At 44.5% G+C, this 136,035-nt stretch overlaps 2 protein-coding genes, 1 long non-coding RNA gene, 1 pseudogene and 1 gene segment (V, D, J or C); 2 read left to right on the plus strand and 3 right to left on the minus strand.

Annotated features, from left to right (window-relative positions):
• Positions 1-848, minus strand: part of LOC137204062 (uncharacterized) — an 8,104-nt gene extending 7,256 nt beyond the window's left edge. Inside the window, exons 1-2 of the mRNA XM_067701387.1 lie at positions 790-848; positions 186-673 (exon numbers count right to left, since the gene is read on the minus strand). Of these exons, the coding sequence (XP_067557488.1) occupies positions 186-673; positions 790-835 (534 nt within the window). The 5' untranslated portion in view covers positions 836-848. The remainder of the gene's footprint in view (positions 1-185; positions 674-789) is intronic.
• A 10,205-nt stretch (positions 849-11,053) lies between these two features.
• LOC137204063 (probable non-functional immunoglobulin lambda variable 5-48) lies at positions 11,054-15,981 on the minus strand. The segment is given in 4 exon segments: positions 11,054-11,131; positions 12,592-12,856; positions 15,690-15,807; positions 15,936-15,981. Coding segments are annotated over 4 exon segments (507 nt in total).
• A 6,323-nt stretch (positions 15,982-22,304) lies between these two features.
• LOC137203627 (uncharacterized) lies at positions 22,305-51,701 on the plus strand. Of its 2 annotated transcripts, none has more exons than XR_010933208.1 (3): positions 22,305-22,575; positions 35,176-35,281; positions 51,245-51,701. It is a non-coding gene; the product is annotated as an uncharacterized lncRNA (long non-coding RNA). The 2 variants fall into 2 exon arrangements; XR_010933209.1 differs by lacking the exon at positions 51,245-51,701 and adding an exon at positions 37,051-37,319.
• Positions 51,702-51,809: 108 nt separating this feature from the next.
• SLC5A1 (solute carrier family 5 member 1) lies at positions 51,810-106,372 on the minus strand. Its single transcript, XM_067700130.1, has 15 exons — positions 104,007-106,372; positions 102,239-102,310; positions 82,746-82,850; positions 82,085-82,144; positions 80,806-80,910; positions 72,925-73,030; positions 71,760-71,840; positions 69,869-70,089; positions 69,488-69,623; positions 67,987-68,094; positions 64,081-64,231; positions 61,976-62,144; positions 57,471-57,686; positions 55,844-55,949; positions 51,810-52,668 (listed from the first exon to the last, which is right to left on the minus strand). The coding sequence occupies exons 1-15, from the start codon at positions 104,139-104,141 to the stop codon at positions 52,451-52,453; spliced, it is 1,989 nt and encodes a 662-aa protein (XP_067556231.1). The 5' UTR covers positions 104,142-106,372; the 3' UTR covers positions 51,810-52,450.
• Positions 106,373-113,284: 6,912 nt separating this feature from the next.
• LOC137204272 (small nucleolar RNA SNORA18) lies at positions 113,285-113,431 on the plus strand (annotated as a pseudogene).
• The last annotated feature ends 22,604 nt before the right edge of the window (positions 113,432-136,035 follow it).

Below are 136,035 nucleotides of genomic sequence, written 5' to 3' on the forward strand. Positions count from 1 at the left end.
TACCAAGAACAGGGCTCAAACCCATGTCCCCTGCATTGGCAGGCAGATTCTCAACCACTGCACCACCAGGGAAGTCCCCACTTGGAGATTTTTATCTCTGAGCATGGAAGTTTTGTCTGTGAAAACATGAGCCGGCTGAGGTATCAGAGCAATGGGTCAGTCTCAGATTTGAGGGGAGGAAGAGCATATGACAGGGTCAGATTTGTCATTCTCAGGAAATTCAGAAGTGACAACAGAAGGTCACCCTGAGTTAGACGTGGTCCAGGCAGAGCAGCAGTGACTGTCTCAGGGGGAGGGCACAGGGGAGCTTTTAGTCTCACTTCCCTGTGGGTCTGGAGCACAGTGTAAGTACCAGTGTTGCCGTGAACTGTAGCACAGTAATAGTCAGCCTCGTCCTCGGGCTGCAGCGCAGAGATGAGCAGGAGCCCTGAGTTGGCCGAGGCATCTTTGGATCCAGAGAAGCGGCTGGGGACCCCAGAGCCCTGGTGCTTATCAGAGTCTGACTTGAACCTCAGGAGGTACCGGGGAGAGCTCCCTGGCTTCTGCTGGTACCAGACTATGTGGTAGCCGCCAACAATGTACCCACTGCTCAGGGTGCAGGTGAGGCTGGCTGATGCTCCAGGCGATGCAGAGAGGGAGGGAGGCTGAGTCAGCACAGGCTGGGAGAGGCACCCTGCAGACACAGACACATCAGATGAGGAGAAGGGACAGGAGGCAGCTACTTGGGGACCTGAGCCAGAAGGAATTCCTCAGGCTGGGATGGGCCCTGGTCTCTGAGGCCTATCTTACCTGTGCAGAGAGAGAGGAACACGAGCAGGAGAGGAGTCCAGGCCATGGTGCTCACAGCCCCCCGGTCCCCACAGTGGGTCTGGGCTGCCCCAGGCCTCCTTTTCTCCCCTAGCCTCTGCCAGAGGAGGGGCTCCCATGCAAATGGGTGTCTACCCAGGGCCCACCCAGCCCCTCCATGAGCCCTGGTGCTGGAGCTCAGCTCACAGCCCAGACTCAAGGGGATGGAGGGCAGCTTCCCCCTTGGGACCCCCTGAGAGGAAGCACCTGCTGAGACCACGCAGGTTCCTGCTCAGGGGCCTCTGCCAGCCAGAGAGGACACACTGCTGAGTCCTCAACAGGGAGCACAGGCCCCGCCCCCAGGCCCAGCTCCTGGAGTGAAAGGTCCTCCCTGAGCTGTGAGGGACCCCAGGGCAGTCCCACAGTGCCGCCAGCTGTAACATGTGGAAAATGGAAAAAATAACACATAACTGGTAGGAAAGAAGAGATTAAAATGCATGCTTTTCAATGAAGATACAACATTGGCTCTATTTGAGAAAATACGTAAATGCACTACTTTCCAAAGTAAAAAAATTATTATTGAATTTCTGCTGAAAGATATGATATATACATTTTATTGGGAATAGCTAAGAAATCTTCAGCAATCATATGGTTCCAATAGATTTGCTTTGTGTATTTATTACAAAACATTGAAAAAGATGTAAAATTTCTTAGTTCTTTTGAGATAGCAGTTAAAACAGTTATACATACAGCACATAAATTGAACACCAAAGAGGAACACTGACAAACCACTATCAATGAATATCGATCCAAATGTTCCAAAAAAAATGTCAACGAAGAAATATTTATACTGGTTTAGTAAATCGATACTGAATCTAAAAGTCATTTTTTCAAATATACAACTTGTGTTTTATATTAAGACATTAAAAAATAAATTTAACACCAATAATAGCAAATCCACATAAAATAGAATCAAACAACACATTTGTAATATGCTAATACACACTCTTCACACATGCTTAAGTGCACACAGGTTACCCTATGGGGCCTCTGCCCCCCACGCTTGTCTCACCGTCGGCACAGACGCTCCCAGGAGCCCCGCTCCTCCTTGGAGACACCTTCTGACTCCTCACCTTCTAACAGCCCCTTCCTGACCCAGACGTGGCAAAGACTCCACAGAGGACTCGGAGGAGGTGACCCGAATCTGAACCCTGTGGTCAGGGAGGCCACCAGGAGCTCCTGGGTGACCGGGCCTCACAGGAAGGAGGGTCCCACATCAGGGAGGACAGTTTGCCCAGCGCTCTGGAGCCCTGAGTCGTTTCCCCGCTGTCTGGCCCAGCCCCCTCTCTGGGACTCTGCACTGCGCCCCCTGCTGGCCACAGGCACCTCCTCCAGCCACTGGGATGTCCCAGCCCCCTTGCAGAGTGTCCCATTGTACAGCAGGCTTTGCTGACGTTACTCCCAGGAGAGTCGGGTGACGGGGCCTTTCCAGGTCCACCCTGGAGACAGGAATACTCTCACCCTGGGACTCTCGTCTCCATGGAAACTGACCATATTTCCAAAATGCGCATCTCTGTGAACTGTAGCCCCACAGCCCAGCCCTGCCTGCTGTGCAAACATGGCACGTGTGTATGAAAGGACAGTGACAGGGAGCAGCAGGCCACACACATGGTGACGTGTCCTGTGTGCAGGTTGGGTTGTGCTCAGGGGTGGGGACAAAGGAGCCTGAACAAAGCTGTAATGGGTCAGCAGGAATGTGAGGGAGGAGTCAGGTGATCCCGCTGCAGAGACAGGCAGAGCCCTCGGGCCAGAGGGCATGTGCCAAGGTCAGAAGAAGGGAGAGGGTGGCTCCTGGTGAGGCTGGTGAACGCTCACTCGAGGTCAGGGAAGTGGACCCTCTGAGCTTGTGACTCCAGCTCCTTCAAATGGAACAGAAAGAAAAGTCAGGGAAAAGATTATTCCCTTAATTAAACCCTGAAATCCTGTTTTTGCTAAGTCTTAGTGCATGTGAAGATGCATATGTTTATACAGCCTCAGCTCCATTCACTGACATTATTACTTTTAATAACCGGCATCGCACCCATCAGTGTCCGTGGGAACCCAGCCCGGTCTTGTCCGGGGACAGTAACTGGTGCTCTGTGAGCCCCACGTGCCCGGTGAAGCCGGGAGCTCAGGGCTCGGGGCTCACCACCCACCTGGCAGGAAGCACCGGGTGAGGAGCCGGCCTGCCGTCCCAGGCTGAGCAGGAATAATCAGCCTCGGCCTCGGCCTGGAGCCCAGAGATGCTCAGGGAGGCCCCGCCGCCTGACCTGGAGCCTAAGAACCTCTCTGAGACCCTGGGCGCCGGTTGTGACTCCTGCGGGTCAGGACTTTGGGGACCCAGCCAGGTTGTTGCTGCACAAGCTGCCCCCTCGCTGCCAACGTTGTTGCTGTTTCCAGGGCAGGAGAGTGTGGCCATCTGTCCCGGGGACGCGGTCGCTGTGAGGGGACAGAGAGGAGGCTGAGAGCAGGACCCTGCTCCCTGTGCAGGAGAGAGGGCTGAGGAGCAGAGCTGGGGGTCCCCGGCCCACCCCCAGGTGACGTCGTCCCCCCATGTGGGGAGAGAGGAGGTGAGCAGGAGGGGCGCCCAGGTCACGGTGAAGCCTCAGACACGGAGCCCTCAGCGCTGGTGTAGGGACCGTGCTCCCCAAAGTCCCTTTCTATCCCCCAGATCCACATGCGGCAGAGTCACATCTGCACATAGACCTGCTGTCTGTGCTCCTGGCTTCCCTGCCCTGGGTGCCCACAGGGAGAAGGAGGGACCGGGGGGAGTTGCCTGGCTCCTGGTGACCCCTGGTTCCTGGCAGGTCAGCGTGGCCCAGTGAGCACACGGGTGGCCAGACCCCCTGGAGTCTTGAGCAGTTTTCCAGTGGGGAGGGGCCATCTCAGGATTGTCCCACACTGTCCCTCATGGCCTCAGAGCCCCTTTTTCAGTTCTGTTGTGTTGTGGTCGTTGCTTTTCTAAAGTACTGACAGGATCTCTTTCGACTCCCTTCCTTTGATGGGTGAGTTTAGGGAATTGGGGTGAGATGGGTGAGTTTAGGAAATTGGGGTGAGATGGGTGAGACTCAGAGTTTGACCCCTGGGAGGAAGCAGGAGGAAGCAGTGACCGGAACCCACAGTGACCTGTGAGCAGGAACCCTGCCCAGCACAGAGAGGACACACTGCTGAGTCCCCATCACACACACAGGCCCCAACGCCCCAGACCTGGGAGTTTGGGGGGGTCACACAGCAGGGGGGCGCCCATTTTGCAGACCCTGGGGAGACCAACAGCGCCCCCTGCTGCTCCTGGTCAAAGTCCAGCTCTGGGTGGAAGTGATGCTGGGGCCCTGGGCTGATGGCTGGTCACTGTCAGTCCATGAACATCCACGACCACGCCCTGTACTGTGAGCACAGTTAGTGATAGACACTAATTGTTCAATTTCTCAGAAAGCAACACTTTCCAAAATGAAACATACACATATTTAAAAATCTACCAATGTAGTCATCAGTAAAATGTAAAAGAATTTTAATATTACATTACAAAATATAGAACTATATATAAAATTACATATAAAACTATGTCAGCTTTAATTAAGTGATGCTCAAAATCAGAAAAGCTAAAAAGTGTGGGAAAAGGCTATAAAAGAGCAGGAACTGTCTCTAGGACACCATCGAACATGGAATTTTTTTTTTTTTTTTTTTTTTTTTTTTGCTGTACGTGGGCCTCTCACTGCTGTGGCCTCTCCCGTTGCGGAGCACAGGCTCCGGACGCGCAGGCTCAGCGGCCATGGCTCACGGGCCCAGCCACTCCGCGGCATGTGGGATCTTCCCGGACCGGGGCACGAACCCGCGTCCCCTGTATCGGCAGGCGGACTCTCAACCACTGCGCCACCAGGGAAGCCCAGAACATGGAATTTTTTAAATGCTTATTTTCCATCATTAACTTCACGATGCAATGACTGTAAGCATGTGGCATATAAACAGATCAGCAAATGTGCTGTGGATCTAGCTGTTGCACATATATGAAAAAATCATAAATATTAATTTATTCTGCATCATCAAATTAATGAAGTTGTGTATGTCTGTTAATTCTCTTTGGACAAGAATAGTCGTGCTGGTCATACTGGGGTCTCTCAGTGTCATTGTTGGTTGATATGATTGGGAGCTGGGCCCCCTCCCCATCTATAGTCAGAGAGGGGTCCCCTTGGAGAGATGGACACACCTGGGAGAGACTGGAGGAGGCATGTGGCCACGAACCACTGGACAGGAGATGGGGCCCCAGAGCCTCACTCCCCACGGGGTGCTGACCATTTCCACCCTCTCTCTGCCTCTCCTGCCTCTAAGGGCTGAGCCCTCTGAGCACATGAGTCGGTTTTGGTAGCACTTCCCCATGGGTTTATATCACTGTGCAATAGTAATTACCACCACCCACATAGAGATTACAGTAATAGTTAGCCTCGTCCTCAGGCTGGGCCCCTGTGATGGTGAGGGCGCCTTTGTTCCCAATGATGGATCCAGAGAAGCGACCAGGGACCCCAGAGGGGCGGCTGTTTGTGTTGTAGATAACAGTTTTGGGAGCCTGGCCTGGGGTCTGCTGGTACCAGGTGGGATAGTAACCAGTAGTGACTGACCCGGAGCTAAGGCCACAGGTGAGAGTGATCGTCCCTCCTGAAGACACTGACACTGACGGCTCCTGGACGACAGTCTGAGAATCCACCCCTAAAACTGACAGGAGAGAGACAGGACTTGTTATGGAGACAGTATCCCCCTGGCCCTGCTTGTAGGTGCCCCCAAGGATGCAGAGTCCCAGCGCCTGACCTAAGCCATAAGTGAGGAGCCCGAGCAGAAGCGCTGGCCAGGCCATGGTGGGGACACTCCAAGGACACGGCCTCCTCAGCCTCCTGGGCTGGAGTGTGGGGTCCTCGGGCCTTTTCACGCCTCCCAGACCTGTTAGGAGGAGGAGGGGCCTCATGCAAATCAGCTTCCTGCCTCTCTGTGACCAGCGTCACCTGATGTCCCCTGGGGGAGGTCTCGAAGGAGGCAGATGCTGGGGCTTCACAGAGACCGGGGACAGCACAGGGATGAGACACTGAGTGATGAGCTTGACATCCTTCCCCTAATCAGCTCCCCCACGTCCTACGTTTCTCAAACCTGAATTCTTCTCTGCAGAGCCTGAAGGCTGAGTTATAAATGGATGTGCTCTCCACCTCCTGGCCCCAGGGATCTAGTTCATCCCAAACGTCACATTCATCCCGTGACTGTGACCCTCGCTCCCTCCCCAGTGAAATCACTTCTTGCTCCTTGTGGAGGATCAGTGAGCACTGCTTCCTCCAGCAGGAAACCCAGTGCAGACCCGCAGAGTCCTGTGTGGTCTGTGGAGGGACCGGGGTCTCCGCCGACACAGTCTTTGACACCATTGCTGGTCACAACAGTCCAGTGCATCCAGGCTGGGCATGCTGACACCCAGACCAGCACCAGACGTGGTGGGCAGCTCCCCTTTTCTCTGAGAAGCCATCAAGAAACTAGGGTGGCTTCAATGTACCTGCAGTTTTTTAGAAGAAAAGTAATAATACAACCATTAAAGTTTGAGATTCTTCCAAAACATCAGATAAAAATAGGAAAACATATGACTCATAATCAGAAATTAAAATTATACTGTATCTGAACACGTTGGTGTGAACATCATGGAGCATTTTTTATCTGAATTTCCCTAAACGGTCTGATATGGAGCAGAAGGGCTGGTAAGAGCAGGCGAGGGGGGTTGGGATGAAAGAGGAGTGTGGGAAGAGAAAAATTCTCCAGTTAAGTTTTGAAGTACGGCCACAAAATTCTTGTTCTCACAGTGTGATATGAAATGTGATTTCATATTCATTTCAGAGTTGCTGCTACAGTGTCTGTTTCACACAATGTGCGTGGTAATTGTGTTCCTTTCTCATTATCTGTGTCTGAGGCCTCAAATCCTGTCAGACAGAGATCCACACTAGATGCTTTGATGCCTATTAAACAAAGTTCCTCTGCTACAGTGGGAAAGATATATAATTTTGTGTGCATCAGATTTGAAGATAAGGAGGATTTAACACGTAAGAGAAAAAGGGAGAATTAGAAGGAATAATTGCACAGTGATTGTTCTCAGATATTTCAGGATCACCTGACAGGTGAGTTTGCCCCTACCGGGGGTCTGGGGTCATTACGGGTCCACCTTCACCTTAAGACATGTCAAAGCTGTAAGGTTGTGAGTATCAAAGTGGCTCAGACCTCATCCTAATTCTCCGTGGTTCTCTTACAGTTTGACGTTGTCACTGTGGTGGTTGTTGTAGATTCTCCTGTTGGGTCCCCTCAGCCCACCTGGCACAGGCCTTTTTTTTTTTAAATGGCTAACATGTGCCAAGTTTTGGAATGCAGCCTACCATATTACCCATCCCTAGCACTCAATGAGTATTAGCTTTTAATGTTATGAGAATAATGCAGTGTTTGTTATTAATAAATACTAGCTGTTAATATTATGTGAATGCTGAAGTGTTTTACTGCAGCCAGACCCCAGCGATTGTGAGAGGCTAGGCTGTGTTGCTGGGGGGAGTATACCAGTTTTTCTTCTGGGTCTGGGGGCTTTCTGTTCCTAGTGAATGTAGTCAGTCACCTGGGACACTTACTTCTCCAAGGGGATGGGTGGGGTCTGGAGATGTGGCTGGGTGAGCATGGTAACCCTTTCTCTCACCAAGTGTGTGCAGAGGTGGAGGGCTACCAGCTACTCCAATTTGACATGACTGCTCTTCACCCTACTGGGAGTGTGTCTGCCTGTGGATCTCTATATTTCTGTCATTTGTAGGGCGGCACAGGCCTTCTGATGCCTGTCTTTGCCATGGAGTAGAATTCCAGGGGTTGGGTATCTAATATCTAGGTCCAAAAGAACAAACATTTTTCCACCTTCCTCCCAAAGAACCAGAGCGGGGTGATCTGTGGACCTTTGGGGATTAAACTGGGAGAAGTAAGCACATGATGGGGTTGCTTTGAACACACAGATCAATTGGGCAGGATTGATCAACACCTTCACAGGATGAAGTCCTCCAATCCATGAACAGGTCTCCTTGCACTTATTTACATCCGCTTTAATTTTTCTCAGCAATGTTTTGTAGTTTTCAGTTTATAAGCCTCTCACCTACTCAGCTAATCCTAGTCCTAAGTATTTTATTCTTTTTGATGCCCTCATGAATGGAATTTTAAAAAATATCCTTTGTGCTTCTTCATTTTTAGTAACTAGAAAACCAACAGCTTTTTATAGGGTATTACTCCTCTTAATCCTGTGAGAGACCCTAGATAGAGTCCGGTTAGGGTTTGTGATAAGTGTTTCTTCTCCTTTTTGTAGGGCAGGTAACAAACAATGGAGAGGAGGGAATATTGAGGTGGGGTCTGCCGCCCGTAGACAGTAAGATGAGCCACACAAAGGGGCGGCCCTGGACGTGTGACCATCTAAGGAACTGCAATGGCCCAGCGCTGCCTCCACTAATTATGGGGGAAAGGAAAATCATAAACACTTTTTCTTTTCAGTTTGAGAAAAACATCATGAATGTATCAAGAACTTATGTAGGGATTTGTGAAACATACATGGTAAGAGCACCCGTTATCCTCTGATTGGTGCCTGATGGTGATAAGTTGTGGAAATGCCACAAATCAGGAGCAGCCAATGTGACTTTTAGCTCCATTATTATTCAGCACCGTTCAGCAAGTGTTAGACACCGCAATTAAACAGGAAGAATCAATGGTTGGATCACTGAGGGGCATGGAGAGGTAGTTGTTCCAAAAGACCCAAATGTGTGATGCACCTTAGATGCTCCGGTGTCAGTGCAAAAGTGTCCGAAGAAATCTCCCCTGTGAGCAAAGCACAGCCGTTCATCCTGAGGGCTGATGAGAGGGGGTCATAGCCCTAGAAACTCCTGGGAATTGGCAGATGACCCCAATGATGGAGGCTCAGGGTTCCCGAGTCAGAGTTCAGGTCGGAGATGACCTCCACCGACCCCCCACCTCAGCCCCTGAGCTTCAGGGCAAAGAATGCTGCATCCCCAGCGATGGGCACATGGCCTTTCTGTTTCCTTTGAGACCCTCTCCTAGGAATGGGCTGCTGAAGGGACTTTGAGGACAGAGGGGAAAGAGGAGGCTCCACACCCCAGCAAGCCCCCAGGGATGAACGTGGACCCAGGGCGGCAGCAGAAGCAGCAACAGAAGCTCCAGCCAGAGCCTGAGCAGGAAGCTGCTGGTGGCCCCACCTCCCGCAGATGAGAAAGGAGTCCTGGTCTCGGTTCCCGCAGGCCTGGAGCTACCTGGTAGGAAATCTACGTGGGTCACAATTGCATGTTTGTTTATTTGTTGTTGTTATACAGTTCCCTGTTTTGGTCACCCAGTCCCCACTGTACATTCTTTGACTTTTATTTATGTCTTTGCCCAGAGAATATCAAAATGTTAGGGGAACAATGTCTATTGTTCTTTATTACATCTGTGGGTTCTCCTTGGCCTGTGACTGTTATTCTGGCAGTACTTAATTTCTTTTGACTCTCTAATGTACTAAATGTATACATTTCCAATTTATAGACATTTATTTACAATTTCTGTCAAGAAGAGGTTGACATAAAAAGAATATTATTGTAAATGCAACTCTCACCCTTTTTAAGAAGTTCTTCCTGCATTTCTGACCTAAGGAACCCTCATGATCCGCTCCCTAATCTGCGTCATCCTCTGATCAATTATTTTTTTTAATGTTTATTCATTTATTTATATTATTTTTGGCTGCATCAGGTCTTAGTTGTAGCACACGGCCCTCTGGTTGTGACCCACTTGCTCAGTAGTTGCAGTGTGCGGGCTTGGTTGCCCCGCGGCATGTGGGATCTTAGTTCCCCAACTAGGGATCGAACTTGTGTCCCTGGCATTGGAAGGTGTATTCTTAACCACTGGACCACCAGGGAAGTCCCTGATCAATGATTTTTGTTAAGAGCTTCATGGATTTAATGGTGGTTTGGATTTATAAGGTCCAAGGCCAGGACAACTGGTATTTATCCAATATCATCCCCAACAGAGTGGGAATGGCATTTAAAGTCGTGGGGTTAAACTGGAGAAAGTAGCAAGCGAAGGATCTGAAGGCCACGTCCTTACTGAGGAGGGTCTCCCGGACCTGGAGATCAGGAGCTTCTCAAGAGCTCAAGAGAAACAGAGCAGCTCAGCTCACTTAAGCCTTCAGGATCAGGGAGAGATCAGAGACTCTGGACCAGGGGCAGGAGGCCTGCAGGGAGCGGTTGGAGGACCAGCGGGCCTCCCAGTCACAGGTGCTGGATATCCACTTCCTTGTCATTCCACCAACCAGGCAAGGGATAGTTCGTAGCTGGGCACCCGGTGATTCTGTTTGCACTGGTGCCCAGTCAAACTCATACTGCTCACCCCAGGACAGGCCAATGAATGGAGAGACGAGGTCTTGGGACCAGGAATAATGACTTTACTTGGAAAGCCAGCAGACAGAGGAGATGGCGGTCTAGTGCCCCAAAGACATTTACCCGAGTTAAAATTCAGGCTTCTTTTAAACTGAAAGGGGAGAGGGTGTGGCTGCTTGTTGCAAACTTCTTGGTGGAGACCAGACCCTGGAGGCGATGCGATGACCCTTTGTGCAGCTGTCCACGCAGGTCCGGTCAGGATGTTCCTGGAAACCTCCAACAAGACAAAGGTTATTCTTGGTTCTGCACCTTTCTGTATCTATATGAATGAAGAGTGTTAGACCTTGACCTCGCATGTCAAGCCTGGGAGGCAGAGCCCTGACAAAGGGCTATTCTGCATATTTTAGGCTGCAGGTGGCATTCCTTTTCAAGATGCAGAGCCAGCCTGACTATGCTCAGGCCACACAGCACAGACCTTGGAGCGAAAGGACCAGATCCAGCATGGAACTGTGTTTGTTCTTATCTGTGACACCTGCTCCCTGTGTCCAGCTCTATCAGGAGGGAGACAGAACTCCCTTCTCCAAACAACCGATCACTAGAGGAACGGGTTTCTATTTCCCACTCGCACTGGACCCAGGAATTTCTGTCAGATGTCCCAGGTCTGAGTCGTGGGGAGTGGAGACAATGTGGACAATGTCCCTGAGGTGACAGGCCCTGTGACTCTGGGCTGGGACAGGAGCCTTGTGAGCAGAGGTTTTGCCTGGGTGGGAGTGTCAGGGGTGGTGACTGAGTGAGCGTCCGGGCTGGACAGCACACGGTGCGAGGGTTGTGCCTCATGTCCCCTCGGGCCTGAAGCACAGCTCTGAGGCCGCCGTCCCAGAATAATTGTCCCAATCAGCCTCAGGCACCGTCTGGACCCCAGAGACTGTCCAGGGGGTGAGTGGCCGACAGGGAGCAGAGACTCGCCCTGGGACTCATCCCAGCAGAGAAGGGGGTCGGGCATCCTGGCCATCCCTGACCCAGGACCCGGTTCTGTCACTGTCACTGGTGTTCTCTGTGGAGGGACATCCTGACTCCTGGGGAGCCTGACCCTAAAGAAGGCTGGGTGAGCACAGACTGACCCCTGATTCCTGGAGGGACAGAGAAGCCTGGAACCTGCAGAATCCAGGACGGTGTGTGTGTGTGTGTGTGACAGAGGCTGTGCCCGTGTGTCCTCAGGAAGCCATTCCCTCAAAGTCCACCCTGAGCCCCAGTGGCCCCTGTCCCTCTTGTGGCTTCTCCACCCCTGAGGTTGCGTCTCCAAGCAAACCCATCCCTGGGGTGGCTTCTCTGTACGAGCCTCCAGGCTCCGGGGCTGGGGCTGAGGAAGGAAGCCACATGGGCAGGAAGCCACGTCCCTGGAGCAGGATCTCCTTCAGATGGAAGGAGGAATCAGGGTGACACTTCTGTTAGCAACTCCACAGAACAGAAGCCCGGGTCACGTGGAGTGTAGACGCCTGTCCCCTGTCCTCCCTGCAGGACTGGGAAGGATGGAGCCCTGACACCACAGCTGTGGGTCTGCAGGCCCAGGAAGCACAGGGCAGGGGGGCCACAGCCCCATCTTCCTGCGCCCTCACCAGAGCCAAGGCTCGCGGGCCCTGCTGGGTCCAGGTGTCTGCAGCTGGGGGACCAGGGGAGATTGTCTAGTTTGATTTCGGAAAAGAGAGGAGGATTCGGACTTCAGGGACCTGAGGAAAATGTTTCTGCAGTTGAGGTGCTTTCGGAGAATTCATGGAAACATCACCTGGGGCAGAAGAAAACACAGCCCATCTTGAGAGATGGAGCCAGGGCTTCCTCTGCTAAATCCTCAGGACTCACCTCGTGTGGGGTCTCAGTTAATTCTGAAGGAAGAAATAATCCATAGCTTCCCCACGCAATTACTCAGAGGCTGGATGACCCCTGAGTTTTAGGAAAATGCAGCCCTGTTTACAGCACAGTAAAGAGGTTGAGGGGGGAGGAGGGAGCAGAAAGCAGAGCTCGTGTCAGTATTTGAGCTGTGGGGACATCCGTACAGCCCGGGACTCACAATTTGTGGGATGAGATGAAGGAAATGAGGAGGGACATGGCTGTGCTGGGAGCATTTCTGGGTCCAGACACAGCACCTACTCTGGTGAATTTACTCCAGACGCTGAAGGAGGGGCAGGTGGGCTCTGTGCGGGTTCCTGGGACACCTGCGCTGTCTCGGGTCACAGGCACGACCCTGTGTTTCTCCTCTCTCCATTCACAGAGATCTCAGTGCAGAGAAGCCTCCCTTGCAGATCCCTCCACAGAAGCTTCTCACTGAAAAGAGCCTCAGAGCCAAGGTCTGTGGGCTCAGGGGTTTTTGTCTCACTTCCTCGATGAGCAGAAGCCCTGCATTGGCCGAGGCCTCTTTGGATCCAGAGAAGCGGCTGGGGACCCCGGAGCCCTGGTGCTTATCAGAGTCTGACTTGAACCTCAGGAGGTACCGGGGAGAGCTCCCTGGCTTCTGCTGGTACCAGATATGTGGTAGCCGCCAACAATGTACCCACTGCTCAGGGTGCAGGTGAGGCTGGCTGATGCTCCAGGCGATGCAGAGAGGGAGGGAGGCTGAGTCAGCACAGGCTGGGAGACGGCACCTGCAGACACAGACACAGCGGGGAGATGGGGCAGGAGCTGGAGGATAGATTCCAGGAGTCTGAGCCACACGGGCTGATGCAGGCTGGGGACTGAGACCTGGTCCCCGCGGCTTGGCCGTCCCTGTGCAGTGAGAGAGGAACACGAGCAGGAGAGGAGTCTAGGCCATGGTGCTCACAGCCCCCCGGTCCCCACAGTGGGGCTGGGCTGCCCCAGGCCTCCTTTTCTCCCCCAACCTCTGCCAGAGGAGGGGCTCCCGTGCAAATGGGTGTCTACCCAGGGCCCACCCAGCCCCTCCATGAGCCCTGGTGCTGGAGCTCAGCTCACAGCCCAGACTCAGGGGGATGGAGGGCGGCTTCCCCCTTGGGACCCCCTGGGAGGAAGCACCTGCTGAGACCACGCAGGTCCCTGCTCAGGGGCCTCTGCCAGCCAGAGAGGACACACTGCTGAGTCCCCACCAGGGAGCACAGGCCCCGCCCCCAGGCCCAGCTCCTGAAGCGAAAGGTCCTCCCTGAGCAGCTGTGCAGGGACCCCAGGGCAGTCCCATGGCACCCCCTGCGGGTCACAGAGCACAACTTCGCGGTGACCTGAGGACCTGAGGGCTCAGCAGGTTCTGCAGCTCACCTGGTCCCTGTCTCCTTTCACACATCCAGGGTGGTTCCCAGTTCCTGGGATTCCCACACAGTGTACATTGATTTTTGTTTGTTGTGTGTGGTTTCTATAGTAGCCTCACAATCTTTAAATTATTTTTGCTGTAAATATGTGTCACTATCTAGTCATGTATATCTCTCTTCATTTTTGTTCATTTGTAAAATGTCCTAGACTATTCCTGGATTTAAATTTTTTCACACAAATATTAGAAAAAAGGTCTCATTTCTCCAAAATTCTGACAGGTATTTTTAAAAATAAATAGAAACTATTGATAAGCTAAATAAGCATAATTTTCAGATTTTTTCATTGCAATCCATCCTAAGCATCAATGGATCTGTTTCTACATGTATGCAAGTCTTGTTTTATCCCCTGTATGGAATGTTCATCTTTCCTGGGATGTCTGTACGTTTTCTTTGTCAGGAGGTTGTCGGAGTCCGTGTGGACTGAGTGGCTCCTGACAACGGTCTTGTGTGGGGGAGGTGAGGGGCATCCAAGCTGCGTCCAAGTCCTGGTTCCCAGGGGAGGGGCCTCTGTTGAGGCATCAGGGAGTCGCCTGCTGGGCTGGTGTTTTCCTGAAGTGGTGACAGGGAGAGTCGTGCTCAGAGGGGAGGCTCCAGAACAGCCCTGTGGAAAGTGTGAGCCTGAAGTTGCAGTGCCCCCCAGGCAGATCCCAGAACACTCCTGCCTAGTGGTCTTCACATGGGAGGGGGCCTCATGCCGCCCATTCCCTGGTCTCTGAGAGCGATTCTATCCCTGAACAAGGGCTTTCTGCTGAGTCCAGGGGAACAAGCTGAGTGTGTGATTTCAGCACTGACTCATTTTAAAGGTTCTTAAGGTCAGTGATCCATGGGGAGGGCCTCAGAGCCTCCTACAGAGGATGAAAAGGGACTCAGCATCAGGGGTCATTAGGGGAATGCAAACTACAATGACATATTGCTTCACCCAGACTAGAAGGGCTATAAAATAAAGTGAGAGATAATAACAGTTGCTGGTGAAGGCGGGGAGAAATTGGAACCCACATACATTGCTGGTAGAGATGCGAACCAGGGCAGCCGTGTTGGAAAATATCTGACAGTTCCTCAAATCTCAAAATGTACTGTTAGCGTAGTTACCATAGGACTCCGCTATGCCACTCCTAGGTATCTACCCAAGAGAAGTGAAAACATACTTCCACCAAAAACAAAACACCTAACTACTTGTACACAAATATTTCTGGCAGCATTTTGCATAATAGCCAAGAGAAGAAAAAAACAACTCAAATGTCCCTGAAGGGTAAACAAACGGTGGTCAGCTCATACAATGGAGTATTATTTGGCAATAAAAAATGGATATTGACCCACACGGATGGAACTTCAAAATGTTATGCAAAAGAATTAACTGAACTAAGACAGTCACAAAGGACACCTATTTTCTGGTTCCATCTATATGAAATGTCCAGAATAGGCAAATCTGTAAAGACAGAAAGTGGAGCAGTGGTTCCCTAGGACTGAGCAGAGGTGTGATGAGGTGTGATCACGAATGGGTGGGGACGTTCTCTGAGGAATGTGGGCAGGTTCTAAAATTAGAATATGGTGATCCGGAACTTCCTTGATGGCCCAGTGGTTAGGACTCTGAGCTTCCACTGCAGGGGGTACGGGTTCAGTCCCTGCTTTGGGAACTAAGATCCTGCATGCCGCGCTGCAAGGCCAAAAAAAAGAATATAGAATATAGTGATAGTTACACAACTCTGTGAATATGCTAAACACCCTTGTACTGTGCACATTAAACCAGTGAACCTGTTGGCATGCACAGTATATCTCAATGAAACTATGATGAAAACAGTGAGACGGAGCCTGTGTCACTGACCCTTTAAAGTGGGTGGGTGCTGGACAGTCAGACCCTCACGCTGTAAGGTGGGCCACGGTCACCCTCCTTATGTGTCACAGGCAGTCACGGGGGTGATCACAGGGGGAGGGGGTGGGTTTTTGTCTCGGTTCCCAGTGGGTCAGATGCGCTGTGTTACCACTGATGCTGTCATCCCACGTTGAACAGTAATAATCAGCCTTGTCCTCAGGCTGGAGCCTGGAGATGGTCAGAGAGGCCGTGTTGACAGACGTGGAGCCAGAGCACAGGTCTGGGATCCCTGAGGGTAGAGAACCTGCGAGCATCGCTGTTTTGGGGGCCCCGTGAAAAATCTGTTGGTACCAGTTCACGATACTAGCTCCAACATTGTTGCCATTTCCGGTGCAGGAATGGGTGACCGTCTGTCCCACAGAACCTGACATGAAGCCTTCCTGCGTCAGCCTGGACTGCGCCCAGGACCCTGGAACAGAGGAGGGGACACACAGAGAAGTGAGTCTGGGCCATTGTCCACAGCATGTTCTCCACAAGAAGGAATAAAGCGGCCCAGGTGTCCCCGAATCCCTTCTCCCGGCTTCCACCGCCTCTCACCTGTGCAGTGAGCGAGGAGGCCGAGAAGGAGAAGGGTCCAGGCCATGGTGGAGACACCCCAGCTCTGCTTCTGAGCCCACAGGGAACCTGCACAGAATCTCTCTTACCTTGTCCCTCATGGGAGAGCAGAGAACCCCTCCATGCAAATGACCCCTCCCCTGGGGACACTGGACCGAAATTGGGTGAGACCTGAGCATGGAGTGGGGCTGGGGAGCCTCCCCTGGGCCCTGCGTGGTCACAGCGGCTCGACCGGTGAGCACAGAGCAGAGTGCACAAGGCAGGGCTCCAGGGCCTGGATTCCCAGCTGAGAGTCCCCCCACAGACCCTCAGGGACAGACGCACAGCGTCCCCTGCGGTCCACACCCAGGCTCCCTTAGGATTGGGATGGACATTCCCGAGCTGAGCCCAGCGGGTGAGACCACCTTTAGACCCGCCTCACACAACCCGGTTTCCACCCAAACTAACCTGGATTCTGGCCACCACCTTCTCCTCCCAGGATGAGACCCACAAACCCACCTCCCTGACTTGTGCGTTTTATCCCCATTGAAGCTGGAGAGTTAGTGTAGAAAGGCCAACGGGAGCGTGTCACCCCCACCTTACAGTCCAACAATGACCCTACGTCCCCTGAGGTCACTACAGTGGTCTGGTCTCTACCTGCCTCTCCTGCTCTCCGGCCACTTTCCAAGGAGCTCCTCCTAGGAGCCTTCCCTACCCCCAACAACCCACAGCACAGGCTAAAAGCAACTGTTCTCAGTTACTTGAATGGCCAATATCTCCTTCTTTGAATTCTTACCTCTTACACTCCCTCCCCCCTACTCCTACCATCTCGTTGGTCTCAGTCCTTTCGGATTTTGAAAATCCCAAATGAGATGCAGCTCCTATTGATTAGACCTCTTTAGACCAACTCCCCGCCCCTCCCCCGCCTCACTCTTTAGTTTTTCACCTCCTCCGGGGCTGGAAACCAAGAGCAGGGTTAGAGCTGTAAATACACAGTTGACATAATCTTGGTCTGGGTTTTAATTACAAGGAGATGTGTAATTCCTTCAGATAAAAATCCAGTTCTATAGAGCATTCCCACATATTCCTCCTACTCCCTCCACATTTCCACCATTTTAACATCTTGCATTGGTTTCGGGCAACTGGTAAAACTGCATAAACCAATACTGATACATTATTATCAACTAAACTCCATTGGAGTTCGCTCTTGGTGTCACACAGTTTTATGGGTTTTACCAAGTGCGTAATGTCACCTAACCACTATCCCATTAACATACAGAATATTTTCGCTGCCCTAAACATCCCTTTTGCTCCACCTGTTCAGCCTTTTCCTATCCCCGAACTCCTGGCAACTCTAGATCATTTTACTGTCTCTAGACAGTAAATGTGCCTTTTCCGTAGTATCATAGTGTTGGAATCACACAGTAACTGTATTTTACTTTTTACAGATTTGGCGTCTTTCACTTAGTAATATGCATTTACTTTTTGTATCGCCCTTTCTTTTTGTGGCCCAATAGCTCATTTATTTTTAATCACTGAATAATGTCCCATTGGGTGGATGTACCACAGTTGATTTATCCCTTCAGCTATTGGAGGCCCTTTTGCTTGATTCCAGATTGTAACGACTATGAATAAAGCTGCTGTAAACATTTGTGTGCAGCTTCTTGCGTGGACACACCTTTTCAACTCATGTAGATAAACACCTAATTCAACTGCTGGATCGTACGGTGAGAGTATGCTTAGCTTTCTAAAAAATCTCGTCTGTCTTCCATAGTTGGCCAATACCATTTTCCATGACTACCAGAAATGAATGAGAGTTACTAAATGACTAGTTTAGCTCTATTACCAGTTTAGTCCATGTGCTATACAGGGTCTCTCCACTCTGCCAGGTTAAAACTCAGGCATCCTACACATTTTTAATTAAAATTCCTAAGGTCTATTCTAGTTACTCACTTGGCTTCCATAATCCATCTAATCTACCACATCTCTGCTCTTTTCTCAGACCTGGACAGTGGCTCTCTGATGGTGCAAAGTTTTCATTCAGGAAATTCTCATCGTGCATAAGCACCTGCAGAGATGAGCATAATAGCTCTCCCCACAGAGCACTAGCCCAATTCAGTTTTCATTATATTGGCATCTTTCTCATGTGCTATAAAGATGATCATGTAATTTGAATTATAACTTACTAATTGTAACTTGTAATATGTCACCTACCTTATCATTCTCAGCAGATAAATTATTCCACCATCCAGAAGTGAGATTTCTGGAAAAGCATTTTGAAGATCTATTACACATGTTCAATTATAATATGGTAAATAACTCATCCCTGTTTACCCTGGATGTTCCTGGTTTCACCACTGGAAGTCCCATGTCCCAGGACACCCTTCGGTCCTGAGTAATGAGGGTGGATCTTCCCTCTAAGTTAAACTTAGAGTTTTTGAATTTGATAAACAGTTATTATGTTTGAAAAGATTTTCCGTATACAAGATGATAATCAATAATTATTCATACAAAATATAAATTTTAAAAAACAATAAAATTTTATTAGGACTTACATTCCAGAAGGTACAGTAACCCCTGTGTGGTGTCAGTTACTGACATTGATCACTTACCCATCCCTCCTTCTGACATCGGAGGGCTCTGCACTGTCACCTCGGCTTACACCCACCCACGCACCTTCTCAAGGGAAAACATGTATAAATAAGCAATAATATAAATAATAGAAGTGCTTGTATAACACATCTACTCACTTCTGACATTCTTACTCAGTGTTTTCCTGTAAGAAAATATTTTACCCCTTGTTCAAATTTTCCTTTATGTTCCTTGCTGAATTTTTATTTGTTTTCCTGCATATATGGTCAAAGTTTCTACTTTTTTTTTAATACTGGGACTGGAACAACATACACTTTGAAGTACTTTTAAATTTATATAATTTTAAAATTATATAGTATTTTTATTAATTGAGAATTTGAAAATGTTTATATTCATTCCAATGAATTTTCGGTACAATCTCTAGGCTTCTGTGTAAATTGATTCTTTGTTTTAAAATATGTTCATATTTTTTTACTTCTGTTATTGATTTGATGCAAATCCCAGGTTAAAATCTTTCACAGGAGAGGCCAGCAGCCATCATGTGTGGTCAGATTAAAATGGAAACAATTCTAGCATTTCGCCTGGAGGAACAATGCTCTTCTCCAGTTTAAAGATACATAATCATTAAGCCATTAAGGAAGTTTCCTGTATTTCTTCATTTCTATATTTATTTTTATAAAGGCAGAAATGGTGATAGAATTTAAGTGGCAGGTTCTAAAGCATTTATTGAAAATGGAAAGTGTGTTTTTCTATTCAAATCTTATGCATTGAGAAAGGAGCCCAAAAAAAGGTGGTTTTTGAAACAAATTCATTCATTTTGCCCTCATGACTGATCCTCCCTTTTATTTCTCTTTGATTTATTATAAAGCTTAACATTTACTGATTCTCATGTTTGATTCCCAACTCCTGCTATACAGCCTTCATCTTCCATTTCTAGAATCTTCCCGGGAACTGAAAGCCCTGAGGCCAGTGCCTTGGTTGAATGATAAGAAAATGGGGACTGTTGTCTCCTTTTTGCCCTCATGAACTGTAGCATAGTTCTCGTGATCTAGTTAAAGAACCACACATCTGCAGTCCTGGCAGCCCAGAGATCAGGGACACACGGTACTAAGGACGTGGATCCGCAGCCATCACAGTCCCCTCCTTTCCCTCCAGCCGACTCGCAGAGTAGCCTCACCCCTGGTTTCCTGTGTCTGCAGGAGGGCCAGTCTTCACAAGGAAGCCTGGCATCTAAGGGCGGGGAGCTTACAAGGAACATGTTAACCCAGAGGTGAGGGTCAGGCCCAGGAGACCAGAATAGTTGGTGAAGGCTTGTGGCCTCAGGAGGACAGGAAGAGGGCCACCAGGAAGGGTTTGAGTACAGATAAGAAAAAGTAGTTTGGGTTCTTAACAGATGAAGACCAGGTACTGGTTGAATGGATGACCTATGGTCTATTCCAGTAGTCTTTAACTCTTATGCTGGGCACGGCCAGTGTCAGCCTCCCTCTGGCCCTTCTATCAATTGCCCTAAAGGATTCTGTGTCCTGAAGCTAAAGTTTCTGCCTGTGGAGCAGTGATGAGGGTGAGAAATGGTCCAGCCACCCTCAAAGCCACAAGTCCTTGAAAAGTCTTCAGGTCCTCAGGTGGTGGTGGCATAGTTAGGAGCAAGGTCACCCTTGACGTAATGTTACACACAGGCAGCCAACGTTTATAGCCTGACGGTGGGAGGACAGGGGATGGCTGAGTCTCCAGTCCTCCAGGGTCTGGAACTCTGTGTCAAGATCATCCCATGTCTGGTCCTAATGACCAGCTTTTTTGTAGGACAGGGTCTAAGGGACCCTCAGGAACCATCCATTGGCCAACCTGAAGCCAGAGTTTCCGTCTCAGATGGCACTGAGTCAAGATCTCCCCAGTCCACATGTTCAGGACTCTTGATCACAGCAGCTGGTCTGGGCCTCACACTGCAATGAGTTCATATCTGTGACTTCATTTAATCCTCTCCCAACCCTATGAAGCAGACAGTGTCCTGATCTCCTTTTCACAGGTGAGGACTCAAAGATTAAGGCCTTTTTGGAGCTAGGAAGTGAACCGGGGGAATCAAGGGGATAGGACCTGTGGGCCAAGGTCTCTTCTGACCCTGACGTGGCCACAACCTGAGGGTCTCTGGCCCAGGACTGAGGGATGTCTGAGAGGTTCTGTCTGTGCAGTTCTGAGGGCCCACCCGATGCTGGGGGAGGTGGAAGAAACTTCCAGGCTTCCTTTGTGAGCAGAGCAGAGCAGTGGGGAGATTTTTGTCTCACTTCCCCATGGGTCTGGAGCACTGTGAAAGCCTTTGAGTTGCCGTGATATGTAGCACAGTAATAGTCGGCCTCGTCCTCAGGCTGGAGTCCAGAGATGAGCAAAATCCCAGCATTAGTTGATGCATCATTGGATCCAGTGAATCTGCTGCGGACTCCGGAGCCCTGGTGCTTGTCTGAATCTGAGTGGAAAGTAAGAAGATACCTGGGAGGGTTCCCTGGCTTCTGCTGGTACCAACGTATCCAGAAATTACCAACATTGAAGCCACTGCTCAGGGTGCAGGTGAGTCTGGCTGATGCTCCCAGATTTGAGGAGAGGGAGGGTGGCTGAGTCAGCACAGGCTGGGCGAGGGCACCTGCAGACATAGACACATATGGGTGCTGGGGCAGGGACCAGAGTTGAGTTGCCTGAGATTCTGAGCCAGAAAGGCTAACACAGACTGTGGGGCTGCTCTGTGTCTCTGAGGAATGTCCCCACCTGTGCAGTGAGACAGGAGCATCAGGAGGAGAGGAGTCCAGGCCATGGTGAATGCAGCCCTCCTGAGACACCTGAACTGGAGCTGGGCTGCCCAGACATCTCTTATCTCTTCCAGTGGCCTCAGGGAGGAGGGGCTATTCATGTAAATTTGTTTCCCATACTGGAGACCTCTGTTCCACCCTGAGGACCAGCTGAGGTCTGCACTTGGTTCTTTGGACAGAGGGGCTGATGGGGAGACTCAGAGCCTGCCCCATGGGAGTGACTAGGGAGGAAGCAGCTGCTGGGACCTGACACAGACCATTGAGCAGGAGACCCTGCCCAGCCCAGAGAGGACACAGTAGCTGAGTCTCCACCAGCAAACACAGCCCCAGCCCTGGAGAGTGTGAGTGATTACACAGCAGAGGGCACCCACTGTGCAGACCTGGGGAAATCCCACAGCGCCCCCTACTGCGCAATGAATTCGAACTTCAGTTTCTCCGTGGAAATTATGTTAATGGCGTTGGTCTGAAAGCCTGGTCCCTGTCTTTCCAGAAATATCTGTGGACCACACCCTGTAGTGTCCATTGATAATTGATATTAAGAAACATCTTTCTCAACTGAGTTCTTTCTAGATTTTAAGGTGAAAGAAATATGACCACCATACCACGTGACGAAGGCTGTAGCGAGGTGGGAAAGCAGATGGATTTGGGAACAAAGACTTGAGCAGCCCATTCAAGAGGGCAACAGGAAGGAGGTGACTGGTCATCTGGGTCGGAATGGACTGGAGAGTAGTGGTCTTGTTTGTGGAGCAACAAAGCAAGCAACACTTCTAGAGAAGGGCAGGGTTCTCAGAAGGTGTAGCAGAGTGTTCAAATATTCAGAGACACCAAATAGTGTAGGGTATTGGGAAATGGCAAAACGTCTCATATTTCTGGGTCTGGCATTTTTTGGATGCTTTTGTTGTCAGGCCACAGCATGTTTCAGAAAGTTCTTCCTAACATTCCTACACCATGGATGGGTGAGTCAGCACAGTCTGGACAAAGGACCCTAAAAAATCAGCATAATGGATACTTCTCACTTAGAAAAATGCTTCCATCCATTCCAGAAATACTTATGAAAAGAGTGGAACAAGCCAGTAGTGTGCCAGATGTGAGGGAGATGAAAGAAGGCCGCTGTGGCTGAGACAAGAGACAGAGAGGTGAAGATGTTCCCAGGGGCAACACCAGCCTTTGTCAACAGAAGATACGAATGTTCTTCATCAGTTCACTTCGTGAGGCCCCCGGATATTCACGAGGTGAAACTCACCATTGTCTTTGTGGTAAGATTGCCAACACCAGAGGCTCTCTCTTCCTTCCTCTTCCTTTGCTCTCCTGGCTTGAAGAGGGTCTTCAATGCCATATTGGCTGATGAGCTCTAAAGTGTTGTTTTTTCCTCCTATTATGGACATATTCCATCAAAATCCAGGACTTGACTCTCTCCTGATTAGTTAGACAAAAAGATGAGAGTCTCTTCTAAAATCTACTTTGGGAAGTTCACTTCACTCCCTAGCTCTATTGAATTCGGACGTGCTATATATATTTTTTTTTCATCTTTACAATTGGGTGACCCCTCTTGTTAAAGCAACATCTCTGTCTTTTAGTTAAGGGGCAGAAATGTACACAGATGCTTCTTATTATTCAAAGGAATACATAAGGTGACTGTCTACATAAATCTTTACGTCTGATAAAGGTGGGGGAGTGAAAAATAAAGATAATAAAGAGGGTAAGGTACCTTGTTTTAAGGAATTCAATACTGAAATATCAAAGTGTGGAAGAGGGCCGTGTCCTTCGACTATTTTATAGTCAAAGATTTACCCAAAGGGGCTTCCCTGGTGGCACAATGGTTGAGAGTCCACCTGCCGATGCAGGGGACACAGGTTCGTGCCCCGGTCCGGGAAGATCCCACATGCCGCGGAGCGGCTGGGCCCGTGAGCCATGGCCGCTGAGCCTGCGCGTCCGGAGCCTGTGCTCCGCAACGGGAGAGGCCACAACAGTGAGAGGCCTGCGTACCGCAAAAAAAAAAAAAAAAAAGATTTACTCAAAGAAGCTTGACAAGGCATAATGGTTGTGCATAATTCATATGGGACATTTATAATGAAGCCATGGGTTATAAGGAAAAGCCATTAGGCAATCCATTGACATCATATGCAGCGAGGGAGTCCAGTGTGGTCTCATCACATTTCACTAACAGTAGACATTAAGGCTTAACCCCACCAATGCCTACACCCTCTCCACATCGCCATGTCCATCTCGTAATGTATTCATTATCTATTTCCTCACATCAGATTTCTCCAAAATTAGAAGCTAAGAACAAAAACATGTATGATTCCACAGTTTCTGTCAATCAGGGAGTTGGCAACAGCCTGGAAGGGTGTTTCTGGCTCAAGTTTGTTCATTAGGTTACAGTCAAGATTTTGACCAGGTGATGGTCATAGAAAGGCTTGACTGGGGCTGGTGGACCAGCTTCCAGTTTGGTTGAGTCACAAGGCTGGTTGCACAAGGTCTCAGTCCCTTGACACATGAACCTCGCTATAGGGCTCCTTGAGAGTCTTCACATCATGGCAACTGCCTTCCTCGGAGCGAGTGATCTAAGACAGCACAATGGAAGTCCTTTATGATGTAGCATCGAAAGTCATACACGGTCATTTCCTCAATATTCCATTAGTTTCACAGGTCATCTCTAATCAGTATGTACAAGGGCAAGAATACCAGGAGTCAGTGACCATTAAGAGCATCTTGGAGATCGGCTACCAACACCAGATCAGTCCACACAGACACAAATCTGGGATCTTAAAGGCCCCACATTGACACAGAGTGGAGCAAACCCTAAAGGCCAGCAGGAGCATTAGAAATCCCACCTGTCTCCCATAGGATACTTGCCAGGATGGTCGGGAGACTTTTCAGTCTGCATATCCAGATCTCTCTTTTACTCTTTTTATTATCATCACTCCCTGGTTAAAATTCATGCACATAAAAAACGATACCCGGGCTTCCCTGGTGGCGCAGTGGTTGAGAGTCCACCTGCCAATGCAGGGGACACGGGTTCGTGCCCCGGTCCGGAAAGATCCCACATGCCGCAAAGTGGCTGGGCCCGTGAGCCATGGCTGCTGAGCCTGTGCGTCCGGAGCCTGTGCTCCGCAACGGGAGAGGCCACAACAGTGAGAGGCCCGCGTACCGCAAAAAAAAAAAAAGATACCCTAGAGTTGTATCCAAAAGAACCATGCCTCACAGCACACAGAAGAGTTTTCACAAGAATACTTTTTACTAAATGGGCTGCCTTTATCCCTGAGTGACAAGTGAATTGTTCAAGTCAGCACTGTCCGGTAGAACTTCCTGCCATGGTAGAAATGTTCTATACCTGCACTCTCAAAAATGGTAGCCATGAGGCACACGCAGCCATTAAGCAGTTGAAGTGCAGCAAGTGTGATTGAGAAAATGGAATTTAAAATTTTACTTAATTTTAATTAACGTAAATTGAAATATAAATACCCACATTCTGCTAGTGGAGACTATATGTACTGAACAGTGGAAGTCCAAGGACCAAAATTTGAAGAGAACCGAATAGAACCAGAGCCAAAATTTGAACCTAAACACTCTGGTAAAAGAAAGGACTTTTTTTTTTCTTTTGCGGTACACGGGCCTCTCACTGCTGTGGCCTCTCCCGTTGCGGAGCACAGGCTCCGGACACGCAGGCTCAGCGGCCATGGCTCACGGGCCCAGCCGCTCCAGCGGGCCCAGCCGCTCCGCGGCATGTGGGATCCTCCCGGACCAGGGCACGAGCCCGCGTCCCCTGCATCAGCAGGTGGACTCTCAACCACTGTGCCACCAGGGAAGCCCAAAGAAAGGACATTTTAATACACCCATCTTTGCTGCTGTCCTGGTCTGTTTTCTCATACCCATCTTAAAATGCAAACTGTTAGAGTACCGGACCTTTTCATGTCTTCATCTTTGTATCCCATGCTTGAAAAATGCTCCCTGTGGGAATAAATGAAGAGAGATTTTCATGTGCTTTGTATAAAGTTTTAAAATATTAATCACACACCTAATCTGGCCAAAAGTCACACTCCAGTTGGAAGGAGATTCCATATGATTGGGTCATAGGTTCTCTGATCTCATGATGCTTAGAATGTTATTCATCCATCAAAACAATCATTTGAATTATGTGTTATTGTTTTGCCTAAGCTGGGAAAACAGAAGCATAGGGCGATGATACATCCGTACACCCAGCTGGTGGTATAAACAGGATTCAAAGCCAAAGCCTTCCTAATAGCTGAGATCATGCTCTTTTAAAACGTGTAGTTCTCAAACTGGGGTGATTTTGCCCTCCTATGGGACATTTGAAAATGGCTGGAGGTTTTTTGTGTGTCACAATATGGAGAGTAGATTGTTATTCGCATCTGATGTGTGGGGCCCAAGGATGCTTCTAAATGTCCTCGATACACAGAACAGCCCCTCCACAAGGAACACTGAGGTTCAGAAACCCTGATTTGAACTAAAGCTCCTCCATGCAGTGATTGCAAAGGATTATGAGATCATCTATCAAGACATGGGAGGAAAAAATTATATTTTGGAAAGAAAAGAGAGGAACTCATGAAAATTCCAGCTTGAGCTTTCAAGAAGAGCACAGGGAAAAACTCAGCCCTCCCTGGTGGCGATGGGTCAAGGGCAGACCCAGGACAGGGAGGCTCTAGGGAATTTTGATCTCACTTCTCCATGGGTCTGGAGTGCTGTGTCCTTGTTGCTGTCATAACCAGACTGACAGTAGTACTTGGCCTTGTCCTCAGGCTGCAGCCCAGAGATGGTCAGGTAGGCAGCACTGGAGGAAGTGTCAATGGAGCCAGAGAAACGATTGGGAACTCCGGAGGTCTTTGGTCATCCTTGTAGATTACAGTGGTGGGGGCACTGCCCAGGCGCTGCTGGTACCAGTGCACATAGTAACTCCCAATGTTACCGCTGCTGCGGGTGCAAGAGATAGTGACCTTCTGCTCCAGAGACCCCGACACAGAGCGAGGCTGAGTCAACACAACCTCTGCCCAAGACCCAGTGAGGACAGGACAGATCCCATTCCCAGGGAAGGGGGAGAGGTCATCCTCCCAGGTGACAAACAGGAGGCCTCCCAGAATTCCCTGCAGGCATCCACCTGTGCAGTTAGCGAAGAGAGTGAGGAGGAGAGGAGCCCAGGCCATGGTGAAGACACCCCCAGGCTCTGCTTTCTGAGCCTCACAGCCAGGCCTGAGCCCACCAACCCTTCTTATATGTCACCCTGATCCTGAGGGTAGGAGGTCTCCATGCAAATATTCCCCTTTCTGGAGGCTGTTCAAATCCTTCCTTCAACCTTAGCCTTGGCTCCACCTGATAAGAAGAGAGACTGTAGGAGGGAGGTGTTATTCACCCCAGTGAGGTCCAGTGAGGTCACAGGAACACCTGCAAGAGGGGAGGGAATCAGCCGAGAAACTGGAGAGCATCAAGCAGGTGCATAGGACACAGCGCCCTCTGGTGGATGAAGGACACATGCCGACCCTGGGCAGGTGCTATTGCTCAGGACTCCTGCCTTCCCCAATCTGCACCCCTCACAATTCCAGCGGTGAGTCCAGGGTGTGTCTGTGCAGCGTGCTATGATCAAAATACATTTAAACCTTTACATTTCTCTAGATGCACCAAGGGCCACTACTCTGGTCCAGACATTTAGAGTCACTTTGTGTTAAAGGAGGTGATAAATATCACCAGAATGAGCTCTGTTTGGAAGGAAATGGAAACAAAGACACTCCCCTCTCCAGGAGGGACCATGTGGGGTGAGATTCTGAGCCATTCACTGAAAGGAGCCCAGCTATTCAGGCAAGAAGAGCTAGGAATCCTGGAATTGGGACCAGACTTCACAATCAGAAGATGCCAGATGCCCAGAAAGGAGAAGGAGTGAGGGGAGGAGCCAGATGTCAATCAGGGGTCAATTCAATCATAGCCCATAATCAATAAGTGCAATGAAGGTTTGAAATAAGACATTAGAATGGAAAGTCAACAGGACCTGATGAATTTGAAAGAGCTTTGGAGAGAGAATCTACAAAGTTAGTGATCAATTGGATACCTGGGTAGGGTAGAAAGAAGAGTCCATATACATTTTAGTTTCTCATTTTGTGGACCAGTTGGGTATTACTACTTTTATTTTTATGTTGAAGAGTTTAAGCCCAGTTTGGGCCTTTCTATTAAGGAAATTATATTATTAGAGTTGGCGATTCTGAAGTAGGATGAGGTTAAATGGTATTTGGAGATTCTATGGCCACTATGTTGTCTTATGAAAACACCTATGACTTCCTTTGGTGGCATGGTCATAGCCAGTGTCACCACAGCTGTGGCTTGTTGCCAATACCCTGAGGGGATGGACATGCTATTCTGCCACACAAGGTGAGTGAAAATGTAGATGGTATTACCTCCTATCAGTGTTCACACACCCTGACTTCCGTTACATACTCCATGCCTATGCTTCAGCAGCACCCTTCATCTCTGGCCCAGCTTCTTTTTAAGAAAATATTGCTAAAAAACAAATAATATAAAACTCACTGTCTTAACCATTTTTAAGCGTGCAGTTCAATAGTGTTGGGTATATTGACATTGTTATATGACAGATCTCCAGAAATTTTCATCTTAAAAAACTGAAACTCTATATTCATTAAACAATAATTCTCCATCTCTCTATCCCCTCAACTCCCCCAACTGCAATTCTACTTTCTGTTTCTATGAATCTGACTACTTTAAATATTTCATATAAGTAGATTCACACAGTCTTTGTCTTTTTATAACTGGCCTAAATCACTAATCATAATATCCTCTACTCATCCACGTTGTAGCATGTGACAGGATTTCCTTTCTTTTTAAGGCTGAATAATATTCTGATGTATGTATATATACCATACTTAGTTTATCACTCATCTGTCAATGGACATTTGGGTTGATTCCATCTCCTCCTTAAAAGGAAGGCTGGAGAGCTCTGTGGGAACCATCTTGTGAAGGAAAAAACAAGCAAGGGGAAGAAATTTAGAGTTCTACCAGGTACAAGAAAATTAAAAAGACAAGTGAGAAACAACCCATCTCCCCATCACAAGAAAAGTAACAGGTTATGTGGTAGAGGATAAAAAATAGTAAATCTAACTGGCACATCAAAATCTTTTTTTAAATGACAGAATAGGAAAACCACTTACTAACTTTTTCAATGAAAATGTATAAAGTCAAATATGTGGAAAATATTGAAAACTTAAAATGAAAAAAATCCTAAAGAGATAACTTCCATTGAAAAAAAACTAGATGAAATGTATACATCCTTGGAAAATGCAAAGTTGGTCCCATTAAAGATAAAACATCTAAACAGACTACTTTCTTTAGGAAAAAAATAGAGAATGTTGTTATGGAACTACTCCACAGAAAGACATGAGGCCCACGTAGCTTAATAGAAAACTTCTAACAGATCTTCAAAGATAAGATGATTTCAATTTGTTTGCTTCATAATTTTTTCCAAAGCACTGGAAAAGAGGGAAAATTTCCTAGTTCTCATAGAAAGATTTATAACACTGCTACTTAAACCTGACAAAGAAATACAAAAAGAGGACAGTTACAGATCAGTATCATTAAATATGGATATAAAATTTCTAAGTAAAATATTAACAAATGGAATGTAATACCAGATTAATAAATTGAAATGCCATTACCAACTGGAATTTATTCCAGAAATGCAAGTTTTGATCAATATTAAGAAATCTTTTAATATAATATGCCATAATAATAGATCAAAAGATAAGATCAGATTGTCTCAATAGATACTGAAAGAGCCTTTCACCAAATTTAACAACATTTCCTAAGAAAAACCAGTTAAGAAAATAAAAACAGACAGATACATTTATAATATGGTAATATGCTCTCTCTCTCTTGCACACATGTATAATTTAGTCTTAAAGTCAGCATTTCACTTAATCCTTCCACTAAGATCAGGAAAAGGTAAAGTTGCCCATTACCTCCATTATTATTCAACATTGTTCTGTAACCACGGACAACGCAATTTAAAAAGAGTAATCAGGAATTCCCTGGCGGTCCAGTGGTTAGAAGTCGGCATTTTCACTGCCATGGCCCGGGTTCAATCCCTGGTCAGGGTAACTAAGATCCTGCAAGCCTCACAGCACAGCCAAAAAAAAGATTAGGTCTAAGCTTTGATGGGACCACACAAGTAGACATTTCTAAAGACCCAAATACTTTAGTTCTTCAGGTGCTGGTGGCAGAAGTGACAGCAGAAATATCCCCAGTGAGCTAGTGTTGGTCACATGTTGTGATAGGGAAGTAAATGACTGAGCAAAGGGTGCAGAGGGGATGCCTTGGCCCACTTTCCCAAGGCCAAGATCGTAGTGCAAGGCTATTATTCCAGGTCTGCAGTAGTAATCAGTCTTTCCCCTCAGGCCATAGTCCAGGGAACAAAAAACATCAATCACATTTACAGTGCTTCAGAATAACAGCTGTTGATGCAAGACTGCATCAAAATTGCTTACATTTCTAAGGCTTCCATTGCAGAAGGTGGTGACCTTCTAATCAAGTGACCAATACACTGAGACAGAGGGGTGTGAGTCTAGTATCAGAGGACTGCTTCTTATAGACCAGAGGATAAAGGTAGAACCTGTCTGACCCCGGGAGCCCCTTCACCTAAACCCCTGGAAAATGCCCCATTTGTAAAAGGCTGAGGGGAAAATGCTCTGGGGCACATTGGAGACGCCTCAGAGCTCTGTCTCCAGAAGATCCATGGTGGGGATTATGCCCACAAGCTGTGTTTGCTTCTCTAGCCAGACTCTCCTAGGAACAGACTTACTCTATCCACATTCTGGATCCTCACTGTCTATCAGTCCTTCCTGGACCAGATTTGGGCAAAGACTCTAGAAGAAAAGGATCTGACTCAAATATGAAGCCATGGGAGAGCCAGACCTAGGATCTCGTAGGGTGATAAGGAGGCATCACAGGTGAAGGAAAGTCACACACTAGTGAGAACACAGTTTACCCAAATACTCTTGAGCAAGCTGAGTGGTTTATCAGCTGTCTAGCACACCTGCGCTCTCTGGACATCATAAGCGCCCCCTGCTGGCCACAGGGGCTACATCCTCTGGTTACTGTGATAACACTTAGCACATGTCCTTTTTGTACTGTAATTTTTTCCTGGTGTCATTACCTCAGATAACAGAGTGAGTAGATGTCTCAGAAGATCCACCACTGGAACAGTGATGCTTTCACATCTGGATTTTTATTTCGATGGAAAAATATCAATTTTTTTAAATGTCCGTTTCTGTCAACTGTACCCCTACAGCTCCAACTTTGCCTGCTGTTTCCAGACACTGCACACATATGTGAAAGGGCAGTTAAAGGGTGCAACAGGAACACACACATGGGAAATTACCCTTTATGCATGTTGAGGAGCAGAGGGAAGTTGGGCCAAAGAAGTCTCAAAAAAGTCTGATGCATAAGTTTGGATCTGTAGGATGTCAAGCGGTCTCCATGGCAGAAAGGAAGAAAGATCCCTAGAGTCAGATATCATGGCATGTGCCAAGGGCAGAAGAAGGCGGCAGGCTGGTGGCTGATGACCCCAGCATGTGAATCTAGCATCTACAATTGGAATAGAAAAGAAAAATATGGAAATAAATATGTTCCCTTAGTTAAACCTTGTATTCCTTTTTACCAATTTTTACTGTGTGTGAATGTATATATCTTTAAGTTGCCACAAATATATTCACAATGATAAATATACGTTTACCGATTGTGTAGGTCCAGTCATTTTAACTCATATTTTTTTCTCTCTCATATTATTTTTAATGCTCCTGAATAGCACACGCTATTGTCAGTTGGAACCCAGCCCTTGTCTTTTCATGGGCCAGTTAAACAGTGCTCTGTGAGTTCCCCCAGGTGCTGGGTGAGGCTGGGGGAGCTCAGGGTTTGTGTCTGAAGCACTGTGTGAGCTCTGAGGATGCTGTACCACACTGAGCAGTAATAATCGGCCTCCTCCTCAGATTGGAGCCCAGAGATGGTCAGGAAGGCCACCTGCCTGATATGGAGCCCAAGAACCACTCTGAGACCCCTGTTATATTATACTATACTGTACTATAATATAGATTACATATTATAAATTGTATATTATATATAATATGATATGGTATAATATAAATTATATATTGTATCATATATATAATATTATATAAAAATGATGCCTTTGGGGATCCAAAGAAATAAAATTCTGAACGACAGAAGACCACAGAACCAAGCTAACTATTTTAGAACCAGTAAATCTCAAGAAAAATTGAGTAGGGCTCCCAGACTTCTGCTGAATAATTCATAGATCATCACCTATGACTCCACTGATGCCCCTCCCAGGGGGACACAGCTGCAAAGTCCCCGATGGTGAGCAAAAGTCTCCTGCCCTCAAGCTTGGGGTTCATCCTCCTGGGAGCAGCTGAGAGCAGACTACCCACGATTAGTCCCACAGCACCCTCTGCTGGTTCAAGTTGAACTCCCTCTCTTCCAAAGACCTGATTAATCCTGGGGCTTTTCTTGTTCTAACTGGGTTACAAGAGTTTGCAATGCACATCGTTTTCATGACACCTACCTGTCACACGCTATCCTAGCCTTAATGTTACAACAATTAACACAGCCCCTTACCATATGGCTCTTTATATCTGGGTCTCCTGGAGAAGGTAGAACTTCTTCTAGTGCTAAAGGGATAGCAGAAAGGACATTGTAAGGAGAAGAAATAGAAGGCATAAAACCTCTGCATCATTTAAGGTCAAGGGACATCCAGGAGGTGGCAGAAGTCTGATGTGTGTGCCAACTGCCGAAGGTGGTGAGGTGGGAAAAGCCTAGGCAGATGAGGAAAGGAACAAGAGAGACTTGTGGTGGGGGAGGGGAGGGGTGCTTTATATGACAGGTAGCAGACAGAAGGCATTGTGACTTCAGCAGGGAGATGAGGACACAGGAGGTGGATGGAACCATTCCCATGGACTAACCCAGACTCATATATATGCAAAAACAGTTTTCAAACCAACTCTTCTCTATAGATCTCCCAGAGAAGGCAGTAGAGCTTGTTCCTCTTCTGGAGTAATAAACTAATAAAGTTACTTTACCAATTTTTCCAGACTGGTCAATGTTCAGGAATTGTATACCCACAGGTCTCTGAGGTGTCCTCGTGCCCAGATTCCCTCCTCCTCCTTCTCCCTGTCCCTGGGCATGAGATGAGAGTATGTGAGTGCAGCTGCTGGAACTAGAGAAGCTGAAGCCACATAGCCTAGCAGAGCAAGGGCTTCAGAAGGAAGGGGTGCAGCACCTTGAGCCTCCATCCTGCCCACAGGATGAGGTAGGAGCTCAGAGGTTCAAAACTCCAGGCCTATAGGTGGAAGACAATGTGATGCCCAACAGAAACTTCTTACTCAGAAAGAAAAATGATCCAAAGGAGACCTGCTGCTTGATGGGCTTATTTATTTGGTAAAGGCAAGTTATAAATATGTGTCCTTTGGTGGGAGCTAACCAAGTCCTTTCTCTCGTGCAGATTTCCTCATGCTTTATGAGGGTCTTGGACTCAGGTTCACAGAGCTCTCTAAAAAGTGACTTTTTCTTGCCTTATTCTAAGGTTGATCTTTAAATTTTTTTCCTAGTGAGATACAGCTGTGCCACAAACTTCTTTTATGTTAAATTAAGGTTTAGTTAACTTAGCTCTACTCCTACTTTCCTGTATTGGGACCCATTTGATTTTCCTCTCGGCTCCTCTTGAGGCTCTTATTTCATCAAGTTTACTTCTTGTCCTGCATTTAAATGGTCAGAAATGCACACAGATGTTGCTTGCAGAGCAGAGGAAAGGACAGATGTGCACGAATGCCTTACGCAGGATAGGATCTCTGGGAGAGTGTGGGAGGGAGCAGTAATGACCTGATGAGATGTCTCAGTCAACAGAACTCCATTATAACCATGAGATGACCAGGAAAATGGTGGACTAGGACATTCCAAGATTTCATTCCCCAACAGAAACATCAAAAAACCAACCAGAACATTGTGGAAACAATGGAAAACAGTCAAAGGTTGACAACAATCAAGCAAATGTTCAACAAAGAAAAAGACATCTTCAAAATGGTATGGGCGTTCATGAGGTGACATCAGCAAGATGGTGGAATAGGAGGTCCCTGGCTAGTATTCCTCCTCAGAAACAATAATGTGGTATCCTTCCGTGGGCAAAAGTGCCTTTGGGAATTGTGTGAATCCCTGATGGAGTCCAAGACCAAGGAGGGAAATTTTTAGAAGGTGAGCCCACGCCCAGGTGGCTGACTCACTGATTGGAGTCCCATCTACAGATGTGAAAACAGATGCAGAAAAAGCATTTAACAAAATTCAACACCTTTTAATGATTAAAACTCTCAACAACTCTCATACTTCTCAGGTATGGAAGAAACTTACCTCAATGCAATAAAGGCCATATCTGACAAGCCCACAGCTAACATCATACTCAATGGTGAAAACCTGAAAGCTTTTCTTCTAAGATCAGGAATCAAACAAGGGTGCCCACTCTCACCACTCCTATTTAACATAGTACTGATAGTCCTAGCCAGAACAATTAGGCAAGAAATCCTAAAATTTAGAAAATCCTAAAGACTCCACACACACAAAACTGTTCAAACTAATAAATTCAGTAAAGTTGAGGATACAAAATCAACACACAAAAATCAGTTGCATTTCTATACATTAACAATGAACTATCTGAAAAAGAAATAAATGAAACAGTCTCATTTACAATAGCATCAAAAAGAATAAAATACGTAGGAATAAATTTAACCCAGGAAGTGAAAAATCTGTATACTGAAAACTATAAAACCTTGATGAAAGAAACTGAAGAAGATATAAATAAATGGGACGATATCCCATGTTCATGGACTGGAAGAATTAATATTGTCAAAATATCCACACTACCCAAAGCAATCTGTAGATTCAATGAAATCCCCATTAAAACACCAATGATATTTTTTCACAGATATAGGGGAAAAATCCTGCCACAAAAGTTTCCAAATAGACAGGGGCTTCCCTGGTGGTGCACTGGTTAAGAATCTGCCTGCCAATGCAGGGGACATGGGTTCGAGCCCTGGTCCAGGAAGATCCCACATGGCATGGAGCAACTAAGCCTGTGTGCCACAACTACTGAGCCTGCGCTGTAGAGCCCGTGAGCCACAACTACTAAGCCCACATGCCACAACTACTGAAGGCTGCTCTCCACAACTACTGAAGCCCGCGTGCCTAGAGCCCGAGCTCTGCAACAAGAGAAGCTGCCACGATGAGAAGCCCGCTCACTGCAACGAAGAGTAGCCCCTGCTCGCTGCAATTAGAGAAAGCCTGCACGCAGCAACAAAGACCCAAAAACAAAGACCCAATGCAGCCAAAAATAAATAAATTTATTTTAAAAAAATAAAGAAAGCTTTTCCATAAAGTGCTAGATTGTAAGTATTTTAGAGCTTATGGGCCATACAGTGTGCGGCAACAACACAACTACTGTTGTAGCACAGAAGCAGCCTTAGTCAATATGTAAAACCAATGAGTGTGGCTGTATTCCAATAAAACTATCTGTGGACACTGAGATTTGAATTTCATATAATTTCACATTTCACAAAATATCATTCTTCTTAAGATTTTTAAAAACTATTCAAAAGTATGAAAACATTCTTATCTACCAACCATGCAAAAACTGGTGACTGGCTAAATTTAGGCCATGAGCTCTAGCTCGCTGACTCCTGCCCTAAGGAGAAGTGATGGAAACATCTCAACATTCACCTGCTTTCAAGAAGTCTGTTTTGGGACTTTTAACTCTGATCCTAGTCTGTTTTCTTGGATTCCAGCTGAACGCCTCTCTCTTTGCCAGTAATATCGCCAGTGTGTCACTTCGTGGGGCTGACAGGGATGGGAGCGGATTCGGGAATCGCCATTGCAGCATTTGAATGGAATGTAAGTGGCATCATAAGCTTTTTTCTTTAAATCAGAACTCTAGGTATGTTTGTCTGGGAGTCTGTATAGGACAAACTCCTCTTTGGTTTGATTTCTGTTTCTCCTTTTCCTAACCCATCCCTTGATAAACCTCAGGGCCTTCCCTGTGTGGCCCATTCTGCCTGGGTCATTCCAGTCACATCATTCCCCCCCTCTGAGATTTCACTAAAGCAGTTATTCCCACCAAGAATGTCATTTCTATATCATTTAATCCCCACTATCACTTGACCTCCTTGATCATTTTAGCTCTCACTTCTATCTCTCCTCCTTGAGCTATTACACTATATATCCAGTTCTGAATTAGATGCAGGAAATTAAAAAATGTAAAAGTAATGATCCCTTCTTTTGAGAAGCTTACATCTCAGTGAGAGAAACAGATAAACATTCACTACAGTGTAGAAACTACAAAGAAAGAAGTATGCATGCAGTGTTGAGAGACCTCGCACAGAAGGAGCATCCATCCTAGATGGTGGCTGGGACTTGGCACATGTCCAGGGAGCTTCCTGGGGCCGATGCCAGATGGATGAGTAGAAATTGAGGAAGAAAGTGATAGCATAGTAAGGAGTGAATGATTTAGAGCTAGTAGATCAAAACTTCAAGACTTGGTGATTAAGTTCCTAATTGTTCTACTGCCATCTCAGCAGTAGAAGCTGTGTCTTCTTAATTAGATCCTAAGTTCCTTAAGTACTAGGGACCATTTCCTCTCGTGTCACTCACACTACCCCATCATCCAGCATTTGACTGAGCACATGCTATAAATATTTCTTGAGCTGACTGAGTTTTTTCAGGTCTAGTCTCTTATCCTTTCTAGTGTTTGCACATGCATATATATGCCTATCAGTCAGAGGGAGATGCTTATGTGGAAGAAAGTTGGATCATAGCAAATGTATAAACAGACCATCCCTGGATAGACTCAGAAAGTGACCTTATGTCATCACAAATAACTGTGCTCCTCCCTTGTTGAAGATTTTGCCCCTAGTTTTACTTTAGTAGTATCAGAGACTCCAGAATGGACCCAGCCTCCACACATGCCCTATGGTCCGAGTTTTGTTTTGATAGTGCCATGCACTCCAGAAAGGGGCCAGTCTCCAGAAGTGTGGACAAAATACCCTATGGCCCCAGTGGGTGTGACTAACAGGTTGCTGAGAGCCTGGCTCTTTTAGCCTGTGACCTTGGGCTTCCTTAATCTTTGTGAGGCTTGGGTTACCCCTCCACAAAACAGGAATAACTGTGCTTATCACATCTGCCTCACCTGGTGTTGTAAGAAAAGCATGAGTGATATAAGTGAAGGCTCTTTGCAAACATTAATATTCATGTAAGACTATACCATTATCATTATTATATATGGCAAGACTTGGGGGCAGTCACTGGGAATATTCTTCTATCTCTAAATTTCTTTCTCATTGGTTTGAGAAAGAAATTCCTGACATTCAAGAATAATTCCTTTTGGCAAAGATTGTATGACCTTCTAGTGGTCCAGCTGAGCTCATATCTCTTACTCTTTGTCTACTTTTCACCATACATCTTTTGTCACATCCTAAGCCCCAGGAAACGGTGACCTCTGAATCATGGAAACAGAGGTAAGGGACCCACAGCTGTCTTGGGGTCATAATTGGTTGAGTGGGACAGGATCCAAGTAAGCATTTTATTTTCAGACTCAGAGGTCATGAGGTGAAAAAGCCCACAAGCCAAACCTCTCTAATTTCCACTCTGTTCTTGGTTTCTTGTAGGCCTTGCTGTTGTTGCTGGTCCTAGGGTGGTTCTTTGTCCCCATATACATCAAGGCAGGGGTGAGCATCCACAGGTGTTCTCTGGTGCATTTTTCTAGCATTCATTTATTCACTCATTCTTTCTGCAAAGTCATGAAACCTGGGTAATATCATTAGTCCCAGGATTTCTGGGCTTACATTTACATGAGACCGCTAAGTGCTGCCGGATCGCTCTTGAAAACGGCTGCAATCCACTGTCCTCTTGCTGATCACTGTTGTGAGGGTTCCCATTTTCCCACATTCTCACCAACGCATGGTATTTTCCTTTATTCTGATTTTTGCCATTCTGATGTTTGTAAGGTAGTTTGTTGTTTTTTTTAATGAGGGGTTGGAAATACCATGCTCTGGTGGCTCCCCTTCAACTTCGGTGTTGTCAACCAACTAGGGCACTGCTCTGCCTCTCTGAGCCTAGCTCCCATGCTTATTCCTTCTGCAGCTGGTGCACAGGCTGAGGGGTGCTATATCCTGGGATAATTCCTGGGATGACGGTGTCCAGGGGGCAAGCCTTCTGTCTAGTACCTCTGCAGGTCACTATATAATCCCTCTTTGCTCATCCTGAGTCCCTTCTAGTGCCAGGCTTGAACAAGCTCTGCTCTCCTTGGTGTAAGAATACACACCACAGAACTTATGCATGTGTTCTTGGACATAGCTTACCATCTTTGAGGGGGTTCTGCACAGTTTCTGAGCCCCAAGAATTTCCCTTCTTGCTTTTGATAATATTATATAAATGTTTACTTAACATTCTTTTATACGGGGGGAGATGAAATCATGAGCTCAAACTACTATGAAGGAACCAGAAAAATGCACCTTTTAAACTGATCACATAGCTGATCTCGTATTTCGGTAATGATAACCTCAGAATTTTCTCTACATAAGAGTTAATATAACTCTCTTTTTTTCAATAAAGATAATCACGTAAATATACACCTGAATATATATCTGCAATTTGTTGAATTATCAATTTATTATGTAATCCTAATTATGGTTCATTATTTATATTGTTTTTGCTAGACTGCAACATTATTGGTGAAAATAATAGAAAAATATTTGTTGAGTGTCTACCATGCATTTGGTGTTGTGGTAGGTATTTTACATCTACCTTCATATTAAAGGCCCACTTTACAGATGAGAAAACAGAGGTTCAGAGAGATTGTCATTTGCCAAAGTTCATATTTCCAGTAAATGTTGGATCTGGGAACAGATCCCAAGATTGCCTGATTCCAATGCCTGTGTGCATTCCAGCCTTGCTGCTTTCCCAAGGGACTGTGCCTTTCTCACTTGTGTCTTCCCAAGGTGCCACACACAGTCACCTGCCCACAGGTGCTTAATAAGTGTTGAATGATCTGAATGTGCTGGACCCTGAAGGTGAATCCCTGCTGATGTCTGTCTCTGAAGGTGATGACCATGCTAGAATATATGAGGAAGCGGTTTGGTGGGAAGCAACTCCACACTACCTCTCCGTTCTCTCCCTGTTCATCTGTGTGGCTTTGAGAATCTCAGTGAGTTCAATGCCCTCTTGGCATTTTAGCTTCATGAGGGATGAGAGTGCTAAGATCAGAGAGCCTTTAAAGGTCAAGCCATATAGATGTTTTAAAACTACATGGGGTCTCTCTACCAAGATTTTATGCAAAAAAAAAAAAAGGAACTTCAGAGACCCTGCATTTGTGGAGTAAAAGAATTACATGTAGGGCTTCCCTGGTGGCGCAGTGGTTGAGAGTCCACCTGCCGATGCAGGGGACGTGGGTTCATGCCGCAGTCCGGGAGGATCCCACATGCCACGGAATGGCTGGGCCCATGAGCCATGGCTGGGCCCATGAGCCATGGCCGCTGAGCCTGTGCGTCCGGAGCCTATGCTCCGCAACGGGAGAGGCCACGGCAGTGAGAGGCCTGCGTACCGCAAAAAAAAAAAAAAAAAAAAAAGAATTACATGTCACGAGAGGCTCCAGAGTGTAAACCCACCCTTTCATTAAGGATGTGAAAAAAAATGGATGTACAGAAAGATCGGAATGTCTCATTCAAGTAGCACAGCTATTTAGTAGTAGAAACGAGAAGGATTCTCTGGCACCCTGGCTCCCCCCTGCACAATAACCTCTTTATTCTCTTTGTCAAAGCCAGTTTAGGTTTACTTTTTCCTTTTCAGCTTGATTATCTGACGTGTAGACCAGAAGGAAAGTGTTTTGTATTATTATACTGACTTTGCTTAAATGTACCCTATTTTATCGCCCCTACAAAACAAATGTCACAAATAAGTGTTAAAAGAATTCTGGAGGGCTTCCCTGGTGGCGCAGTGGTTGAGAGTCCGCCTGCCGATGCAGGGGACACGGGTTCGTGCCCCGGTCCAGGAAGATCCCACATGCTACGGAGTGGCTGGGCCCGTGAGCCATGGCTGCTGAGCCTGCGCTCCGCAACGGGAGAGGCCACAACAGTGAGAGGCCCGCGTACCGCAAAAAAAAAAAAAAAAAAAAAAAGAATTCTGGAGAGGGTGTGGAGAAAAGGAACCCTCTTGCACTGTTGGTGGGAATGTAAATTGATACAGCCCCTATGGAGAACAGTATGGAGGTTCCTTAAAAAACTAGAAATAGAAATACCATACGACCCAGCAATCCCACTACTGGGCATATACCCTGAGAAAACCACAATTCAAAAAGAGTCATGTGCCACAATGTTCATTGCAGCTCTATTTACAATAGCCAGGACATGGAAGCAACCTAAGTGTCCATCAACAGATGAATGGAATTCTAAAGCTTTTTAACAGTTAAAACCCTTGGAGATAATCATTGAGGAAAGAAGAAAGGAAATTGAAGATTCAGCAGTACGTGTAGAAAACAAAGAAAAAGCTCCTCATGTATCGGTGACTAAGGAAATAATCTCCTGCAAGTTTATAGTCTAGGCAGTTCATGAGAGCAGAAGCTCACCATCCTTATTGCTCCTCTGTTGAGTTGAATCATGACTGGAAGTAAACCAGTTGCTTAGATTAAATGGCATGAGCCTTTCTAATGCAACGTGAGTATTTCCCAGCACTTATTATAAATTGTTGAGCTCCATGTCAGGGGGAACAAGATTCCTATTCACTAGGAGTTCACCACGTGGTTAAGGGTGTAAGAATTTTACACATGAAATAGCACTTTGTGACAATATATGCAAATATACTAAACTAAGAGCTGGACTAGGGTGTGTGGACAAGTACAGGAAATGTGTTGCAGACCAGGAAAGAGGGTGGTAGTCCATGTTGGGTGGAATTGGAATTGGAGGTCATCCTCATTGATGGGGGTTGGGGGCACTTAAGCCCCAGGACAGAAAGGTGAGGAGAGCCCAAGGGAGGCAGAGGAGCCTGCAGGTGTCCGGGGCTTTATGCTCACATGCTCCTCGGGTGGGTGGGAGTTAGTGATCTCCATTCTCCCTGGCTCTGACATCTAGAGCTTTATGATCCTAAAGAGCATGAACAAGGTGCTGGAGCAGAATGATGTGGCCAAAGGGGCCCCCAAGGGATGTAGACTCTTGGAGTAGATGGTTCCTGCTTGTGGGGAGGGGATGGAATATTGGGGAGCTGAATGAAACAGCAGGGAAGGCCAAGAGCATGAGTGTGACTGTGCAGGGTCTGCTGTGGTCACCTGGAAAGATTCAGTGGCAGGAGTCCATTCTTACCTACAAGGTTATGGTGGTTTTGGGGGGGGGGGGTGTTGGTTTTTTTAATTAATTAATTTTTTTTTTGGCTGTGCTGGGTCTTCGTTGCTGCGAGTGGGTACTACTCTTTGTCGCAGTATGTGGGCTTCTCATTGTGGTGGCTTCTCTTGTTGCGGAGCATGGACTCTAGGCACACGGGCTCCAGTAGTTGTGGCACACGGGCTCAGTAGTTGTGGCTCACAGGCTCTAGAGTGCAGGCTCAGTAGTTGCGGCACATGGGCTTAGTTGCTCCACAGCATGTGGGATCTTCCTGAACCAGGGCTCAAACCCATGTCCCCTGCATTGACAGGTGGATTCTTAACCACTGCGCCACCAGGGAAGTCCCTACAAGGTTATGTTTTAAGTGGTATTAATAATCTTAGATACTACCTTTTGTGTACTATTACACTCTGTAACAGATTCTGTCCTGGTTACATATTAAACAGATCAAACTTTCACAGTCATCCCCTGCCCCAAGTTTTAAAAAGATCATCTTGTTCACTGGTTCTCAACCTCCAATAATACATATACTGAGAATCATTATATGTATTCTATCAGACATCATGCACCTTTACCCCTAAATATTTCAACCTGTATGCCTTAAAGATATTGATATTCTTTTAGAAAAACACACTGCAAATTTTTAAACCAGGAAATTAACTTTGATACAAACTAAGGTTACTAATATGTAACCTACAGACCTTATTCAGATATGACAATTGTCCTACTAACGTCCTTTAAAAGCAAAAGAAAATCCTGAATCATGAAATGCTTCCTTTTTATGAGAAATATTTTATAATTATTGTGAATGTAATTAAGTCCACTGAATTATACACATTAAAATGGCTAAAATGGCAAAATTTATGTCATATATACATATATTTACCACAATAAAAAGTCATTAGTGGGACTTCCCTGGTTGTCCAGTGGTTAAGACTCTGTGCTCCCAATGCACAGGGGCCGGGTTCGATCCCTGGTCAGGGAGCTATATCCCTGCCGCATGCCGCAACTAAAGTTCCCTCACACTGCAACTAAGACCCTGTGAAGCCTAAATAAATAAATAAATATTTAAAAAATAAAAAGTCATTAGTAATATAAGCTGCTTATTTATAATTTCAAGACTATCAATTTATTGCCTTTCTTGTACTATATAAGAGAAACCAAAGTCAAGGAATTCATAATACAGTAATGTGTGTTTTCATATGTAAATAATTATGCATGAGTACACAAGTCGTAATACTGTACTTAAATAATTGTACATACAATGTACGTCGGTATGAATGTGACAGCCATAAATGCAGACGGATGCAGGTATGTTTCATGGCAACTCAAATACAATGAGTAACAACTCAGTAGGTGATATCTTTTCTGAAATGATAAATAGACTTTTTGTAACTATCCAGTTATGTAAAAAGTCCAATCTTCCCTCAATTTACACAGTAATTGCATTCCTTGAAAACCCAGTGATAACAACATTGCAGAAAGTACTTTGGGTTGGTAACACAGAGTTAGGCTCTAGGCTCAGATCATCAAGAACAGGCTTTTCAACAAGACGAATGTCTGGTGAGATGATAAAATACCAAGTTTTGGAGTCTCTGTTTCCCCCAGTCCTGTCGAAGTCCTGTAATCAATTCCCACTAGGCTTCAAAGTCTGATTCTCTAGGAATTCCTCCTCCTGTTGCCAGACCCCCAGGTTGGGAAGCCTGACGTGGGGCTCAGAACCTTCACGCCAGTGGGTGGACTTCCATGGTATAAGTGTTCTCCAGTCTGTGAGTCACCCACCCAGCAGTTATGGGGTTTGATTTTACTGTGATTGTGCCCCTCCTACCGTCTCATTGAGGCTTCTCTTTTGTCCTTGGATGTGGGGTGTCTTTTTTGGTGAGTTCCAGTGTCTTCTTGTTGATGATTGTCCAGCAGCTAGTTGTGATTCTGGTGTTCTCACAAGAGGGAGTGAGAGCAAGTCCTTCTACTCTGCCATCTTGGTTCAGGGCGTCAAATCTAGTCTTTCTTGCTAGAAAATTTTGTTGTCTCTTTTTATTTTTTCTTTTGTAATTTGCAAATTGCGAAGCTAATTTTTTAAACTGGTAAATGTCTCATAGTAAACATTGCTAAATTATTGATGCTTGGTGCAAATATTTCAATTCTCTTTTAATTGTTTTTTGACATGACTTTAATAACAATAACTTTTTCTCTTGTCCATAATTTAAATTTTCACTTAATAAAGTTTGCATTGCATTTCTCATTGCTTTGCATGACATTCTCCCGTATATGCTTTAAGTCATTTGGGATATAACACTAAACCATATTAATGAAATTGACCCCACTCATTGAACTTAAATAAGATGCTGTACAACCATAAATCATGACATATGACCAGCCCTAGTTTTTATTATTTACAATTTATAGTAACTGCTTTGGAATTTATTTTATTAATTTTAAAGAATATGATGTTTCATAGGGAAGTAGCATAAATAGAAGGCAATGGAATAGAATAGCTACTAAGTGCATGGGGTTTTGTAGTCAGGCAGATTGGTTGAAATCTTGGTTCCAATATTGTGGCATCCTCAGGCAAGTCATGTATTGCGACTTACGTTAGCCTCAGTTTTCTCATCTCTACAGTAGGAAAAATAATGTCTACATCAGAGTGTTGTCAGTGAGGCTTAAGTTACATGAAATGAGTCTTATAAAGCATTTAGAATGGTAAGTTGCTCAATAAATGTGAATCCTTTCTACCACCAAAAAAAAAAAAAAATACCAAGTTTTATTTCAAATTTCATGGGGGAAAAAAAGCAACCATCTCCTATTATACACCTTCCAAACCCAAGTTCTACAAAGAAACCTACCTCTAATTCTTCTGATTCTGAATCCTGCCGCCTTATCCTTTGCCCTGACCCCACTCATGCTTTCCTTTCCCTTAGATTCCACGATCCATCTTTATAATCACTCTTTAAGCACATAGCCTCAGTTTCTTTGCCTATCTCCACTTTCATTGAACTCCCCTGGCAAAAAGTCCAACCCTGGTTGAATCCAGCTTCCCTCTGACTCTGTGCCTGTACCCAGAGATTTTATTTCTGTGTTTCTAACATGCTTACATCCTATTTCTCAGGTTTTTGTTTTGGTTTGGGTTTGGTTTTTGATATGAAGCCTGGGAGGATCAGAGCTGAAGAAACACCTGTTGTGTTGAAGAAAGATCAGAGAAGCTGGGAAGCACAATTTGGGGCTATAGGGGTGCCAACAGAGCTGGGTGGACATGACCTTGCATCTCAGCATCCCTCTGCAGGACTCCCTGCTGGCTTCTAAACCTCAACCAATAGTCCTTTTATCTGTGTTTCTTTATGATTTTCTCCCTGGTCCTCTCAATGACTATTCTAAACCATCCACAATGTTTTTACCTCCTGGACCTCTGCCTCTTATCAGAAAACCTCATCTCTCACTTTATCTAGAAAATTTAGGCATGAACCAACCACTCAACCCTCCTCCACCCAAATAACCTTGTTCTTACTTTTTCCCACTACTCTGAGGATGAGGAGTCTTCCTTTTTGTCAAAGGCCAATCCCTTGACCTCTGCCTACTCTTGATCCCATCTCTTCTCAATGCCTCTGGCTATTTGCTTCATAATTACCCTCCTCCCATCATATTTTACCTATTACTTTCTGTTACCCCAAGCATGCTCAAGTATCTTCCTTCCTGGCCATAACTATTCGTCTATTCTGTATCTCCTCTATCTACTAGTCTAGTCTTTATTGTTGTTTCTCTGCTGACCATCATTAAAGAGTAGTCTACACAAGCTATAGTGCAAATATTTCTCACCTTCTGTTCAATCACTCATTATTAGCCTCGATGGTCAGTCCAGTAATTGATCCTCTGAGGATGAGATCTGGCTTCTAAGGTGTTCATAATTGGATTGTAGAGGTGACATGTATACTATAGTAAATATTAGTGACATGTATACTATAGTAAATATTAGTCATCAGTGAAGAGCTAAGTGACGCAGTGCATGTTTCTTTTCCATCCTGACTGTTCCCTCTTTAGTCAGACATATTTTCTGGAGCCATATTCATCACACTGGCCTTGGGATTGGACCTTTATCTGGAGATCTTCATCCTCTCGGCTATCACTGCCATTTGCACAACCACTGGTGAGTCCATTGCATGTTTGGCTCAGTCACGCTACTTCTGCTGATCTCACCCCAACCTGCCATTAGCATCCTCAGTGTTAGCCTTGTCACTGCCATGTAAGGATATCCTTTTATTTCCATTGTGAGATTCAAGCACAGACCCAGAAACACAGCTAGAGCAAAGAAAACAGAATCCTCAGTATTTGGTGTGAGCATCTAATGATGTAGTGAATGGGATGGGGTAATGGTGACTGGGCCCAGCTATGTGTTTGGTACGCAGAGTGGCATTTGGAACCCAGTGTATCATACACATGGGAGGTCAGGATAAAATAGTGGCTTAGACCTGAGACTGGCAAATCTAAGGCAGGGCCCAAATGAATACACGATGCCAAGGCACAGAATCAGGAAAGGAAAATTGGGGCAGTGGGTTGGTTGTAGGAGGAGATGTGTGGTAATAGTTCAAGCAGGCTTTCATGAACCAGATATTTTGGTGTAGCACCTCATGCATACTAACTTATGAAAATTAAACTATACCAGCTCAGTTGGAAAAATAAAGAAAAAGTATAGCTGGAACAATAAAGATAGTCCTGAAGCCATTTTAATACTTTGAGCACATGTTTCAGAGTAAGTGAAAGTTAAGTGCATAAATCTCCTATTTTCAGTATCCATCTTGTTTCCCCATGACACTCTCATGAAGGAAATACCTTGTTGACTGAGACTCTGTGAGCCTAGAGTTGAAAGAGAAGTTTTTGTTGTTTGAACAACACTGCAGCAAAACACAAATCAATGACTGTATCTAGCTCTTAACTAATGAAACAATGAAATATTCTGACACTAGAGCAAAAACGGTTCTTTCCAGTTTTGTTTTGTTTTGTTTTTTTGCGGTACGTGGGCCTCTCACTGTTGTAGCCTCTCCCGTTGCGGAGCACAGGCTCCGGACGCGCAGGTTCAGTGGCCATGGCTCACGGGCCCAGCCGCTCCGCGGCATGTGGGATCTTCCCGGACTGGGGCTCGAACCCGTGACCCCTGCATCGGCAGGCGGACTCTCAACCACTGCGCCACCAGGGAAGCCCTCAGCTACTGTTTTGATAGAGATTTCCTTGAGTGACAGAAGCTCTCCCAGTCTTTTAAAGTTGACTGTGCTGGGGGCCTCCTTCAACTCCTAGCCAGGCTTGCACTGGATCTGACCAAGGTGAAAGCTTAGGGTCTTCTCAGGTCTTTTCTAAGCATGTGTCTTACCCTGGTCATAAATATGGCTTTCTAAATTCCCCATTATATACAGTTGTTTTTGGATGTCTTAATTTCCCAGAGACACTTTCCCCAGATTTTGCCTTAGGCAGTCTGTTGTGTTTTGACAACACAAGAGTCTTTGCAAGTTTGGCTTGCAGTGTTTTCAAGATTTTCCAGTCTGAGTTCAGAGTTAGGTAAAACAGAGCTGTACCTAGTGTCAGTCCTTCAGGTAGCCTCCCAGACAGGTTAGAAGAGGCATACACAATAATTTGTGAATGTGGTCTGCTCTGCTCCCTCTGGAGCTAGGGAAATGGTTCCACACTGGGGACATGAGCTACCCCTACTTTAAAACTGGTGCCAATTTATGACTGGTGCTGCTTTAAAACTGCCACCACACAGCGAGAGGGTAAGGGAAGGGCAGTAAGATTGCCACAAAATCTTCCTACCATTTTGTAGTGACTTTTTCTTGATTCCATGCTTGTTTGGTCGCTATAAACTTTTATAAATCATTTTCCATAATTCTCACAAAATTGGTTCTGACAGTTTCTGCTCATTTTTCTTTCTTTTTTTTTAAACATCTTTACTGGAATATAATTGCTTTACAATGGTGTGTTAGTTACTGCTTTATAACAAAGTGAATCAGTTATACATATACATATGTCCCCATTCTGCTCATTTTTCAATGTTTCTATTGGAGGATGAGAGTTTGGAGTGGCCTACTCCACCGTATTGCAGACATCATCATTTTTATGATCTCTTCCTGATTTCTTTTTCTTTGAAGACTTTTTAAATTCTTTGTCCTTTTTTCCCTAATAGTTTCCTGCTATCTTTTCCTCGTTGATTCGCAGGAATTCTTTGAATAGTCTACCTACCAACTGCTTGCTATTTTTTGTATTACTTCCTCACTTCATGTTCTGCCTACTCTCTTTCTGGAACGTCAAAGAGATGAATGTTGGCCTTCCTGGGTCCATGTCTTCTGAATTTTATTTCACAGTTTCTATCACTTTACCTCTTTTTAGTACGTTTTAGGATAATTCATGGGCTTCATATTTCCATCCACTAAGGTCAGTTCTGTCCATTCTGCTATTTAGCCCATCTTCCAAGTATTCTGTTTCAACAAGTTAAATTTCCCTTTTCAATATCTTTGGGTAGATAGTATAGTACAATATTAACAAACTGGAACTCAGAAGTCAGGACCCTGGTCTTGGAGCAGTCAGAGTTGTGGTGTGAGAATGAGAGACAAGGAATGTAAGTGTGTAAAAACAGCTTGTGCTAACTAACATCGTGGACATGGTGTGAAAACTTGTTCTCTAAAATCATAGACTGAGAAGCTTGGCTATTTGAAATGATATCAGTGAGAATGAAATAGCTCACTCTTGCCTGATGGCTCTGAGTCACACAGGTCACTAACAGAGAAACAGCCTCGCTTTCCAACCCAGGCGCAGAGCTTCAGATAGGGGTCTTCAGACATAATATTCCACATTTAACTTTGAATTTCCAAGATAATGGGAACCCTGGGTCTGTTTCTTAGACCAGCCTGTATATTAACCCCTTTACACACTCTCTCTGTTTTACTTTGAGCCAAACACAGTCTCACCTAAATTTTCCCTAAACTCCACACTTCCTCCAAATCCCATGGTAACTCTATCTCTTCCTCTATTTGGTGAGAAGCTGCACTTCTGCTTGATTGTCTCCCTTGCTGAAGCAAGTTGAATCAACCTAGCTTTGTGGGGCCATAGGTGTGTTCCTGGCTTCAAGAGGGGTCAGAAAGTGATGAAAAGTGGTGTTGGGTTCACTGAGTAGAAAAAAATGGAGTCTGCAAGATGGCTGGACCAGGTGAATGACTATTGAGGAGACAAGAATAGAGACAGAGAGAGAAGAAGAGAGGGTGAAGAATAAGAGAGGGTTAAGAAGAAGGAAGGTTGAGAAGAAGACAGACAGTCTTGTAAGGAAATGGAAATGCAATTCCTGATCAAGAGTCTGTCTGATGGTGCCCTATAGACCTTTGAGACAGCTATGAGAAGTGGATCTGTTCTAATAATGTAGGTGTGGGGTATGGTATGATGAAGTCGGTGCAGCCACAAGAGAAGAGAACCAGGCTTGAAAGGCAGAAGTTTATTATAGTCACAGATCCCAAAGAGGAGGGCACTGCATGCCATGCAGGGCCACAGGGGGAAGCACCACTGTCAGTCAGAAGGCAGAAAGGAGCAAGAGGAAGGCCTAGGCCACAGACTTTATTGGGGTTTCTTCAGGAAAGGCAAGGCAGGGCAGGTAAACAACTTAGGATTGGCCGGTTTGAGTAATTCTGGTGCGCTTTGGGCTATTGAGGTGGTCTCTAATTGCCAAGTACCTGGCCCTGGGATGATTTAGGACAGAAGAAATATTGCCTTGGTGTGTGAGAGTTAGATAAGGAGGTGACTGGTGTATAAACATGATTGGTTGGTCAGTTTATGACAGATGTGATCCAGAACAAGCACTTTGCCATCTCTCCCCAGTCTGCAAGGCCTCCAAATGCCAGAGCATCAAAGTACAGAAAATAGGAAAATATAGTTAATATACTTGACCCTGTGATAAATGCCTATCAAACTGACAAATACAGAATCTAAGAAAATGCAGAACAGGATCTAATCCCCTTACAGATTATATTAGTTTGCTAGGGCTGCCATAACGAAGTACCACAGACTGGGTGGCTTAAACAGCAAAAATTTATTTTCTCACAGTTCTGCAGGCTGGAAGTCCAAGACCAAGGTGTCAGCAGGGCTGGTTTCTTCTGAGGCCTCTCCTTGGCTTATAGATGGGCAGTCTTCTCCCTGTGTCTCCCCATGGTCTTCCCTCTGTGTGTACCTGCATCCTGATCTCCTCTTATAAAAACATTAGTCATATTGGATTAGGTCCCACCCTAGTAATCTCATTTTAACTTAATTACCGTTTTAGGGAGGCTATATCCAAATGCAGTCACATTCTGAGGTACTGGGGGGGGTCAGACTTTAACAAATGAATGCGTGAGAGAAGAGAACACAATTAAGCTTATAGCACAGGTAAAGTTAATTATGCATCTTATGGATTTCCAAGTCATGGGTTCCTGTGGAAAAAATAATCTAAAGTGGATGTCATGCAGCAAAAGGAAACAGAATTACAAACTGAACATATAGGGCCTGAGGGTGAGGGAAGGCAGGTGGGGCAGCGCCTTTGGGTGGCTGGATCACAGAGGTTTTCAACAAAGAGTTAATGAGAAAGCATCTGCTGCTCCCAGGACTCAGGCACCTTGACTCCTGGACTATCAGAAAATAAAGCGAAGCACCAGCATTCTAATTTGAATTTTCTCCAATCTGAAATATCTAGTGTTTAGTTTGACAATTTGGCCTTTGAGTGTGATCTAGGAACGCAGGTCCACTCAAGGACCAACTTCTCTCAAGCTAGGGGTGCCCTAGAACCAGAAAGCATCATTATCCATGTCCTGGGAGTCTTGGAAGAGCCCTCATAGAAGAGCAGAAGCTCCTCTGACAGAAAAAGCTGGCTGGGTCAGGGATGCAATGTGGACCTCGGGGACTGAATAACACTCACCTGAATCCTCCAGAGCTAGTCAAATAATGCTGCCCCATTAACCTCACCCACATCTCCCTAATTCCATCCCCACCAACCCATCAATGCAACGGCATCTCATTCAAACAACTTGGTTCACCGAAATCCAACTTGGAGTTTAGAAGGAGTACTCTTCGGGCTGAGTTTGGGGTAATGTTAAAAAAATCTCTCTCCTGCAACTAAGTACACACATGTTTTTCTCCCAAGGTTTGCCTTCGTGAAGCAGAACAAGCTGTAGCATATCTTTTAGGAAATGGTGATTTCAGTACTAGGAAAAAGTGGGTTCTAGTGAGTTTCAGAGGTAGAAATTTTTTCACGTATACACCAATGCCTGACTCAGTTATATGGAAGTAAGAAATGCTCCCAGGTATGTCAAAGGCCCCAGGACCAACGTCACTCTGCAGACAAGGAGCTTTATCTTCTCATTTTGAAAGATTCCTTTTAAAATGGTCATCCATACTTAAAGAAGCTTTATTCCTGACAGTGCCTGGTTTTTCAGTTCTAAAAACTAGCATTAATGAGCAATCACTCTGCACCATAACACACACCTTCCATCTGAGGAAACGAATAGCTCTTTCCTGCATCCCTGAAATTATTCTAGTATAGTTTATCACTTACTGGGCCCTGGTTACCCAAGTGGTTCAGTCTGTTCTAATGGGACATTGTGCATTGAAGGTAGTTACTCACCTCATGTTTACTAGTGGTTTTCAAGTGGAAATCATCTTCAAACTTTGCTACTTGTTGTTAAACTGTTCAAGTTGTTAGATTCTATTCTCAACTGTCCTGGCTCCTGCTTCCTAATCCATATCTTGTACCAACAAATGCTCACCACAGACAAGCTCAGTATTTGTCTAGAATCTCTAGAAAACAGGAAATCAGGATGTTATGGTTTTTTAATGTTTTTATTTTTTACCAAAGTAATAAATTTTAATCTACAGGACTAAATGCAGCTTAATATTACATCTGCTTGGCATCTTTCATGTATGTATTGCTCATCCTCTTTTCAAAGTGACCTCGTCACACCCAGAGGAGGTAGGTAGATGCTATGAGCACCAAGGTCCCCATTTTTCAAAGAGAAAAATACAGAGTTGAGACAAAATAATTTACCACAATATATATAGTGAATCATTGACAAGGTCAGAAACAGAATCTAGGACAATCTAGATACTTTATGATGCTCCATCCACTAGCTTTCAATCCTCTCCCTTTATCCTCTCAAAGCTCAAAAATATCACAAACTCCCCACAAAACTGAGTACTCTGAGTAATACTAGCCATGTGAAATTCTCCACTTTTCCTTGTTTTCTGCCTAGCTTAAGGGGAGTATGAGGGCACATCAAATGTTTTCTTTTCCTTTCACAAGAAGAAGCCATTCTTTACCTGTTGAACCATTTTTATACCCAAGGAACCACTCTCAGCTCTTTTCTAAGCTAGCCTGAAATCAGTCAATACTAACATCATGACTTCCACAGGATTATATTACAATATGATTAAGATTCCACAGGTGGAACTAAAAGAAATAAATTAATTAAATTTAATTTTAATTTAAAACATTTCTCCCTAGGAAACAGGTAAAACAAGAAATAAAAGTGTTGAGTGCTACCACCTGGAACAGAGACCACCCACCCCAAACTTGGTCAATGGATGACCACCAATCAAGACACTTAAGAAAAGAAGAGCTGTGGTCACATGAACTCACAGGGAGGAGGATCTCTGGCTAAAAGTTTCAGTGTTTCAGGAGAGTGCAGCTGCTTTGAGATGACAGATGCCCCCAAGAGGCATATGTGCTCTATTTTGTGACACTGAGTCAGTTACTAAGCCTGTATGTCAATATCAGCACCATGAGGAAGAGGAGCCTCTGAAAAATGCACCCCAATTCATTATAGTCACCAGAGTGTGTACTCTGTGCAGCCATAAGTTTAACCAAAAATAAAACAAGCATTTATTAACAAATACCCACATCATTCATTCAGTCCACAAACATTACTGAGTGGCTAAGAGAGTCCAGGCACAGGAAATGCTAAAATGAATGAAATCTCAAAACAAAGAACTGACAATGGACACTTTTAAGAAAACCAGAAAATCCCCTTGACTCGGAATTATCTGCTCTCCCCGCTGGCCTGAGGCTGGAGCCTAGGTCCCTCCCTTTGGTGTTAGTACTGCCATGTCCAGGCCCCTCCTTCAAAGAGCAAACACCCAGGACAGGGACCCCATCAAGTTCACATCCTCAGCTTCAACGTGTTCATCAGTTTATCAGATTGATCTTTCCTGTGCCAGGAAAACCTTGACTGGGATATCATGAGGCGGGGGAGATTTTTCTTTTAAAAAAAAAATGAAGGGGGAAGTTAGATAGGGAAAGTGGTAGGAACCAGGGAGACCACAACTCTTAACATAATATTCAAGGGTCACAAACAATGTTGACGTGCTGAATCTACCTGAGACAAACTTGCATCAGACATCATGGGCTTCTGTTTCTTAGTCTGCCTTTTCCTAGACATCAGACTGCCTTTTCCTAGACATCAGACTGAGTGGAATTTCCTTCTGCAGCTCCGATATGTACAGATGATTGTATCACACTGGTCTCAAATACAAGTTAACAGCAAAACAGCAATTTTTCTCTAGCTAGCCTGTAATTACAAATGTACACATTTATCAACTGGGCAAACTTTACAACTAGCTGGTGTCCCTTCAACACTGCAGAACGGGATTAAAAGGAGACAGAATAAAGATCCCAGCCTTCACAAGCACAGCCTGCAGCAGAAGGCAGGACTCAGGCAAAATACCCATGACAGAAAACGGCCACGGTCAGCAGGATAATGCCATTGATGTTCACTATCGTCCTCCACAAAGGCTTCTCCGAGGTGTCTGTCATCTTCAGCTTCATGGCTGCCTCCTCTTCCTTTGTCATTTTGGGACCCTTCTGCTGGTCCAGACCACAAAACAGGTCATAGGCCCGCCTGAAGCATCCTTTTTTCTCCTCAGGAACTTCTGTTTCAAGGGCAAAGCATAAAAGGATTGTTGGATACAGAAGCAGGAGGCACCAGAAAAGGTTTCCAGGGGAGATGCCATTCCATGAAACATCTGCCATTTTGCAGACATTTCCCAGTTTTCTTGTTTGCAAGAATGAAAATGGTACAAATTTATGTTTGTATAAACATAATTATAAGATGATGTTAATAGATGGATTCTACATCCTTATGATCAGCTTGCCTACGTTTTATCTCTGTTGGGCCCAATGTAAATACATTTTAATTTAGAACAGTCAGAATCAAACAGGAAATAATAGTTTATGAGAGAGAAATGTTAACAATTGGCTGGGGACTGTGACGTATGAAGAACATGGAAAACCCACCTCCCAAACACAGAAACTCATGTCTGTTTGCTACATCACTGAAAAGCAATGAGATTGGCATGACTCAGGAGTGCACTGGCTACACCTGGAAACTCCAAGGCTTCACAACAGATCCAGCCATGTGATAAGGATTGGTCTGAATAGTCCCTGATACAAGGCAGCAGTGATCAACACTTCCGGGGCTTAAGATCTGATACTGCTGTGTCGAACCATTCAACTGACCTTGCCATTCAAAGTGAATGCCCACCAAGGGAACTAATTCTGTCTGCTGAGCCCAGGTGTGGCATTAGAGGTAGGCAGACCTGGGTTAGAATCTCAGGTTTGTGACTCACTAGATACAAAATCAAGCCCACTGTGTTTTCAGCACCATGGTCAGGGACCACTGCTCTCCACTCTCCCCGTTCTAAGAATCACAGACTTACTGAATTGGAAAGAACCTCAGTGGTCAAGCACATACATGTGTCAGAACTGGAACCAAAACCCAGCTTTATGGCCTTCTTTTTTTTGCTTTTTTGAATTTTATTTTATTTATTTTTTTATACAGCAGGTTCTTATTAGTTATCCATTTTATACATATTAGTGTATATATGTCAATCCACTTTATGGCCTTCTTAATTCACCTCTCATATTCAAGTATACGTAAAGTTGGATAAATAACACCTTCTTCATTAATAAGATTTCCTGAGAGAGTGCCCAGTGTGTAGTAGGGGTTAGGAAGTGTTAGTCCCCTTCCATTCCCTCTCTTTTCTCTCACACACATAAAAAAGATAGACAAACCTCCTTGTACCCCTCCATTTCAGTAAACTCTACCAAAATAGGAGAATGGGGAGGGATTAGCAAGGAGTTGGGCTCACTAACCAGCCCAAGTGAGAAATGCCTGGTTATCTGGGTCAATAAAAAGTTGGGTGGCCTTGAGAAAGTCTCATTTTCCTCATCTGTAAAATTGGAAGACTTACACTTGCATTATATGCCTTATAAGTATGATGCAGTGCTAAAATGTATCACTAGACTAAAGTATTCATAATTAAAATGTTATGATCATATCAATATCAGTCATGATGACAATGGTGCTGGTGGTGATGATATGGGGATGATGATGATGCAGCTGCAAGTTTCCTCATGCTGCCATTTCTCAGAGAATGTTGAGGGTCACACCTATTGCCTGCAAAAGCCCTCAAGAGATCTTCATTTTTTGAACTTTAATAGGGCAGAGTGTTCAGTCTGATTTCACCATGAGTTCAAGAAACAACAGAATTCAAGTGCTGCCAGGAACCTCAGAAGTCACTAAGCCAGTTCTCTAGTCAGTGTAGGAGTCTCCTCTATGGCACCCCTGTTAGATGCATACTTGCTGCCCACCCCTTTCCAGACAAACACAGTTAGAAAACTCTTCCTTAAGTATCAGTAATGACGGTGATAACTATAGCCAATTCTTATAGTGGAGGATTATGCTTATAGTGGAGGATTATGCTATGAAGTGTAGCCTATCATTTAGAATACTTTTGTGAGGAACTTGACCTTTAGAAAAATGGAATCTCTTGCCCAGGGTAGTAAGTAGAGAATTCAGGATTCAACCTCAGTTCTCCCCAAATCCAAATACCACACAGTTTCTGCACTATCCTGCCTCCATACTTCAAGTTAAATTGGAAGAGTTCTTTCCACCCATCTGTCTTAAGCCTTCCCTGTGGTGCAGAGCTAATCTCTTCTTCCACATTAAAACATGCAAAATATGCCTCATCCATGTTCCTTTCAAATCTGATATTCTCACTCAATGTGGAGACATTTTGAGGGGTGGGAGAAGTAGGGGGCATGTTCACACCTGCCTGTCCCAAGGAAGCAGGAAGGGGCAGCCTTTTTCAATACCATGGTCAGCTGCCTATGGCTCTAGGTTCCTTCCAGCACTTGCAGGGTTACATTTCAGAACTGAGAGGTCTTTAGAGATCTCAGAGCAGACTACATCGGAGCTGGGACCATAGGCAAAGCCTCTCCCTTCCTGGGCCTCAATATCCATGTCTGTAAAATGAGGTGATAAGACCAAACAATCTCTAGGGCCCTTTCCAGAGCTAGTTCTATGAGTTTCCTGATGGCCAGATTCAGACCTTGTTGTGCAGCATCCATGCTCCCCTTCAGATGGAGTGATGAGACCTCCAGCCCAGTACCAGGTAAAACACATATGACCTTGTGCTACCACGCTTCTGCACACTGCACATCACCACAACCATCCTCCATGTGTGCACCCCTCCCATCTAGGGAGGAAAAGCTGCAACATAGAAGTTGAGGAAAGCATTGCTCTATGATCAGGATAAGTCTCTTGGCATTGCCTAAGAATTATCTTACTGGACTTCCAGGGAAATTTGATTTTTTAAATATGATGTGGTAAGCCGGTAAGACACAAGACCCTACGAGCCTCTATCCCATCCCCCTGATATCACTAGAACTGACCATAGCTTTGGTTCTAACTTCTTTCAGCTCACAGGCTATGTCGGAAGAGTCCTGAGCCTTCCCTTGTCCCTAGCCAAGCCCCAAATCAAGTCAGGGTGGCATGTATCTCACCCACGCTTACTCACTGAGCACTAAAAACCAGGGACTGAAGAGCTGGGATGATTTGGTATCCCCTTCCTCCCCTTGACCAGACCTTGAGTAAACTACTCAAAACCCACTTATCCATCTCACCCCACACCCCACTCCTCACTCCCCTCTAGTAGAAAGATCTGAGCTTTGATGAGGCACTTAGTGAAGGCTTCAGTAAGGTGGTCTTGCTGTTGGAGGAGTAACTCTTTAGGGCTTAGGAATAGGCTCTGAGCCACAAATCACCTGTTTCAATGGTCTCCTCTGAGGTTTCTTGAATGTCCTCCTCTTCTGCATCCAGGTCAATACGCTCCTCTTTGCTGTTACGCAGGCTCCAGCACAGGCGGTAGAGCTGTGGAGAAAGCAGAACAGGTTAGCAGAAAGATCCAAACAGTGTCTTGGGCCAAGAAGTTGAGAGAACAAAGAGATGTATATCAAGAAAGGAAAAGGAATGTGGCTCTCAATACCATAAAGAACACAGATAACAGTTCCCATCCACAGCACTATCTCTAAATATGCTGGGAATGTGGATATAAATCTTACACACGTGCACACCAGCCCCTATGCTATGTGCATATTCAGAGGCTATGAGACTGCCTTGAACATAGAAATGTTTTGAATGAATGATCTCTTGTTACATATGATAAGTGAATTTGTTCCATTTAGCACCTGTGCTGGGAAACAAGGCTAGACACCCATTTATCTAGACCAGCAGTGTAAGATCAGGTTTTCTGTACTATATTATGGGGGGAGAATTGTAGACTCATAAGCCATTTAGAACAGGGAACAGCTGGAGGTGCAGTTTCTATTGACATAAAACCAGAAACTACTTTACTTCAAGAGGAAGCATGGAATTAAATGTGTTTGGGGCTACAATACTTTCAAAAACTGAGACATCAAGAAGCAATTAATACAACATAAAGTGAGCCTGTGACAGATTTGGCCACTAACCATGATGGCGGTTCTGCTGCTATAAAAGCAATATTTGTTTGATATTAAGGTTGGTCACAGTTTTGAAAATTTGGCAGTGAGACTGAAGGTCTCTCAGGGATTCCGTAAGCCCTGTATTTGTCCACGCACCAGAAAGGGATAAACAAAACCCTTTCTCTTTCTCTACAGACAAATGCGATCTTGGGTTAACTCTCTAGCTCTGTTCCTTGGAAAACTGAAAAGGATAGAATGTCACCTGTGCTGGGTTATCAGACTATATTGCTTATGGTAAAAATGACCCATAATTGGTAATCTTCATCTGCATTGGGAGGGCTGCGAACATACCCTAAACCAAGGGTGACATCTAGAGTTAAAGAAGAGTACTTGCGATTTTTAAAGTCTTGAATCAATTAGACTTTGATACTATTTGAAATTTCTTAAATTCTATGGGCAACTGTTTGGAGGCTTAATTGGGAAAAAATAAAGGGTAAATCATACTTCAGATTTCCGTCAACGTGGTGATTTTTATAACCAGGTATGTCCCTTGCTGGGACCCCTGGAAGCTATGACCAGGAGATTGTTACAAGAAATATGTGTTGCTATCTGGGGCATAAGCATCCAAGCCAGGGTGACCCCTGTGCCTGCCCATGTGATCTCATTCCCTTGTACCGAGCTGTCATTTGGGGAGCAGGATCCAGAGAATAGCCTCTGGAGTGAAATGAGGCCTGCTGTGAGGACTCCTGCTGAAGACACACTCTTAACACTGCTCTACTGGGAAACCATGTTTTCTGTCCTGTATCCTTCTACATGACACCAAAAGCAAGGATGGCCTATTTTAGTCATGTGAGTTGGTGACGTCTGATTGAGCCAAAGGCAACCAAGATGGGTGTTGCAGCATGAACATGAAACCAGGGCAGGACAGGTCTCCCAGATGGATACTCACATGCACATCTGGAATGGGCTTGGTGAAGAGGGAGACAGCCAGGATGATGATGAGAGAAATGACAAAGAGGATGATGGCAAAGTACAAGTAGTGTACACCACAGATAATTGTGGGACAGTTGCTGGGCTCCATGCAGCTCCCAGTTCCATAGGCAAACTCAGCAATCATACGGGACACCCCAATCACAAATCCAATGATCAGTCCCCAAAAGGCTCCCTGTGAAAGAAAAACCAGGGTTAAGAAACACTGTATACAGAAAACAGCTGCACATTCACTGTGGGGACAGAGGCAAAAGAATAACAGTGAGAGAAATGAGAGCTCCAGGCTATCTAAAACGGAAACAGTGGAGTTCAGAATACGGCTAGGAATGTTACATCAGGCCTTCAGTGGTTGCGTTTACCACGTTTCAGTAATGTGATTTTACGTAAGTCATAAAACAAGGATTCCCAAGATAATGGAGTAAAGTGTCTAATAACTGGTTAGAATAGCAACCTAAGGCCTTAATTCCCTTTAACTTTAAAAATAATTTGAATTTCTCTACCTGCAGCTACTTTTACCATCAGCCTCCAGATTTAGGCACATTCAGATGTACACCAATTACTTGTGAAGTAATTTGTATTCCTTGAAGACATGGAAAAAGAAATTGGGTCTTTTGGGGACAGAGGAGAAAGGAATTTTCCATCACCCCCTTTTATAGATCCAAAGTCACTGTTTTTAATTTGAGAACATAAAATTATACTGTGTGTTTTTACATTAAATTTTGGGTTTACATATTAGAATTATGGAAAGCCCTTAAGAGACTAGGAACATTAGGGGACAATTTTTCAGGTTTTTAAAAAAACCCTTTCTTTCCTCCCTCCCTCCCTCTCTTCCTTCCTCCCTCCTTTCCTTCCTTCTTTCCTTCCTTTCAGTCAGTTCTCACCTAGAGGACAAGGTCTGAGTCTACAGGTCATATTTTAAGAGGACCAATGACAAAGCAGAGTGAGCACATAGAAGGGTGGCCAAAAGGAGGCTTCGTGATTTTGTCAAGTGTTGGTCTGAACAGCTCCTTTGCTAGCCATCTGTACCCCGACACTGTATATTACAGGTGTGCTAAATTACCAGCTATTCTTTAAACGTGTCATGTATGTTCATGTCCTGTCTCTTTGCACAGGTCATTCTCTCTACCTAGGAGGGCACAGGTTCATCCCTTCCTGGGAACCTTGCCCTAGCTGGAAGGTCTCCTCTCCTTCTGCCTAGACAGAACTGGGTGGGTGCATCCTCCTTGCTGTGGCTGCAGCACTGTGGACACACCTCCACACCAGCACCGACCACACTGCCATGTAATCATGCATTCGCTCCTGTCTCCCCATCTGAACTGGGAGCTTGCTCAGAGAAGGAACCAGGATTCATTCCCTGCGTGTTGCTAATGCCTAGCCCTATGCTGGCATCTGGAAGTGTCTGCTGGATGAATAAATGAATAAGGAAGAAGAAAAAGAGGTCCCGTTTGTCCCTCATACACTTTTTCAGTAAAAAATTTATTTCTTAATTTTAGTTTGTGTGAATAGTATTGATAAAACTCGCTAGGTTTTCCTTTTCTTTTGGCAATTAGTCTGCTCTTATTCCTTTAGTCTCTATTCTCAAGAGGCTCTTGAAAAATCTGGGGGACTTCCTTGGCAGTCCAGTGGGTGGGAATCCACGCTCCCAATGCAGGGGGACTGGGTTCGATCCCTAGTGGGGGAACTAGATCCCACATGCATGCCGCAATTACAAGTTTGCGTGCCGCAACGAAGATCCCGCGTGCTGCAACTAAAACGCAGCAACAGCCTAAATTAATTAATTAATTAAAAGTAAAAAAAAAAAAAAAACAGTTAGTGTAGCTTAAAATTTATTAAAAAGAAAAAAAGAAAAATCTGGGATCCTTTGAAATTTTCCTCAAGACTTGGTCACCCCTCAGCAAACAGAGTGCGAGATGAGTCCTGAGAATCACTTTGCAGTCTCTGTGTGCTACTCTCCAGAGACTCTGGGCCAGGGCTTCTCACCCTCAGCACTGTGACATTTGGGCTGGATAATTTTTTGTTGGGGGAAGTGGGGTAGGAGGGTGTCTTGTGCATTGTAGAATGTTGGTCTCTACCCACTAGATACCAGTAACATTCTCCAAATCATAACAATCAAAAGTGTTCCCAAATGGGAATTCCCTGGCCATGCAGTGGTTAGGATTCCGTGCTCTCACTGCAGAGGGCCCTAGTTTGATCCCTGATCAGGGAACTTTAAAAATCCCACAAGCTGCACGGCGTGGCCAAGAAAAAAAATGTTCCAAAATAATGAAATAAGGGCTTCCCTGGTAGCCCAGTGGTTAAGAATCTGCCTGTCAATGCAGGGGACACGTGTTCAAGCCCTGGTCCGGGAAGATCCCACATGCCGCGGAGCAACTAAACCCATGCGCCACAACTACTGAGCCTGCACTCTAAAGCCTGCGAGCCACAACTACTGAGCCTGCGAGCCACAACTACTGAAGCCCTCGTGCCTAGAGCCCATGCTCTGCAACAAGAGAAGCCACCACAATGAGAAACCTGTGCACCGCAACAAAGAGTAGCCCCCACTCACCGCAACTAGAGAAAACCCACATGCAGCAATGAAGACCCAACACAGCCAAAAATAAATTAAATAAATAAATTTTTTAAAAAAATAATGAAATAAGAGAATGTTGCATTTATGATGTGAAAATTAGTCATCTCATTTCCTAATTAAAGAGATGAATTTAGTGCACCATTAAAAGAAATGTTCCCAATACAGTAGTTATTGGGTGTTTACATACCCAAAAAGCACTCCCTTTAATAACTTGGAATACTTCTGAAGTTAGTTGAAGAGTGGTTATAAATAACTGCCAAATAAAGGAGAACAATGCTAACAAAATGTGTTTATTCCTTTCAGAGTGTCATAGACATGGACATAAAGATATATAGCTATATCTCCTACCAAGGAAATCAAAATAGTAGGATAAACTGAACCTTTCCTTAAGGAATTTTGAAATGTAGGTAATAATCTGGATTTGGGGTATCAAAGCAATTTCTGTTTGACCAAAATTTTAAAATATGAAATATAATTTTAAAATGTTCACAGATACGAAAAAAAAATGTTCCAAGACATCACCAAATATCCCCTGGGAAAGGGAAAAATTACCCCCAGTTGAGAACCATGACAATCTATTCCAATTCTTAGCCTTACTTTTGTTTTTAATATTTATTTATTTGGCTGTGCTGGGTCTTAGTTGCGGCACGCGGGATCTAGTTCACTGACCAGGGGTCGAACCTGGGCCCCCTGCATTGGGAGCTTGGAGTCTTAACCGCTGGACCACCAGGGAAGTCCCTAGCCTTACTTTTTGAAAGCTCTGGTCCATTGCTGAACTGAGTCTGCTTGCGGCCCACTGCAATACCCAGTTGGGCTTCTAGCCACACTTTCCTTACCTGAATATTAGAAATCTCCCAGTGAACCAGTTTCTGTCAATCCCTATTGAAACGTATTCCAAGATGTGTGCCAATTTCCCTAACTTTCCAAGATCACTTGCAGGTTTAATTCTGATCTCTCAAGGCCACTTATCCATGCACCCAGTTTTGTGTTCCCAGCAAATCTGGACTATGTTCCTAATGGCAAATGACAAAGGAAGAGAGACACGTGTTGTGATTCACACACCTCAACTCTGGGTCACTGCAGTGAAGTGTTTCCCTGATATATATCTGTCTCTGTCCTATTGAGAGAAAGGGGTTGTCTAACCAAAAATACATCATTGTTTATATTGTTTCAGACAGTCAGCTACATAGTCAACACCCCTACCCCTTCCCAATCCTTCCCAGGCATAGAGATGGTTGGATACAGAGACACTGAGCAACATCCCAGTCAGAAGCCTTATCCAAAGGCATTCTTTTCGTGGTGCTTCAAAATCTGCAACGTTGCCCCACTGATGGCCCAAATTCTTCAGCCTGGCTTTCAAAGGGACTGTGCCTAGTCTAACCTTAACCTGCCTTTCCAGCTGAGTCTTCCATTATCCACACACACAAACTCTCTCAACAGGTGAGATTCCTGACAGTCCCTCATCCCTATCCTGCTTGAGTATCACTACTTAGTCCTTCACTGGGCCCTGAAAAGTGCTGGCTGGAAAATCTAGCTCACTGCCGAACCAAGGAGGTAGCCTGTGCTAGAACTTCCTCTGGAGCTGCTCACCCAGGGGCTACAAACTTCCCAGGGAGAGCCATGCAGTTGGGTCAAAATCACCAGGAGTGGATGGAAAACATACATCATTAGTTGGGAATTAATTTGGAACCTGCAGCAAAGAGAAGAGGGAAGTCCGAGAGAATGTGAACCCAGGAGAGTCCCATGGTCCCTGGAGGATTTTCCATATAAACCCTCAGCAGCACATTCATTCCTGCTTAAGATCTCTGGGAAACAGAATCCCTCCCAGAGAATATACAAATCCAGATGGGAATTTCTGTTCCAGAATGATTTTTCTAGACATGTATGATACCTACCTGCTCATTGACTCTCTTGCAGAAAATAGCAAGCAGGAAGACAGCTGCAATGGGTGGTCCCAAGTAACTGGTGATGGACTGGATGTAATCAAAGAGCTGCCCACTTTGTGCTGACTGCACAATGGGGACCCAGGCAATGCTGATGCCAATCAGCACCAGCATGAACAACCTGAAATCAAAGCCCCCACAATAGGGTGTCAATAAATGCCTCCACATGAATAAATATATATCACTGTGTATATATATATATATATATATATGTGTGTGTGTGTGTGTGTGTGTGTATAACTAGCAAATATAGATGTACACATAAAAATATATAGATAGATAGATAGATATAAAGTTTTATATGACCACAGCAAGGAAAAATAATTAGCAAATTCACTGAGACTCTTTTCTTCTGTATTCTGCTTCTTCAGGAAAATCTTCTTCACCTGTAAGTAAAATGCACTTGATTTTCAATAGTAAAGTAGACCCAGTAACTACCAGGAGAGAATCCCACTTTGAGAGGCAGTGGAGTATAGGAACAGAGGTATGGACCTTGGAGCCAGCTCTCCTTTTTTTTCCTTTGGCCACGCCACGTGGCTTGCAGATCTTAGTTCCCCAACCAGGGATTGAACCTGCACCCTTGGCAGCGAGAGCACGGAGTCCTAACCACTGGACCACCAGGGAATTCTCTAGCTTTCCTCCTTTTGAGTTTCACTTCAAGTCCTGAACAGATTGGAGGGTTCCTTATAACCTCTGGATTTAAATAGAAGGAAGGCTGTGATTCTCTTATCTCTCCTACCTGAATTTAAGGCAAGAGTCTTAAGCTAACCTTTGCGGGGCAGTGTTTTCACTTACATATTTCTCCCTCTAAAATGCCCTTCCCACTGCCTCCCATTTACCCAACTCTTATCCGCCATTTTGGATGCTGCTCCCCCAGGAGCCTTCCTCAGCTACTGCATGGTGCACTCATCTATCCCTTCTCTGAGCCCTTGATTGCTCTTACAGGTGCCACAGCAAAGTTTGGAATTGTTTCATGTAACTGTAAGTTCATCTAGGACAAGGACAAACCCCTGGGCAGCAGTCATTGGATGCACAAAAAATATATGAGCCCCAACATAATCTCAGGCCAAGAGGTCCAGCCCTGAGCAAAGCAACAAAATGGTTTTCTTCCCATGTTGCTTCTTGAGCCTTATAAATAGCAGAAAAACACCAGTAAACTTCTTTCTAAGGAAAACCCAGTCAGGGTAACTGTGCTGCTTCCGGTGAAGCAGAGTGGTGGACTCTGGCCCAGTGGTCAGACCTCCCCTGAGTGCCAGGTGTCTCATCTCCTGAAAGTGGCCTGCCATTTTCCTTTCCTTCCTTTGCCCTAATCTTGCTCATGAGATTTATGAGGTGGCAGCATTCCCTGGGAACCTTTCCCTTGACAGACATCCCAGGGACTTTTTCCACCTCCCCTGAGGAGGTTGGCCTGCCTTAGCCCCATGGAGAGACACAGCAGAGCTTCTGCTAATCCTCTATCCAGAGCATCTGCTCCATGATAATCGGGATAATGGGCACACCTGACCCACGGATTAATGCTTACTGCATTCAGTATCCTGTTGTGCCCATTACAAGCGTGCACATAGCCTGGTATTTTAGACTTTACAAAGCATGTTCACAAGCGTAATATCACCAAATCCTCACAATGGTCCTGAAAAATGTTACAGCAAAGGGTCAAGGTACTGGAGGCACCTGGGTCTAAAAGAAGTCCAGTGAGGAGAGCTGCAGTGTGGAGGGCTGAGAAAGAAAGTGTGGGACAGCATAAAGGGCCTTGGACAAGGACTCAGTTGGCCGTGGGTTCCAGTCCTGCCTCTGCTTCCTGATTTGGGCAGCACAAGCCTCATCTTGTTTATTGATAAACTGAGGTTAGATTCAATGATCTCTGATGTCATTTCCTGCTTCAGAAGGACATTGTTTGATGCTCTCTAATTTAAAGTTAAATGCCACTGAAAGCAAATATAACTTGCCACAGAGGTTACTCCCATTCTACCCAGCATGTACCAATCTTCCCCAGCTTGAGGGAAACTCTCTGATCATTCAAGCTTTCTATGGTGCATGACAGGGGGAGCTGAACTTACCTTCCTGCAATCATGAGCTCTTTCTCAGATGCTCTCTTCCGGATCTTGGTGTAGATGTCCATAGTGAAGAGGGTGCTGGCGCTGTTGAAGATGGAGGTCAGAGAGCTCATGAGAGAGGCCAACATTACTGACAGCATCAGGCCTCGAAGTCCTGAAAGAAAAGGAGGTTCTGAGTGGTACATGGAGAACCTCAGCTCTTTTGTGCTTGGAAAGTGTGAAGACTTAGAAAGTTTTTTGCCTTCTTACAGCACACCATATTCTCTGATTTATCTCTCCAGAAAGATTAGAACTTTAAGGAATGGACTGTAGCTTAAAAATACATTGTAAGCCCACAGCAGTCAATAAAGAGCTAGGGACAAAATACACATGAGGTAAATGCTTTGCTGTTGGGTGATTGATGGTGGTGGCGGTGATGGTGGTGGTGGTGATGGTGTTGTGTGTGTGTGTGTGTGTGTGTGTGTGTACGTGTTTCCATCTGAGCAGACTTTTACAAGGTCTCTCACTCAAAAGATTAATGATAATGAAGAAATAGTTAAACTAGGATTCAAAAGACAAGGTTTCAAGAAAGTGAAAAGACAGCCCATAGAATGGGAGAAAATATTTGCATATATCTAATAAGGGTCTATTATACAGAATACATAAAAAATTCCTACAACTCTATAATAAAAAGACAAATAACCTAATTTAAAATGGGCAAAGGACCTACATAGACACTTTTCCAAAGAAGATAAAGTGGCTAATAATCACATGAAAAGTTGTTAAGCATCAGGGAAATTCAAATCAAAATCACAATAAAATACTTCTTTGCACCCCCTGGAGGGGCTATAATTTTTAAAAAGACAGATAATAACAAGCATGGGATATGATGTGGAGAAATAGGAACCCTCATACATTGCTGGCAGTAATGTAAAATGGTACCACCACTGTGGTAAATATTTACTCAAATAGTTAAACATAGAGTTAACATATGACCCATCAATTCCACTCTTAGGCATCTACCCAAGAGAAATAAAAACATAGGTTTGTACAAAAACCTGTACATGGGTGTTCATAACAATATTATTTATAATAGCCAAAAAGTAGAAACAACACAGGGTCCATCAACTGATAAATGGATAAACAAAATGTGGTATATCCATCCAGTGGAATATCACTTTTAAAAAAGGAATGAAATACTAGTACATGCCTACAACATGGATGAACCTTGAAAACATTATGCTAAGTGAAAGAAGCCAGACACAAAAGGACAAATATTGTACATGATTCCATTTATATGAAATGTCCAGACTAAGCAAATCCATAGAAACAAAAAGTGGATTCGTGGTTGCCTAGGGCTGTGGGGTGGCTAGGATGAAACATAGAGTGATTGCTAACGGGTACAAGATTTCTTTGGGGCATGACGAAAATTGTCTAAAATTGACTGTGGTGATAGTTTCACATCTCTGTGAAATACTAACCAAGGAGAGCACGAGGTTGTCCCTACTGAGGCTAGGAGGCCAGGCCATGCTGAGGGCCCACTATTGAGAGTACAATCCCAGAAGTAAAGGTAACCTTAGGTGTCACCTAGGCCTACCACCCATCTGATACACAAATCCTTTCCACAACTTTTCTTCTGCCTAAACCCTGCAGCAACAGGAGCCTGCTCCCTCTTGGACAGTCCTAACTAGGCAGATATCTGCCTGTTGATAGCCTCAGCCACCCACCAGAAGCGGTATTACTCTTCATCCACTTTTCCATCTTTCACATATTCAAAGACAACTCATATTCTCTTGAACTCTCTCTTCTCCAAGCTAAACATCTTCAGTTTCTTGTACTATCCCTGTATAATAGAACTTGACATATATCTCTACTAAACTTCAGCTGGTTAGCTTTGAGTCAACATTCCTGCTTCTTGAGATCTTTTTGGAACATGGTTCTGTCACCTTCTAGGTATTGTATCTGTAAATAATTTTATAGCTGTGTTTTCATCTACAGCCTCACAAGAAGAAAAATAAAGGTTGCCTATTCTGATTATTTTGTCATTTGTTGGGACATTTTTTTTAATGGTCCCACTTGAGTGTCTATCATGTAGACTACAGACTATTGGAGTTATAGTAGGAGTTATAAAGACCATCTCATCCAACTATCTCATTTTTCAATTAATAAAACAAAGATCCATTTCAAGGAGTTAGTAGGTAAGGTTTCAAGTCTTAGTTCTGCCATTCGCTCGGAGTTACTTTACCAGTTAATTGCTCAGCTGGGATAGAGTTTTCTTCCCTCTGTATGATACTCTTCTCAGACTCACGTTCATTTATTCACACAACAAATATTTGTTTAACATAATTTTAGAGCAGTCCAGGCAACAAGTAACGGTATATCAGAGTAGAGTGATGGAGATAACAAGAGAAGGAGGTAGATGAATATAAGAGATACTTAGGAGGTAAAATGGACAGAATTTGGTGATGGATTGGTGGGGGAATATTTACTGACTGAGTGAAGGAGGCTGAATCTGCAAATGAGACGGAAAGGAACAGCTGGAAAGGATGGGGGCAGGGGGCGGGGGGGGAGGACAAACAGAAGAGGATAGTGTTATGGAATCCAAGAGAAGGGAATAACTCAAAAAAGATGAGTGATCAATAATGCTGAATGCTACTGAGGGACCAATGGAAAATATCTATTTGATCTAGCATGGAGAGGTCATTGGGGAATCTGGTGTTTACAGAAGCCAGATTCCAGCCAAAAGGGAGGAACGACAATGGTACATGCAAAAGCAGCATTTTGGTGTCCTATGTGCCACACAGCTTTCTGTCATGCACAATCCACTCTAGCACAGTATTCAGAGCTACAGTCCTCACCCAGGATCTGCCAGTCTAAGGAAATAGCATAAGCACGCCACAGAGGCCAGAATCCCAGCCAGAACTCTAAAAGAGCCATGATTCTTGTTAATTGCAACCTTAATTAATAAGCAACCCAGCTCAGTGGAATAGTTAACTATTACTCCCATTTTTATAGAAGTTGAATGCAAAGGGTTTGCCCAAGGTCATCTATCCAGTCTGTGGTTTAAAAAAAAAAAATCCAAATTCCTAAATTCTAGTCTTCAGCTGAGTTAACCATGCCAGACGCTGAGTTACTGTGTGGCCTTGGAAAAGTCACTTTCTCTCTGTAGGCCTCAATTTCCCCAACTGTAAAATGAACAGGTTTGACTAGATGATCTCCATGTTTCCTTTCAGTAATAAAATTTTATGTTTATTCTAAATTTTCCTGATCCATACCTTTGAATTTTTTGTCTCCTGGGACCACTAACCTAATGAGATTTCCATCCCTTAAGCCAGAATTAGATTTTTCTTCAACATGAAGATGAACAGTAACCATACAGGTCTACCCCAAAACTAACTATTCTGGACTCTAAGTATTCACTTTCTTAGGACACCACATTCTGTATAATGAGAAACCCCCTTGTATCCAATCTACCTACTGCCTTGAACTTCCTCATTCTAGAGCTAAAATTGCTCTTTGCCTTTCTCTCCATGTTTTTCTTTGGAACAGCCTGGAAGTCAATTCATTCTCCAGGTAAAACTCCATTTAGTTCAAGCCTCATGTTAATGTCTGTTGGAGAGCATCGAAAGACTTTCTAGATGAGCATGAAAAAGTCGTGTTTTTCCCTAACATGTTTTCAGATCATCTCCTTTCCATGCCTGACTGATGGACAAGTGCCAGGACTCATGGAGCCCAACCAAGCCAGATGTCTCCTCCCTACTAAGGCAAGACCTGCTCAAAAACTGAGGATGCCCGGAATGAGGCTTTCCCTACTAGCACCCCAGCCTCAGAAACGGCTTTGCCCCAGAAGGCCCACAGACCGCTATGTAGATAGAGCCCAAGCCCAATCAGCCTCCCAAGAAAGACCCTGCCAGCAGGGACAACTCTCACCATTGGGCATGAGCTCCACCACCAAGGTCGGGTAGGCCATGTTGGTACAGCCAACCTTGGTGCCGCAATATTTCTCACACTCCGAGGGCACAGTGCAGGCAATTTTGTCTGAGGAGAGATGAAGAGTCATGTCAGCAAGCAGACATCCGGGAACTATTTCCAAGATTCACCTTCTTAAGACAGGGCTTCAAATAGGATGTTCCTGCCCATGGCCCTGACATGGTTCCACAAAGAGCACAGCTCCCACTAAGCCCTTCCATGCCATCCCCCTGCCCTGCTGGTTCTGACCATTCCCAAGCTCTGCCTGGGGAGGAAAGACAGTTCCTAGGCAGATGAGGGAGAAGCAAAGAAATGCTTACGTAGGAAAGAAGAGGGCATGGTCCTCAGACTTTAGCTAGCTACTCTGCTCAGCAGTGACTGTGTTCTTGTTTCTCCTGAAGATCACAGTGACTTGCTGTTCCTTATTTTGAGGTTTGTTTTCAACAGCTCTTGCAAGTAGGGTTGAACATCTAGACAACTAAGGGAATTCCCCAGTGGGAGGAATGTGGGGTAGAACTTCCCAGATGTGGAAAATCTGGGCTAGAAATAGAAAGGCAGTAACCTGGGAGGGGAAGGGGACATGACCTAGAGACTTGGAGGAAGTTCTAAAAACTTCTATAGAATTCAGATCTACACGCATTTATTAGGTACTTACTACAGGTAGGTCATTTAGTGCTGCCCCATATAGTACCAAATCATCACAGCACCACCTCAAATATTTGTCTGTGTGTTATATCCATTATACTTTAAAATCTTCAGTTAGATATATTTTTCTCGTGACAGGTGAGCCAGTATAGGAGGGTGAAAGCACTATTAGGAGCATGTAGCCAACGGCAACAAGTGGCCCCAGACTGTCTTGTCTTCATTTTGGAAGGTGCTCATCAAACTTTCACTCTGTGGTGCTCTCTTTTTGCCATTATTTTATATTCCAGGAATCAGTTTGGACCTATGATGGCTGACCGAAAAACACACGCAAACGGAAGTGTAGGAGAGGCCACAAACAGGCCAAGGAAGAATCTAACACCCTGGATAGCAAAGTGCAAGGCTCGGGGCCCCTTCACAGAAATGGTCCAGGAAACAGGGCAGCAAGCAGTCCTGCGGTCCTTTGACATTAAGGGCATCATACATACTACTATAGCCTGGGGGTTGGGGAGAAGACAGAGCAAAAAATAAGTAAATATTAGCTAGAAGAAGCTATAGTTGGAGGCACGTCATGACTTCAGAGAATTTGCAAAAGGGGAAAAATAATTGCCAATGTAAAGAACCAGAGAACACAACTCCACACATTCTGTGGCCTCAAGTTGCTCACTGTCTGGGGCAGGGGGATACAATAATGCTTGGTAATCATGGCAAGAAAAGAAGAGGGCAGAAAAAAAGAAACAGGGACCTACAGGACTTTAGAAGTGACTTGGAGCCAGGAAAATGGAAGAGAGAGGCCAGCAAGTCCAGCAGAAGGCATCACCTGTGTACAGGATGCGGCTGATCATCCCTGGCATCACCATGAGGAACATGGGCAGCAGCTTCAGGTACCCACACATGATGCAGCCAGCCTTCACGTGTGACATGTTTTTGGCCGAGAGGCACCGCTGCACAATGACCTGCCCGGGAAAGCCCAGTGAGGGAGGGGTGTAGGCAAGAGACCCCACAACAGGCTCTAACCACCCCAGCTTCCCCCACCATCCCGGGTCTTTGGCCTGGCACTCCGATGTCACCGAGGCTCAGCAGCCCTCAGACCACGCGAGCCCTGCCCTACCTTTCCCAGCCCCACAAGCCACAGGCAGACAGGAGTCTCTGTAGCACCCTGGGGAAGACCCTCTCCTCCCAACACATCCAGCATGGGTACCTGATCTGTGCACCAGTACCACAGGGCGAGGATGGACAACCCAAAGATGAGCCCAGGCCATGGCAGGTCTCCCTTGAGAGGATCTCGGAAGATGTGGAAGGAGTCAGCCCTTGGGGTGTAGCATTCTTTCTTGATGGTGGTGTTTCCATCAGAAATCACAGTTGGAATGGCATTCATGTATTTCGTCATGAAGGCATCATACCCTCCCACTTCGTGAAAAGCTGGAAAACAGTGGTAACATAAGTCAACATCATGAAACTCTCAACTCTTCATAGCAGTTTCTTCCTGTGGATGCCTGAGAAACCCACAGCCAGAGCCCTCACTGTGGGGTCTTGGGCAAGTCATTGTCCCATTCTGGGCTTCAGCTTTCTCATCCATAGAATGGGATTATTAACCCTGCCCAGCCCCCTCAGGGGGCTACTGTGAGGGTCCAAAGCAACAACCTGTGAAAGTACTCCAACCATAAACTCCTTTACAAAGGGAAAGTATTTGAATTATTAAAAGAAAGACCTTGCTTTTGAACCAGATTCAAAGACTCTGTTTTTCCCCTCACCCCCTGCTATCAGCAGTGGCCTTTGGGATTCTGGACACAGACACAGATTAGGCCCCCAGTCCCAGCAGTGTGGTGGGATGGGAAAGAATGGGTGAGGAAGTCTGGAGCCCTGCCACCTCTTGGCTGTGGGAATAAGGCATTCCAGACCCTGTGCTGCAGAATAAGGCATTCCTTTCCCCTGCTCCAGACCCCTGAGGACCACCGGGGAAAATCAAATGGAAGCTCTTGGAAAACATTGCATAGAGAGAGGATAAGAAGCTTCAGAGGACACACAGAGAGCATAGGACCCCTTAAAAATAAAATGGCATTTTATGTCCTCCCATAACAAGTACCTCTATTTGTAGGGTTTCCAATCTTGTCCTTAGGATTTCATAGACAAATAAAATTTCAAAACTGAGAGGACGGGGATTACAGAGTGGCTGATTTTTTTTTTAACATCTTTTTTGGAGTATAATTGCTTTACAATGTTTTGTTAGTTTCTGCATATAACAAAGTGAATCAGCTATATGTATACATATATCCCCATATCCCCTCCCTCTTGAGCCTCCCTCCCACCCTCTTCATCTCACCCCTCTATGTGGTCACAAAGCACCCAGCTGATCTCCCTGTGCTATGTAGCTGCTTCCCACTAGCTATCTATTTTACATTTGGTAGTGTATATATGTCCATGCCACTCTCTTACTTTGTACCAGCTTCCCCTACCCCCACCCCCACAGTCTTCTCAAGTTCATTCTCTACATCGGCGTCTTTATTCCTGTCCTGCCCCTAGGTTCATCAGAGCCTTTTTTTTTTATTCCATATATATGTGTTAGCATACAGTATTTGTTTTTCTCTTTCTGACTTACTTTGTGGCTGATTTTTTAAATTTTACCAAATCAGGAAATAAATAAGAAAATGGTCATTCATAAAAGAAAGGACATTTAACATCAAAATGTAGATGACATAATCTGAGATTTAAGATGCAACATTTAAATATATTTAGCCTAATAGATATTTAGCCTTATCCTTTTTAAGTCCAGTTTCTCTGTGGAGAGAAGACCTCTCGTGACATCAGCGGCCCACACTGGGGCCCACTGGCCCAGACTGTCTAGAGAGGGCAGCAAGGAATCCAGGTATTGTCTGGGCCGGGCCCAGCCTGAAACCTCCAGGGCTAGGGAAGGTGTCCCTTGCACACCCACAGTGACTGCCAATCTAGGCCAGTCTACTCCCCTGGGGAGAGCAGAGCATACCCAGCTCACTGTCTAGGACAGCAGCAGACAGGGAGGCTGGACTCGTTTTTTCTCCCTGGGCCTCTACCTCTGCCCCCCGACCTCCTCAGCCTGCCCCAGCCCCACTTACCAAACCCAGTCAGGATAAAAGACCCCACCAGCATGATCACCGTCTGCAAGGTGTCCGTGTAAATCACAGCCGCCAGGCCCCCTGAGCAAGCAAAGGAGACAAGGCATCTAACCTCAGGTAGGAGGGCAACCTGTCAGCCCACCTCTTTTCCCCACCCTCACCCCCACCCGCACTCCTCTCCCTCTGCACACCTTCTGCACCCCTCAGTCTGCCTTCCTTTCCTTCCCTCCCTTGTCCTGTTACAGAGGTCTGCCACCCAGCATGTTCCAGTATCTCCACTTTTCACAGAAATGCTGGAAAGGCCTTGGGGAGAGAATGTTTCTCCCTATTTGAGGACGGAGAGCTTGATGTGACTGCTTTAAGCCAGGAAATGGCTATGGTGAGAAGCATCTGCGCAAACAAAGGCAGGGAAGAGCAAAGAGCTGACATCTCTACAAGATGTCTGGGGACATAACCAAATCAGTCCACTTTCTCTTCTCTCAGGTCATCTGAGTAACTTCTTATCCCCAGCGCCATGGGGCTCCAGCTGGGCAGCAAGCTCCATCGCTGGCCCTGGCTCCCCTAACTGGGCAGAGCAACCTCTGCAAAGGTGCCCCATGGTCACTAGTGCCGCCGGCTTCTCCGGTCACCTCTGGAGCCTTCCTCTAAGGTCTCTGTGTGTCACTCCCTCCCTTCCTCCCTACAGTGCCTCCCAGTCCCTGTCACATCAAATCCAAGGCCTCTGTCTGGCTTCCAAGGCCCCCGCACTGTGACCCCACTTGAACTATCAGGTCTTGGCATCGTCTACACCCCCCACCCTCAGCTACCTCCCATTGATGCCCCTCCTCCAGCTGAACTCATCTGCTTGCTCACCCTGCCCCGGCACTGCCACTCCCATTCCTGACTCCATTCCCTTGCTCACACCTCTCCCCGAGCCTGGCACTCCCTCCCTGCTTCTCCCGACTCAGCCAAGTTCTCTCCACAACCTGCAAAGCCAAACCCTGTCCCACCTCCTGTAAGAAGCTGTCCTGACTGTTCCCACCAGCACTGGATTTTTCTGGGGCCACCTACAACTGTTTCCTCGAACTGTTTCCTGGGTGGATCTCTTCCTTGAGAGGAGAAGCCACGTCTTCACAAGTGCCTAACCCCAAGCTGGGCTTGGGCTGAGTCATTCGAGGGGACTCACCTGTGATTGTGTAAAGGGCAGTGATTACCAGTAAGATAAAGATGGCCAGGTACAGATTCAGGCCCAAGGCCAGGTTGATGAATATGGCCCCAGAGAAGATGTCTGCCTGGAAGGAGAGAAGAGGTGGGGCTGGGGAGAGAGGGGCCACTGGCTGCAGGGTGCACGGGGCCTGGCTGAGGCACGTCAGCGGCAGGGACGAGGGAGGAGAACTTGGAGGGGTTAGCAGAAGCCGACTCCCAAGTAGTGCCGATGCCTGTGATTTCCGAGGCTCCACGTTGGCCCACACCCCTTTGCCCTTTGGCTGAACTCCCACAATTAGAGGTTCATATTTTTATCCCCAGTTGAGAATATGAAAGACAAGTAGTGTACAATTCCATGTATACAAGGTTTCTAAAATAGTCAAACTCATAAAATCTGAGACTGGAATGGCTGTTACCAGGGGCTGGAGGAAGGGGGAGTTATTAATCAACAGGTATAATGTTTCAGTTAAGTAAGATGAATAAGCTCTAAAGATCTGCCATGCAACATCGTACCTAGTCAACAATATGTATTATACACTCAAAACCTGTCAAGTGGCTAGAGGGCAAGCTAAGTGTTCTTACCTCAATAAAATAAAAATAAAAACAAAAGGAGGACTTTCCTGGTGGCACAGTGGTTAAGAATCTGCCTGCCAATGCATGGGACACAAGTTTGAGCCCTGGTCCAGGAAGATCCCACATGCTGCAGAGCAACTAAGCCCATGCACTACAACTACTGAGCCTGCGCTCTAGAGCCCATGTGCCACAAATACTGAAGCCCACACGCCTAGAGCCCGCGCTCCGCAACAAGAGAAGCCACTGCTATGAGAAGCCCATGCACCACAACGAAGAGTGGCCCCCACAAACCGCAACTAGAGAAAGCCTGTGCGCAGTAACAAAGACCCAACACAGCCAAGAATAAATAAATAAATTAATTAATTAATTAATTAAAAAATGATATGAATACCTGAGAGTCATGCTCTATTCCTAAATTTCCCAACAAGATTTATTCAAGATGATAATAGATATTACATGATAAAAAAAAAGAATTCCATAGTCAAAGAGGTCTGTGAAATACTGGATTAAATAAAGTTAAAGCAGTTTCTTTACCACACAACTTCTCTGAGCCTCTAATATACTGTGAATCCCCAGGAGGAAAACATAGTAAATGACCCTTCACAAACTTATATAACTATGGAACTCTGTTTGCCAAGGAACAACTATTAACACCTTGAGGTTCCTCCCAACCCACTTTGTAGACTGCTGCTCTAGGCTATTATCCTTCATTTACACCTCAGTGTAAAAGGTTTATCTGATCTATTCCCAAAAGCAAGTTTGAGTGCTGGAGTCCATGAGAGGGAAACCCCGCCTCACCCTGGAGTGGAGAGAGATGTTAGCTACATCATAATTTTATCTCCTCTGCACAGATGGGATCCATCTTGACTCAGACACAACCAGAGCATCACCACGAACCTCTTGTGTGGCGGGCTTGTTGATAGGTGGTTTTATCTAGATTATCTCATGTAAATTTAGGGAGAATTGCTCCCTCTTCACCCCCAAATTCACCAGTTCTTGATGCAGTTCTTTTTCTCCCTGCCTCATTTAGCTCCATAAAGAACCTTCTACTTGGCTGGATGGATATATGGCTATACACACATCATGTAGTAAAAATATTAAAAAATAGACCAGAAGAATACATACCAAGTTCAAGATAGTGTTTACCTTTTAAGAGGGAAGGAAATAGGGTCAAAAGGGTATAGATAAGCCTTATCTGTTATGTTTTATTTCTTTTTTTAAAAAATGATAAGCTGTTTAGATCTACAGAATCCTGGTGGTGGTATTAGTATAGTACTTTACTGTATGTTTGAAGCATTTCATTACTTTTTTATTTATAAAAATCAGGGACTGGATAGGGAATATACCACCAACTTTGATATAAAAGAACTCTCCTCTAATCCTATGAGATCATTTATTTCACAGCTCATCTCAGATTGCTCCTTCTCTAAACTTCTCTTAGCTCTTAATAAAGAAGAAAAAAAGGAAAGAAGGAAGGAAAGAAGGGAGGTAGGGGAAAAGGGAGGGAGGGAGGGAATAAGGGAACAAGCAAATTTCCCCAGTGCTGCTAAGCAAAACTAACTTGAAGTGAACTAAACAATTATGGTCCTCTAGGCCAGAGGTCAGCAAACTTTTTCTGTAAAGGCTCACTTCATACATGTTTTAGGCTTTGCAGGCCATACAGTTGCTTTCCAACCTGCTCAAGACTGCCTGCCGTTGAAGCTTGAAAGCAGCCGTAGATGATACATCAATTAATGGGCATGACTGTGTTCCAATAAAACTTTATTTACAGAAACAGGAAGTTGGATTTAGCCCACCACTTTGAAAGTCTGGCTGAACAAGCTCCATGGAACTCACAGGGGACAATAAATACAGATCCAGTTGGAAAACCTCTTAGAGTAACAGTCTCTGACCATAAGCCTTGGGTAGTTTGTTTAGTCCCAGCTCTAATGTTTGAAATCCTGGGATTTTACATGTGTTCATTTGCTGCCCATTCTAGTCCTAGTTGTATCTGAGCACCCAGTAGATCTTGCCTGGCAATGAGGTTTGAGATGGAGAGCCCCATTACTCAAATTTCTCTTTCCATTTGTGAGTGAATGAACCAGGTGATAAGCATTCAAAACTTAAGCAAGCTCTGAAGCTCTTATTTTCACCCAAGGATCCAAAACAGATAGCATAGTTGCTATAAAAGTTTATTACAGTTGTGATCTGTGATAATAGCCCCAGGAAATATAAATAGGGACATTTGGTCATCACATGTAATTCATAAAATCTGAGGCTTTATCTCAAGTGATTGTGCACATTTGAATAAGACAGATAATGCCAGGAAATTTTACAGAACAGAATGCTTCTCCGAACTTGGTAAGGCAGGGTGCTGGGGTGGAGTGGGTGGGCGGGAAGGAGCCTATAAAATTCAGGATTACATGGAGGAATAATCAAGTCTGGGTGGAATAATCAACTCTGAGTCTCAGAAACCAAAAGGACATAGCCACAAGACGGCAGCCATAGTCAAGACTCCACACCACCCCTGTTCAATGGCCTGGGCCACATCTGGGACTCTCCACCTGAAATGCATTTCACTTTTTCTCTCCTATCAATTACATGCCCACTGGATCCCTGCATCCTCCCAAAGCCTTCCTGGTAGGTCCCTGATTGTTCCCTGTCTGGACATGGATATCACAAGGCCACTCCTCTCTTCTTACCCATGCCTACACACACACACAACAATAGTGATTAATCTCTGTTTGTGTGCAATGTAAATACTTGATTACCTTACTTTGTTAACTAACAATTCTTTCCTTTTGTTCATAAGCCCTGAACTCGTGTATCTTAATGTGAGCTCCTAGCAAGTACAGTCAATATCAGTGTAATCCTTTTAAAGATTTCATGCTCTGTGACCCATGGTGAACCTGAAGTCAGCCAAATTTACAAAGTCTTGCCTGTCTGACCCTTCCCTGTCCTTCCCCACTGCCTAGATGTCCCACCTTCAGATCCCTTATACACCCAGTGTGCAGCTGATGTTCTCCCTTTACAGTCCTCTCAAATCCTACTCTCAGAAACTCATTTAAATTGGAAGGTCACTTAACTGGCTATTTAAATTTTCCCCAAGGTCTTGAATTTTGACTTGTTTGTACTGGACTTAGAAGGCCAGGGGACATAATGTCAAAAGGTTTTGATTCAGTATCAAGGACTCTGCTTCTCAATCTAGTTCTGCTAATGTTTGACCCCACAAAGCCCCTTCTCTTCTCTGTAAAAGGGGAGCATAGATCATAGAACTAGATGATCTATCCTGTTATCCTATGCCTTCATCCCATCCAAGCACAGAGCAGAATTGTGAGAACACAGACACTGGGACTAGAGAGACCCAGACTCCAGTCCTGGCTTTGCAATACACTAGCTATGTGATTTGGGACAAATTACTTAACTTCTCTGAGACTCAGTTTTCTCCTCCATCAAGTGGAAAATTAAATAAAAATCTTCACCTGCACAGAACTCTTATGAGGACTGGAGATGGAATAAGTTAAGCCCCTACTGGAGACTAAGTAAAGCTACTGGCACCAAATAAAAGGCAGCTATCATCCTTCGTGTGCATTATTCAAGGGTTTGCTGGCTCTGGGCAGCAGGTGGAGCTGGTAGGACATTGGGCAAGGCCTCCAGTAAGGAACCGCAGAAATCACACAGAAAGGGGGCAGACCATACTAAGTACTGTTCAAAAGTAAAATTCAGAAAAAGCCATCTGCTGGGGGATGGACTCCATCAGGGTCTGAGCTGAGGGAGGCTGCCCCTCAGGTACCTGGGGGCTCCCAAGTCCAGGGAGGTTTAATCAGTAACCTGAACAATAGGTGAGGTAATTGGGAAGGCAGGCAAAGATGTTGAGCAGTAAGATTATTTTTATGACTACTGCTACATCAGCTCCAAGGGCAAAGCTCAGCCAACAGACTTTCACCGACCTGAACTGTGGACTTGGAGAAGGCTTGCTTCCAAGAAAGGGAATCCCAGTGCCCTCCTCTACATGCTTAGTAGACAGGTGCTATCTCACAAGCTGAACCAAGGAGCAAGGAGCAGTTCCCTCACCAACCTCCACTAGTGCCAGGGTCACCTCCCCACCCTCTCACTTACATTCCTTTTCTCCTCTTGCACCTGACCTTCCCTGCCTCAGGAAGCCCGATTTCTCTACCCCTCCCAGCAACTCCCAGTCCAGGCTATGCACACCAGTCTCCAAGGAAATAAGACTGAAATGCCCAGGGTTTTCATCTTGTAATTAAAAACTACCCTGAAGGAAAGGAGGAGAAAGTGAAGGAGGTGGAATCACCACATAGGCAGGGAAAGCACACAAGCACCAGTCAAGGGCAGTAGCACTTTATGTCAGGAAGCTGGGCAGGGAGGGAGCAGTAAGGCTGGGTGTCAGTCCCAACTCCAAGACAAAGCCCAATCCCGGAGCACATGTTCCCACTGAGACCATTCAGTGGGGACATGAAAGTCTCTTCAACAAATGGTTCTGGGAGAACTGGACTTTACTTCACATCATATACAAAAATCACTCAAAATGGATCAAATATCTGAATGTAAGAGCTAAGACTATAAAACTCTTAGGAACAAACCTAGAATTCAATCTTCATGATCTTGATTTGGCAATGGATTCTTAGGAATGACACCAAAAGCATGAGCAACGAAAGAAAAAACAGATAAATCAGACTTCATCAAGATTTAAAACTTTTGTGCATCAAAGGACACAAAAGAAAGTGAAAAGACAACCTACAGAATGGGAGAATATTTGCAAATCATGTATCAGATAAGGGTCTAGTATTCAGAATATATAAAGAACACTTTCAACTCAACATCAAAAAAGACAACCCAGTCAAAAAAAAAAAGTGTATGCATGTAGAAAGTAATAACATAAAAGTGAAAAATTATTGTGGTAGGCTGAAGAGATATATATACGTTTCCTCTAAAGAAGCAATAGTCAAATGCATGTGTAGATTTCATTTGAATCCTGATTCAAACAAATCAACTGTAAGAAGACATTTTTCAGATAATCAGGAAAATCTGGATATGGACCAGGTATTAAACTACTTAAATTAAGAAATTACTATACATTTTGTTAAGCATGATAATAGCACAATTGTTAAGTTCTTTAAAAGTTAAAGGTGCATTCCGAAGAATTTACAGTGAAATGACATGATGTCTGGGATTTGACTTAAAATACTGTTGGAGAAAAAAGGTGGAAGGGAGAGATGAACCAAGAATGGCAAAATATTGTTCATTGTGAAAGCCAAGTGATGAGAATTAGGTCCATTAGTACTCATTATACTATTCTATCTCTGCTTGTGTATGTTTGAAATTTTCCAAAATTAAAAAAATCGAAAATGTTATCTAATATTGTTGTTTTCTCACTTTTAAGTAATCAGGGCAATAAAAGCACGAGCTGCTATTTTTTCATTACCCTACCTAACTAGAGGAGAAGGCTCAGTTCAGATCCAACTGACTCAGATTTCAGCCAGGGCAGATCTTTTACGAGTGCTGAGATTGGTCCAATCTCACCTTTAGTGCTAGATGAGGAAGGACAAGAAAAAAGAGGAAAATTGACGATAGTCAATGAGATAACCCCTCTGATAGAGCAGTGAGTACTTTGTAACTGCTGGCTAAGGGGGAAAGCTGGAACCACTTCCTATGTGAGCACAGAAAATGCCATTTCTCTCTCTGCCCTTGGATTTGGCAATGGATTCTTAGAAATGACACCAAAAGCATGAACAACAAAAGGAAAAAACAGATAAACTAGACTTTATCAAGATTTAAAACTTTTATTCATCAAAGGACACTACCAAGAAAGTGAAAAGACAACCTAAAGAATGGGAGAAAATATTTGCAAATCATATATCTGATAAGGGCCTAGTATCCAGAATATATAGCCTTCTTCTCTAGCTAGGTTAGGGTGCTGAAGCAATCCAGGGAGCTTCTTACAGGGAGCGTCGATGGTTCTCATGTTCATCATCATCATATCTTACATCCCAAAAACGTTTCATGTTTTCAAGAAAATCCATTTGATCCTCACTACCACCCAGGGAGGTAAGCAAGGCAGAATTTTTATCCCCATCCTACTCACAAAGAAGCTAAGCTCCAGAGAAGTAAAGCAATATGCTACTGGCCCCAGGTCACCGCTGGCGAGCAGTAGAGCAGAAGCCCAGCTCCTCCACAACCCCATGCTTCCTCCAATTATTCTCCTAGATAGTTTTCTTATCAAGATCCTATTTTCTTTCTGTTATTCTTTATTCACATTTTCCTTCTTTAAAATTTTTTTTTCCACTGTTGCTTTAACCTTTATCAGACTGACAATCTCCTTAGGGGTTAAAAAAAAAATTCCAGGCAAGACCTATAAGCGAACTTTTTTCTTCCTGCCATCTTTTGGACTGTCAGGGGGAATATATCTCAGAACTTCAATGATTTCCTGGGTCTTTCACTTTGTTTTGTTTTACCATCAAAAGGAGTTGACTTGAACATTTTCAAGAAAGGAAGAGAAGTAAAGAAGGAATTCAAGTCTTGCTCCAGTGGGTCAGCCAAGAGCTCTGCACAGCTTTCAAACACACTGCAATGGCCAGCCAATCCCTGAGAAATCTCAGCTCTGCATATTGGGGCCTGCAGCTCCAGGTTGGCAGGGAGGCAGGCTAAATGGAAGGGGGTCCACCCCAGTGGTTGGGTTCAGAGAGAGCAAAAATCCCCTGGAGGGTTAGCAACTAAAGGCCCAGGGAGCTGATTCTGAATGAATATAAGAAGGCTTGTGCAGTGAAAAGGACAGTGAGCTGGAGCCAGCAGTCTGGGTTCTACTCCTGAGCAAGAATCTCCATGCCCAGAGTTTCTGTTTCCCTGTTCACGAAGGAAGAGGGGGAATCTCTGAGTTCCCTTCCAGAGTTGCCACTGACTGCCCATGTTTAAGCGCATCAGAAATGTCACTTGGAGCCAGATTCTGACCCTGACAGGGCATAAAGGCTTACAACTACCTCTAAGGTCGGGGCCAGCCCTCAGGCATCCCTAACTCCCTATTAATCTTCTGTTAGAACAGAAGAACAGCTTTCACTGAACCTTCTTGAACCGTTTATGTCTTCAACCTTCCCCACAGTAGAGGATAAGGAGTTCCATGTGTTCACTCCTTGATGTGTGAAATAGGACTTTACCCTAAGAAGCAAAAAGGCCTAAGGGACCGAGTTAATGGAAACATATAGCACTGCCCTTTGGTGGGCCAGCATATGGTGAGGAGCGAGGGTAGGCAGGTTCTGAGACAGCCAGTGCTCAGCCCCTAGGGCGGAGGACTCACCGAGATCTTGGTGAAAATGTACAGCAACAGGGACAGAACAGAGAGGTAGACCTGGATCCGCTTGCCTCCAAATCGCTTCCGCAGGTACTCTGGCATCGTCACCACCTGCATGGGATGGAAGGGCGGTCACTGCCAGTCTGAGTGATCAGAAGGCCCAGAGCAAGCAGAGCAGAGGCATCCACCCCGGTGTCAGAGGTATGATCAAGGGTTAACCGTCATTGGTCAGAGAAGTCTTCAAGGTGGCCAGATGTCCCCATCCTCCATCCATTTGCTCGTCTCAATCTCACATGCCCTACCACTGCAGAGGCAGCTGGGTAGCATCCCAGGACATAGAAGGGCCCAATAAACAATTTTTTTAATGAACACATGCCTGCACATAACCAAGAAGGCAGATCCTTGCCCTGAAGGAGGAGGGGATAGATAAATAGATAGATAGTCCTATACAAAGCACCTTCTGTGAACAAGACATCATAACCACGGTGGTACCTTTCCAGTGCACCAAAAAAGGTGTCCACGCTGGGTGTGTGCTTCACCCTGCTCTGCACATAAGCCTTGCCAAGGACTGTGGCTGCAGGCCAGCTCAACTGCTCTCCCAGTTCCTTTCTGCAAATTCCAACCACACTCTGTCTCATGTTCTCAACCCTGAGCCTGCTGTCTCCTGGAATCAGACATGTATCACCAGCAGTCCATGAGCCTCCAGAAGATGCAGAGTCTGCCTGTGCCTCTTTCTTACTGATTTCAGCTCCTAATGTATAGACGTACACATGGTAGGTGCTCATTATATCTCAATGGACAGATGTTGCTAAAGCTCTCTTATGTAAAATGTCAGAGGTTTAGTCAAGAGACCGAGCATGCATTTGGTAGTTGAGTACCAGATGCATGCTCAGCAAACAAAGGCTGCTGATGTTTTTAAATAAAAGGAAAATATGGTTCTTTTTCTCATGTTGCTTCTGTTCCAGGGGCCGAGGCAGACAGTTACGTATCATGTGCAAATGCACGACAGTGCCTTGCAAGTATTCACCCAGACCGAGGGGATGTGATGCTTTCAATGCTGAATAGAGTGAGGTTGCTTAGGAGGGCTTCCCAGAGGGACAAGTCGTGGCCAAGTAGATCTGTTGAATGCCCCTGAGAGCAGTCAGGAACTTTATAACCCAGGAAAGAGAGACAAGTCATAGGCTCTTATCCCAGAAAGTCTCCTCTGCCCTCCAGGAGGACCAAGTTCACACAGATATTTGCCAGCAGGAAATATATATTACATAATAACAGAGCAAATACTTACCCCTGCCTTAATGTAAATGGGGACAAACACCCAGCCCAGCAGAACCACCAAAAAAAGGGCCTGAAACCAAAAAAGAGGTGGAGTCAAACCAGGAGGAACCTTAGCCCATCCTGCTGCCTGCAGGGCTTGCAGCTGCTGCAGACCATCCACCCAGCATTTTCTCTTTGGGCTCTGGGCACAACTCCCTAAGTGGCCATCAGTGCTTGGAGAAGGACTTTGATGCCTGATTGGTCCACAGGAACAACAGCTGGGCAACAGTGTAGAGGAACCCGGGGGGCTACCCACTGACATCACAGCTCCTTTTGCCTCTTCCCTGGTTTACAGGAGTAAAATACCATTTAGAGAGCTTTAAAAATAAATAATAATAATAATAATGGAAATCTGGTGGTATTTCCAAACCTCTGATATGGCTGAAAGGGTACAGGAGGGGTTGGCTTTTTAAAAGAAGAAAGAAACACTATCGCCATCAAATCAGTGATTTCTCATGGTGGAAGGGGAGCAGGACCCTGGGGTTCCTGAAGCTGTGCCCCTCATCCATCTGTACTCCAAGGTGGCCCTGGGAGGTTCTCTAACATCTAGAACATCTCTGAGTATAGACTGAGCTGGCTGACAGCTAGAGATCATTCCAGCTCCAGGACACAGTGTCTCTGATGTTACTCACGTTCCATTCAAAGCCCCCAGTGGCGATGCCTGCAGCTGCTCCCGTTCCCGCCAGTCCCACAAAGTGGCCGCTTCCGATGTTACTGGCGAACAGAGAGGCTCCAATCTGGAAACACAAAGAGAAGGTCGGGTGAGGACTCCATGCTTCACCAGGACTCTCAGGGGTGGACCAAAGATAGAAGAGACATGACATCCAAGAGAAGGACAAGAAAGAGCAGAGGCCAGCCAGAAACTTGACTATGCTGGAGTCTGCCGGGACCACTGGTTCAGAAGGCAGATGTGAGGACTTGGGTAATAGCAAAGATAAAAAGGAGAGGACTGCGGAAGGAGTCGTGGGATGTATCCCCAAATCAGAACTCTGTGAGTCCTCTGTGAGCCCAATGCGCAAGAGTCAAGAAGGCATGGGAAGCTCCACAGCCCGACCGGCCTCCTCTGGAAGTCTCCCCAGCGGCGGAGGGCTCAGGAGCAGGACCTGTGCCATTCATCTCTGTGTCCCCCAGCACTCCTGACTTGGCACCTTGACCAATACAGGATCTCAGGAAATGTGGACAGTTTTTTTGAAAGAAATCATTTAAAAGGAAGCTTCTGGACGTCAGTTACTTGACACTTGTCAAAGAAGGCAGGGGGTAGAGCCAATAATTTCCAAGTGACTCTTAGCTGTTAAATTCTGTAATCCCATGAGCTCCCAAGTAACAAGAGATGCTAATAATAACTCTCTAAGTCGATATAGTAGTTATTTTGGCCGCACCACGTGGCTTGTGGGATCTTAGTTCCCCAACCAGGGATCAAACGCAGGCCCCGGGCAGTGGAAGCATGGAGTCCTAACCACTGGAACGCCATGGAATTCCCTCGATATAGTATTTTTATTTTTTTACAAAGGTCCTATGGATACACGCACAAAACACTGCATTTTTCAAAGATATACATATGTCTAGAAACATAGGTTAGAAGACAAATTGGAAGGACATATACTAAATACCCAAGAGTTGACGCCTGGGAGAGGAAAGGAGAATGGGATTTTTGAATAGGAGATGAAGGAGAAAGTATCAGGTGAAACAAAAGAGGGATTTTGAACTGACCAATCATGGTACCGTACCATCAACTCAACCGCCTCTGAGGTCCAAGAGAACTCCAAAAAGTTCTAGAGCTCTTCTGTACCCAGGAGGAGAAGGCATAGCAACATTTGATGATCATCAAACTAGTATAATTATCCCCAGTCTTGCTGAGCAATTGGGGGAGGCTGGTAGTTATTTGTCTAATATCCCCAATATGGTTCAAATTTGGAACAAAACACATATTTCCCAAAAGGCAGATTACTCCAAGAAACTGTCCTAACTGTTCCTTGATATAAAACAGTGGGTGCTTAGTGCCATATGCTAAGTCAGAGGAGAGGGAGATCTCTGAAGGCTGGGCCAGGAGGTCTCCAGAATGATAAGGAGACAGTGGTGTAAGTGCCTTCATTCATTCACTCAACAAATATTAACTTAGTACCTACTCAGTGTGTTAAGTGCCATTCTAGACACTGGGGATTCCTGTATGAAAAGCACCACCACCAACAACAAAAAAGATCAGAGAGTGGTTAAGTGCTGTGAAGAGAATAGAGAAGGTGTGATAGATAGAGTGACTGCTTTAGTCTGGGAAAGGTCCCTCTGTGGGGTGACCTCTAAACTGAGATCAAGATGATAAAAGAAGTCAACCATGCTAAGATCAGAGGGAAAGCTTTCCAGCAAAGAAAAGGCCACCCCCCCACACCCTCCCAAGTGAGAAGGTCATCATGGTTGGGAAGCAGAAAGAAGGCCAGAGTGGCTGGAGTGTGATGGGTGGTGTGAGATGAGGCTGGAAAGTTGGGAGGCGATACATCACGTAGGTCCTAGCAAGCCAGGATAGGAGAGTGGATTTTACTCTGTCTGATGGGAAGCCGCTGGAGGGTTTCAAGCAGGGGAGGGAAAGGATCTAACTTGTTTTTAAGTATTGCTCTCAAGTATGTGGAGAGTGTATTGTTGGGGGCAAGAGAGAAAACAAAAAAACATGTGGGAGGCAGTTGCTGCCTGTAGGTAACAGGGGATAGCGGCTTGGTCTCAGGTGGTGGCAGTTGAGACAAAGACAAGCAGAGAGATTGGGGTACATTTTAGAAACAAAGTTGATGAGCCCTGTTGATGTATCAGACGTAGGAAATGCGGGAAAGGGTAATCAACGGTAACCCCTAGATTCAGGACTTTAGTAACTGGGTGGACGTCATTCATTAAGAAGGGAAACTGTGTACTTTGATTATTGCTGCTTAAGAGTTTAATCTTTTGTTATCTGTATTTTAAAGTGTGTTGTACAACATATGCATGCTTGCCTTTGTTAAAAGAATAGGACCCAGTAAGCTTTGCATAAAGAAGTAAATAACCATTGGCTCTGACCATAAGTGGAATTCTCATTGTGTAAAAATTCTATTGATCTAGACTGCATTTCATCCTCATTATAGCACAAACAGTAAAATGCTTTGTGATGCAGAAGAAGAAGGAGGAGGAGGAGGAGGAGGAGGAGAAGGAGAAGGAGGAGGAGGACAAGAAGGAGAAACTGAGAGGAAAGCAGGCTGTTTAAACACATCCACCTCCTTCCTCTCCTCACAGCTTGGTGGGGATAAGAATTCACTTTTAATCAGGATTCCCTTCTGCATGTAGCCTGCCTGTCATTACACATTATCTTTTTTTTTTCATTTATCATCTCTCACTTGATAAATTATTAAGCCTAATGTTATACTATTAAGAGCATAATTACTAGTAATGATTAACTGCATTAGATTAACCTTAAGTTCAAGAATTTCTCTCCAAGATCCCCCCAAAGGGGGACAGTGGGCTTTAAGCAGTTGTAGGCTTTCCTGAGGCAGCCCTTCACCATCTGATGGAATGGGGGCCAGGGGAGCTTTGCGGGTATTAGTCCAGGTTCAGTTCATTTCTATCATGGTCACTACTGTTTTCCAGTCGCTCACCTTGGCCTCATCCGACCTCCCCCGCTTCGCCCCGTGACCTGCACTCAGTCATTTACAAAACCCTGACTCTGCCTTCACAATGGCATAGGCAGCTAGCACTTTTTACATCGCCCTTGTACAGGCTGTCATTGCTTCTTAACAGGCTTCGAGGTGCTCTCCAGTCTCCCCCCACCCACATGACCTCTCCAAAGCACAACTCTGATCAAGTCACTTCCCTATTCAGAGACCCTTCCGGACCCCCAAATGAGCCTGCCAAGCAGTCTTTCCTGGCAGTTCCGGGTTTAAAGATGCAGTCCCAGGAATTCAGCAAGATTTCACACTAAAGTTCCCTCCAGTGAGAAGGCAGCATGAGCTTAAAAATTAAAGTTTGAATGCTCTCTTGCCCTCTTCCAATCTGGGTTATCATAACATCTGCAAGCCTCAATCTTCTCCCATGACAGGGTTGTGCAGGAGTCAAAGGAGATTATGAATCAGTAATGACACACTCAGCGGGCCCTCAATCAGTGTCCTTTCTTTCCTCCAAGAAGACAGTCACTTCACCCTCAAAGACAGTTCACAAGAGCTACAATGGACACTGTTATGGACTGAACTGTGTTCCTCCAAAATTTATATGTTGAAGTCCTAACCCTCAATGTGACTATATTTGGAGATTGAGTCTTTAGGGAGGAAATTAAGATTAAATTAGGTCATAAGGGTAAGGCCTAATCTAATACGACTGGTCCTTATAAGAAGAGGAAGAGACACCAGTTCTCTCTATGTCTCCGTCTCTCTCTCTCTCACTGAATGTGCACAGAGAGAAGGCAGCCGTCCACAAGCCAGGAAGAGAGGTCTCACCAGAATCAACCCTGACAGCACCTTGATCTTGGATTTCTAACCTCTGGAACTGTGATAAAATAAATTTCTGTTGTGCAAGCCACTCAGTCTGTTGTGTTTTGCCATGGCAGCCCAAGCGGGCTAATACATACATACATCATTGCTTTATCACCTACACTCCTCTGACAGGTTTTCACACCACCCTTCCTCTCACTGGAGCTTGTTAACAATGCTTTCATCACTCTGACTTCCCAAAAGCCCTCTCTGCCCACACCTCACCCATGTTCATGTCCACTTGGGAATCATGCCCCATCTAGGGAGTGACCTATGAAGCATCTTGTCCTTCTCTGTAATTTCCTCCCACATTCCTTCTCAGTTCAGGATTTCAGACTTCCTCTGAAATGTTCCCAGCTTGACCTTGCTTCTGACTAACTTCTTTCCAGGCCTTCCTCATTCTCTGATGGGGCTCAAGAAGCCATTCCAAGTATTTAGATGGTTTGCTGTCACAGTGCAAAATGTGCTGGGTCTGACCAAACCCACCAGGTTTCGCAGCATGGTAATTGGGGAAATAATGTAATGTCATTACATTACAAAGAGAAAAAGACTATGTTCTCCTTTGACTTTAGGGAATTCACAATCATACTTTACTGCCTAAATTTCCTATCCTAGATGGTTGGCAGGAGGGAAAAACCTAGGGAGAAATTAGAGAATCACAGAATCTTCCAGAACTGGATGGGCCCATAGATGTCACAGCTTGAATCCCCTCGGAAACACTCCACCCCCCCCCCCCGCACCAAGTGAAGGTCAGCTTCTGGATGTGTGCCTCTAGTGACAGAGAATGCCCCACCTAATGAGGCAGCTGAATCCATAGTGGAACAACTCTAATGGTTGCAAAGTCCTCCTTTACCTTGAGCTTAAATCTCCCCATTTAGTCCTACTTGTGCCCTCTACAGTGCAACAGAACAAGTCAAATCTCTCTTCCACAAGCTAGTCTTTCCAGTATCTGAGGACAAGGGTTGTACCCACCCTCAAATCTTCTCCAGGCTAAGCTTCCTCTTCTCATGTGTCTGCTCCTCACTGGTGGCCCTTGTTGCTCTCTCTGTTGCCCTCAGCCCCACCTGTGTCCCCAAATAGGTCTCAGACCCTGGGCCTCTAGACCAGTCCAGACATGGGTTGTCCGGAGCTAAGCAGGCTGCCCTTCTTGACTTACCATCTGTTTTTAACATCATGTGGCTTCAAATACTTTTAAACCTGCCTCTCAGCCATGGGTCTTGGCAGTGCTGAGGACAAAGCCAGTCCCTCTTATTCCCATCACTGTCAGAGAATCTGCCTCTAAATTATCTGGACCATTTAACAAGAATAGATTTCCTCTCATTGCAATTTAGATTCCTGATAATGTGGTTTGCCTTAACAATACAGTGGCTCTATCACTTAAATTTTTTTCACTTCAATCCCTCCAGGGTTTGGCACAAATCTGATGTTTTCCCATGAGCCTTCTCTAAAGGGAAAACCACTTAAACCACAAGGAAAACATCTGGCCAAATTCATTTCCCCATACCAACTATTAATGTCTGGAGTTGGAAGCTAGCAGGGACTGCATCTACCTCTCAAACCAAAGGCAGACAACAGTCCATCTAGTGATCGCTCCTTCAGTGCTTAACTCAGCCCTAGAAATGGGCTCCCTAAACCAAGCTACTCACAGAGTGCTCTGCGGGCCAGAAGCACTGGCTTCACCCGGGAGCTTAGGAGAGCTACGAGTGCTCAGTCCCCACCCCACACCTACTGAATCAGAGAAGTAAGGGTAGTTCTTACACACAGTGAAATTTGAGAAACCTGCCCTAGACTGCACTGAAAGTCACTGTTCCTTCTTAAACTTGTTTTGACCTCTCTTTGGGAGCAGAAGCCAGCGACTAACTACAAACTTGGGATGCTAAGATGAGAACAAAAAGTTTGGGGTGAAAGAGGCTCTCTCTCCAAAATCCCCTACTGAACTTCCGGAGTTTACCATGGCATTTGGGCCACCCAGTGGGAGACACTGTCACTTCTCTACATGCCAACATATAGCACATGGACTGAAACAAGCTTTGACCAGTCTCACTGGTGAACCCCAGACCCGGCAGGCTCAGTTAAATAAAGACTTCCCAAGTATCCTCATGCCATAGCAAAGTTACTGAGACATTTCATATGGAAGTCTACAGAAGCCACTTAAAGGCTTTGTGGGAAATCCTTCCACAATTTGTCTCCTCAAGAGAGGGGGTTATAAGAGTTCCCAGAGGATGACCTCAACCACCAGAGTCAATAAATATTGCCGACTGGAGGGCTCCTCTGCCCTGCCATGGCATGAAAATGGGAAGAGGAATTACAGGCTCTCAAGGGTCTCTGCAATCTAGCCTCATCCTCCTTCTCCAATCCCAGCAGCCCCTCCACACTCTTCCAAGTCCTGTATGCTCTAGCTAAATCACACAGACCCAGCCTCCTGGATATGCCCTGTGCTTTCCTACCTCCTGCTTTTGTTTACACCATTTCCTTCTGCTTGGAACTCCCTCTCCATCAAGCTCTACCTGCAAAAACACTGTCCCAGTGACCAAAGGGAAGCCCAGTCCCATCTCTCTGCTGACACCTTCCAGAACCAATCTCTTCCTCCTCTGACCTCTTACCCCACCTGTCGTCTGTTGCACTCTCCTGGTGCCTGTCAGGCCCTATTTTGGTAACTGCTTCCGGACAAGTGTTGTCCCCCAAATATCCTCTAGCTCTTGAAGAGCATTTCTGCTTCCACTTAGCATAGGACCTTTCTTGCACATGGCAAGCACTCAGTGAAAGTCTGCTGAGTGAGTGAGTGAGTGGGTGGGTGAGTGACAGCAAATCCTTGGAGTCTCCTCTTGGGGAAATGACAGGAACCATGGTGACCAAATGCGTTTGAGTTGCATTTATTCCCACTGGCTGCATGGAGTCGGGACTCTTAATGCGGACATGCCAAGGACGGCTCTCTCCTGAGGAAGAGCAATAAACCTGTCCTGCCAGGCCCACAAGGGGCCCGTTAAAGACAGTGGGGCTGACTAGAAACTCTAAACTGCTCTGAGATGTCAAAAGGGTGACCTGTAAGCTCAGTGTTAGTGAGACCAAGACCTCAAGGGGAATCTGACCTTGAGGGTTAGTCTATCAAATAGGCAAAAAATTTTAAGTGATAATATTTGGTATTGGCAAGTAAATAGTCTCTCCCACATAGTTCTGATAGAAATGTAATTCTGGAAAGCAGTTTGTTGGCACAAATCCAAAGATCATCTCCTTCCACCATACGATCCTACTTTTAGTATTCTATCTTAAGAAATTATCAGAGATGCAGAGAAAGTCTTATACGTAAGGATTTTCTTAGTATGTTCAATGCTACCTTATTTACAATACAGGAAAGTTGGAAACAACATCAATGACCAACAATAGGAAAACCACTGGATAAATTAAGGTACATACTCAGGATGAAATATTACACTGCCTTTAAAATTATAGCTTTGAAGAATTTGTTATGAGGAGATGATTGTGACAAAAATGTCAAATAAAAAAACATACAAAGTTATATACCATATGATCCCCAAATTTTTAAAGATAGATAGATAGATATAGAGAGATATCCAAATTAAACAGTGATTATCTCTGGAAAAAAAAACACTAAGTGTGTTTTTGTATTTTTCTAAATTTCCCACAATGAGTATGTGTAATTTTATAATCAGAACACAATTCTTTAATACCTTTAACAATAAAGGGCAACAATTCCAGGGTGGTCTCAGATTAACTTGTAGAGCCTGAAGTCTTAGAACAAAGCATGCAGGGAAGTTATGTATTTGTTTTTGGGGTTGTAGAAAAAGACATGAAAATATCATTGAATGCTAATTGAAAACTATGTTTTATATGACATAAAATAGAAAATAGGAAATATATGGGAAAGCCTATTACTTGCCAACACTCAGTCATCTGATGTTAGAGCAGGGATTACCTTGGAAATAATTAAGGTCAACCCTATTCTTTCAAGTGAAAACAAAATTAAAGCCCAGAGGAAGAAAGTGATTCAAGTTTACACATTCATTTTTTCTTTACTTCCGCACCCTTAGCAAAGTAAGATAGTATGTGAACACTCAGGACCACGAGCTGAAGAGTCAAGAATTGCCTAAAGCAACAGACAATGGCTCTGTGTGTGTTCCTAGATTTACCATCAGAGGTAGCCACTGGACTGAAAACAGAGTGCCCTGTATATGCCTTGAAAGCATAGTTAAACGGTGTGCCTGCCCCCCACCCCACCTTCTTCCCCTCCTATTAAGCACACTGAGAGGCTTCCCACCCAGTTCTAATCTTGGTCCAGTGGTTAGGACTCTGCGCTCTCACTGCCGAGGGCCCAGCTTCAATCCCTGGTAGGGGAACTAAGATCCCACAAGCCATGCAGTACGGCCAAAGAAAAAAAATTCTTGGCTCTGCCAGGACAAATTATGTGACCTTGAGCAAGTCATATTACTACACTGAGCCTCAGTTTTCTCCACTATAAACTGAGGATAAGAATCCTTCTTAGCCTATTTCACAAGGGTGTTCTCTGGCTTAAATGAAGTGACACGTGAGAAATCTTTAGGAAAGTTTTACCCCACAAAGCCATACTAATCAGAAGAAATATTAATGATGCTTTTACATAGCCCGTGTTTTGATGGAGTTCCCTGAATTTCCTTAGACAGAGTGGTCATTTTCTCTTGGAGGGAGCAAGATCTTCATAGCTCAAATGGAAAATACACTCAGCTAATTTCGGGGAACCACTTTCTTTGTTAATGGATCATATAACACCCAGAATGTCCAGAGCTCTGGAGATGGCTTCCTGTTCTCAGCTTCTGTCTTTCCTTTAAGGAATGCTACCAGGATATCTCAGGGCCTCCTCTCCACTACTCTGGGCTGTGCTGGATGCCTCCCTCGAGATATACTCAGACAGTGGTTCTCAAACTTTGGCATGCACCACAATCTAGACTCAAAATACAGGATGTCCACTTAAATCTGAATTTCAGATAAAAGAATACATTTTTTAGTAAAAGTATGTGCCAATATTGAGTGATACATACTTATACTAAAAAATCATTCACTGTCTGAAATTCAGAGTTAACTGGCCAGCCAGTATTTTTATTTGCTAAATCTGGCAACCCTAGTCAGAATCACCTGGAAGATTTGCTAAACCACAGATGGCTGAGCCCGATCCCCTCAAGTTTCTGATACACTGGTCGAGGTTGGGGTTGGAAATTTTGCATTTCTAACAAGAATCCAAGTTTTTTTTTTTTTTTTTTTGCTGCTGCTGCTGCGGATACCACACTTTGAGAGCTCCGTCCTAGGAGAATAAGAAAGGGAGAGAGGATGACTAACTTACAGTGCCTCCTTGGAGGCCAAGTGTTGGGCCAGGCACTTCATTCACCTTTTCTGATCATGCTCACAACAGTCTGTGAAGTGCATATTGTTCTCATCTTCATTTTACAGGTAAGAAATCTGAGGACAAGAGCAGTGACGTGATTTGCCCAAGGTCCCACAGCCCAATGTGACTTCTGTCCAAAGGACAGAAGAAGAGGCCAGAGCACCACACTGTCTTTCCCCCTTCCTCCCCAGACATTCCCTTCTGAACTTCCCTGAAGGGGCACAATGCAGTCAGACCCCCCAGCCCACCTCATTGACTCATTGTAAATTCAGGAACAGCATGTGTGTGTCTGCGTCACACTTGTATTTCGATACTTCCCTCATCCTCTGGGGAACTGGTCTTTAATCTAAATTAACATCTTGGGTCAGGTGGTGGTGGTGGGATGAATTGGGAGATTGGGATTGACATATATACACCAGTATGTATAAAATACATAACTAATAAGAACATGCTGTATAAAAAAATAAAATAGAATAAAATTCAAAAAAATAAAATAAAATAATTTTAAAGACTCCAAAGAGTTTATGAGGATTATATCTATCTATATTTATATTGGAGATATAAAATGAGAAATTGAAAGAATATGTATTTGTGAAATCATTTAAAATAACAATAATAGACTTATTATATGTTAACAAAAAATAACATGTATTAATAAAAAGTGACTCTATTTTCCAAACTAAAAATAAATAAGTTGATTAATTAACATCTTGGTTCCCTGAGTAAGGAATCTTTTCACAGGGGAAGTTTGAAAAGGTTTAATCTTTGACCCTTGCCATCTCGTAGGGATGACATTTCCTGGATTGGGACAGAAGAGAAGGTGGGGCTTACATATTCAGGCTACTTAATTTTGGAGACTCGTAAATATTTAGACACAGGCGTTCTCCAGAGTCATCATAATCTCTGTTTACCCTATGTCAACTCAAAATGGACAATGGTGGCCTTTCACTTATTTTCTTCATGAACTCTCTCTTTGCCCCAACAACCAAAGGGGCGTGAAATCAGGAAACGACTGCCAAAGCTGGCATCTTCCCACAGGCTGTTGGCACAAAAGGGGGGTGAGGTCTTCTGTTGGCATTTATAGGTCAAGGAGGCTGAAGACCAACCCTCTCACCAGCTCAGACGGGCTCATCCTTGGGATCATCAACAACTCAGGGTCGCTCACCTGAAGGGCCTGATCAATATGCATGGTCTCTCCCCTATGCTGGCCCTCTTTCAGTTCCCAAGTATCCCAAGCTCCTCCTCACCTCAGGCCTTTGACAATTCTGTTCCTTCTGCTTGGATCGCTCTTCCCCCAGTCTTCACATGGCTGCCTCCTTCTCATCTTTCAGAGCTCAACCTAAATGCCCAATCCTCAGAAAGGCCTTCCCTGATCCTCTTATGTACATAAAGATTCAAACACATTTCCTTCTTAACCCTCACCACTATTTGTAATTTCAGATACATTTTGTAAGAATGTGTGTCACACACACATACACAAACACACACACACACACACACACACACAAATATATGCCAGCACCTAACACAGAATGTGGCACATAGAAGGTAATCAATATGTAAATGTAGAATGAAATAATAGCAATGCATATATGGATAAATGATTGAATTCACACTTTAAGAAGGAGCATCTGGGGACTTCCCTGGTGGTCCAGTGGCTAAGGCTCCGCACCTCCAATGCAGGAGGCCTGGGTTAGATCCCTCGTCAGGGAACTAGATCCCACATGCTGCAACTAAGAGTTCGCGTGCTGCAACTAAAGATCCCGCATGCCTCAATGAAGATCCCGCCTGTAGCAGTGAAGATCCCGCGTGCCGCAACTAAGACCTGGAGCAGCTAAATAAATAAATAAATAAACAGAAGGAGGATCTGGAGATGAGATACAATAATAAGGACAATGATGATGATGATGATAAGAATGTCCAACTTGGGTAGTACTAACTGTATACTATTCTAAGAGATTTACATGTATTAACTACTTTAATCCTCAAAACAACCCTGTGAGGTAGGTGCTATGACCTCTATTTTGAAGTTGAGGAAACTGAGTCAGGAGAGGGTAAGTAACTTAGCCAAGGCCACAGAGATAGGAATGGATGGAACTGGGGTTAAGACCAAGGCAGCCTGGATCCGGAGCCTATGCTCTTAACCCCAACTCCAAATCACCTCCCTTGCATACAGTTTATCCAGAACAAACATATAGCTGTAGCCAACTCAAAATGTGCCATGCCACTAGTAGACAGGGAAAGCCCAGACACATTTCTAACATGAACAATCCAAAGACTTCATCATGGCTGATAGTTTCAGCACTCTTCTGACCTCAACCAACTAGAGATATTGATTATAACTTACTTTTCCCTTTCTCTGTTGGCAGAATTGCTAGTGTGTTAGAGAATGTTGGGAAGACAGCCAGAGGGAAAGGAGAAGCCAGGAGCTTAGGTACAAACTAGATGACAGGAACTTGGCTACACACAGTCAACTGAGGCCGCGGAACACAAAGGATACATGGGATGGTGAGTGCCTGTGCATGAATCAGAGAAACTCCTCAAAGGAAACCAAGCCTTGAAGAATTGGAGGGAAATGGGTCCACCAAAGAGAGAGAGGGAAGGATGAGGGGGAGAGAGCAAGAGGAGGAGGAAGGCAGGGGGGAGGAAGAGGAGGAGAAGGAAGAGAAGAAAGAGGAGGAGGAAGAGAAAGAACTGGTCCTTCGAGAGTAAGGCAGTCACTGGCATGCTAAGCAAAAAACTCTCACCACAAATGAGACACAGATATATGGGAACTGACAAGGTTTGCAAAATCTTGACTTAAACTGAGAGAAGCCAAATGTTTGAGAGAGTGAGGAAGCATGGCCACACCAGACTTTACCAAGGAGTCCAATCTGGGCTGAAATCAGGCACCCTAATTAGGGCCAGGCTTGGTTTTCCAGTTTTACTACCATGAGCCAAGAAAAAAAAAAAAAACCTAAAGGAAAAAAATGTTCTGTGTACATAGGAACAGAAACGTGGAGCACTGCTGGAAGCAGCCTTTCACTTGGACTCAGCACCCTCCTAATCTCCTGAATTCTTTCCACCACCTACACAGTGTAGTCACTGCACCAGAGAGCAGAATGCAGGCTGAAGGCTCAGGTGACATTGACAAAGGGATCCAGTATGAGGGTCTGGGGACATATCCCTCTTCTCCCTCTCATTCCTTTAATTCAGCACATACTAGATGCAAGGCCCTGGACTAGGTGGTGGAAGAGATTTAAAAAAAAAAAAAAAAGATTAAGAAAAACACAGGCTCAACCCTGGGACAAATGAAAGCACACACAGCTACATGCAATCAGAGCAGGAAGACAGGGCCACCTGGACTTGGCAGTCACCCGGTCTTATGAAGGTCAAGTACTTGTCTGTCTCCCATCTCACATCTTCCCAACCCTTGCTCCCTTGGTGAGCTCTCTGCCTCTCCTATGTCCATTCGCCTTGTTCCTGCTCTTCCTCTCTCATTCATGAGTTCTCACCTAGGTATTAGGCCTGCCAGGCTGTTCCAGGCCTCCCGGTGGCCACTCCAGTAGCATCCTAAGTGACTGAACTTTGATCTGATCATTAGGTTTTAGAGACTTAATCAGATACATTTTACTCAAAAGAGTCTAAGAAGTATGAGAAGCTGTCCTCTTTCCTCAGAGAAAATTTCCATCAGGGTCTATGGTCAAATCTAAATGAAAGATTGTCTTGGTTTTCAGAGAAACCTGTAGACTGTACCTATAGATCTCATAAATTTCCATCTCAAAGGATAAGGAAAAAGAGACCTGAGTAACCAGAAGAACAGGGAGAACCCTAGCTCTACTGTTATCTTGTGTGAACTTGGGCAACCCATGGGGTTAATCGTCATTCTTGCTGGATCACTGAGGATTCAATCAGTTAGATGATTGAAAAAAGAACAAGAGCTAAACCTGAGCGTTTGTGTGCCAGGTTCTGTTCTGAGACTGAGTGTGCATCCTCAAAACAACCTCAAGTAAGTACTGTTATCTCTGTTATAAGAAAACAAATGTAAGGCACACAGATGTTTAGTAACTCAAACAGGGTCACACAGCTAGTAAGGGGCAGAGGCTGCATTTGAACCCAAGCAGCCTGGCCCAGACCTGAACAAGAGGTCAACAAACTAGAGTCTACGGGCCCAATCTGGCCATCCTCCTGTTTTTATAAATAGAGTTTTACTGGAACACATCCATGCCCATCTATCTATGTATTGTCCATGGCTGCTTTCATGCTACAGCAGCAGAGTTTAGTAGTTGTGACAGAGATATTTACTTTGTGGGCCTCTGCAAAGAAAGTTTGTCAACCCGTGACCTAAACCACTGTGATATACTCCTCTCTGATGATTCTTTAATAGTAAAGGAAGGAAAGAAACTGTGGCTATTGAGAGACACACAGCCATCACATTTCCACTGGCAATGGACTGGCTCGCATGTACACACCCATTTCCTCCATGCTTGTTCCTTCCTCTGTGGTGTGAAATCTCAGCATTTTAGTCCTGGAAGAGGCTTTGAGATCTCAGTCTTACTGTTTCCCACACTGAGAAGACTCTCTGAGACTCAGAGAGGCTGATGATTTGCCTGACGTCACAAATCTAGGACAAAGCAAGTCCTCTGGCTCCTTGTGAGGTCCCCACTCCCTTTAGAATACTTACTTCTGAAGTGTTTGAAAATGCCTTGGGGGTTGTTGAAGGGTTGGCTCAGCCCTGTTGTACTCGCTGCTCCCATGGACCTGGCTCTGCCAGTGGTCCTGGCTGGTGTGACCAAACTCTCTTCCAAAACAAAAGTTCTCCGTGGGGCTGTGTATCTGGGGCTCTATCTCTCTAAGTAATTTCTGCTGCCACTAGCCAAGGCATGGAGAATTTCCCCTTCAAAGCTCACTTTCCTGCTTTCACGTCTCCCACATCCTCAAAGAATCATTATAGCACAGCACCCAGGCAGCTGTTCATCAAAGGCACCAAACCATGGTGCCAGCCCACAATTACATAAGGTTTCATTTCACTCACAAGGTTTCGTGTTTCTCAGTTGGCTTGGCTTGCCTCAATGTGACTCAGGTTTCTGGGGCCCTCCCTGCCTGGCCCTCTTTGTGAGTTGACCTTCCTTTACCCAGCCCTGGAGTCCTTGCTCCTCCTCCCAATGGTCCCTCACTTTTATCCCTAGGCCAAGCACAAACTATTTCTCCCTCTTGGCCTCATTAACTTTTTAAGAACGGGGTCCTTTTCTAGAGTGCCTGGATCTCCACCTGTTACAGGTCACAACTGCCACATTCAAAGTCACTGAAGCCCCCAGGAATGCCCCCCAACTGGCGTCTCCTTTATCCAATCTTCTTTCAGATTTTATGAGCTCTGATTTCCACCTGCTTTTCTCATGGGTGACTATCCAAGCCCTCGGGGCTTCAGGTGTATCAATCAAAGGTCAATACAAGTCCTTTCCTCCTAAAAATCCCCTGGGACTATCCTTCCGAAGTTTCTCTGGTTGCTCACACATCCTACAGCACAAAGCAACAGTGCTAAAGGCAGATGAAGGAGGCAAAGTGTCCCCTTGGAGGCCAAGAGAAATGTCAGCTCCAAGAGCCTGTGGCCCCTGTGATGTCCTCCTTGGGCCAGCACATTTGAGGACAGATATTCTGGTTATAAACTTATAGACCGAAGACAGGCTTAAACTGACTTTGTATTTTAATCCAAAGGGAAATTTAGAAGCATAGTTTTGTGAATTCCCTGGCAGTCCAGTGGTTAAGACTCTGCGCTTCCACTGCAGGGGACACGGGTTCTATCCCTGGTCAGGGAACTACCATCCCGCATGCCCCGCGGCCAAAAAAAAAAAAAAAAAGAAAGAAAATACAGAATGTCTTGGCAGGCCCCAATTATCTGCACTACCTATTCAGGTATTTTCCTCTGAATGCCCACCCAGAAGGATCCCCTCCAGCCTGGCCAACATTAGCACAATGGCCTGAGCGAGGACAAGGACGGCTGGGAGAGGCACGCATCCACCCAAGAGAGGTCCCCAAACCTCTCCTCCCCACCAGGGTGTGGGTCCCTCAAATGTCCCTAAAACCTTGGGGGGGGTGCCCCATATTTCCCACGCACGTGCTTCTCCTTTGCACCCAGAAGTGCAATTGAACTGGTCAAACCACATGTTCCAATTTGGGGACTGCAGAAGGCAGCCGTATCCATTTAAAAAAAAAAAGAAAGAAATATATTCTTTCTGAAATATAGTTTTGATGCAGTTTAAACTATTTTTCAATTTTGGAGAGAAAGTAGTTTGATTTGCATTTTCTTGCATGCCTTGTTGTTCTTTCAAGTGTGTACTACAATAGTTTTAAAATCATTTTAAATTTTAGAATGGAAATCATCATGCTTATTTTTCTTCTAAATTAGCAGTTTTTAAATTTTGTAAGTCAGCAGAACCTTGCCCTCAAACAAAATCTTAGCAGATTCCCCTCATATAAAATAAATAAAAGACGGGTTGCTGGGAAGGAGAGTGAGGGCAGCCCCTGAGGCATTTCTACAGCGCTTAAGAGTTGTAGTGAACATATTTTTAAAGACTGCTACCGGGGAGGGGGAAGGGTAAGCTGGGACGAAGTGAGAAATAGCACTGACATATATACACTACCAAATGTAAAATAGATGGCTAGTGGGAAGCAGCTGCATAGCACAGTGAGATCAGTTCAGTGCTTTGTGACCACCTAGAGGGGTGGGATAGGGAGGGTGGGAGGGAGATGCAAGAGGGAGGGGATATGAGGATATATGTATACATATAGCTGATTCACTTTGTTATACAGCAGAAACGAACACAACATTGTAAAGCAATTATACTCCAATAAAGATGTAAAAAAAATAAAAGATAAAAACTACTACCTTAGAATATAACCATACTTTACTGAATCAAAAACACCAACTATTGTAAGACATACCACGGAGCACGAAGAAGAAAAAACATTGCCACTTAAAGTATGGCATGCCACTAACTGTCAGACACAGTCAATCTCAGAACTGTAAAAATGCGGTCAATGTGTAGCTGGAATTGATGACTTACAGTAGTATAAATAAATTACATATAAATCGTGTTCATATACTCACACAATGTGAAAGTTAAATTTAAGTGATGTGGTAGCAATATCTTCACATAAATGCTAGCTTCCATTTACTGGGCACCAGACAAGTGCCAGCTGGGGCGTTGCCCTGACACTTTTTTTTTTTTTTAACATCTTTATTGGAGTATAATTGCTTTGCAATGGTATGTTAGTTTCTGCTTTATAACAAAGTGAATCAGTTATACATATACATATGTTCCCACATCTCTTCCCTCTTGCGTCTCCCTCCCTCCCACCCTCCCTATCCCACCCCTCTAGGTGGTCACAAACCACCAAGCTGATCTCCCTGTGTTATGCGGCTGCTTCCCACTAGCTATCTATTTTACGTTTGGTAGTGTATATATGTCCATGCCACTCTCTCTCTTTGTCACAGCTTACCCTTCCCCCTCCTCATATCCTCAAGTCCATTCTCTAGTAGGTCTGTGAACATTAACAAATGGAAGGAAGGTTAAGAGCGTCAGGGCATCTTAGGGGTAAGATGCCCTGACGCTCTTAACCTTCCTTCCATTTGTTAATGTCCCCATTTACTGAGCACCTGCCAAGCACAGTGTTGAGTGCTGCACATGCATAATCTCATTTAATCCTGACAAGAACCCTCCAAAGTACATATTATTCTCCTATTTTATAGAGGGAGGAACTGAAGCTCAGGGAAGTTCAGTGACTTCCCCAAGGTCATACAACTAGTAAATGAGGCAGGTCAGATGAGCTGACTTCAAAGCCCATACTCATTCTACTCTAGAATTTTCTAGAATTAGAGCATTTTCAGAGTTGGGAGGGACTTAGAGGTCATTGTATCCCCATTCAAGAATCCCCCTTGCCAGGATCCCTAATAGATGTTGATATTCTCGGTAAATCTGACCATATAGGGAAGAGTCTACCCAAACCAGTGATTATCAAGCCTGCCTGATCATCAAAAGCACCTGGTAAGCTTTTTTTAAATGCAGATTCTTGGGGCCCTCTTCCAAGGTTTTTTCATCTAGTAGGTCTGGAGTGAGGCTCAGGAATCTGTATTTTTAGAAAGCACATCCAGGTGACTCAGATACACGGGCAGGTTTATGAACCATTAACGTAATCTCGTGAAACCTTAGATGGAAACTGTTGTTGGAGGAAGAAAAGTCAAATTTCAGCCTCATCAAGGAAACAGGGATTTCTGCACAAAAGCGGAATGATGTCATGTTTCTCTGTTGGTTAGAATAATCCGAGACATGAGTAAGGAAAACAACACCCACTGGAAACCCCACATTATCTGTTTTGGGTGGGGCTAATCCTCTCATCACCCAACTCTCAGCCCAGATCCAAACCCAGGTGCCATCAGGAAGAAAGACATCATCACTGGTTAAGATGTGATGTGTTCCCAGGCCTAGCCCAAAATGTATATCTCCTACGGGTGGTTCTGCCCCATGCCTCTGCCTTCTTGTTGGCTGCTCCAAGACCCAGAGATTGGAAGCTAAGGCCTTATCCCCAATAAATCAGCCCTAGAAAATTTACATGAAGAGATATGAGTTTCCTATTAAAGAGGGAGGAAGGAAGAGAAAAGAGGTCAGGATGCAAACCAAGGCTGGATAAACATCCTGGATGGCAGGCTTACTCTTGGGGGCATTGAAGCATTAGATGGGGTGGGGATACACTTGTTTCTTAACAACTAAAGTAAACTTCAAGGTCCTATTCAGTTTTCTAATTCAGAAAATCTCAAGTCCACTGAGATTTCATGCCAGCCTTGGCTGTGAAATCTGTACAGCAGCACTGTCCAATAGAACTTTCTAAAATGATGGAAATGTTCTAGATCTGCAGTGTCCAATATGGTGGCTACCATCTACATGTAGCTATTAAGCACTTGAAATATGGCTAGTGTGACTGAGGAAACAAATTATTTATCTTATTTTAATTTCAATTTAAAAAGCCAATGTGATTAGTGGCTACCATATTGGACAGTACAGTTCTAGAGGAACTACTCCAACCTTGCCTTGAACTTTGTGATCAGAGCTGCCTATCCAACACCAGCTTTTAGGAAAGCACCAAAGTCCAAAGCATGAGAAGATAAAATGTGTCAGGAGAGACCACCATGAGGGACCCAACACAGAAGTCAGCATCTGCCCAGTATTCTTGGCCAAGGGTAAAGCAGAAATGACTTCAGGGATAACATTAGCAACTGTGAAGATGCCAAATATTAAAATCCATCCCCAAATAGCTGATCAAAGGCCAAGTGCAGGAAGTGGCATGATTTCCTCCTACCTTCCCTCTGTTCTGTGTATACGACAGTGACAATCTTCACTTTCTTGCTTCTCTTCCTCCATAGCTGTCGCTCTCTTCTCATTGTATGTACATTTCATTACCCCTGCCCCTTTCACCAGTCAGTCCTGCTTGTATCTTACGCCCAAAGAATTTCACAATTTGGCCAATCTGGTCAACCAGTAGTTTCGATGAGAACTCTGGATTGAAATAATCATTGGGCTGACTGATAACCCAGCAGAGCCCTGTGCTGTTAGGATGGAAGGGCCCTTCCAGTTTCTCTTCCACCCATGCACACGTCCTTTGATTGGGATACTTCTGCCTATGTGCAAGTGTCAGGGAAAACACCTCACGTTTATACAAAATACAAAATCCACCAAGAGATGAGGAAAACTGTAACTGGGGACAGTAGGGGCTCCTTCTCCAGCCACTCTACAAATGTTTATTGAGGGCCTCCTGTGTATCAGGCACTGTGTTAGGCTCCTGAGGTAGGAGAGATAAAGTCTCTCCTCTGTGGGTCTTAAAGTAGCAAAAAGGTAGCAAAAGAGCTACTATTTATTGAGTTTCCACCCCACAAGCAGTCTCCGCTTCTCATCATACTCCTGGAAGGCAAATATTACCAACTCCCATTTTATAGAAAGAGAAATGGAATCTCAGACTTGCCCAAGATCACCTCGGACTGTGTGCTCTTTTTGCTTCTCCACGCTGTCCTCCTTGTGAAGTCTTTCCTCTGTTTATCCCTTGAAAAACTTCCAAGTGTTATTTATTTAAAGGCTATTCCCTTACTGCAAGAGATTAAGGGTGCCCAGAGACCTGGAGAGCAGGTGACCCATTATCAGGGATCTAAGGCAAGAAGAAAGAAGAACCATCACCCAAAGCCAACAAGAAAATGGCCTCCTATGGGGAATATCGTGGTTCAGCAAATAGTATTTCAGAGAAAACTTACCGGCCACCACACCATACTTCGTCCTGCCAGGAAGAAGCCTCCAACAGTCCCACGATTAGTGGAAAACATGGCCTGGGGAGGAAGTGTCAAAAATTTAATAGAAAACTAGAACGGAGTAACCTTGCCAGCCAAGAGGATCACCCCCATCCCCCATATACTTGCACTTTCTTCAACCCACTTCACTTTCTGAAACACTTCCACATTCCTTACTTCCTTGAAGCTCAGAAGACGGAGGAAGGAACCTATATTTGACAGGCAATTAACACAGACTTGTTGAGCCCCCTGTGCCCTAGGCAGTGCCAAGGAGAGCATGGCTCAGATATTTCTGGACTCCTGGCAGGGAGGCTTCCATAGGCCATAGTCTTAGGGCCTCTGTAGTGGTTTTTCTGGGAATAGCAAAGGGACCAACAGCCCCAAGGAGCAGGGGAGGTAGCTAGGGCTGAAACAAAAAAAAGTTCCAAGGAATCAGGCTCTGAAAGTTGGTCAGGGAAAGACCATTCTGAAGGTCATTCTGAAGACTCCTAGAGTCCATAAGGAGCTTTCAGATACATCTCTGCAGATCCTCACAGCCACGTGGGGTGTCATAAGAACAGGTAAGATTGTACGCATTGCACATTTGAATAAACTGAGACTGAGTGGGGTTACCAACATCGCAAGGCTGGCATGTGTCACAGCCAGTGCTAAACCTGAGAACCCTGGCTCCTGGCTGGACTTTCCACCATGTCTGGGAAGCTGAGAGTACTGAGCAAGAATCAGCCACACAGATTCCTTGTGACACTTTAGGCTTTCAGTCACATCTGGTTTCTACAATTATTTTTTTCTTTTTAAAAATCAACACTTCCTTTTATCTCTAAAAAAAATCTCTTGGCCATGAAGGGGTTAATGCCCACCCTCCCCTACTCTAAGTCAAACGACTTCAACCACCTGCTAGCACCTCAGCCTCCTGGCCTGCGGTCCCTCATGAAAGCCTTTGAGAGTGACTGGAATATGTTCACACTTAAAAATACCTCTCTTCCAGTTGCTAGGTGTGCCGACGTCTGTCACAAGTGAAATTTCCAAGTTCAAGACTGCTAAGAACAAGTTTCTCTGGTTTGGTGTGTCCCCATAGTCCCAAAAGGGAGCCACACGCATTTCCCTCTCCCCAGCACCAGGCCACCCTCCAGTCTTCCTCGTCCTCCTCCTCTTCCTGGGCCCAGCTTTTCAGCTCTCACTCACTCCAGCCCCTAGATCCCAGGGCACAAGACCTCTCCCAGGTGGGGGACGCAGGGCAGCCCCTCTGCCTTGGGCTGCCCCAAAGCACCTGCAGCTGGCAGAGGCTGGTGTCCTTCTGGATCTACCCTGCTTCTTTCCCCTCTGAAACTGGATGACTAAGAGGCAGGACAGTAGTCACCTTCCTGGGGCTCATTTCCCAAGCCCTGGGATCCTTCCTGCAGCTACCAGCTGGTCCTCTCCTGCCCCTCACACCCCCAGCCCCCAGCCTCTCCAATCTCTCACTCTCCTTCTCTGCTCACAGAGCCAGGGTGGGGGAGCCTCCTCAGGCACTGGCCAGCACCCCCACTTCTGCTCACCCTTGCTTGGCCCCTCACCTCACACGGTGCCCCCTGAACTCCTCTCAAACATTTCCAAGTCATTTCCACCCAGCTCCACACACCCTTCAGCCCACCTTCCCCTCCTTGCAGTTCACCAAGGCGGTGGCTCCTCCGTGTGCCCCCTCCTCCCTCCCCTTGGCCCTTGCCACCTCAGCCCGCGTTTCAGGACCCCTACATACCCACAGCCCGACAGCCATCACCACCACGAAGTAGACAACAATGACAGAGATGTCGGCAGCATTGCGGATGCGCTCATAGGCCTTGAGGGGCTCGGCGGTGGCAGAGGTCGCAGGGCTCCAGGTACTACTGTCCATGACGGCGGCCGCAATGCGTCCCTCCAGCCCAGGCCGCTCGCTCCTTATATGGTCTCCGGGTTAATGATCAGTCCCGGGGAGGGGATCCGTGAAGTCTGGCAGCAGTGCTGTCTTGCAGGAGCCCCAGCGCTGCGCCGTCGGGGAGCAGCTCTGAGTGCACAACAAGGAGGAGCTGGCAGAGCTTTGGCGGTGAGGTGGGCGGGTAGATAAGCACTCTCCCTCAAGTGGGGTGGGGCCGGCCAGGGAGTGGTGCCCTCCTAGCACAAAGGCCCACTGTGCTCCCGCACCGGCACTGGGCACGGGGCAGCTTCACCTGGGCTGCTGTGTGGCAACACCCAGGCCAGGGCTCCAGCGGCTCCATTGAGGAGCCAGGCTTCCTGGTGCTGGGGGCCTAGAAGCTTCAGATCACCTGCCACCTGCTGTTGGACCAATCTTGTATTCTCTGTGGACCTGGCTTCTCCATGTGTAAAATGAGTGCGGGACTGTTCCAGGAATCAGCCAAGTTCTTGGCCTCCATGGAGAACATTCTGGTGAGAACCAGAAGTTGCTGGATGTTGCTGGAAGAAAATTCAGCATGATGGCAGTATCTTGGCCACTCATGGGTAAGTGGGATGACCACTCACCCATCCACCTTTCTGCCTCTCCCTCTACAGCCTGCAGCGCCAAGGGGCACTGTTACCCCAGCTGTAAGGAAGAAGGAACTGAGACTGGGGAAAAGGATTCCCCTGGGAGCTATTTCCTTGCCCTGTGCCTCACCCAGTAATGTTATTTGGGGCCCTTCCAAGGCAGGTGGGAGGGAGGAAAGATACTACAGAATCCCTTCCAAGGAACTCATCAAACCCTAGCCCTTTCTGGGGGCTCAGCCTACCCATCTGGAAACACATGTCTAATTTGGAAGTCAAGGCTCAGAAGAGAGATGACTGTGAGAAGAGGCACAACTCACCAAAGGTCACACAGTGAGCCAGTGACAGAGGTGACCATGCAGCCCAGACCAAGGCAGCCCTAGTTCAGAGGAGGGTTGGGATGCTCTCAGGGGCTGGTGCTGGAGGCCCCAGAGCAGCCACTTTGGAGAGGGGACCCTTGCTAGGTGATGAGGTGAGGGAGGGGGAAGGACCATCCAAACCCGCCAGGATGCTATTCTGCCTCAAGCCCTCCCTGCCCACCACCAGACATCCATCCACTGCTTAAAGTCAAGCAGCCCATTCCTTTGCACCTTGTTGCCTCTGAGGGCCACTGCCCTCCTGCCTCTTCAGTGCTTGTTTGTCCCCAGTTCCCCCACCCATCCCCCAGGACTGTAAACTGTATAAGGGCCCATCATAACACCTGCCCACAGGAAGAAAAAATTCCCCATTTGGGGATCTTGGAAGCAGGGGCTCTTCACCGTGGATGCCTCCCATGACCTAGAGCTCAGTAGTCAGCCACAGCTTGGAGCAGCTTGCCTTCCATCTGTGTCCACTGGTTCCCGCATTCAGCAAAGCTTTTTCACCTGACTCTGCCAAGCAGAGTCCCTGCCCTCAGGGAACTTCCAGTCTGGTCTGGAAGTGAGCTCACCCACAGGAAAAGTCCAGCCTTTAACCACCAGCTGCAGGCTGCCAGCCCATGCCCGGTTCTAAAAGTGAAGTCTGTGGAAATAAGCAAATCCAAAGCGTGAGTGGGAGGAAGGCTTGGAAGTGCTAAAGGACCTCAAAGGAGGGACCAAGCTGTTCTTTGATCTTTCTAGGACAGCAGAACATAGGTGGCCAGAGAAGGAAAGGGATGGGTGGCAGCCAAGGAGAGACCATAAAAGGCATTCATTCATTCATTCACTCTTACAACAAAAGAGCAGCTTCTATGTGCCAGGTCATGTGCAATGACTCTAGGGATACAGCTGTGAACAAGACTCACAGGGCTCTTACCTTCCTCACAGGGCTTCCAGCCCAGTAAGGGAAACAGACCATCATCAAAGATGAGACAAATCATATACCACAATGTTCACTGCAGCTCTATTTACAATAACCAGGACATGGAAGCAATCTAAGTGTCCACCGACAGATGAATGGATAAAGAAGATGTGGCACATATATACAGTGGAATATTACTCAGCCATTAAAAAAACGAAATTGAGTTATTTGTAGTGAGGTGGATGGACATAGAGTCTGTCATAGAGAGTGAAGTAAGTCAAAAAGAGAAAAACAAATACCATATGCTAACACAGATATATGGAATCTAAAAAAAAAAAAGGTTAGGAAGAACCTAGGGGCAGGAGAGGAATAAAGACGCAGACATAGAGAATGGACTTGAGGACATAGGGAGGGGGAAGGGTAAGCTGGGACGAAGTGAGAGAGTGGCATGGACTTATATACACTACCAAATGTAAAATATATAGCTAGTGGGAAGCAGCCGCATAGCACAGGGAGATCAGCTCGGTGCTTTGTGACCACTTAGAGGGCTGGGAATAGTGAGAATGCGAGGGAGACGCAAGAGGGAGGAGATATGAGGATACACGTATATGTATAGCTGATTCACTTTGTTATAAAGCAGAAGCGGAAACTAACACACCACTGTAAAGCAATTATACTCCAATAAAGATGTTTTAAAAAGAATATCCTTCCTTTTAAAGGCTGAATCATTCCATTATGTAAATAGACCACATGTTGTTTATCCATTCATTTACTAATGGACATTTGGGTTGCTTTCACCTTTCAGCCATTGTGACTAATGCTGCTATGGAATGGGTGTGGAGGTATTTTTTGATCCTCTTTCAAATAAGAGCAATCACAGGATGGGTGGGTGGATGGATGGATGGACGGATGGATGGATGGATGAATAGTGGATGGATGGGCGGATTGATGGGTGATAGATGGATTGATAGAAAAGTGAAAGAGCTCCAAACTGAATTAAATCTGTTTCCTGTCCTGTTTGTCACACTTTCTACCTGCATGACACACCGGACATCAGAGATATTGTGACATAACAGTGACCCCATTGTAACAATGGCAGTAGGATTGAGTTAAAGGGAATTTCAAAATACTTATAAAGATGAGTAACTGTGCTATTTCATGATCACAGTTGGCATGTATCAGTAAAAGGATTATATATTTACAAGACCTTAAGGTATTGCTGACTAAGAAGAATGGGATTTCCCAGAGTGGTAATCCTAGGAAGGAAGGGAGTATTCAAGTTGGGTGAAACTCACACTCAGTATCAAATGTGGAACAACCATAACATCAGTCAAAACAGCAGAAACAGAGTCACTGAAAATTCAGGACCTTGAGCCACAGATGATGCTGGCAGTGAATGGATCCAAGATGCAAAGAACTGGGCAAAAATGAAGAATATAGAGAGGATATTTTTGAGAATACTGAGCTCCGCTCTAAACTGGCCCATAGGATTTGTTTATCCTTAGTCTCACCATCCACAGCAATGTAAGAACCAATCCTAACAGAAAAATGAACAAAAAATACAAACAGTTCATATAAAAGAAAATACAGGATTTCCTTGGTGGCGCAGGGGTTAAAAATCTGCCTGCCAGTGCAGGGGACACGGGTTCGAGCCCTGGTGCGGAAAGATCCCACATGCCACGCAGCAGCAAAGCCTGTGAGCCACAACTACTGAGCCCGAGTACCACAACTACTGAAGCCTGCAAGCCTAGAGTCCATGCTCTGCAACAAGAGAAGCCACCACAATGAGAAGCCCACGCACCACAATGAAGAGTAGCCCCTCCTCACTGCAACTAGAGAAAGCCTGCATACAACAACGAAGACCCAACGCAACCAAAAATTAAAATTTTTTTAAAAAAAGAAAATACAAATGGCACATAAACATACTAAAAGATACCCAGTCTCTCTCTAATAAAGTACATGGAAATTAAAACTACAGTAAGATACTATTTTTTACCTATCAGACTGGAAAAAAATCACAAATAAATTGATAATACATTGAGTCATAGAGGAAACATTTACTCTCACACATTACAGGTGAAAGTATAAATTGGTACCAACTTTAACAGAGTAATTTGAGAACATCTATCAAAATTATATCAAGAGAATGAGGAGACAAGTCACAGACTGGGAGACGATATTTGTAAAAGACACATCTGATAAAGAACTGTTAACCAAACCTATACAAAGAACTTTTAAAACTTAACAAAAAGAAAATGAACAACTCGATTTGAAAATGGGCAAAAGGTCTCAACAGACACCTGTTCAAATATACAGATATATCTTCTGACATACAAATAAGCATATGAAAAGATGCTCAACATCATATGTCATTGGAGAATTGCAAATTAAAACAATGAGATACCACGACACACCTAACGATAGGACCAAAATCCGAAACACTGACAACACCAAATGCTGACAAGAATGTGGAACAACAGAAACTCTCATTCATTGCTGGTGAGAATGTAAATTGGTGCACCCACTTTGGATGATAGTTTGGCAGTTTCTTACAAAACCAAACATAGTCCTACCATACAATCCAGTAACTGTGCTCCTAGGTATTTACCCAAAGGAGGTGAAAACATGTTTGCACACAAACCTGCACACGGATATTCATAGCATGATTGCTAAAACTTGGAAACAACCAAAATGTCCTTTAGTAAGTGGTACATCCAAACAATGGAATATTATTCAGTGATAAAAACAAATATTCTATCAAGCCAAGAAAAGACATGGAGGAATGTTAAATGTATATTAATGAGTAAAAGAAGTCAATCTGAAAAGGCTATATACTGTGTAATTCCAACTATATGACATTCTGGAAAAGGCAAAACTATGGAAACAGTAAAAAAAGATCAGTGATTGCCAGGGTTTAGACAGCAAAGGGAGATGAATAGAAGAATACAGATAATTTTTAAGGCAGTGAAATTATTCTGTATGATACTCTAGTTGTAGATACATGTCATTATCTATTTATCAAAACTCATAGAATGTGCAATGCCAAGAGTGAGCCGTAATGTGAACTATGGACTTTGGATGATAATGAAGTATCAATGTAGATTAATTGATTCTAACAAATGTACCATTCTGGTGCAGAATGTTGACAGTGACAGAGGCTATGCATGGAGGGAGGGGGATATGGTAACTCAGTACTTCCAGCTCAATTTTGCTGTGAACCTAAAACTGCTCTAAAAAAATAAAATCTATTTAAAAATTTTATATTCACATACCCTTTGACCTTTTTTTCCTAAGAATTTATGCTACAGATAGGCTTACATAAGGGCAAATGACCTATGTTCTAAGTTATTTATTGCAGCACTATTTGTAACGGGCAAAGATTAGAAGCAACCTAAATCCATCCATAAAGGATTGGTTAAATATATTACAGTTTATCCACTTAATGGAATAATAATATGCAGCCATTAAAAATAAAAAAGAGGGACTTCCCTGGTGGCACAGTGGTTAAGAATCCGCCTGCCAATGCAGGCGACACAGGTTCAATCCCTGGTCCAGTAAGATCCCACATGCCGTGAGGCAACTAAGCCCATGCACCACAACTACTGAGCCTGCGCTCCAGAGCCCGTGAGCCACAACTACTGAGCCCGCGCACCACAACTACTGAAGCCTGTGTGCCTAGAGCCCATGCTCGACAAGAGAAGCCACCGCAATGAGAAGCCTGTGCACTGCAACAAAGAGTAGCTCCCGCTTACTGCAACTAGAGAAAGCCTGCACGCAGCAACGAAGACCCAACACAGCCAAAAATAAATAAATAAATAAATTTATTAAATAAATTAATTAAAAAGCTCTTGTATATTGATATGTAGTAGTGATCTCAAAGATATTTTGTTAGGTTAAAAAAGCAAAGTGTACAAAACAACATATAGTATGCTAAAATTAGTATAAAATATCAGGGGGTAAGGGAAGAATATAGGTATATATTTGCTTACATGTACAATTTTTAAATCTCTTGGATACACAAGAAGCTGGCAAAATTTATTGCCTTCAGGGAAAATATTTGGATGACTGGGAGACTTTCTCCATATATGCTTACATATGAACCATGTGAATGTATTATTTATTAGATCAATGGATAGTAAGAAGGAGGGAGGGTGGGAGGGAAAGAGAGAGAGAAGAAGGAAGAACACTACACTAGGATCACTGAATATTCAAGTATTTGGGGACCTCAGGGATCGTCAAACTTGACTCCATAATATATTCACTGGATCAACAAATATATACTGAGTGTCCTATATATGCCTGCCACTGTTTCAGGTGCTGTAGACAGCAAGATGCAAAGATGTAGGAGTACACAATCTAATGGGGAAAGACCTTATTTTTATAAAATGAGAAACCGAGTCCCAGAGAATGAACAGACCTTGTCAAGATCACCCAGATTGTTGGTGGAAGAGCTAGGGCTGAAACCCAGGTCTGCAGGCTCCTGCTTGGTTTTATTATCTACCCTGGGATTTAAAGTACAGTGAGGGAAATGGACTTGATTACCCAGGCAATGCTTACGAGTGTAAAGATAAGTGAACCACAAAACTGGCTTCCCAGAAAGAGCTTTCTTCTTCAACACATGCTTTCTAATGGTCATAGTCACCCCCAACCCATGAAAGATCTCCCAATACTATCTTCATCCTTCATTCACACAAACAATTATTTGAGTCATTATAAATAAATACTGTTTATACACACACACATACACTTTTCCAAAAGATGATTCATTTGTCCTTTTGGTTGAGACACCAAAAATGCTAAGACAAAGTAATTAAGGCACAGACTTCCCTAAAGAATGATCTTCTGTCTGAGCAAGAGGAAAAACCTAATCCTAGTCAAGTATCCCTGATCCTTGGGATTTTCTAAGGATTTTAGGCAAACACTTCAATAGCGTTTTTCCAAGTTTGGGAAATCCTACAAGGAAGCAAGAAAAGAAGAGCGTCATTCTCATTACATTGAATGACAAAGGTGCAACAGTCAATGGCCTGTGGCTTAGCCTAATGTTTTAGACTGACTTTGATTAAAGTATTATAGAACAGGTATAAAAATGAAACCATATATACACAAACACATATAAACATCACCACAAACATATACCCACATAGATGTACACACAAATATCAACCCCAAAGCACAAAATAAAAGCCTGAGATGAAGAACCTTCTATTCTAAATTGGCTACACTTAAAGAAAGAACCAATGTGATGTTTCAAAATGCAAAATCCTGAAATCTCTGTTTGTCTTCCAAGTGATTCTGTGATTGGAGGAGGACCTGCTGGTCGACCCTCCAGCTTAAATTTGGTTCTGACAGGTAGGTAGAACAAGGAATTGATCCTTGGTGAGACTGAAAGGTCTCACCTGCTGATAGGTGAGAGGAAATGGTTCAGGGCTGTGTTTGAAAAAAGTGGAAAAGGAAACTGAGATTTTTTTTATATGGGCTTAGGCCATGGATCCAACCATAAGGCCTCATTTTTAATGGTGGGCCACCACAAAGTCCATTTGCTCTGCTCTCCAGCCAGGAATCACCACAGTTCCCAGTTTAATCTCTTGTTTTGACTCATCCTGAGTCACTCCCCACTTGTTTCCCACTTCCACTCCTTGTGAGAGCTTCCTTAGGTATTCTCCAAAGTCAAGCCAAAGTCATTGTTTCATGTGAAAGAGCTGTGAGCTCTTTGGGGCAAAGGCCTCTTCAAATTAGAACTGTCATTAACATTGTGATTACATCCACATCGCCCTGATATGGGAGGACTGCTTGTGCCTTCTTGGGCACAGGGAGCTGCTGATGTGAGTGGCCTTGAGGGCTAGTTCTTTTAATGTCTGAATCAGGCGTATGTTGGGTTTTCAATTTCCACAACATGTAAGATAATAGACTCTTCAGGCTGAAAGGGGTTAAGAGCATCCAATCCACCCCTTCGTTCTATAGTGGAAATTGAGACTCAAAGAGGAAGGGTGATTTGTCCATGATCATTGCCTGAATCTGTGCTCCCAATCCAATGCTCTGGCTTCTTCTCCAAAAACATTATTCAGGGCTTCACTGGTGGCGCAGTGGTTGAGAGTACGCCTGCCGATGCAGGCAACACGGGTTCGTGCCCCGGTCCGGAAGGATCCCGCATGCCACGGAGCGGCTGGGCCCGTGAGCCATGGCTGCTGAGCCTGCACGTCCGGAGCCTGTGCTCTGCAACGGGAGAGGCCACAACAGTGAGAGGCCCACGTACCGCAAAAAAAAAAAAAAAAAAAAAAAAAAAATGTACCTTCATAAAATTAACTAATAAAAAGGAGAGGGCTTCCCTGGTGGCGCAGCGGTTGAGAGTCCGCCTGCCGATGCAGGCGACACGGGTTCGTGCCCCAGTCCAGAAGGATCCCACATGCCGCGGAGCGGCTAGGCCCATGAACCATGGCCGCTGAACCTAAGCATCCGGAGCCTGTGCTCCGCAATGGGAGAGGCCACAACAGTGAGAGGCCCGCGTACCGCAAAATAAATAAATAAATAAATAAATAAAATAAAAAGAGGAAAGACAAGCCCTTATATTTGCAGTGCTCTTTTCTGTTCACAGAGCACTTTCCCACCTCTCATCTCACAACCACCTCACAACAGCCCTGTGAACTCAGTGAGGTACGACTGGGGACACTGTCTCTATTTTATAGGAAAGAAAACTGAGACTAAGAAGCAGCAGTCTCAGCCACCTGTGCCAGGTACTGGAAGCATCTCTATGGTCATAGGACCTGAAGAGCAGAGTCTACCACTCACTTGTCAGACAGACACACTCTGGCTCAGAGGGACAGGAACTCGTGAGTCCTACAGTGAATCAGGGGGCAGGATCAGGATTAGGGTCCTGGACCCCTGGTTCCTGGCTCCATGTGCTCCCTCACCCACTGCATTTTTGCTCCCCTCCCTTCTCTCTCAGGCCAGGGCCTGCTCCTGCTGCCCGGGCTGCCCTCAGATCCCTCTGGGGGCTCCAAGCCTGACTTCCTCAAGCTAAGCCCCAAATCCCAGTTCTGCACTCTTCCCTAGGTGAATTCTGGGCTCCTCGGGCCCTGTTCTCAGCTAGTTGTCAACCCTCTCCAGGGTTCTAATGAATTCATCCACAGGGTCGTTTCTTATGAAAGAATTCCCAGCGTTATTCCACCTAAGGACATCTGCCACAATTGAAAGAGTAAGAATTTATTAATCAAAGAAAAAGTTAAAATAAAAGATCATTTTCCACCTACAAGATTGTCAGATGTCATTGAGGTCTCTCCCAATAGGGCTTTTTCAATTAGTCTACATTGTTGGAAACACCTCACAGAGTAAATATGTGGATTTTTTATTTATTCACAGAATTATGTGAGTAAATTATGTGTTACATCTGTGGGAAATAACTATAAGACAGAGCTGCTAAACTATGAAAGACCTAACAGTCAAACTTCTTTTATCTTAGGTATTGGCATATCCCACCAATCTGTGCTATTCTAGGCTGTGATAACTTAGGAGTGAACATGATTTGAACTTATGCATGTTTAGAGGTTGTCTAAAATTCAGAACCAGGCAAATCCATCTACTCTGACCTTAAACATGGCCCTAAAGTAAAATACTTGAAGAAAATGGCTCCCAAAGATTACAGGTGGGGAATTTTTGAAGTATGTTCATATCCAATTGGAGATCAAAGAAAGCCAACTAAAAAAGTTGTGGATTGACTGATATGACAACTGTGGATTGAGCAGAAGTTCTTTTTAAAAGGACTATCTTGAAGATTATGACTCAAACATTGGAGGAACTAAGGTGATTGGCAGTAGAAGGAATCAGAGCATGCGAAATTCCTTTTTTTTTTTTTGGCTGCGCTGGGTCTTCGTTGCTGCGTGCAGGCTTTCTCTAGTTGTGGTGAGTGGGGGCTACTCTTCATTGTGGTGCGCGGGCTTCTCATTGTGGTAGCTTCTCTTGCTGTAGAGCACGGGCTCTAGGCACACGGGCTTCAGTAGTTGCAGCACGCGGCCTCAGTAGTTGTGGCATGCAGACCCTAGAGCATGCAGGCTTCAGTAGTTGTGGCGCATGGACTTAGTTGCTCCATGGCATGTGGGATCTTCCTGGACCAGGGATCAAACCCGTGTCCCCTGCATTGGCAGGTGGTTTATTAAACCACAGCACCACAAGGGAAGTCCTGAAATTCCTTAAATAAAAATTTATCGACTTTTAAAAAAAGATTGTCAGATGTCTAGAAGATGAATAATATCCAGTGCTGCCAAGGGTAACAGAAAAATGGGCACACTCATACTTTGCCGGTGGGAGTGTAAATTTTTATCGTAATTTAGCAATACCTAAAAAAACCTTAAATGTGGATTCTCTGACCCAGCAATTCCAACTTCAAGGTGTTTATCCTGCAGAAATACTCAACAGGTGAACAAAAATATTTACACATTAGAGTGAAAAATTAGAAACAATCTAAATGTTACTATGGGAGATTAGTTCGAATATGGAACCCTATAGAACTTTTTTCACATAACATATTCAGGAAAACTGTCTTGTAAATTGATAACTATCTTTTTCTTTTTTTTTTTTTTTTTTTTTTTTTGCGGTACGCGGGCCTCTCACTGTCGTGGCCTCTCCCGTAGCGGAGCACAGGCTCCGGACGCGCAGGCTCAGCGGCCATGGCTCACGGGTCCAGCCGCTCCGCGGCATGTGGGATCTTCCCAGACTGGGGCACGAACCCGCGTCCCCTGCATCGGCAGGCGGACTCTCAACCACTGCGCCACCAGGGAAGCCCCTGTCTTATTTTTTTAATGGCCACTAGTATTCCATAGTCTGTATGAGCAATAATCAATTGAACCACTCCCTTACAAATAGGCATCTGGGTTGTATCCAGATGTTCTTTGTTTTACAAGAGCAACAGCTCTCTAGGAAAGGAAGTGAAAATGTTAAATTTACTTGTAGTGGACTTCCCTGGTGGTGCAGTGGTTAAGAATCTGCCTGCTAATGCAGGAGACATGGGTTCAAGCCCTGGTCCGGGAAGATCCCACATGCCACGGAGCAACTAAGCCCGTGCACCACAACTACTGAATCTATGCTCTAGAGCCCACAAGCCACAACTACTGAGCCCACGTGCCACAACTACTGAAGCCCGCATGCCTAGAGCCCGTGCTCCGCAACAAGAGAAGCCACCACGATGAGAAGCCCGTGCATTGCAAAGAAGAATAGCCCCCATTTGCCGCAACTGGGGAAAGCCCGCACACAGCAACGAAGATCCAACGCAGCCAAAAATAAATTAATTAATTAATTAATTAATTAAAGACTTGACCTTTAAAAAAAAATTTAATTGTAGTACATTGAACTGACCCAAACTGAAATACGGACAGTGCCAGATTGGCAAATTTTAAAAATAATTCTAATAATTATACAAAAAGATGCTAATATCACTAATCATTAGGGAAATGTGAATTATAACCATAATAATATACCTCTTCACACCCATTAGAATGACTATTATAAAAAAAATTGTTGGTGAGGACGTAGAGAAATTAGAACCCTTGTGCACTTCTGGTAGTATTGTAAAATAGTGCAGCCAATATGGAAAATAGTATGGTGGTTCCTCAAAAAATTAAAAATAGAGTTACAATATGATCCAGGAATTCCACTTCTGGGATACCCAAAAGAAATTAAAGCAGGAACATCATACTCAATGGTGAAAAGCTGAAAGCATTTCCCCTAAGGTCAGGAACAAAACAAGGAAGCCCACTCTCACCACCTTTATTCAACATATTATTGGAAGTCTTAGCCACAGCAATCACACAAGAAAAAGAAATAAAAGGAATCCAAATTGGAAAGGAAGAAGTAAAACTGTCACTCTTTGCAGATGACATGCTACAATACATAGAAGATCCTAAAGATGCCACCAGAAAACTACTAGAACTCATCAATGAATTGGTAAAGTTGCAGGATACAAAATTAATATACATAAATCTGTTACATTTCTATGCACTAACAACAAACTATCAGAAAGAGAAATTAAGGAAACAGTCCCATTTACCATCGCATCAAAAAGAATACAATACCTAGGAATAAACCTACCTAAGAAAGTAAAACACCTGTACTTGGAAAACCATAAGACACTGATGAAAGAAATTGAAGACGACACAAACAAATGGAAAGATATACCATGTTCTTGGATTGAAAGAAATAATATTGTTAAAAATGATTATACTACCCAAGGCAATCTACAAATTCAATGCAGTCTTATCAATGCCATTTTTCACAGAACTAGAGTAAATAATTTTAAAATTTGTATGGAAACACAAGAGACACTAAATAGCCAAAACAATCTTGAGAAAGAAGAACAGAGCTGGAGGAATCACCCTCCTTGACTTCAGACTATATTACAAAGCTACAGTAATCAAAACAGTATGGTACTGGCACAAAAACAGACACATATATCAATGGAACAGAATAGAGAGCCCAGAAATAAATCCATGCACTTATGGTCAATTAATCTATGGCAAAGGAGGCAAGAACATACAATGGAGAAAAGACAGTCTCTTCAATAAGTGGTGCTAGGAAAACTGGACAGCTACATGTAAAAGAATGAAATTAGAACATTCTCTAACACCATATACAAAAATAAACTCAAAATGGATTAAAGACCTAAATGCAAGACTGGAAACCACAGAACTCTTAGACGAACTCTCTGACATAAATCGTAGCAATATTTTTTTTTTGGATCTGTCTCCTAAGCAAAGAAAATAAAAGCAAAAATAAACAAATGGGACCTAATTAAACTTAAAAGCTTTTGCACTGCAAAGGAAATCTACTGAATGGGAGAAAATATTTTCAAACAATATGACCAATAAAGGGTTAATATCCAAAATATATAAACAGCTCATACAACTCAACATCAATAAAAACAAACAACCTGATTTAAAAATGGGCAGAAGACATGAATAGACATTTTCCTTCAGTCCACGGGCTCTCTTCATCCTCTCTGGCATCTTGCTACTCACCCCCTCTTCCCATATTTCCAAATGAGCCAGACTTAGCTTCTAACTGGGGCCCAAAGTCTAGATGGCCTGTGGGTGGAGGGACAGACGGGAGATTCCCGGGAGTTCTGCTCAGCTCAGGACACTTGGCTCTTTCTCTACGACTTTTAGCAGGGCCCATACATTGAACCTTATCACATAATGAGTTTGATGCTTTCGTAGGCCAATAAATCACATACTCTCCTCTCAGAAGGTACACAATTTAGGTGATAACCTCAGTCATGCCAACATAACCCCACGGCAAAAATGTTTAAGGGAGCAGAGTTTCTAATTCTGTTATCACAGCTCCCTGATTACACACGTGTCACAAAGCCATCACAGCTACCTCACCTAGGAGCCCAGAGCTGAAGTCTTGCCAAAGCTGGCTTACCACCTCCAGGAAGATAACTAGTCTGCATTTCCAAATCTGCTCACCTAAGTTGCAACTCTCTCAGCTTTTTTCAAAGATCTGGAAATTCCAAAATCTGGCTTGACTGTGAGCTCTGGAAAGTCCACTAGAGATGGCATGACTCATCCTCCACCTTTCACAAATGGGACACTGAGGCCCAGTGAGGCCATGTGGCTCAGCTAGAACCAAAGCTTGGGCTTTCTGCCCCCATGCTGCCTCCTTGATGCTTGCCCCCATTTCACCCCTCAGCTAGTTTCTGGACCCATGGAGTCAGCCTTTGAAATGCCTCTTCTAGTGTTTTCCTCACCCCTTCCCCCACAACCTCCCAGACCATCATCTCTCCCTAGATTGCTGCTACAGACTCTTGTGGTCTCCCTCCTCCAATTCTCCCCTTCCTTCAGTCCACCCTGGGTGTTGTGCCAGGTCACTCTAAACCGAAAATTGTCAGGGGCTCCCCCTTCCTGCCAAAGAAAACCCAAAAGCCTTGATCTGGTGTTCAAGGCCCATCACCATCCAATGCCAACTTGCTAAGAGCTTCCCATCCCCCTCGATCTCCCCTCCCCACAGACCCTAAATCTAGCCCAAATCAACTGGTTGCTGTTCCCAGTATCTCCCTTCTTCTTCTGCATTTGGTCATGCTATTTCCTCCACTGAGTTTGCAGGACCGTCCTGCCCACTGCCCACCTGTCACCTCCACCTATCCGAACTACATTCCTACAAGGCTTGGCTCAAATGCCCTCTCACCCCAAGAAGCTTCCCCATACTCCATTCCCAATGGAAATAATTGCTCCCACCTCAAGACCCTGCGATGGATGGACCTTAAACCTTAGGTATTTATGTACCTGTTTTCTCTCCTAACAATACAAACCTCAAAAACAATAAATATTGATTTGTCTGTATGTTTCCCACAGGCCCAGTATGGTGCTTTTTATTCATTGATTAATGTTTTTATTAATAATTTACTGAACAGAGTTTTGGAGTCCAAGAGACCTGAGCATGAGTCCAAGCTCTATCACTTGCTAGTAGTATGATCTTGAGCAAGGTACTTAACTATTCTGAGCCTCAGATTTTCTCCTCTGCAAAATGAGGATAATAAGACCTAGTTCACAATGTTATTGTAATGACTAATGAGGTAACATATGGTCATAGCACAATGACATAGCACAATGCCTGGCACATAGTAAGTGTTCAATTAATAAGGCAATACTACTACTAACAAAAATAAACATAGCTCCTGCTATGTGCCTGGAATTGTGGAGAACGCTGGGGATACAGACATAAAGAAAACTAGGCCCATGCCTTTGAAAACTCAGAGACTAGTGGGGAAGCAGACAACAAGGAAACATCTGACCTCCATATCATACAGTGTGAGAAGTGCTATGACAAAGATACCCATAGGGTACTCTAGAGCTTCCAGAAAGGGCATTGAATTGGGGCTGTGCCCTGGGAGGCGGGGGCTCAGGGAAAGCTCCCCAGAAGAGTGGTATGAGCAGTGTTTGGAAAAACCAATGATAATGATCCAGGGGAAAGGGGCAAAATGGGCAAGCGGGGCAGAAGGCAGAGCACGAGATAGGAGCACAGAGCAAGTCGGAGCACCACAGCACCCTGCACACAGCTGGTGCTTGATAAGTATTTGCCAAATAAGAGGCAGCCTGGGGTGAAGGGCACAGCCATGGGATTCTCTGACAACAGTCATGGCATGTGACCTTGGGTAAGTCTCATCCCTGCCCTGAGCTCACTATCCTCAGGTGATCCATTCCCTGATATCAAGGTTTGGGAAGGAACACTGAGCTTTGGTTGGTGCTCCCTTGTTCCTCCAGCTGCGTCATGTAGGGGCATGTTTTCACCTGCTCAATTCAGGAGGAGTTTGGCCTAAGAGGCTGGCACCACCCTCTTTAGGTCACATCTGTCTCTGAAGTAAGAAACACTAATCACTTTAGGAGCATTGTCACACCCTCTTCCTGGGAAATTTTCCTTTTCACAGCTGGGGTGGGGAGCCCAAAATTCCAGCGAGCTACCTGGCCTCAGATTCTATCCACAGGACACCTGGGGTGGAGTGGGGGCAATCACAGAATTCAAGGCAAAAATAGGCAGCTTCAGTGAGTATAATTTTTGTTAATCTGGTGAGAAACAAATAAACTACATTTTAAAACAATTCTTTTGAATAGAAAAGTACTGATTTATGTAAAACTGGTCAATTTTGTCAATGCAGTACTTTCTTCCAATTCTATTGAGATACAATTGGTATAACATTGTGTAAATTTAAGGTGTACAATGCGATGATGTGATACATGTATATATTGCAAAATGATAACCACATAAGGTTAGTTAACACTTCCATCACCTCACACAGTGACCTTTTTTTGGTGAGAACATTTAAGATCTACTCTCTTAGTAACTTTCAAACATATAACAGAGTATTTTTAACTATAGTTCAATTCAATATTAAATTAGTTACTTCATCAAAAAAGTCGTTTGATGAAAAAATTCCATCTGAATTATTTGCGTCATGTAACCCCAAAGATCTGGTCATTCTTTGCATTTTTAATTGGTTCAGTATTGTGTATGGTCCTAGAGAAGAGGTGATAGACCAGATCTCCACCACAGCGCACATTAACGATTGACAAACTCGAGAGCAGCAACCTGAACATCCAGCTGCTCCAAGAAGGTAGGGGAGGGAAGATGGGGAGAGGGCAGGTGTACAAGTTGCCTATGGCTTCTCTACAAATTATCATAAACTTAGTGGCTTACAACAACACACAAATTTGATTCAAGTGATAGAAATCTAGTCTAAGCTTAAGTAAGGGAAAACACAACAAGCAAAAATCAAAGTGTGAGTAACGTATTGTATATTCAACAAAATTGTGAGGACAATGGGGAGCTGGGTTTATGCATGACTGCATCCAGAAACCCAAATGATGTCAAGACTTCCTCATTCTAACTTTGTGCCTCATCTCTGCTTCTTCTATGTTGACTGTCAAACTGTAGTTGAGCATTCCCATCTAGCTATTGATCACTATTGAAAAGTATTTTTAAGTCATCCAGGATCCAAAAATAAGCACTGCTAACAGTTTTCCTTCCAGGTTTTATGTATGTTATTGTACACACATATGACACGTCCTAATGAGTGTGCTCACGTGCATGCTCACACACACATACACAAGCATACGTAATCATTTAGGGAACATTTATTGTGTACATACGGCTTTGTAGGCTACTTTTGTTACTTAGCACTTTTTTATGAAGATTTTCCTTGTTATTAAATTTTATTTGAAAGTGGAGAAAAACACACATCTATTCTTACTTTTTTTTTTTTTTTTTTTTTTTTTTTGCGGTATGCGGGCCTCTCACTGTTGTGGCCTCTCCCGTTGCGGAGCACAGGCTCCGGATGCGCAGGCTCAGCGGCCATGGCTCACGGGCCCAGCCGCTCCGCAGCATGTGGGATCTTCCCGGACCGGGGCATGAACCCGTGTTCCCTGCATAGGCAGACGGACTCTCAACCACTGTGCCACCAGGGAAGCCCTGTTCTTACAATTTTAACTCCAAGGTCAGAAGTCTGAAATCAGTTTCACTGGGCTGAAATTAAGTAGGGCTGCCCTGCCTCCATAGGCTCTAGGAGAGAATCTGTTTGCTTGCTTTTTCCAGCTTCTAGAACTACATGCCCATGGCCCCTTTTTCCACCTTCAAAGCCTTCTTTGTCAAGTCTTCATCTGTCTGTCTCTTACGAGAACACCTGTGATGACATTGAGCCCACACAGACAATCCAGGATAATCTCCCCATCTCAAAATTCTTTTGACACATCGGCAAAGTCCCATATAAGGAAACATCCACAGGTTCTAGGGATTCAGACATAAATGTTTGGGGGGACCATTATTCAGCCTCCCACCACAGGGAAGCCACCGGCAGCTGACAGGAGGAGACACGTCTCACACTCAGGCCCAGTGAGGAGGAGGCAGCCAAGCCAGTTGCTGGACTAGAGTCACATCCCACATTCTTCTGGAAAGACATGAGTTGAAACTCTTGGCCACCATCCAATATCATGGGTTTGTGGTTTAAATAAACTCTCCCATGAACCCCCACCATACATTTAAAGCAGAAACTCGTGGAGGGGAGTCTCAGAGCCTGGTAAACTTTGCTGCCCCCTCACTCCTGCAAAGGGCCCCCTCCTCCTCCTAGGGTTCCTCACAACACCAGCTGAAAACCACCCATGAAGCCCACCGCCCTTGGTTTTAGACACTACTCATCTGACAGAGCTCTCTTTCCCTGCCCACTTCATAGGTGGCTCTCACCAGCCTGCTCTGAACAACATTCTACACATAGCTCAACACTGGGGAGTCCAAAGATACTCAGATACGGTCCTCATCTCACTGGAAAGATGTCACTCACTGTTCCTTCCTCAACAATTTTACTTCTGCCTGGAATGCCCTGCCCTTTAATAATAATATGAATGATAATACTGACACTGCCATGCTAATATCATGGCAGGTACTTACCATGTGCTAGGCACTGGGCTAGGCATTTTTTAATATATTGGCTAGTTTAATTTTCACAAGAATCCTATATAAGGTGAGATCTATTACCAGGTTTCACAGATGAAGAAACTGAGATTCACAGAAGTGAGGTAAATGGCCCAAAATCGGAAGTCGTAAGAGGCAAAGCTGGAATCTGCATTTAAATCTGAGTCTGTGCCTTTGGCATAACCATGATTCAAGTCTTACCTAACTTACCTCACCCAGCAAGGATTCTACCCTTATTCTGGAGTCCCAAAGCCAGATAATAATAATAAACAAACCTGATTTTAAATTTTGGCAAAGGACCTAAATAGACATTTCTTCTAAAGAAGACATACAGATTACAACCAGGTATATAATGATGCTCAGCATCACTAATCATCAGGGAAAAGAAAATCAAAACCACAATGAGATATCAACTTACACCTGTTGGGCTGGCTGAGTCTAAAGTTTGTATGCAGGCAAAAGACACAGAATAGCCAACACAGTGTTAAAAGTGAAAAACAAAGTTGGAGGACTGACACTATCCAACTTCAAGATTTATTATAAAGCTAATTATAAAGTAATTATAAAGTAATTTGATTATCAAGTAATCAAAACAGCATGATATTGGCAAAAGAATAGACAAATAGATCAACGGAATGGAATAGAGCGCCCAGAAATAGATCCACATAAACATAGTCAACTGAGGACTTCCCTGGTGGTCCAGTGGGTGAGACTCTGCACTCCCAATGCAGGGGGCCCTGGGTTCAATCCCTGATTGGGGAACTAGATCCTGCATGCCACAATGCAACTAAAATCCCACATGCCACAACTAAGACCCGGAGCAGCCAAAATAAATAAATAAATACTTTTTTAAAAAAAACATAGCCAACTGATCTTTGACAAAGGAGCAAAGGGAATACTACAGAGAAAGACAGTCTTTTCAACGAATGGTGCTGGAAAACTGGACAGATATACAAAAAAAATTAATCTAGACACAAAACTTATACCCTTCACAATAATGGATCATAGAACTAAATAAATGTAAAATGCAGAACAATAAAACTCCTAGAAGGCAACACAGGAAAGAACCTAGGTAACCTTCAGTATTGTGATGATTTTAGATACAACAATACAGGTACAATCCATGGAAGAAATAATTGATAAGCTGGACTTCATTAAAATTAAAAACATTTTCTCTGAGAAAGACACTGTCAAGAAAATGAGGAGACAAGCCACAGTCTAGGAGAAGATATCTGCAAAAGACACATCTGATGAAGGGCTGTTATCTGAAATATGCAAAGAACTCATAAAACTCAACAGTAAGAAAATGAACAACTCAATTTAAAATAAGCCAAAGACATAAACAGACACCTCACCAAAGAAAATGTACAGATGGAAAATAGCATATGAAAAGATGTCTAACATTATATGTCATAAGGGAATTGCACATTTTTTTAAATGGTGCTGAAAAAAAAAAAGAATGCAGGGTGTCAGCCCCACCCCAGACCCGATGGATCAGAAGCCCACGCACCACAAAGAAATATCCTGCATGCCTCAACAAAGATCCTACATGCCGCAATTAAGACTGGACCCAGCCAAAAATAATAATAAATAAATAAATAAATAAGAAGCTGCATTAACAAATCCCAGGTGACATGGTCACCTGAAAGTCTGGGAAGCACTGAGTTAGAGGAAGGCACAGTTGGGACACTGTCGCTGCTCCCTGCTCACTAGACTAATAAAAGTTACTTCTACTTGACTAAAAAAATTAAATTTAATTAAAATTTAAAGTAATAAAACAAATGGTGCTGGGAAAATTAGACATCCTTACACACACACAAAAATGAAGTTCAATCTGAACCTCACATCTTATATAAAAATTAACTATCATAGATGTAATTGTAAAATGTAAAACTACAAAACTTTAAAACATAGGAGAAAGTCTTCAAGATCTAGAGCTAGGCAAAGAGTTCTTATACTTGACACCTAAAGCACAATACCAAGTGTTGGAGAGGATATAGAACAATTGGAACTCTCATATATTGCTTGTGGGAATGTAAAATGGTACAGCCACTCTGGAAAACAATGTCATTTTCTTATAAAGTTAAACATATAATTAACATGTGCCCCAGCAAACCCATTCATAGCTATTTACTCAAATAAAATGCAAACCTACGTTCACACAAAAAGCGGTACATGCCAAAAATTGGAAACATGTCGCTCAACTGGGGAACGGATAAACAAATAATACTATAACCATAAAATGGATTATTATTCATCAGTAAAAAGTAACAATTTGCTGATTCATGCAACAACACTGATGAATCTCAAATGTATTTTGCTAAATGGAAGAAGTCAGAGTCAAAAGGCTGCATACTGTATTATTTCATTTATATACATTCTGGAAAACACAAAACTAGCAATGGAGAACTGATTGCGAGGGGTTAAGGGTGGCAGGGGTTACCACAAACTGACAACATGAGGGAATTTGTGGGGATGATGGAAACTTTCTGTATCTTGATTGTGTGGTAGTTACATGACTCTGCATTTGTCAAAATTCATAGAACTAAACACCAGTGAAAGATCTATGATTTCCAATAAAGTGTGAATTAATAAACTACCATTTCTTTACAGTGTAATAAAGGAAAAATCCCCCAGGTGGTTCCAATATACAATCAAGGTTAAGAACCATAGCCCAGGCAGTGATTTTCCCACACATGTGTGTACATAGATCCCCTAGGGCTACCTTTTCTTCCCAGGCTTCTCAAGAGAAGTCCAGGCTCCCCTCCCACCCCAGTGGGTCATTAACAAAGACTCACTGAGTCGTAAAAAGTGACCCACGAATGCCTCAGAATGAAAGTGGAGGTTGACTGAACTAGGAATATTTCATCTGGAGAAAAGGAGACTCAAAACACAAGGTTATTGTCTTCAGGTATTTGAAGGGTGATCAGGTGGAAAAAACAGAAGTTTTTGTGTTTCTAGTGGGAAGACAGGAAACAATGTGTGGAAAGGGCACAGAGCCCAATATAAGAGATTTCCAACAACCAGTTAATCTGCAAATAGAATGGGATGCTTCGTGGAAGGAGTGAACTTCTCAGCCTCAAGGACTAAACAACAAAAGTGGATTGACCACTTATCTAAGATTTCATACAGGGGATTCCAGCACTGGGTAAAAGATTAGAATCAATGGCCTCTTAGTTCTAGATCAATTCTAAAATTCATGAATTCCCAAGCACTGCACAGTGGAAGCTGAATTCCCCTAAACTCTTTAGCTGAGTAAAATTTGAGAGATACTATAAGGTCCTACCTGCCCCAAATCTCTCCTCTGCCTGAAATTCCCTTTTACTTCCACAAACACTAAATAGTGCTCACGTGGAAGGTACTGTGTGGAAAAAGTGTTCCTGGGGAGATAAAAAGAGGAAGAAGATATGGCCCAGTTCCCCAACTGGCTACCTCATCCCCCAGGATCTCAGATTAAATGTCACTTCTGGGAAGCCTCCCATTCCTCCTAAAATCTGGCTTATATCCTCCCCATGTGTCTTTAGCCCTGGGTACTTCTCACAGCACCCATCATACTTCATTGCCTGTTCTCATTTGACTGTGAAGTCTGTGAGGACAGGGAATAAACATACACATAAAAATAAACACCCAGAATATCTAAAGATTTCTTACGTTCATACTCTTTTTCTGGAAAACTCTCCACAGGCTTTAAGAGCAACCTGAAGACTAAGCCCTGCCTTTTCATGGCCCCACTGCATATATGCTAGTATCTTATATAGGCCAAATAGCTAATAAAAAGATAGAATGAAAGCAATGTCATCTAAGGGGCAAGAGGGGCCTAGGGCTCCTGGAGTTTTGCAGGAAGAAGGAAAGACCAGATTATTTCCTCCAAGTTGTCTCTTTTTCAGAGACCTTATAAGAAGGAACCTAGCAGAAATTTCTGGAAAGTCCATATGTATAAGGTGAGTGTTAGGGTTTAGAGCCCCTATACTTTCTAATATATACATTCTGGAAGACACAAAACTGCTATCATCTTAAAAGCACAGCAAAGAAACAATATTATTTGTAACTATCTGAAACGTAATAGAACTTGAAATAGGATAGTCAATTAAATTATCTATTTAAATTGTGAAGCCACACCTTGGTCACAGTTCTATTTGTTGAATGACAGAGTGCAAATTTAGACATTTTCCACCAAGATAAAAGCTAAAAGCAAAGAGGGCTACAGCTCCACCTTGTAGTGAGACCCAGCATTGTGCTGAGATGGTTCCTCTCAAGACTATTCAGTGGCTGTACCTTGTCTGGGTGTGGAATCACTGGAGAGGGATGGGGGTCAGCGGAAGCTAAGAACTAGAGTAAACAACAGACATGACCAGGAATCAGGAGACCCTGTTCTGGGGTTGAAGTCCTGCAGGCCTCCCTTCTTCCTAACATACTTCAGGCAAGATCAGGACCACCTAGATCAGAAAGCCTGAAGGTGAATGAAATGGGGGAAGACAGGAGGAATAGTATAATACCACTGATGTTCCCAGGTGGTGGTGTGAGGTGGTATTGATTATCTATGAGCCTCAGGCCTTCTTGAAAAATAAGTTAACCTTTTGGGACTTCCCTGGTGATGCAGTGTTAAAACTCCTCACTTCCACTGTGGGGGGCGTGGATGCAATCCCTGGTTGGTTGCCCGCATGCTGTGTGGTGCAACAAAAAAAAAAAAAAAGAAGAAAAATAAATTAACCTTTTTCTCTATAAAACTGCCTGATCGCAGAAGCAAGGATCACCAGCCACAGATGGCCAATTGTCTTCATCTCAAGTGCCAACTTCAGTTAACTGGTAGTAGCTAGTTAGAATATTGTGTTAAGTAGGATTCTGAGGTAGAGTTTGAGTTCAGTGGAAAGAACGTCATTAATAATTAACATCTGTCTCAGATACAGGAGGGAGGAGTAACAATACACCTCTCCTAGGGAAGGTTCTGTTACTGTAGATCTCTATGTAGCTCTAACTTCTGAGTCTGTTTTTCTCGTTATAAAATGAGGATAATTATGCCTCCTAGGCTTACTTCACAAAAAGAAGACCATGGGTTTGAAAGGTCTTGAAAGATCTAAGAATATATGTATGAGATGATACAAGTATTTCAGTTGACTTTCCTGGATGAGCAAGAGAATTGATGACGCCAGAGTTGCTAGTTGCCTTTCTCAACCTGAACACGACTGAAGGAGCTGAAGCACATTGTCTGAAAAATGTTAGGGGCTCAACCAGATCATAACACTAAGCCAAACAAATTGGTTAAGGTGGGGTCTAAAGAGTTTAAATCATTAGCTGTGAAACTGGTGCTGCAATTTTTTCAGGCCCAGAGAATGGAATAAAATGATATCAAACAGGGCTTCCCTGGTGGCACAGTGGTTGAGAATCTGCCTGCCAATGCAGAGGACATGGGTTCGAGCCCTGGTCTGGGAAGATCCCACATGCCACGGAGCAACTAGGCCCGTGTGCCACAACTACTGAGCCTGCACGTCTGGAGCCTGTGCCCCGCAACAAGAGAGGCCGCTACAGTGAAAGGCCCGCGCACCACAATGAAGAGTGGTCCCCACTTGCCACAACTAGAGAAAGCTCTCGCACAGAAACGAAGACCCAACACAGCCAAAAAAAGAATAAATAAATAAATAAATAAATTTAAATTAAAAAAAAATGATATCAGAATCATTGAAAGACCCTTAGATTAATTCACACAACAACTACTTATTAAGGATCCACTCATTTGCTGATTTTACATATATTTATTGAGTACCTACTATGTGCCAGTTCTGTGTTAAGCCTAGGGATAGAGCCGAGGATAAAACAGTTAGGTACCTGTCCAGCTGGAGGTACAACCTAGTGGGAAAGGCTGTAATAAATAAATTACCATTAAAATGATAAGTGTTGTGAAAATATCTGCTCCATCTAAGCTGAGGATGATGGCTATAGATGATTGTCCTATGCTGCTATTCAGTAAAAATTAAATCTATGTTTCTTCTCTCTGTCGCCATCAGGGACATATAGACAGGTAAGATCTTAGTAGTTAAGAACAAAGATTTGTATTCAGGATACAACTGAGTTCAATGTTTGCTTCTGTGATTACACTAGTTGTGTAACCTCCAGCAAGCTATACCACAAGGTGTCTAGACTTTGATATGCATACAAACCTTTGGGGCATCCAGACTTCACCACAGCCTCAGTCTCCCAGTGAGAAACAAGGGAATGGTGAGAGGGCTGCCATGAAGATTAGGTGAAACAATATAATGTAAGATGCTTATAACAATCTCCAGCACTCAGTGAGCACTCAGTGAAGGAAAATAATATTCCTATTATTCCTTTATTTAGTCTCTGTCCTACGAAACTTGAGTCATCTGAAGGCTTATGTGTGTGTGTATGTGGTTGCTTTGTTTTGATTTTTGCTACGTGTGCACAATTGGATAGAAAAGAGCCCTTGCACGTAGGGCAAGTTCCTCACAGGATGGTTTCTATTTCCAGGAGTATGTGGACCAGTGTAGACACACACCTTGGGAGGCACGTGTTCACATGTTTGCAGCTGAGCAGTGTGTGCATATGTATCTGTGTATATATAAAACACGATTTCCTTAGAAGACTTTGTTGTCAATGAACTAATTCAAAAGTCATTTCCTCTTAATCAGACTCCCTGACTTCAGACTATACTACAAAGCTACAGTAATCAAGACAATATGGTACTGGCACAAAAACAGAAATATAGATCAATGGAACAGGATAGAAAGCCCAGAGATAAGCCCACACACCTATGGTCAACTAATCTATGACAAAGGAGGCAAGGATATACAATGGAGAAAAGACAGTCTCTTCAATAAGTGGTGCTGGGAAAAGTGGACAGCTACATGTAAAACAATGAAATTAGAACACTCCCTAACACCATACACAAAAATAAACTCAAAATGGATTAAAGACCTAAATGTAAGACTGGACACTATAAAACTCTTAGAGGAAAACATAGGAAGAACACTCTTTGACATAAATCACAGCAAGATCTTTTTTGACCCACCTCCTAGAGTAATGGAAATAAAAACAAAAATAAACAAATGGGACCTAATGAAACTTAAAAGCTTTTGCACAGCAAAGGAAACTACAAACAAGACAAAAAGAAAACTCTCAGAATGGGAGAAAATATTTGCTAATGAATCAACGGACAAAGGATTAATCTCCAAAATATATAAACAGCTCATGCAGCTCAATATTAAAAAAAAAACAACCCAATCCAAAAATGGGCAGAAGACCTAAATAGACATTTCTCCAAAGAAGACATATAGATGGCCAAAAGTCACATGAAAATCTCTAAAATTCACTAATTATTAGAGAAATGCAAGTCAAAATTACAATAAGGTATCACCTCACACCGATTAGAATGGGCATCATCAGAAAATCTACAAACAACAAATGCTGGAGAGGGTGTGGAGAAAATGGAACCCTCTTGCACTGTTGGTGGGAATATAAACTGATACAGCCACTATGGAGAACAGTATGGAGGTTCCTTAAAAAACTAACAATAGAATTACCGGGGCTTCCCTGGTGGCGCAGCGGTTGAGAGTCTGCCTGCTGATGCAGGGGACACGGGTTCGTGCCCCGGTCCGGGAAGATCCCACATGCCGCGGAGCGGCTAGGCCCGTGAGCCATGGCCGCTGAGCCTGCGTGTCCGGAGCCTGTGCTCCGCAACGGGAGAGGCCACACACAGCAGTGAGAGCCCTGTGAACCGCAAAAAAAAAGAATTACCATATGACCCAGCAATCCCACTACTGGGCATATACCCAGAGAAAACCATAATTCAAAAAGACACATGCACCCCAATATTCATTGCAGCACTATTTACAATAGCCAGGACATGGAAGCAACCTAAATGTCCATCAACAGACGAATGGATAAAGAAGATGTGGTACATATATACAATGGAATATTACTCAGCCATAAAAAGGAATGAAATTGGGTCATTTGTAGAGACGTGGATGGATCTAGAGACTGTCATACAGAGTGAAGTAAGTCAGAAAGAGAAAAACAAATATCGTATATTAACACATATATGTGGAATCTAGAAAAATGGTACAGATGAACCAGTTTGCAAGGAAGAAATAGAGACAGAGATGTAGAAAACAAATGTATGGACACCAAGGGGGGAAAACGGGGTGGGGGTGGGATGAATTGGGAGATCGGGATTGACATATATACACTAATATGTATAAAATAGATAATAAGAACCTGCTGTATAAAAATAAATAAATAAAATTCAAAAAAATTTTTAAAAAGTCATTTCCTCTTACTTATCATGATATCAGCCAAGGTTAGTGAGTGGCAAGATAATTAAAGATTGATTGCTGAAAGGGGCAGCTCTTGTTCTGATTGAAACCTCTTATTCTACCCAAATATCTCCTAGATATTGGAGATAAATGTGATAACTGGTTATAAACATTCTGGTCTATAGATTGGTGTGGGTCACCAGACTGTAAATGTCACAAGGTCTCCCAGGTCCCCTGCCCAGCCTTCCCAGTCAGAGGTAAGAAGACTGATCTTCAGGTATCCCTTGTCTTGGGATACCCTTTCTGCTGCCCTTCCACAGGGGCCCACTCAAGCTCAGGAAGGCTAAAGTCTAGGAGGCAGGACCCCTGAGTTCTGATCAGCCTCTGTAACCAACTCCCTTGACCATGCCGGGACTCCAAGGTCACTCCTGCAGAGGGGTCACAGTATGATGCGATCGTTTGGTGCACCAGCGTTAAAGTCAGACAAACTTGGGTTTAACTCTCAATGCCTCCATCTGCCAGGTGGTAACTCAGTGATTTCCTCTTTCTGAGCCTCCATTTCCTAAACGATGAAACATAGATTTAAAAAAAAATAAAACCCACCAGGTTATTGGGGAAATTATTTAAGAACATGAAGGGAAAATCCTTAGCAAAGTGCCTGACATAAGGTGATGTTCATTTAATAACTATAGCTAATATTTATTGAACATTTGCTCTGGGCCTGTCTACACAGGCATCACCTCATTTAACCTTCACAACAACCCAGAGTGGTAGATAACATTATTATTATCCCCATTTTACAGATGAGGAAACTGGGGCACTGGCCCAAGGTCACACAAGTAATAAGAGGGAAACCTGAGCCCAAGGACTCTAACTCTTACACTGTCATTTTCAATATTATCGTTATCAGCAAAAATAATAACACCGAAAGGATTCCAGTGCCAAATGTGGAGGGAATTGCTCTTCCCTCAGATTCCCTGCAGATCCCTTTTACGTTAATGTTAATGTTCATCCTTTCTCCCTGCTTCATTTCCAGATTTTAGCTACCACTCATTTATTCACTCAGCAGACATTCACTGAGCAGCTACTATGGGCCAGGCACTGTGCTTGGCCCTGAGGATACAGCACTGAACAAAACAGTCAAGGTCCCTGCCCTTAGGGAGCTGGGAACTGAAGAATGAGAGGAGCCAGTCATGCAGAAAACCAGAGGCCCTAAAGTGGGAATGAGCATGACTGGGATGAGCTAAGAAGAATCAGAAGGGCAGAGGGGCTGGAGAAGTGAGTGGGAGGAGATGGCTCCTGCCCCTCCCTGGACTCCAGTTCACAAGCTGATGGCACACACCTCCCTGGTGGTTCCCAGAGCCCCTGAATACAATATGTCCAAAACAGAAGTCATTACTTTTTCCAGCCAAATCCCCCTCCTCTTCCCTGAGCAGCCACTGCACAACTAAACATCCAGTGGCCCAAACTAAAGACCTGTTAAACATCTCTTGAATTTGTCCTTTCTCAATCGCCATGATCCTGCCTTGGTCCAGCCCTCATCATCACTCACCTGAGCTGTGAGACTGGCCCTTAACTGCCTCTTCACTTCCAACAGCTCCCTCAGGCTGCTGCCAGAGATCTTCCAAAAACAAACGTGAACATATAACTCCCCCAGTGTAAAAACCCTCATGGTTCCTTTGTAGTCTCAGGATGAAGTCTAAACTCCTTGGCCTGGCAGATAACACCCTTCATAATGAGGTCTGAAGCCACATTTCCATCCTTATCTCCCACTAGTCAGCCACATGTCTCAGAGCACCAGCCATATCTAATTACTTTTTCATACCACCAGGAACAGCACACTCTCTTCCCTCTGCTTAGAATTCCTCTTCTGTTCCTCTCTCCCTGAAGAACTACTATTCAACCTTTCAGATACAGCTCATCTCCTCGCTACAACCTTCCCTGATTGCCTCCAGGCAGAACTATCCACCTCACTCTCCCAGGACCCATAGCACATGATATTTATAAGACAGCTATAGCATTCATCAAACATGTTCCTGATTATTTGGTTATATATCTATCTCCCCACCAGACTGAGCTCAGAAGGGCTGGGATACTGCCCTGTTGAGCGCAATGCCTAGTACACAACAAATGCTCAGTGAGTATTTGGTGAAAGAGTGAATTAAAAAATGATAGAGCACAGAAAAAAAAAAATCAATGAGTCCCTTAAGAACCAAATTTCCAAACTTGGTCTCATTAGCTCAAATCAAAAGTCTACAAGAAAGCCTGAAGCCTGAGAAGTAGCCAAAGCCAAATTTGTCTTGCCACCTGGGAATCACAGATTGTCAGGACTAACCAAAAAGACCAGGGAGATACTAAGGCCTCAAGACTAATGATTTATCCAAGTTCCCCCAGTCAGGTGTCAAGAGAGCAGAACTAGAAGCCAAGACTCCTGCCTCCTAGTGTTGGAAGGGCCCATCCAAGCCAACCTCCATCCACAATTCAAAGACAAGGGCAGGGACTTCCCTGGTGGTCCAGTGGTTAAGAATTTGCCTTCCAGTGCAGGGGACAAGAGTTTGACCCCTGATTGGGGAACTAAGATCCCACATGCGCGGGGCAACTAAGCCTGCGGGCCTCAACTACTGAGCACATGCAATCTGGAGCCCACACGCCACAACAAAAGATCCCACATACCTCAAGGAAGATTCTGCGTGCCACAACTAAGCCAACGCAGCCAAAAATAAATAAATAAATAAACATTTTTTAAAAAACAACACAAAGACAAGGGAAGCAATGTCATCATGTGCACAGGGTCTCCAAGAAGGTATCCTTAGCTCAAGGTGCCAAATGTACAGTCAAGCTCTGCTGTTGTGTGAACTGTGTCCCACCAAAATTCATATGTGGAAGTCCTAACCTCCAGTAGCTCAGAATGTGACCTTATTTGGAGATAGGGTCTTTACAGAGGTAATCAAGTTAAAATGAAAAAATGAGGTCATTAGGGTGGGTCCTAATCCAATATGACTGGTGCCCTTATAAAAAGGGGATGTTTGGACACAGACACATATACAGGGAGAACGCTGTGAAAACATGAAGATGGCCATTTTATATACAAGACTTGAGCACCCCGGGATTTTGGTATCCGTGGTGGGGGCAGGGGCGGCCCTGTAACCAGTCCCCCATGGATATGAAGGGACAACTATACTTTGTTATGGCAGCAGTAACAAATTGACAGAAGCCCTCTAGAGCAGTGGTTCTCAAAGTGCAGTCTCCCAGTGGGAAACAAGGGAAAAGTAGAATCAGCATCACCTGGCATTTGTTAGACAGGCAAGAACTACCAACCAGAAACTCTGAGATGGGGACCTAGCAAACTATGTTTCAATAAGCCCTCCAGGTGACTTCTGATGCACACCAAACTTGAGAACCATGCTTAAGAGCTACTCTATCTATGCTGGGATGACTAATGTCCCCCCCAAATTCATGTCCACCAAGACCCTCAGAATGTCACCTTATTTGGAACTAGGGTCTTTGCAGATGAAATTAGTTAAGATGTGGTCATACTGGATTCGTGTGGGCCCTAAACCCAATGACTAACAGAGAAAACAGAGACACAGACACAAAGGGAGAACACCATGTGACAACAGAGGCAGAGATTGGAATGATGTGACTACAAGCCAAGGAATGCCAAGGATTACCAGGAGTCACCAGAAGCTAGGAGAGAAGCAAGGAAGGATTCCTCCCTAGAGCCTTCCATCCGCGCTAACACCTTGATCTCAGACTTCAACTCTCCAGAACTGTAAGAGAATAAGTTTCTGTTGTCTCAAGCCATCCAGTTTGTGGTAATTTGTTATAACATCCCTCAGAAAATAATTTCATATTCAATACAAGAGTAACAAGCCACATGCAGCTATTTAAGTTAGTTAAAATGAAATAAAATCAAAAACTCAGTTCCTCAGCTGCACTGGCCACATTTCAAGTGCTCAATAGCCACATGTGACTTGTGGCTACTGTATGTGACAGCACAAATATAGAACATTTCCATCAGAACTGAAAGTTCTATTGGATGCCACTGCCTTAGTGGCCCATGGGCTAAATCCAGCCCACCACTTGTTTTGCTATGGCCCACAAGCTTAGAATGGTTTTTACATTTTTAAATGGTTGGAAAATTAAAAGAATAATAATATTTGGTGACATGTAAAAATTATATGAAGTTCAAATTTCAGTGTCTATATGTAAAATGTTATTGGAATACAGCCACACCCATTCATTTACATACTATGACTGTTTTTGTGCTACAACAGCTGAGTTGAGTAGTTGTGACAGAGATCATATGGCCCATAAAACAAAATATCTACTATCTGGTCTTTTTCAGAAAACATTTGCCCTACTTTTTTCTAGAGCAAGTTTATGCTGCTCTAGAGGATAATGAAGAGTGTCAGGAGAGGATATTGGAACAAATTGGCATGATGTTGAGCACTGAGAGACTCGCTTTGAGATGTCCATCGGTATATACTTCCCAGACCAGAGAAAAATCAAGGAGATTACATATTATCTTTTATTTATATGCATATAGTATACATATAAATAATAGCCACATATATACACTCACACATGTACATTATACACAGTCACATACACACAGAATATGCTTAGAGAAGGGACTGGAGGAACATATATTGTGTGGGCCAAAAAAGTGCCTTCAGTTTTTTAAGTAAAAATAAAAGACACATTTTTCATTTTCACCAAGAACTTTATTGAACAACATATTTACCCTTTTGTTCCACTACCTTCTGCCATTTTTCAGGCAACTTCATAATTCCATCTTCCCAAAACTTTTTATCTTTTTGAGCAAAGAACTGTTCCAGGTGCCTTTTACAGTCTTCCAGGGAATTGAAATTTTTTCCATTAAGAGAATTTTGTAAAGACCAAAATAAATGGAAATCCGAAGGTGCAATGTCTGGTGAATATGGCAGATGAATCAGAACTTCTCAGCCAAGCTGTAACAGTTTTTGCCTGGTCATCAAAGAAACATGCGGTCTTGCATTATCCTGATTGAAGATTATGCACTTTCTGTTGACTAATTCTGGACGCTTTTCATCGAGTGCCACTTTCAGTTGGTCTAACTAGGAGCAGTACTTGTTGGAATTAATCGTTTGATTTTCCAGAAGGAGCTCATAATAGAGGACTCCCTTCCAATCCTACCATAAACACAACAATGTCACCTTTTTTGGATGAAGACCAGCCTTTAGTGTGGTTGATGGTGGTTCATTTCCCTTGCCCCACGATATTTTCTGTTTCACATTGTTGTACAGTATCCACTTTTCATCGCCCATCACAATTTGTTTTAAAAACGGAACGTTTTCGTTACGTTTCAGCAGAGAATCGCATGAGGAAATATGGTCAAGGTTTCTTTCGTTTAACTTACGTGGAACCCAAACATCAAAGCGATTCACATGACCAAGGTGGTGCAAATGATTTTCAGTACTTATCTGGATATTTTGAGTATGTCGACTATCTCCCGTGTGGTATAACGTTGATTGTTCTCAATTATTGTTTCGATTTGATCGCTATCAACTTCAACTGGTCTACCCAACCGTGGAGCATCGTCCAGCGAGAAATCTCCTGCACGAAACTTCACCGACGACTTTTGACAGGTTCAATCAGTCACGTGCACCTTCTCCATTCACTGCACAAATCTTTTTGTGCATTTCAGTTGCATTTTTACCTTTCTTGAAATAATAAAGCATAATATGCCGAAAATGTTGCTTTTTTCTTCCATTTTCAATATTAAAATGGCAACACAAAAATTCACCAATTTTGATGTCT

The sequence above is a fragment of the Pseudorca crassidens genome, chromosome 12 (genome assembly GCF_039906515.1).
Source record: "Pseudorca crassidens isolate mPseCra1 chromosome 12, mPseCra1.hap1, whole genome shotgun sequence".
In the NCBI taxonomy this organism is placed as follows: Eukaryota; Metazoa; Chordata; class Mammalia; order Artiodactyla; family Delphinidae; genus Pseudorca; species Pseudorca crassidens.

Excerpts from the sequence above, each read along its gene's own strand:
- SLC5A1 (XM_067700130.1), bottom strand. The coding sequence starts at position 104,141 with ATGGACAGTAGTACCTGGAGCCCTGCGACCTCTGCCACCGCCGAGCCC. Across the intron at positions 70,090-71,759 it reads TTTTATCCTGACTGGGTTTG|CTTTTCACGAAGTGGGAGGG; the intron begins GTAAGTGGGGCT and ends ACTGTTTTCCAG. Across the intron at positions 57,687-61,975 it reads GCAAGAGAGTCAATGAGCAG|GGAGCCTTTTGGGGACTGAT; the intron begins GTAGGTATCATA and ends TTTCTTTCACAG.